General features: G+C 42.0%; 3 protein-coding genes, 1 long non-coding RNA gene and 1 pseudogene across 7 annotated transcripts; 4 read left to right on the forward strand and 1 right to left on the reverse strand.

The window, feature by feature from the left end:
* The first annotated feature begins 4,333 nt into the window (after nt 1-4,333).
* Nucleotides 4,334-23,770, forward strand: MATN3 (matrilin 3). 2 transcript variants are annotated; one of them, XM_043469308.1, is made up of 8 exons: nt 5,029-5,835; nt 10,258-10,824; nt 13,876-14,001; nt 14,777-14,902; nt 16,472-16,597; nt 19,954-20,079; nt 20,680-20,790; nt 23,273-23,770. In XM_043469308.1, the coding sequence occupies exons 1-8, from the start codon at nt 5,622-5,624 to the stop codon at nt 23,326-23,328; spliced, it is 1,452 nt and encodes a 483-aa protein (XP_043325243.1). In that variant the 5' UTR covers nt 5,029-5,621; the 3' UTR covers nt 23,329-23,770. The 2 variants fall into 2 exon arrangements, with proteins under 2 accessions (XP_043325244.1, XP_043325243.1); XM_043469309.1 differs by lacking the exon at nt 19,954-20,079 and having other exon boundaries at nt 4,334-5,835.
* A 3,210-nt stretch (nt 23,771-26,980) lies between these two features.
* Nucleotides 26,981-78,678, forward strand: WDR35 (WD repeat domain 35). 3 transcript variants are annotated; one of them, XM_043469307.1, is made up of 28 exons: nt 26,981-27,128; nt 27,805-27,922; nt 35,499-35,570; nt 37,588-37,680; nt 39,182-39,310; nt 40,118-40,251; nt 41,105-41,270; nt 41,397-41,542; nt 44,740-44,865; nt 45,850-46,035; nt 48,629-48,661; nt 49,022-49,082; nt 54,914-55,058; nt 58,031-58,100; nt 59,145-59,198; nt 61,099-61,208; nt 61,712-61,922; nt 64,949-65,029; nt 68,456-68,592; nt 69,035-69,238; nt 70,103-70,249; nt 70,852-70,984; nt 72,622-72,732; nt 73,623-73,787; nt 75,523-75,663; nt 76,525-76,681; nt 77,469-77,709; nt 78,224-78,678. In XM_043469307.1, exons 1-28 carry the CDS (start codon nt 27,105-27,107, stop codon nt 78,372-78,374), a joined length of 3,546 nt encoding a protein of 1,181 aa, XP_043325242.1. In that variant the 5' UTR covers nt 26,981-27,104; the 3' UTR covers nt 78,375-78,678. The 3 variants fall into 3 exon arrangements, with proteins under 3 accessions (XP_043325242.1, XP_043325240.1, XP_043325241.1); XM_043469305.1 differs by lacking the exon at nt 48,629-48,661; XM_043469306.1 differs by lacking the exons at nt 35,499-35,570; nt 48,629-48,661.
* Nucleotides 27,943-33,238, forward strand: LOC122441307 (annotated as a pseudogene).
* Nucleotides 78,679-79,554: 876 nt separating the features above from the next.
* Nucleotides 79,555-81,409, reverse strand: LOC122442038. Its single transcript, XR_006269530.1, has 2 exons — nt 81,264-81,409; nt 79,555-79,976 (listed from the first exon to the last, which is right to left on the reverse strand). It is a non-coding gene; the product is annotated as an uncharacterized LOC122442038 (long non-coding RNA).
* Nucleotides 81,410-84,567: 3,158 nt separating this feature from the next.
* On the forward strand, nt 84,568-91,134 carry TTC32 (tetratricopeptide repeat domain 32). The gene is made up of 3 exons (XM_043469311.1): nt 84,568-84,959; nt 89,357-89,523; nt 90,648-91,134. Exons 1-3 carry the CDS (start codon nt 84,808-84,810, stop codon nt 90,773-90,775), a joined length of 447 nt encoding a protein of 148 aa, XP_043325246.1. The 5' UTR covers nt 84,568-84,807; the 3' UTR covers nt 90,776-91,134.
* The last annotated feature ends 52,215 nt before the right edge of the window (nt 91,135-143,349 follow it).

The following is a 143,349-nucleotide window of genomic DNA, read 5'->3' on the forward strand; positions in this document are numbered from 1 at the left end:
AGCTCAGTAGTTGTGGCGCATGGGCTTAGCTGTTCCAAGGCATGTGGGATCTTCTCTGACCAGGGATTGAACCCCTGTTCCCTGCATTGCAAGGCAGATTCTTAACCACTGAACCACCAAGGAAGCCCCTACGCCTACATTTAAAGGGTCTTAAAAATGAGACCAAGAAATTTCCTATTGATAAACTGTACATTTTATTCCTTCTGTTTGATGGTGTACCAATCGCCCTGTTTTCCAATCTGTGACTAATTTGTTTGGTCATCATGGACTCGTTCCAATGTTCCTTGTAGGCAAATGCTAAGTGTGCCATTTTCAGGTCTCCTTTTGCTGAGAGGAGGAATATGTTATAAATAAGCCCAAGGGTTGACTGAAAGAAAAAGTTGTAATTTTGCTTTTCTGAGGTTGCTTTGTTTTTTTTTTTTTCTTAGTAAAGTCACGACTTTTAAGTGTGAGAAAATAATTTACAAGCAAGAGAATGTTGCCACCTAATGGAATAAGGACACGTGAGAGGCAGAATGGTGGAATGAGCACGGGATCTGGAGTCAGAAGGATGAAATTCAATTCCTCGTGTCACCAAGCTATAACTCTCTCATCTTGGGAAATTTAACTGCGATCTGAGCTTCAGTTTCTGCGTCTGTAAAATCAAGAAAATGCAAATTCCTGGCCTATGGGCTTCTTGGAGTTGTTCTTAGGATCAAATGAGGTAACAGACATGGAAAGGTTGGCAGTTATAAAGCACTGTGCAAATATTATCATGAGGGGCTGTGTTGAGCAAGGAATGGGTAAAAGGAAGGCCTGATGAGGAAGTATTTGACCTGGAAACCAGAAAAAGAGTAACTGTTTTCTGGTCTGTTAGAAAGAAGTTTTGTATCTGTCATCATTCAGTTAGGTAGCTCAAAATCTGAATAAGGCATCAGGAAAGCTGATTTATATTCCTGGCCCTCCCATCGGCTGAATGAAATTAGTAAATAACTCTGCAAACAAGTGACTGCCCAGATTCCTTCTTCCTCTGACCTTCTATGACTCTTTTTTTTTTTGGTTAAACAGTTAATTATCTTTTAAAGAGAAAAATAATTTTAAAACTTTGATATATACCCATTCAGTTCTCATTTCTAGTGCTCTTCATTCCATTCATAGGTACACATTTTCATCTGTTATCATTCTTCAGCCAGAGGACATGTATTAGTTTTTTCTGTGTTTTTTTTTTTTCCCCCCAGCATGGTTCTGCTGCTGCTGAATTCTTTTGGCTTTTGCATGTCTAAAAATGTCTTTGATTTACTTATGTTTTCAAAAGCTATTTTCCCAGGGTATGGAATTCTAGGTTGTCAGGTTTTTTTTCACTTGGGACTTTAAAGATGTGGCTGCATTATCTTTCTGGACACATAGTTTCCACTGAGAAAATTGCTGTCTTCCTTAACTTTGTTCTTCTGTATGGAAAGCCTCTCTCTCTCTCTTTTTTTTTTCTTCAGGTAATTAAAAGTTTTTCTCTATCACTGATTTTGAGCAATTTGTTTATGATGTTCCTCACTTGTACATTTTTTTTTACATTATGGACATTTTTTATGTTGTGTGTGTTTTTTTTTTTAACTTTTTATTTTGTATTGAGGTATAGGTAATCAGCAATGTTGTGGTAGTTTCAGGTGAACAGTGAAGGGACTCAGCCATACATATACATGGATATACATGTATCCATTCTCCCCCAAACTCCACTCCCATCCAAGCTGACACATAACATTGAGCAGAATTCCATGTGCTATACAATAGGTCTTTGTTGGTTATCCATTCTAAATACAGCAGTGTATACATGACCTTTCCAAATCCCTAACTATCCCTTGTGTGTGTTTCTTGTGGTTAGGGTTCATTGACCTTGGATCTGTAGGTTTATAGGTTTATCAAGTTTGGAAACTTTTTCAGCCATTATTTCTTCACATATTTCTTCTTGTCTTCCCCTCCCTCTCCTTTGAGGATCATATCTGGTTGGAAAGATAAGAATAGACTTCCTATAGTGATGTGATTTGAGATAAGCCTTGAGAATTGGACAGATATGAACAGGTGAAGATGTGGGGTAGATGACTTGATAACTTATTTAATACCAAAAGCTCAAGAGGGGGAAGTGGACACCAAACCTTCATGTCTGTGTGGCTGGAAGGATTGCAGTATCACTGGCAGAAATGAGGAGAATAAAGGAGAGGAAGTTCATTGAAGAGGAGAGGATAAGTTCACTCTTGGAAATGCTTGACCTTGGGGTACTTTTGTGATCTGTGAATAGAGTGCCACAGGAAGGGTAATTGATGGAGTTCTACTTCCCAGGAGCAGGATTAGGACAAGAGACCCAGATTTTGGAACTTCCCTGGTGGCTCAGATGGTAAAGAATCTGCCTGCAATTTGGGAGACCTGGGTTCGATCTCTGGGTTGGGAAGATCTCCTGGAGGAGGGCATGGCTACTCATTCCAGTATTCTTGCCTGGAGAATCCCAATGGACAGAAGAGCCTGGCGGGCTACAGTCCATGGAGTCGCAAGGAGTTGGACACGACTGAACGACTAAGCACAGCACCAGAGGAGTGGTAGCTGAAACCACATCAGACGAAATTTCTGACATAGATGGTACACAACCAAAGAAGCCCTGTTCATTCAGACTTTCCACCCCAGAAGTTTATTCTAGGGAAAGAGCAATAAATCATCACAGATCTGTCATCTGGCTCTTCCATCTCTCCTTTTTCCCCTTTTTCTCAAGACCAGCATATTCCAGATTGAGGCTGCCCCTTAAGTCTGAGTGCCGGAATGCAGATGTAGATCTATGAAAGACACATAACAGAGCAAGAAGTATTTTTGTTGCTAGAAGACCCTGAAATTTTGGAGTCATTCGTTACCAGAGCATAACCGAGCTAGAGTGGAGTGATAAAGAAACAGTTTCTTAAAACTGTAAAAATAAGAGAGCAGTAGTAAAGTGAGTTTTTAAAGGAAGCTACCCATAATTTACTCCCTAACCTAACCAAATAGATTTACTCTCTACATATGCCTACCTGCAAATGTGCTGAAACAGACCATTACAGTTCATGTTGCTTCTCCCCCTGCATTTCTTGAGAGAAGGAGCCTGTGGTGGAGGAACACCAACTCCCCCGCTAGAGGAGGCCAGAGGAAGGGCCTGTCTGCAGAGCCCTTGCCCAGCACAGAGCGGCTCTTGTCAGGCAGTGGAGTGAAACGGAGCGAAGCCATTTCCTCAGCATCCTTCGACTCTTGGAAAAAGTAATGCCAGGTTATTTCTTCTCTGACAAATAATCTATCATGCCTATTTACTATCCTGCCAAGGTAGGGCTAAATATCAGCTCTGTTCGTGAACTTTTATTAATATTTCCTGAAATCCTGGTCCCACTGTAGACTGTAAACCTGCACACGGTGAGGGAGAGTTTACAGCAATTCAGCAGTGAACAATGCAGGCATCAGCTCTATGCTCCTGGAGCCTACAGTTGAGTGGGGTAAAGAAATAAATACAATATATATATACATATATTGGAGAAGGAAATGGCAACCCACTCCAGTCCTCTTGCCTGGAAAATCCCATGGACAGAGGAGCCTGGAAGGCTACAGTCCATGGGGTCGCTAAGAGTCGGACATGACTGAGTGACTTCACTTTCACTTTTCACTCTCATGCATTGGAGAAGGACATGGCAACCCACTCCAGTATTCTTGCCTGGAGAATCCCAGGGACAGAGGAGCCTGGCGGGCTGCTGTCTATGGGGTCACACAGGGTCGGACACGACTGAAGTGACTTAGCAGCAACAGCAGCAGCATGTACATATATATATAGTACACTTTATATATATGTGAAACACAGATATTGATACTTATATATGTATATATACATGAAACACAGGTATTGATACCATAATAAATTGGAAAGGAAGAAAGAGTAGGAAAGAATCTAATTAAAACAGTTTTTCAAACTGCTTACTGGGAAATAGTGAATCATGAACTCTGTTTAGATGTTTTATGACCAGATCTTTTTTTAAAAAAATGAAACAGAACTGAATGAACATGAATAAAGCAGATTAATTAGAGTGTGTCACATGTGGTAAGGGTAAATACTGTTTCAGGAAACTGCTATTTCTGTTGTACACAACCCTACTAGATATTTATGTCGCTCTCAGTTTATGATATAAAATGTAGCTGTTACAGTGGATAGCTGGGCTTCCCTGGTGGCTCAGTTGGTAAAGAATCCTCCTGCAATGCAGGAGACTGGGGTTCGATCCTTGGGTCAGGAAGATCCCCTGGAGAAGGAAATGGCAACCCACAGTCCATGGGGTCGCAAGAGTGAGACACAATGTGGTGACTAAACCACCACCAACACAGTGGATAGTGGTAAAAATAAGTTTGAAAAAACTAAGATATAGGGATGTCCCAGTGCCAAGGCCACAAGGTGGGAACAAGCTTGGCGTCCTCCAGGACAAGGGGAAAGCCTAGTGTGGTTGATGCATGGAGAGAAGAGTACAGTTTCAGATGTGGTCAGTGTGGTAGAGGAGGTGGCCTCGCAAAGGAGTTTGGAGTTTACTGGAAGTGAAGTTGCAAGGTTTAAGAAGTGATCTTAAGGTTACTATGTGGAGTGTAGATATTTAAAAGGCAATAGTCTGAAAGTAGGAAGACCACACAGGCTCAGCTGGGACTCACGTTCATTGCCGTGTTTCACTATCCAGCTCAGCGGTGACCTGCTTTTGGAAGCCTTCCTGGTTTCCTTAGGCCAGTCTCTCCTTGACCTCAGTATATTTCCTTAGACAGGTACACCATTGATGCTTCTCTCTCTACCCATGGGCTACGAGTTCCTGGAGGGTCCCCTGGGTGGGCTCCAGCCCTGCGCTGCTGCCACCACCATCACCCCTGGGGGAGGAAGTGGGATGGAGGGAGAGCTTTTGAAGCCTGTGGTACAGGCTGTCCTTCCAGCTCACAGAGGGCTCTCTGGGGAAACCTATGTTTGACTTTCTATTCCTGGTAATATAAGTTCAAATGTTTAGGATGTTTGAAGTTAGGACGAAAGTATTTCTATTCACGCTGCTAGAATCTGTGAGGTGTTTTTTTTTTTTTTTTTTTTTTTTTTAGGAGAGCCCACAGCAAAACTTGGGTTCCCTGGCTGGGGAAAAAAATGTAGTTGTGAGGAGCGAGGGGAAACTGAGGTGGGCAAACCTGGATGGAGCTGGACCGTAAAGCCTGGGCCTCCTGAACTGGGAGCCTGGGGGTCAGGAGGGCGAGTTGGGGTCGACCAGGCCCCAGGTGTACGGCCAGGCAGAAATTTCGAGAGGGGTAGAACCCGGCCAGGAGGCAGAGGGCCGAGCCCACCCAGACGAGACCGGAGCGGCGGCGGGCCGGGGTCGGGCACCGCGCCGCTGGCCGACGGGCCCCACACATTCCAGGTCCGCCGCGGGAATGCACTGGACCGCGCGGCCCGCTGCCCTGGACGGGTTCGCGGGCGGGGCCTAAAGCCGAGGGGCGGGACCCCAGGCTGCAGGGGCGGGGCCCGCGGCCGCGGGACCTTTAAATTGGCTGCCCGGGAACCCGGCACCCGCCCGCCACTGATCCAGCCACTGAGCGACGACCATCCGACGGACACGGGCAGCAGCGCGGAGCCCACCATGCCGCGCCACCTCCCGGGACTGCTTCTCCTGCTCTGGCCGCTGCTGCTGTTGCCACCGCCCCCCGCCGCCCCCAGCCCCATGGCTCGCCCGGGCTTACGCAGGTTGGGGACCCGCGGCCCAGGGGGTAGCCCCGGACGCCGCCCCGCTCCGGCTGCCCCCGCCAGCGTGCCCTACTCCGGGGCCGGCCAGCCCGGCGGGGCCCGCGGCGCAGGTACACGGCCTGGGCGGGAACGGGAGAGGGATCCCAGACCGAGAGGGACAGGAGAGGGTCCCAGGGAAGTACACCCGCGTGGAGCGAGGGAGATCCTGGACCAGGGCCTGGCGGGCTGGATGGGTGGGCAGGCGAATCTGGAGTCAAAAAAGGAAACTCCTTGGTCACCCACCAAGTATTCCCTTCACCCCAGCTCAAGCCAGATGTGGTGCAGGAGAAAGACCCCTCCCCTGCGGGACAAATCCTATGGGGAAACTGAGGTCCAGAGAAGGGAAGGGAGATGCCCAAGGTCCCTCCTAGCCAGGGCTAGACTTCCCTTCTCCTGAAGCTCAGACTCCATCAACTGCCTCCTGAGACTTGGGCAGAGAGGATGGGGCAGCTGTGGGAACAGCTAGGGGCTCCTCACAGCTCTCTGTTCCAGGCCCCACCTCTTGTTCAGCTCAGTAAACCTTCCCTGAAATTCTGCTTTCAGTTCTCTGGCTGACTGTGCCCCATCCCCAACCTGGGCTCTCTGACATGCTCAAACACCCAGGACACTTTTGGTCTTTGGTGAACAATAGCAATTCACTTTTGGTTCAGTAGTTGGTTCTTGGGGCAGAGGAAACCTCCTAGAGAGCAGAGTTGGAAGGTGATCCAACACAGCCCCTGACAGCACATACAGGGGAGCTGAACCTTGTCAAGGTGAGAGAATCCAGCAAATCAGGGTCAGAGCCAGGAATAAAGCTCGGGGCTCGGATATCCCAAGCGTGGGTCTTTCCACTGCTTCAAGCTACCAAGCTCTTAGTATGGTTTACATAACATTTTTATCTTCATTACCAAAAAGTCCAGCATCAGAAGTTGTTAAAGTCTGGCTTTAAAGAGAGGTGGCACCAAACCATTTTCTGGATGTCTAGTCTCATACGGCCAGTGATGCTTCACGCGCCAGGTTGATTTGTGTTGTCCACCTCTAATGCACCTTTTGAGTAAAGGTGAGGAAAAACAAAGGATTCTTTCCTGCATCAGCTCCACTGGACTGGATTTGCTATGGCAAGAGCACGGTCATTGAGACAGGGAGTGCCAGGGTTCATAGTGGTTATATACAGCCCGACCAGTGGGTTGCTTCAGGTCAAGAATGAGGATAGGGAAGAAGTCTTTCTCCCAGAGGTTATTTTACCTCTGGTCCTGATCCACATTCCTTGGAGAAGGGACTAGAAAGAGAAGGAAGGATGTCTCATGGGGTAGTCAATGTTCCCTGAGCAGCACTGGTCCTTTATTACTTGAAATCAAAACCAACATTAAATGATAATTCTTTAATAAGCACTGCATTCCACTCTTTTTCAAATTCTCTCCTTTTTGCATCCAGAAATTGCTAGGCTTTGCTATGGACTTTTATTTCTAGCGGAGGTCTCAGAAGTTGACAATTTATGTGTAAATCTATGGCTGATTCATATCAATGTATGACAAAACCCACTGAAAAAAAAATAATCTGAAGTAAATTATAATAGTCATGAAAAAAAAAAGAAATTAACAATTATTGTGAGTAAGGAAACATTTTCGGAAATTCAGATTCTCATTTTCTTGATTTCTAAGAATCAAAGTGTTGTTATCTAGAAAAGGGAAGTGAGATTCAAAAACAATGAATGTAAAGGGGGTCTGAATCAGGAAGTAAGCAGATGCTCACAGAACATCCTGCTAAGCCCCCTGTATTTTCTATTCCTGCTGTAATAAATTACCATGAATTTAGTGGCTTAAAACAGCACACATTTACTGTCTAAGAGTTCTGTAGATCAGAAGTCTGACACTAGTCTCCCTGAACTAAAATTAAGGTATCAGCAGGGTTGCTTTCCTTTTGGAAAGATCTTAGAGGAGAATCCATTTCTCTGCCTTTTTCACCATATAGAGGTGACCCTCATTCCTTGGCTCATGACATTTTCCCTCCATTTTCAAAGCCACCAAAGGCAGGATGATTCCTCACATGTCATCTCCCAGATCTCCTCTTCTGCCTCCCTATTCAACTTTTAGGAGTCTTTGTAATTATATTGGATCCACCAGGATAACCGCCCCATCTCAAATCTTCAACTTAATCACACTTGCAGAGTCTCATTTACCTTGTAAATAAACATACTTACAGGTTCTGGGAATTAGGTCATGGGCATATGTGAGGGAAGGGCATTATCTTATCCTGCCCACTACACCCCTGTAACCTCCCATAGATGATTCCCTGTGAAAAATCAAGTGAAGAAGGAAAGGAATCTTGCACGTTTAATTGCAAGAACATAACCTCAACATGAGAAAGGACACCATTCGGGTGTTAGAGACAACACTGTCAGATACGGGGTTCATATCATATGTAGTTTTCCTCTTACTTAAATTATGCAAACACAGCCAGATCCATCTCCTGGAAAGATTTTCTTCTTTGCTCTCAGTGCATGGTAATCAGGGATGAAACGAAATTCTGGAGTTATTTATTTTTTTTTTAAAGAATTAATTCCTTTTGACTTAGCTAAATACATGACGTATAGCATATTCAGATTGATGGCTCAAAGTCACCAAGCAAGATGTTTACTAAGTACTTGAGATAATGTTAATTTTGGTGGCAGAAAATGTTGCCTCATAGAGGCAATTATGCAATGAAAAGTCCTTTTGGGCTGGGAGTCTGGAAACCTGGAGTCCTATCTATATTCTACCACTTTCTAGCTCTACACCTCCCTGAGTCTCAGGTACCTCACCTGTATAAGGGTATAAGAGCAACTCTAACTTGCATCTCTAATTGCATCTCTAACTTCACAAGGTTGTTGGGTTGAAATCCTGTGATATCTAAAGTGATATTGAAGGTAGGATTTATTTATTGTCTTAATTAATACCTCTAGGAATCAGGCTAAAAGCAAGAGGATACTTACCAGTTTTTTTGTTTATTTGTTTGTTTTTTAACTATACAGAGGCATAATTCCTATTGCAGACAGGGCTTTTTCTGTCATCAACTGCTTAGCTAGGAATTTAATTTTGAATAAATAAAATACGTACACCTTTTCTCCTTACACACTGAGTAAATTGCTCTCTTAGAGTTTTATCAATTTCCTATTGATAAATAGGATTTGATTTATCCAATTTCCTTTCCTATTGATAAAATTGATTTATCCAATTTCCTTTCCTATTAGGAAAGGAAAGAACCCTGAGTGACATTTCATGCCAAAGGATATCATTTTGATTCAGGGCTTGGGTGTGTGTGTGTGTGTGTGTGTGTGTGTGTGTTTTGGGAAAGAAGGAGGAATGGCTTCTCTCTTGGATTTGATTTGGGTGGCTAGGAGAGGGAGGAGTATAGAACAAGATTAGAGGGGGAAAGGATAAGAAGGATGTGCTGAAAACAAAACTGTATTGTGTCTCTACAATGTGCCAAGTCCTTTTGTTTGGGAATGATACATGTTCCTTGAGGGCAGGTAATCTGGCTTATTATTATTATTATTTTTGTAGCCCCTTGGCTTAATACACGGTGAAAGTGAAGTTGCTCAGTTGTGTCTGACTCTTTGTGACCTCATGGACTGTAGCCTACCAGGCTTCTCAGTCCACGGAATTTTCCAGGCAAGAGTACTGGAGTGGGCTGCCATTTCCTTCTCCAGGGGATCTTCCCAACCCAGGGTCTGAACCCGGGTCTCCCGCATTGCAGGTAGATGCTTTACCATAAAAAAAAAAATTTGGAGAATGAAAAAATGAAAGAGAGGTGACTAAGAATTTGGTGGGGGCAGTAGGATAGATACCAGGTCAAACTCCCTGCTTCTTGAAACAAGACATGCTGACAAAGACGGACCTCAACGTGGACTAGATGAAGTGGTCACCCTTCTTTCCACTTTTTGAGGTTTAAACTCGGGGCTATTTGGACCTCAGAGTTCACTAAACATGAGTGAATGACCAGATGGAGGGAGAATTTAGGGCTGCTCTGGAGCAGTTTTCACCACCTTGAAAGTGGAGAAAAAGAAGGAAGTCACCAGGAGAGCGCCTGCGTGCCTCGCCTCACACTCTACCGTTGTCTGAGGGGCTGTGAGGCTTGAGCAGGCCGTGGAGGGGGCATTGAGGCTGCCCTGAGTTCAGTTCAGACAGGGTTCAGGGATGGCCAAGGTGCCCAAGAGAGGCCTGAAGTCCATTCCTGCGCGTCAGAGAGGAACCTTTGAACAAAACTTTAAGCAGAAGGATGAAACTTTCCAGGTGAAAAGTTCAGGACATTCAAAGAGGGGAGCTCTTTGAGGAAATGTCACACCACTATGTGAATTCTCACTAGGGAATCCTGAAAGGCCTCAGTGCTTTCAACGTCCAAAGGGAGGGTGGTCTTGAGGAAGACAGCAGAGAGTCGGGTATCTGGGGCCAGGGATGCTGGTCACAACATTCCCCTTCTGACTGTGGTCCGCTCACCGATTAGCCATGTACTGTTGCCCATGCCCTTCTTTGCAGGTGTTTGCAAGAGCAGGCCCTTGGACCTGGTGTTCATCATCGATAGTTCTCGTAGTGTACGGCCCCTGGAGTTCACCAAAGTGAAAACGTTTGTCTCGAAAATAATCGACACTCTGGACATCGGGCCGGCGGACACGCGGGTGGCAGTGGTGAACTACGCCAGCACCGTGAAGATCGAGTTCCATCTCCAGACCCACTCGGATAAGCAGTCCCTGAAACGAGCCGTGGCGCGGATCACGCCCTTGTCTACGGGCACCATGTCAGGTCTGGCCATCCAGACGGCGATGGATGAAGCCTTCACAGTGGAGGCAGGAGCTCGAGGGCCCTCTTCCAACATCCCCAAGGTGGCGATCATCGTGACCGACGGGCGGCCCCAGGACCAGGTGAACGAGGTGGCGGCGCGGGCCCGGGCGTCCGGTATTGAGCTGTACGCTGTGGGCGTGGACCGGGCCGACATGGAGTCCCTCAAGATGATGGCCAGCGAACCCCTGGACGAGCACGTTTTCTACGTGGAGACCTATGGGGTCATTGAGAAACTTTCCTCTAGATTCCAGGAGACCTTTTGTGGTAAGTCTTTGCTTCTAGTTAGAAAAGATGTTATAGTCAGACATCGTGTGTCGGAGGAAAAAGAGATTTATTCTTTTTTTTTTTGGTGGAAATTTTATGGAAAACTTAAATATAAGCAACGTTTTTTCTGGTATGTGATTTTTTTTTTTCTTCTAAACTTAAGCATACTTTGTTGGCTTAGGAATATAGAGCTGCCTTATATATAAGTTGGTTTGCTCATAAAATCTTCCTGTTTGCATTAGAAATGTGAAGTTCTGGAAATATCCAGGGTAAATGATCCTGCTGTTCCCTGATGGGGTCAGAAAAAAATACAAATAAAAAACCAGACACCTCTCTTCTCCTCTCTGCCCACCGCATTTTTTCCAGATATTTTCTTTAGTTTTACCATCTCTAGATTTAACAGAACTCTGCTTGTTTTTTTCTCAGAAGACAGGGACTGCATCTGTCCCTAGAAAGATTGGCTGGCTTCTTGTCCAGCATAACTGTCCCTCAGAGTGTATACTTAGCAAATACTCTAGTTTTCAGATTCAGCTCATTCTCTGATTATTCCTTGTGGAGGGACAAGATTAAGAACCAGGGAGACTAGGATTTCAGCTCACTTTTGAGATAGCAAGATGTAGGCAATTTTTTGGTTCTTTATTTTAATGTTTTAAGTTTTTAATTATTCTGCTACTGTCCTCCCTCTCCTTTCTTCCTTTAGGATGGAGTTTAAATCTGAACATGCTGATTTAATTAGAATTTTTAGCATGAATCAGCCAAACCCATGAATATGAATCCATTCAAGGCTCAGGTTTATCTTTAGTCACTGATCAAAATTATGAATTTGTGGGACTCGAACTTTTTAATTTTTACTTTTAAATTTATTTTTTGTTTTTCTTTAAAAAATTTCTATCTTCCTTTGTCTCTTTCTATCTATATTCATTTTTTTTAATCATCTGGAGATAATCTTTCAAAACTCTGTAGAATTATCCAAGCAGGTGTGGACAAATTTCTAGTTCAGGTGAATTTTAAAGTGTAGATAACTGTTGCCGTATAATTTATTCTGCATTTGTTTTCTCAATATGTGTTTATTGATCACTGATGATACAAAGATAAAGGTAATTCCTGCCTACCATCAAGCAAAAGTCTAGGGCTGGACCTGAGACAAGCAAGTGAACCAATAATTATAGTTGTCAATTTCAAGGAGACTTTATACATAAATGAAAGTGAAACTCAGTAATCAACAGTTTGTCAGGAAATGGGAGATGAAGTCTCGGTCTGGAGCAAATTCTGACCTCATCTCAGCCAGACCTGGCAGGGTCCCTCTTGTGTTTCCTGCCTTAGGACACTGGGTCTTCTCAAGCTGTCCTTGGCTTTAGTGGCATTAACTCTGCAGTCATTGGTTTCCCAAAAGAAAATAGCTTTCTTTCTCCCAGGAAACCCCCCCTGTATTTGTGGGTGAGAACTTTTCCATGAAGATGCTGTTCTGTGGCAAGATTGGGCCTCAAAGCTAGCACCTGGGGTTGGGCTTGAAGGACATAAAGTAACAAGTGGTGAGTGGCCACCTTTTCATCCTGGTACAAGAGACCTTCTTGTTCTGGGGGAAAAACGTCCTGTCTTTGGAAAAAAGACTGAGGGGCAGCTGTTGTAGTCAACCGACTGGAAAGATTATTCCATGAAAAGGCCCTTCTTGGAAAAATATTAGCCTTGTCCTGTTGCCAGAACTGTGGGGGCTGGGTGAACTGCCACAGGGGTGCCAGTCTACTCCTACAGGCCTCCTTGGTTTCTCAGAAATGGCCAAATACATGATTCTTTTATCAAAACATGTCACTTGGGAAAAAAGTCTGACATAAAAATGGCTCCAGGAGCAAAAAGATGAGGATGCCATTTAGCTAATGTGTTGTGTTCTTTTTCTTTTACTGATTCGTATATAGCAGATGGGGCTTCCCTGGTGGCACAGATGGTAAAGAATCTGCCTGTGGTGCAGGAAACCTGGGTTTGATCCCTGGTTTGGGAAGATCCCCTGGAGAAGAGAATGGACACCCACTCCAGTATTCTTGCCTGGAGAATCCCATGGACAGAGGAGCCTGGCGGGCTATAGTCCATGGGGTCGCAAAGAGTCAGACATGACTGAGTGACTAACACTGTCACTTTCTTTTTCACTTTTCATACAACATGTGAGTTTAGACTCCTTGCAGATATGAGAGTCACGTGCAGATACATTTGAGCTCAGGAACCCGTACCATATATTTAAAAGGCAGTTACCTGCATTGCCCTCCACCATTTGCATGTTCAAACATGTATTGCTGCCCAAAGAGTGAGTGGGTTCCAGGCCTAGTGCAATGCCTGGGGATGAATTCTGTTTAGACTCACACTATAAAACCCTTGGAAACTGGCTTCTGGTTGCAGTGGGACAACTAGCTTGTAGAACTTCAGGAAGTACAATATTATTCTCTTCTTGCTGTTGGAGAGCAAAAGTCTTTTTCTCTGTCCAGGTAGATACATTGGATAAAATACTGAATTGCCTGATTCATGTAACTGTTTTGTTTCAGCTCCAAATTCAAAAATCCCTTTCTCCTTTGAGAAACTCAACCACAAGATCTATGATTTTAAATTAGTAACATTCCTAATTACTAATTTAAACATTACTAAGGGGCAGAAATAAGCCAGGGGCAGAAAACAAATAGTCAATTTTTAGAGTGAACTAAAGATGGAATACTTTGGCCACCTCATGCGAAGAGTTGACTCATTGAAAAGACCCTGATCTGGGAGGGATTAGGGGCAGGAGGAGAAGGGGACGACAGAGGATGAGATGGCTGGATGGCATCACCGACTCGATGGACATGAGTTTGAGTAAACTCCGAGAGTTGGTGATGGACAGGGAGGCCTGGCCTGCTGCGATTCATGGGGTCACAAAGAGTCGGACATGACTGAGCGACTGAACTGAACTGAACTGAAAGATGGAATTGGAGAGGAATGTGCAGAGTGATTTTTTTTTTTTTGACAAGAGAGGAAGTATCTGAAATGCTTCTTATGTGTTGACACTGACTGTTGTAAATTTTCTTTGCACAGCTCTGGATCTGTGTGCATTGGGTACACATCAGTGCCAGCATGTGTGTATCAGTGATGGAGATGGCAGGCACCACTGTGAATGCAGCCAAGGATATTCCTTGAACGCTGATAAGAAGACGTGTTCAGGTGAGGCCTGCTTAAGGGACTGGCTGACAGGGACATATCTGGAGACTCACTCCCCAAGACTTTGGACTGGCCTTATGCTTTTCTCCTAACTGCCTTGTGGCAGATTTACTGTTATCAACAACTTTCCTTGAAAAGGAACATGAGGAGGAAAGTGAGATAATACCTAAAACAGCCTATTACAGTAGTTATGGCTTGTTTTAGAGAGAAGGGTTAGTAGAGGAAAAGGACAAAACTCTTGGTCTTTTGAGATTTTGGAATTTTTCCTGGATATTATTTAATTTTAATACAAGCTACTTTTACCTCTCTGTAACCCTAGGTGCTCATGGAATCTAGAAGTGGAAGAAAACTTAGGGAGGTTCTCACTCGTCTGCTGTATGAATACTCACATACTGTCAATGAAGGGTACAGATTAGATCCATTTTGTTAGATCCTAGAAAATAGTTGTTGAGAGGAAGAAAACTTAAGAGATCATTTAACTCAACCTGATCATTTTATAGAAAATGAAATTGAGATCTGTCTCCACTGCCCCAAGAAGGGAGAAGACTTACCCATGTCATGGGGCCTGTTAGTGAAAGAACCAAGATGAGGAAGCGAGTTCCAACCCTCCCGTCCAGTAGGCATCCTCTTGTGTCAGACTGACCCATTTTATTAGCGTTGTGTATATGTGTGTATGTATATGTGTGTATGTGTGCGTGGATGTGTCTGGTATGGCCCATAGTTATTTGCTTACCATGTTTTCCATGTGTTGACATTTGTCCTGGTCATCTTTTGATAGCTATTGATAAGTGTGCTCTTAACACTCATGGCTGTGAACACATCTGTGTGAATGACAGAACTGGCTCTTATCATTGTGAGTGCTACGAAGGTTACACCTTAAATGAAGACAGGAAAACGTGTTCAGGTAAGTGGGAGCAGGGGCTTTACTATTGCCTCTCTGTCTACCTACCTCCCCAAGCCAGTGTTGGGGAGTCATCTCAACAGGGAACTTGATATCTTTTTGTCTGTTGCCACCTTGGGCTTTTCCCATTTCTTATGAGAAAAGTTAAAAATGGCAGTATGTTGTCTCATGACTTACCTGTGTGAGTGTGTTGTTCATTTCCTTCTCTGTCCCCAGCCTTAATTGTCCTCTCCAGATGCTGAAGACAATTTAGTTAAAATCAAATAACAATCCATCAGACACTTGTTCCTTAAAAAAAGAAAAGCAGTAACTCTGCAGCGGAGAGACCTGGCAGACGCCACTTCCACTAAGTCATCGGAGTTGATGTCACTGGCAGTGACACAGTGACATCATGCTTCTCCTGTCATCACGTGACACACAGTGATGTCATACTTCTTCTGTCGTCATGTTCTCAGGGCACAACAGCACTTCTGTGGTTTTCTTGCTAAAAGTTTAGGATCATGAGGAAACCTCAGACAAACCCAAACTGAGAGACATTCCAAAATGAGAGACATCCCATGAACTAATTTTTCAGTAATTTTCAAAACTGTAACAGTCATGAAAGACAAAGAAAGACTGAGGAAATGTCCCAGATTGGAGGAAACTCAGGAGATGTGACAGCTTAAAGCAATGTGTGAGCCTGGATTGGATCCTGGGCCACAAAAAGCGCATTCGTGGTAGAAACACTGGCAGACTTTGAATAATGTCTTTGGTTAGTTAAGGGCATTGTATCATGGTTAGTTTCCTGGTTTTGGTGATTACACTGTGCTTGTATAGGATGTTTATATTTGGGGAAATGGGATGAAGTGTAGGACTTTTCAAAATGAAAAGTTCACAAAGATAAACAACAGTTAAAAAATATGTCAGTAGAGAGAGAAGTGTACAAAAGTGCAGTTTGGGTCTTGAGTTCTGATGCTGTTCTGAGTCAGTTGATCTCCTTTGGACTTGGTTTCCTCATTTATTACAGGAGAGGACTGAGTTACAGTTTCTTCAAATGCGGATTCTGTGTCTTTCTGAATCTAGTATAATTAGTTCCACAACTGTTGGAATCCCTCTGATTCAGCATAAATACAGCAAATCTAAAAGGAATGCTTTAGAAAGTATTTGTGAGATACTTAGATGATAAAAGCTCAGTATAGGGGACTTCCCTGGCAGTCCAGTGGTTAAGACCCCATGCTTCCAATGCAGTGGCTGTGGGTTCAATCCCTGGTCAGAAAGCTAAGACCCCATATGCCACATGGTGAGGCCAGACAAAGAAACAAACCAAAAAAAAAAAGAAAAGACCAACAATATAAACTCAGCATAGATTATGAAAAGGAGTAGGGGAAGATAGAAGACTAAGCATTGTGTGTGTACGGGTTTGTTTTACTCAGCTGATTTCTAGTAAGAGTAAATATTACTGATGGCTTTGAGTGGTTTCTAGTAAATTCTCCTTTTTTGCATTGCTAGCTGCAAATAAGAAGATTTCTACATATGGGTAATAAAAGACCTCTCCACATTTAATTGCTTTTCTTCTGGACTTCCTCTTGGCAGCTCAAGATCAGTGTGCTTTGGGCAAGCATGGCTGTCAGCACATTTGTGTGAATGACAGAGCTGGGTCCCACCACTGTGAGTGCTACGAGGGTTACACTCTGAATGAAGATAAAAAAACGTGTTCAGGTAAGGTCCGCTCAGTGAATTCTTTCATACGGGACCCTATCTACTGCAGTGAAACCAAGTTTCAATTCACCATGAGAGAGATTCTTAAAGGTAGGGTAAGCAATTGGACTTCAGACGTTCTACTATGCTTACAGACCAAGGCACACACTGCTAGGGGGCAATTTGCTCACTAGGTTTTGCAAACATAGCTCACTTCAGAAAATTACTGGTAATGGGCAGGGAGTGGGGGAATATAAGAAAAGCTAATTGGATGTACAGTCCAGGAAAATTTTATATCTCTGAAAAGCAAATAGGAAACTTTGGAGGAAGTCCGTGGGACAGTAACTATTTGGTGTGATAGGCTGAACTGATCTTTTTCCAATTAAAACTAGGCCTGGAACTTTTCTGTAGTGCTCAACTTAAAGCTGGATCATTTTTAGTAAAGGAGACTTTGTAAATGACTGAATTAGACCCACACAGATCTTCCAGTAAGTTTGAAGCAAGTCCTTCACTGACAGTTTCTAGATGATCAATCTTGGGTGAATCTGAGGCTTATGACTTGGTGAGGGAGCCCGTGCCAGAACTGCTAATCCTCATTAATTTGATTTAAACTCACTGGGAGAACAGAGTGGCATTTATAATGTAAAAGCAGTCCTCTGAGAAATTCCTAGCTCTCAAGGTGGTGTTTAATTTTGGCATATTCAGTATTTTTTTTTTTTTTAGATTTTATGTATACTCTCCTCTTCCTTGAGGAGGTGTAATATGTGACCTTTTCAAGAGAGATTAAAGGAAGTGGCACATCACGAATTTGCCCTTTAAAAAACAAAATGAGATCAATAAAACAGTACTGAGCCCCTATTTTGTTCCCAGGACTGTGCTTAGCCGTGTGGGCATGTAAGGAAGCATCAGCTTCTGCCTCTGAGTTATGACAGGTGGGGTGCAAACTGAAAAAGCGTCATTTTTTTTTTTTTTAAAACATTGGAGGATAATGGCTTTACAATGTTGTGTTCCTTTCTGTTGTACGACAACGTGAATTGGCCATAAGGATACATATATCACCTCCCTCTTGAGCCTCCCTCCCACTCACCTCCATCCCCCCCCTTTAAGTCATCACAGAGCACTGATCTGGGCTCCCTGTATTATATAGCAGTTCCCCACTAGCTATGTTTTACACATGGTGTGTATACATGCCAATGCTACGGTTTTTATTACTCCCGAACCAGTACCTTAAGAAAGCAGCCACTGGTAGCTAGAGTCCATAACTAAGGAGAGGCTGGGGGTGGCCGGAGGGCTGGGACTGGAGGAGTGGAGGAGGCACGGGCAAGGGGAGGGGCTTATGTCAATTTGTTGAGGTGGGTGGGACTAGGTCACAAGGTGGGACTAAGTCCCCTGGGGGGAGAGGATTCAAGGCTACTCTTCTCAAACCGTTCATATCCCTGTTGATACTCTAAGTGGGTCCTTTAAACTGAAGACCTGCGAAAAGGAAACAAAGTGCATTTACATGTAAACTAACAGATATTATGGAATAAAATGAACCACTTTATTAAAAAGAAGAAATCAAAGGAGATTTTCAGTTAAGACAGACTTCAGTTAAGGCAGCACTTCCAGGTAACGGTTCACCCACGTTCTTCAGTGTCTGCTGGGTGCCATGCGCTGTTCCAGGCATTTTAGCGACAGCCACACATTTACTGCTCACAGCAAATTTACTCACAGCAACTGAGTAACTTGCCGGTGGTCACTTGCTAGTGAGTAGCAGAGCCAGGATTTGAACCCAGGCACTTGATCTGGTGGTTCGTACGTTCTCAAACACTGAGCTACACTGGCTCATGGTGCAAAGCACATGACAACAAAAGGAGATAGAAAAAGAAAGATGCGATGGTGGGAAATAAGTATTTATATATTTTACAGCAATAATGGATGCCAGGCTAAAACTGGGGTACACAATGTGGGGCAGATCCCCTCTATTGGCCTGCCTTCCCCTCACTGGGCAGTGGGAAAGCTAGTAAATTAACCGTGGGGCCCCAGATCAGGGGCTGGGGGCTGGAGGCATGTCCGCTTGTTATCTCTGGAGTTGCTGCTAAGCTGGGCTGAGGGGAAAAAGAAATGCTCTGCTAGTAGGCATTTTACTGGAAACATCTGAATTGTAGTAGTGAAGGGAAGATCAGTGTGAAAGTTGGAAAGACGTTGTGGTTAGATTATCTAGGGCCTTGTGTGCCATGAAAAGCTCTTTTCTAGGCAGTAGTGAGCTACAGATGAAGGTGAAAGAGGAGAGTGAAAAAGCTGGCTTAAAACTCGACATTCAAAAAGCTTAGATCATGGCATCTGGACCCATCACTTTATGGAAAATAGATAAGAAAACAATGGAAAGTGATAAAATACGCAGACTTTAAGAAAATCAACCCCAAATATACATTGGAAGGATTGATGCCGAGGCTGAAGCTCCAATACTTTGGCCACCTGATGCAAAGAACTGACTCACTGGAAAAGACCCTGATGCCGGGAAAGACTCAAGTCTGGAGGAAAAGGGGACGACAGAGGATGAGATGGTTGGATGGCATCACTGATTCAATGGACATGAGTTTGAGCAAGCTTTGGGAGATGGTGAAGAAGAGGAAAGCCTGGTATGCTGCAGTCCATGGGGTTGCAAAGAGTCAGACACAGCTGAGTGACTGAACAACAAGAGTGAGCCATGGAGAGTTTGGAAGCATGGAATGACACTTAAGAGGAGATTTAGAGGGGAACAAACAGTTTGACTCCTATAATGGCCGAGAAGGACCTATGTCCCCCAGGAAGCCTTTGCTCCTTGTAATGTATTTGTGACAGATAAAAAATACATTCTTGTCCAACCATACACATCATCTGCACCATCATCACTGTTATTATTTCTCTCTCTCTGTGTGTGCACGAGCTCGCAGGTCATTATTTTCTGTACCACTTTAAGCATCAAAGACAGGCCCTTGGTCAATACAATCTTTTTTGTGCAGCATCAAATTTAACTCCGTGTGTGAGTAGGTCCCTAATAATTTATTTTTGGTAATGGTGAAGATGATCTATATATAGCTGGAGAGCTTGGAGGTGTAGGGAAAGGCCAGAGGTAAGTTCTGGAATAGAATTAAGATGCAGTGCAGCCCTCCAGGACTGTGGACAGTGAAAAAAAGAGAGGCAGAACCCAAAATATTTGCAATAAATCGCAGGGAAAGGGCTGTGGGGGAGGAATCAGGAAGAGGCTCCCTCCTTCTGAAACATGGGAGACTGATGACTGAAGGATTCATATGTGCCCAAGTTGGGACCGAACCAAAGCTTCTTTCTCCCAGAAATCGGTGTCGCTTCCGATTGTAATTTGTGAATATTCTCTCTCCTGCCCCAATCCTGGCCAGTTCTTAACCAGTGTGCCCTGGGCTCTCATGGTTGCCAACACATCTGTGTGTATGACGGCAATGCCTCTTATCACTGCGACTGTGACACTGGCTACACTTTGAATGAAGACAAGAAGACATGTTCAGGTAACGATGGTCCCTTTAAGCCTCATCCATGCACTTGGACAGGAGTGAGCTTTCCTGTCTTCAAGTCTGAAGTACAGTTTTGAGTCTTGCTTCTTACCATCGGAATCCTCCAGTGGTTTCCAGATGTCTTCAGGATGGAATGTTTCTACTTTTCCACCAGGCGTCCTTCCCGCCATTGGTTTTTAAAGGAACCTCCACCCTGTTCTCCGTAGTGAACATTTTCATTTCTTAACGAAGACACAGTATCACAAGGAGATGGTCTTTATCTCTGCATTCTTGGCTTCTCCCTACATCCTGTTAAAACATTTTAACTTTGTATCATGAAGAATTTCTGATCATCACAAAAGCATTGAGAACAGTAGAACTCTCATGTAACCATCACCTAGCTTTGACAATTGTAAACTTTTCCTCAACATCTTTGTTTCTTCTTTGACACATCCCACAGTATTTTCTCCTCTTTCTGTGGCTCTTACTTCCTTTTATCTCCTAGAAAATGCATGTAGCTTAAGTCTTAAAAGTAGAAGTATTGAATCGTCGATTTCCCAATTTCCTATCATTTCTGATTAGCTGTAACGTTCTGTGTACTGTCATTGCCTCCAGCCATTGAAGAAGCACGAAGACTCATCTCCACAGAAGATGCTTGTGCGTGTGAAGCCACACTGGCATTCCAGGATAAGGTCAACTCATATCTGCAGAGACTGAACTCGAAACATATCCTTTTTGGAAGGATTTCTGCTTCTGCTTGAAGCCAACCTAGGTCTTACAATGGACATTTGAGGACATTTCACAGGATAAGGGCCTTATTCATTAAGTTTTAAGATGAACAGTAGAAATACACAGCCTTAATTTTTTAAGAGTTCTTTTTAAAATTTTAGGAGACTGTTACACCCATTTTTATTTGCATGTGAAAATGGTGTAATTATTTTTCTAGTGCTTTTCCACAGCAGTGTAAGCTCTTAATTGAGCTCTATTTAACCAGGGCTATCATCCTGATTCCTTAATAGGACTTTCTTACTCAGACAAGTCAGCTGATGAATGGAGTATGATAACTTTGTTTAGCCAGGTGGTCAAAGAGCAGGTTTCAAAATGTAACATGGTACCACCTCAGAAACTTTCAAAAGCAGTTCTTTAGCCAAAGGAGTTATTCAGGAAGAGTACTTTTTCTTAGCCCAGCTGAAGTTAACAACACTGTTCCCAGGGATCTTCGAGGAGTATACAAACTTCGATAGTTACCGAAAGAGTGTGCTTGCTGCTCAAAAGTCAGTAAACAGGCCAGGTTGGTGGAAAGGAAAGTTTGCTTTATTTCAGATGCCGGCATCTGGGGGTGGTCAGGGGTTTATAGACGGGGGGTGGAGGACTACATGCAGAAACAGAACAGTCATCTTCAGATTGGTCCTCAGTGGTTTGACCAGCATCATCATCTTGGTTGTTTTAGGTGTACTTAATCTTCTCTTCCGAGGTTCATTTGTTCTTTTCTTTGCGGCCAGTTCTCTGAATTGTGGCAGCTTCTGTCTTGCCTACAGTCTGGTCATTAGGTAGCTAACTTCTTCCACCTAGTATTTTAGTATTGATGAGACAGTTCACAGGATATGGCTCAGAATATTATCTATAGCTCTTGAGAAAAAACTGAAGGTCCCTGACTATGCGTAATGACTATATTATTTAGTCTTTGATTGTTTGTTTCCAAATTTCTCACTTCTCTGATTAAGCTTATTCTTTGAGTAAAGTTTTCCACAGACAAAAGGCAGGCAGAGGACATGGTAAGGGGGCAAGGACCTTAGGGTTCAGCTCTTGTTTCAGTAGGAGCTTACCTCGGAGCTTGCAGAGACATTCAAGGGATATGAGGGGACACAGACGTTTTAAAGGAATGCTTCCAAATCCTTCACTTCCTTAAATTGATCTGCTTACAATGCAACTTGGGGTCAGTTGGCAGTCTTTTCCCATCTCTCATTTCAGTGCCACCAATCTCCTAACTTTACATAAGAAAGGGATATCTCTTGCTTACCCTGAATTTTAATAAGGTGAATTTCTTGGAAAGGCAAAATCTCCAGAGAGCCAAATAAAAGGACAATTCTTTTTTTATTTATTTTTGGCCATGCTGGGTCTTTGTTGCTGCGCACAGGCTCTCTAGTTGCATTGAGAGGGGGCTGTTCTTCTTTGTGGTGCACGGGCATCTCGTTGCGGTGTCATCTCTTGTTGGGGAGCCTGGGCTTTAGGGTGCACAGGCTTCAGTAGTTGTGGCTGGGGTGATCTAGAGTTCGGGCTCAGTAGTTGTGGTGGGCAGGCTTAGTTGCTCTGTGGCATGTGGAATCTTCCCAGACTGGGGATCAAAATCCATGTCCCCTGCATTGGCGGTGGATTCTCAACCACTATACCAGCAGGGAGGTCCCTCAACAGTTTTTTTAAATTAAGGTTTCATAAACACATCTCTCCCAATTCATTCATTAAGAGATACCTTTCTAATTAAAATTTACCTTTTATTTTTTTAATGATTTTATCTCAAAATTTGTGATTGACTTCTTGTTTGGATCAAGTGTGTGCCCATCATAGTTGTAATGATAACTCACCCAAGGTGATTAAAATAAATTAGAGCCTTTGGTCAAAGAAAATTAATTCAAAGGTAACCTAGACATAAACGTGTATGTGCTTGTTGTCTGTATGAAGTTTATGTCAGAAAGTGTAATAGAGTGATCAAGAACAGATTTTCAAGATTCAAGTAGAATAAAATTCTGTGGAAGCAGCAGAAAGGAAATACACATTTAAGGAGATATTTTATTTTAGAAGAACAATAGTAATAATTCAGTATGTTATTAATGTTACATAGGATACATTTAAAAGACTGGTTTAAATTTTATTTTAAAGCATCAATATAATACAGCAAAATTGCATACTTTGTTACATAAAAGTTATGAAAATTTTCATATAATTTAAATATGCACAAGGTATTACTTGTCAAAATTATTTTAGGGGACATATGAACAAAAATGCTTGAAGACTGCCACTTTATATCCTGCTCTCTAAAGGACAGAATATCTGAGTTTTAGACAGATTAGATTTTTGGTGAGAAAATTTCACTCTTTCTGTTCCAATGAGAACTTACATTTTTCTTTTACCTTGTACTGAAGTGTCTGAAAGTGTGTTTACATTTTCTAATGTTTAAAAATATGTGGTTTTGGCCTTAACAACTAGTCACTTGATGACATTTTGGAGAAGTTGCAAGCAAATGAATATGGACAAGTACATCGTTAAACTACTCAAATGTTTTACCTGGAAATAACGAGCATTTGGTGTAGTAAATACTTCAGCATACTCGAATGTTCCTGCTAGTAATCTGCCATTACAAATGCTTGAATGCTACTGGATGTTCTGGTGAACCAGTATCATTTTTCTAAGGAAATAAATGTCCCTGATTAAGTGCAAATTTTAGTGTATTTAAGCTATGACTGTGAAATAGTTGGTAGAAAATAGAAGGAAAGGTTTCATAATTTTTTTACTTCTTTACTAATTGAGCCATTTAATTTTTAAATGTATTAGTAAGATAATCATACTTAAAATGGAAACTTTTGATCTATTTTTTTTCTTGATATAGTATAAACCAGTCTTGTTACTTTAGAGTGTAACTTGTAGAGGGTATTTACACATAAAAGTTCATATAATTAAATTGAGATGAATATAATTTAGAACTATATCGCTAACTTTTTTTGTTTTTTCTCATTTTGCTGTATTGTTGAAGCTGTGATCAGGGGATTGTAATACATATATCTAAATATAGTTAACACAGATTAAGTGAGTTGTTACATGCCATTTTTAATTCATTCTGATGTTAGAAAGAGACACACAACTACAGACTTTAGTTGTGAGTTAAATGTTAAACTATTTACCAAGAACAAAAAATTCTAAATTTACTTGTTTTACTTTAGAATTCAATCAATAAAATTATATATTTATAAATATTGATATAACAACATAACCTAATGTTTTTGAAAATGTTCATGATAAGCCTGTTTTTTCCACTTACATATTTGATAAAAAATTTTTTTTCAGCTTTAACACTTATAACTTTTAGAAGAAAGTAGTTCTTTAAATTATAGATGATTCATTCTTTTTTGGTTTATGTTGTCTTTACTATAATAAAAACATCAATATCTATATATTATTGTCATGATTTTTTTGACTTATATCAACTTTGTTCATGTATTTTCTTAAATTAAGCTGAATTACAATTATTTTGAAAATGAAACATTTTCTTGTCAATGAGACAATGTCAGTCAAAACAGCGTTATGACTCATCCTGTAATTTAATCTTATGCTCTCAAAGTTAAAATTTTAAGTTCAGGTTAAATAGAAAGGCTTTGATCAAGAATATTGTGGGAGAGGGAATCAAACAGAATTACATAAATTCAGATTAAATAATGATGAGGGTACATTAAAATAAACACCTGAAAAGAAACCCAGAAACAATTAAAAACAACTAAACTGTCAAGGGAAGAAATGAAAAACGAACACATCAAAGGCAATAAATATTATATGAAACATATAATTTCTCAACATTTTTGAAAGGACCTGACATATAGCAAGTGCTATCTTCCAAACTTCTTTGAGCACACAATCAGTTATATTAATATATCACAAAGAAATGGTATTACGGGGGAATAAATGAGAGCTCATGTACAAGAACTGTGGAAAGGTATTTAGAGACAAATTTTTAAGGATGTGACCATCAGTAGCTTCAACTAAACATGCCTTAAACTTAACCAGTTGATTAGAATTCCCCTGGCTTAGAAAACTGATTTTTGTTTCCTGAGTCCAGTATAGGGAGCCTGTGATCAGGTGCCAGAAAACATATAGGGATGTTATCTGGTGCTGAAAAAGATAACACATATATTTGACAACAAGTATGTATTATCCAAATATATTAAGTTTAGTAAGGATTTCTCAGGGAGATCTGTTTTGTGCATTTGGCTGGGCACAATTGGCCAAAAGGAACATCACAGGATATATAAAAATGGCCTTGGAAGCAGACAGGAATGTTGGAATGGAAAAAGCATATTGGCTTGCTTAAAGTGTGGGCACCAAAGGAAAACAATTTAAGACTGAAAGAAGATCTGATTTTAGCTCCAGTTTAGATCTGACAGGAAAGGTACTAGGATTTATTGTCAATTTCCCAGTATGCTGAGTGAGACAACAGACTCAGGTCAAAGGATCTGAACATTATTTGCTGGGGATGGGGAAAGAATCCAGGTGGGGAAATTAGATAAATTGGAAGGACTGATGCTGAAGCTGAAGCTCCCATACTTTGGCCACCTGGTGTGAAGAACTGACTCACTGGAAAAGATCCTGATGCTGGGAAAGATTGGAGGCAGGACAAGGGGATGATAGAGGATGAGATGGCTGGATGGCATCCTGACTTGATGGACATGAGTTTGAGCAAGCTCTGGGAGTCGGTGATGGACAGGGAAGCCTGGTGTGCTGCAGTCCATGGGGTCGCAGAGACTCGGACATGACTGAGTGACTGAACTGAACTGAAAGTACACAGTGTGTGTGTGTGCTCAGTTGGGGCCCACTTTGCAACCTCATGGACTGTAGCCCACCAGGTTCCTCTGCCCATGGAGTTTTGTTCCAGGCAAGAATACTGAAGCAGGTTGCCATTTGCTACTCCAGAGTATCTTCCCAGTGGAGTGACTGAACTGAGTCTCTTGCATCTTTTTCACTGGCAGGTGGATTCTTTAGCACTGGGCTACCTGGAAGCCCCAAAGTATAAAGTACACACTATATTATACAAATCAACAGTGGTTTCTGCATATATGGTAAAAGGTAAAACCAGAGAAAAAAATAGATAAGACTAAGTAATTCCATGGCAGTTTCTGCCCTATGTCTAAAATTGTGGTGGTTTTGTAACTCTTCAAACGTTCAGAAAGGACAAGAATTGAAGAAAGAAATAGGGTAGAAAAAGAATACAGAACAGTTGACCCTTAGCAAGAAAATAACAACACCTCAATTACTTAAAAATGGGAGGCTATGACTCAATGGTGATTATATGCTGTAACAGCCAAAGCTCACACAAATTCTTTTTTTTTTTAAATTGAAGTATAGCAATTCACAGTGTTGTATTAGTTTCAAGTGTACACATATTATTTTTATCAGTACCTTTAGGCTGCAATTACAGCTTAAATGGGCTTCACTGGTGGCTCTTAGTAAAGAATTCGTCTGCAATGCGGGAGACCTGGGTTTGATCCCCTGGGTTTGATCCCTGGAGAAGGGAAAAGTTACCCACTCCAGTATTCTTACCTGGAGAATTCCATGGAAAGAGGAGCCTGGCAGGCTACAGTCCATGGGGTCGCAAACCGCTTAAATGAGTTGTTTTAAAGTTCTAAAACAAACAGAATTAACAAAATCTCTCTTACCCTGAAATTGCTCCAGGGGTCTCCAAACCCCAAAGGCACAAAGGAACGTTTGCAAGGTCTCAAAAATTTGTCGGTACCTTCGTTTGACCAACGGGCGCCAGACTACCAAATCCTGTAAAGTACTTTTCCTTTTCACAATGTTGGGACTTTGGGGCTTACACAACACCCCATCCTTACGACCTCATTTGAATGGGCGCCCTTACTGAGCTGGTACTGAAACCTCGGTCGAGTTCCACCGCGACCTTCCGAGGTCGTGGCCGGTCCTCGGAGCCCGTCCGGACCGAGGACACCTGAGGCTAAGAGGCAGGGAACTGACAGTCGCGGCGCCGGCTGAGTGCCTGGGCAGGAAAGCCCAGAAGCAAATCCACCAGGTCCAACCCGGGTTTGGGCCCGCGACAACAGCTCTACCAGCAACCCTGACGTCCGCGCAGGCGTACGACGCCCGGCGATGCGAGGGCGCCGCCGGAAGTGTCCTTTCGGCGCCCCGGATGCGACCGGGAGGCGGCGGTTGCCAGGGCGACGAGAGCTTCCAAGAGCCGCTGGTACTCGCGATCGTCAGCTTAGAAGAAGTTTCCCGTGACGGGCTTTGACTGCTGGGGTCGTCCTCTCGGGGTTTTCAGGATGTTCTTTTACTTGAGCAAGAAAGTGAGTTTCCCAGGGTTCGCCCTGGCTTCTCCTCCGGTTTCTCAATCTGCAGGCGATTCCGGCATTCTGCCCGAGAGGCGATGCGTAGTGATCCAGGCTTCTCCATCCCTTCTTCCACCTTCCGGCGCGGTCCAGCCTCGGACTTCCTCTTGCGGGTCCCTGAGCCCACACAGTCCTTGGCGGAGGCAGCCCCTCTCTCGCAAGATTTCCCCATTCCTGCCCCTGGTTAGGTCCTTTGGCGGAAGCCCGCAGGGCAGATCACTGTGTGCGTTCCTATCTTTCCCTACTTCACCTGTTGCTTATCAGATGATTTAAACTCTTTGGATCATCACGGGCCGCTGGGCAGGAGAAAAGTAACAAAAAGGTAGGCAAAGTGTGTGTGGAAAGGGAATAAGGATTGGAGGTAGAGATTTATACCTCCGTTACCTCCCCTGCTTTTTAAAAATCCATCAGGTCACCCTCATTGGTGTTTTTTTTTTTTTTTTCAGTCACTGCCCTTCTGTGGGCAGTTCTTTTGTCTCTTTACCAAATCTGCCCTGGGCAGTTCAAGGGACTATAATCATTTTCGTAACGGTTCACATTTCTGCAAGACCGTTTCTTCTGCTGCCTTCATCTCCCGTAGACTCACTACCAACCCCTTCGTGAAAAATTGTGAGTGGCTGTGGTTGCTTTCCAGGTTGCCGTGCCCAATAACGTGAAGCTGAAATGTGTATCTTGGAACAAGGACCAAGGATTCATAGCATGTGGTGGTGACGATGGATTACTGAAAGTTTTGAAATTGGAGACACAGACAGGTAAATGAATGCAAGCCCAGATGTTTGAGCATAAGCGAAAATCATTTGTTCAGAGAGATTTGCTTATGGTGTTTGTCAGTATGCAATTCTAATTCTTTCAAAAGGAAAAAAAAACCCAACATTTTGGGGTGTTCTAGAATATTTTTGTAAGGAAGTTCAGAAAATATCGAATGTAAACCTCAGGTGGCTTTTGCTGAAATTATCGATGGCAAATGAAAATGAATGAAGAATGAAAACTAAGTCATCATATTGTCTTGTGCTATATGTGTTGATTGTTCTGTATTATTAAGAGTCTAATAAAAATGACGTGAATCACCTTTTCAGTAAGGTCAAAAATATCACATTTTGGCAGCTTATTTACAGGCCTGTGTTGTCCTTTCTGCTTTTCAGATATGTTAATAATTATGCACCTAGTTCTCAAGAACAGAACATGGGATTTTAAAAAGTTGTTTTATTAAGAAGTCTCTTGTGTTTTACAGCTTGATTTCTCTTTTTCTAGTTCTGTGGAATCATAACACACAGTTTCACATATATTTGTTATCTAGTGTTGCTCTAGGTTGGAGAGCTAGATAATCCCTGATCCAAATAGGATATCTAGATAAGGAGATTGGAATCGGAACCTTGGCTCTGCTGTAAGACTTCTGAATATATTTCAGCAAGTTTCTGAACATCTTTGATTTTAGTCCAGTCTTTTGTAAAATGAGGGGTTGAACTAAGTAACATTTTGGATTTCTTACCAGCATTGCTTCTCAAGCTTTATCAGGTATAGGAATTACCTGCAGAGGTTGTTAAAATGGATTTCTGGACTTAGCCCTAGAGTAGAACTGGAATGGGGTCTGAGAATTTGCATTTGTAGTGATACTGGTGTTGCTGGTTCTCAGACCACACTTTGAGTAACACTGTTTTACAGCTTTGAAGTGATAGTTGTAAATATTATTGAGCACTTTCTGTATCTGGGGTGTTTAAACTTCACTGTCTAATTTGACCTCACAGTAATCTTGCAAGGTAGATATTTCAGATGAGACAACTGAGGTGCTGATCAATGAATAACCTGCCCAAGGTCACATGGGAAACAAGCGACACAGCTGAGATTTTAATAAAAGGAATAGAAAAGAATTTTACTTCAGCCAAATGGAGAACTGTAGCTGGGGAGGCAGTCTCTTAGATGATTCTGAGAAACTATTCCAAAGAAGATGGTTTTTAGCAGGGTTTTATCTCTTGTCGGAACAAAGAATCTCAAACATAACAGGGAGGCTGCCTTCTTTTGAGGAATTTATTTGCTTCCTACGCAGTGAGTCAGTGTGACTTTGGCTCCTGGGAAGGGAGCCTCATCGTTGAAGGAGTACTAGCATTGATGTCCCAGGAAGGGCGACATGGATCTCTGTCTTTAGAGTGGACATTCTTTACTTCTGGACAATGCATACTTTTCTTTGATGGTTAAAGCAGATATACAAGATAAGTTTGATAGCCTAAAAAACAGACTGTTCTAGTTAGCATGAAGTTTAAGTTAAATAATATATAAACCATTTTGACTTTCCCATACTGCAGTATGTGAAAATTTCTTCTGTCAAAACTTAGTTTGTCTCAATTTCAAGCCTCATTTTTAATGGCCTAAGCAAAGAGAGAGTAGTTGTTTTGATGTGCTAGATTAATTATATGAAATAAGCAGATTTGGAAGGTAGAGACTTATGTACCAATTTGAATTTGTCTTCTGTTGCTTAGTGATTTAATCTCTCAATGCTTTAGCTTTCTTAACTGTCTTAAAGGAAAATAACTTTTGTCTCTGTTACATTTCTCAAATACTTATAAGTATATGCACATATGTGCATGTACCTATACATATTTTTATTTTGCCTAAAATATGTAGGAAGTTTTAGTTACATTAATCAATGGATTTATTATGCTTAATATTGAAGGCTTGTCAAGAAAAATTATTTCTTTTCCTTTTTTACACTTGTGATGAAATGTGGTTAGAATTTTCTTTGAAATGTGTGAGAAAGATGAAAAATAGATTCTTGAATGATTGAAAAATGGAGTTAATTATTTGTTTTAAAATTTAATAATGAGTATAAATCATGTTGAAAGAGAGAAATATGAGAAATATGGCTGGATGAGTCTTAAAAGGTCAATCTATTGTATCACAACTATTATTGTTAAATACGATAGTAATAAAGTTACTATTACTCCAGTAATCATCACCAGATATTGATTGCTGAGTACATTTAAAGCACTGTGATATGCTAAAGATGTGGCTTTGTGAGTGCCATTTTGGTTTTTAGCTACAGGATAGCTAAATTATTATCATTCTTCCATATAGTATAACAGTCCTCTACATCAGTAGAATACCTACTATAGCATTATTTTAATGGCTGTTTAGTATTCCATTTTGTTGATATATATAATGGTTATGTATCCAATTCCAGTGTTGGATGTTTAGATGTATCCACATAGGTTGTTTCCAACAGTATCTTCATATCTAAAGATATTTGCTAAAGATGTTTCTTTGCATGAACCTTTAGTTACTTTCTAGTATACAGTTCTAGAGGTGGAATTTACTGGATCAAAGTTCATGTAGATTTATAAAGGTCATTCACATGTTTAGCCAGTTTACCTTCTAGAAAGCTTGCATTGCTTTGCATTCCCTGTAATGGTATTCCCAGTTTTCACTCTCTTACTTTAGAAGGAAAGGAACTATTAGAACTGATAGAACTGATACTCTCCTTTGAGTATCAGTCTGCTTTCCCCATCTTTTCTCTTCCTTGCCAGCCAGTTTCATGTTACAAATCTAATGGGCAGCTTTTTTTTTTTTGTCCTTATGCACATTTGACTGGTTCTTGAACTGTTATTTTTTCAAGACAAAAAGAGAATTGCAGTGTTTTAAATTATTGTTATATTTATACATATTGCTATCCCCTCCTTTATTTACTTATACATTCTCAGTCTCTTTTACCAGATTCTCCTCTAACTGTTGAAATTCCTGAGAACTTGCTTCTGGGCTCTTTTCATTTTACATTCTCTTTAGACTTATTCTTTCATTCCCATGGCTTTAAATGCCCTCTGTGGAATGACGATTCCTAAATATATCTCTCCAGCCCAGTTCTGATTTATCAGACTTGGACATCTCCTCAAGAATCTTTCCACAGGCATCTCATACTGAACTCTTGACCTTCTCCTGTATATCTTCTCTTGCTTGTCTCTGTTTCAGTAAATATCTTAAATTTCACCCATTTGCTCAAGCTAGAAGCCCACTTCTTCCCCCCTTCACATCACCTTCCTCAACAACCCTTTGCTTCTGTCTCCAGAGTATTGAATCCATCCTTCCCGTTTGTCCCCTTCCACCGCTCTAGTCCCAGCCACTAGCATCTCTCACCTCGACTGGCTGAGAATCAGCTTCATGGTTTCTTGCCTCTTTCTCGTGTGATCTAAAAAAAAAAAAAAAACCAAAAAGAACCAGGTCATGTCGTTTCCTTTCTAATGATCTTTAAAGGGACGCCAGCCTGGGCCAGAGTTGCTTATGGTGGAATTTGAGGAGAAGGGCCCTGACTGGAGATGGCATCTCTTGCTTTTCTTGCCACTGCTGCAGATGGCACAGTCTACTTATCTTCACGAGAGGAAATATTGCCGGAAAGCAGGCATTTGGGTCAGAGAAGAAGTGTTCCAAGACCATCCAAACCACCTGTGTAGCCGTCTGCACAGCCCTTCAGGAGCTGCAGGCAGTGGGAGTATCAGCTTTTTCATGTGCCCATGCAGTGAGATTGACACGCGAAGCTTCCTGCCTTTGTTCTAGGGGTGTTCATAATCCAGACCAACTCCATACCTAAAGAATGTGCTATGAACCCAGGTTCCAGAAACAGCAGGGCAGGGACCCATAGCTGCACCCATGGATGTGTGCACGGTCACTTGTAGCCAGTCGTGCAGAGAAGCCAGGCAGTTGAGTGATTCTGCCCGGGAGTCTGTAGAGCCTAGAGCAGCTCCTTCTCAGAATCCCACCATCTCTTCGGCCGTTGCAAAAACGTCTTCTTCACATTTCGATCCTGCTTGTGAAACTCACTGTGTAACACATAACGCGAATTTCTCTTGCAGTTGGGCTGCTGACCACTTTTATGAATGCAAAATGCAAAAACTGATGTTTATGAACGTCAGCCGGGTTTTCCCAAGATGAAAGTGCTCAGAGACTTACTGGGCTCGGTTCCTCGTGTTCTGAGCAGGGTCTTCTGTTTTCCTCTGTTCTCTCTCTCATTCTCAGTGACTTTATTACCATTAATCTTTGTAAATCCTTTGGATCTTTTGAGCTTGTGGGAGATACTTTGGATGGTTGGAATTGCTGATTTCATTCCGAAATTTCCCTTCATGGGTTTCAAATGCCTTCTTTTATTGATGTCTCCTTTCATCATGCTTTTCAAATCCAAGGGTTGTTGATGCTTTGAGAAGAATTCTGTCAGTATTACCAGATGCTTGTTCCCATGCCAGTTTGGTTTGTTTATTGGCTGTGGGGAGTTTAGTTATGTAACTCAGTGGAGTCTTGAAATCTTGGTGGCTTTACTTGACCTCACTGAAAACTTTTGAGTTTTTTTCTTTTGGATATCTGAGCTTTCAGATAGATTTTGCAAATATTTTCTGCATAATAAAGTTCTGGAGTTACTGCTAGCAAAAGACAGTATTCAGATGTGGAAGCTGTTTGTTCACTGTGTAAAGGAGAATTTAAAAAACTTGTTCTCGTGTGTCAGAATATGTTTTGTGAAGAGTCTACACTTCATGGTTTAACAAATAGAAAACATGCGTGCTATGCAGAATTTTGAATTCAGATCATGTAAGCCAATGGAAGGATGGAACTACTTCATCAAACTTTCAAATGTGTTGGGTCCTGCAAACCCTTAGACTCACATATCACTAATTTTACTTGATTGTAGTGACTGTGACTATACGCATTAGAATGGATTTTCAGTGCTTTAAGTTAAGAAATATGTTTTTATGAAATGTTTTTAGAACTAGAATAAGGCTTAAGTGGGTAGTACATCTTTAAAGAGATTCAACAAGTGAGAAAACCCACTGTTGAAAAAACAAGGTTCAACCTAATGTGTACGTCAACAACATTTATTCTATCCTAATTGTTTGAGAGATGATTGTGAGGTTATATATGTGTATTCTTCTTCATGTTACCAAGACAGTAACTGGATAGTTAGAACCAATGGTTTTAGAGGAACTCAGATATTTTTTCCCTCTGAGATTATTTTCAGAATAAAGAATATATTTCATAGTAATTTTAAGATACATGTTATCTGAAAGTAGAATTTTCTTCAGCATCAACTTATAAAAATTCCCGCTCCTACAAATTCTTTTTCATAAATTAGTATTTTCATACTAATCAATAGATTTTCATAAATTAGTATTTTTAAATGAATGTTTCAAATGGCGTATTTTACATGTGACTGTCAGATTTTCTGGGAGAAGGAAATGGCAACCCACTCCAGTACTCTTGCCTGGAAAATTCCATGGATGGAGGAGCCTGGCTGGCTACAGTCCATGGGGTTGCCAAGAGTCAGACATGACTGAGCAACTTCACTTTCTTTCTTTGTATAGTTCCTTTTGGAGGAGGAAATGGCAACCCACTCCAGTGTTCTTGCCTGGAGAATCCCATGGACGGAGGAGCCTGGTGGGCTACACTCTATGGGGCTGCAAAGAGTCGGACACGACTAAGCAACTAACACACACACACAAACACACACACACATCACATTTTCTAAGTGAAGATTCATTTTACTGAGAAGACATTTTATATTCTTCTCTGTACTATGATTAGTAATCCAAGAGAAAAAGTCACTTAAAATAATAAACAGCCTTTAAAGGCTTACATTGCACTTTGGATAACATAAAAACTTTTCATTGCTTCTTGCAAAGACTTCAAATTTTTTCCTGTGCCTATTACTTCTGCCTCATCTTATGCCATTCTCCCCTTATTCAACCATATAGGCCTTCTTTCAGTTTGCTAAAGGCTCTAAAATTCTACCTAGGGGCTATTGCATTTGCTGCATCCTAGCCTGAAATACTGTCCCCCTTTCCGTAACTGGCTTGGCTTTTTCCAGTTTATCCCTTGGTCTCAGTTTAGATACCATTTCTTCAGAGCTCCTTCCCTGGTTCTCCCTCCCTCCAATCTAAGTTAACTCCCCCTCTGTTTCCTATCTCTTATTATGCTTTTACTTTTCCCAGTTTATAATTTTATATATGATGGTGGTTTAGTTGCTAAATCATGTCTGACTCTTGTGAACCTATGGACTGTAACTTGCCAGCTCCTCTGTCCATGGGATTCTCAAGGCAAGAATACAGAAGTGGGTTGCCATTTCCTTCTCCAGGGGATCTTCCTGACCCAGGAATCGAACCTCAGTCTCCTGCATTGTAGGCAGATTCTTTACCAACTGAGCTACAAAGGAAGCACAATTTTATATATATGCATATATATTTATGTGGGTGTGTGAGTGTCTATTTAATATCTGTCCCCTCAGTAGACTATATGGAGAAGGCAATGGCACCCCACTCCAGTACTCTTGCCTGGAAAATCCCGTGGATGGAGAGGCCTGGTGGGCTGCAGTCCATGGGGTCGCTAAGAGTCGGACTCGACTAAGCGACTTCACTTTGACTTTTCACTTTCGCCGCATTGGAGAAGGAAATGGCAACCCGCTCCAGTGTTCTTGCCTGGAGAATCCCAGGGACGGCGGAGCCTGGTGGTCTGACGTCTATGGGGTCACACAGAGTCGAACATGACTGAAGTGACTTAGCAGCAGCAGCAGCAGCAGACTATAAGGTTTCTAGGGGTAGAGGCCTTTTTTCCATCATTTTGTATTCAGAACCTTCCACAGTGCATAGAGTGTAGACATTCAATAAATGTTTGTTGAGTGAATGAATGAAGGAATATAAGATTCTGCAAAATCGAATAAAAACTAGTTTCCCAAATCTTTGCTTTTTTCTTTGTTTGTTTTTTTTCACTTATTTTTATTAGCTGGAGGCTAATTACTTTACAATATTGAGTGGTTTTTGTCATACATTGACATGAATCAGCCATGGATTTACATGTATTCCCCATCCCAATCCCCCCTCCCACCTCCCTCTCTACCGGATCCCTCTGGGTCTTCCCAGTGCACCAGGCCCAAGCACTTGTCTCATGCATCCAACCTGGGCTGGTGATCTGTTTCACCACAGACAATATACATGTTTCGATGCTAAATCTTTGCTTTTTGATCTCTCTTATGCCTTTAGAGTTTTCAATCTAAAATCATAAATACTCCTTTTTTGTTGTCTTTTGGGAAGGAATAAGTAGCAATAATAATTACTAATTATATTTAATATGCTAAGTAAAGTGTTCTTTTATACATTTTGCTTTATTTCACCAGAATAATATCTTGCAAGGGGGTATGTGTTTGTCCATGTTTCCACCATGAGAAAAATAGGTCAGAATAAGGCATTCTTTAAAAAATTATTCTCATATTATTTAGGAATAGGAAAAAAAGCAAGAAATGTCAAAATCTTATAATCTGTCACTTTTGTATATTTGCCATAGTATGTTTTGTTTTTGTTTTTTCAGATGATACAAAATTGAGGGGTCTTGCAGCCCCTAGTAACCTTTCTATGAATCAGACTCTCGAAGGTCATAGTGGTGAGTCATGTAAATTTTTAAATCATATTTGAATAGTATTTTTAGGTATTTAGAACCACTTGTGTGTGTATGCTTAGTTGCTCAGCCGTGTCTGACTCTTTGTGGCCCCATGGATTGGAGCCTGTCAGGTTCCTCTGTCCATGCGATTTTTTAGGCAGGAATACTAGAGTGGTGCCATTTTCTTCACCAGGGAATCTTCCCAACCTCGGGATCCAACCAGAGTCTCCTGGAGCCGAGGGGTCCAATCCACATTGCAGGTGGTTTCTTTACCCACTGAGCCATTGGGGAAGCCTTAGAAATGACTTGTGCGTGCGTGCTAAGTCGCTTCAGTCATGTCCGACTCTTTGCAACCCCATGGACTGTAGCCCACCAGGCTCCTCTGTCCATGGGATTCTCCAGGCAAGAATACTGGAGTGGGTTGCCATTCCCTTCTCCAAGAAATGACTTACTTAATGCAAAAATGTCCTTGTTTAAATGATGGTCTTATTTAAAATAATCATTTCTGTTTAGCCATAATTATGCAAAAATGTCATCGTTTTAAACAGTGGTCTTATTTAAAGTAATCATTTCTGTTTAGTCATAATTTACATGGCCTAGAGTCATTCAACAACTTTCACATGATTAAATAGCATCTTCAATAGGTATGAAAAAAGTAGCTATTATTTTATATATTAAAAATACTATCTGTCTATGGATAGGATATCCTCCTTTTTAAGAGTCTGTTTTATGGTCTCAGATTAATATAGACTGAAGAGACATGACACCTGAATGTACTGGATGATGCTAGACTGGATCTTGAAATGAGAAAAACAGCTATCTATCAAGGACATTATTTGGACATTTGATAAAACTTAAATGTAGACTGTGGGTTGGAGATAATAGTGTATGTGTTAAAATTTCTAATTTGTAAAACGGTTTTGAAGGAGAATGCCCTTGTTCTTAGGAAATATACAATAAAGTATTCAGGGATTAAAAAACTAAAAAAAAACACATTTGTTCATATAACCCAGAGGTTTAAGATATGCTCAAGAGTGTGTTACTAATAGAATAGAAAACAAGGTGAGGCACAGGGGGAGAGATTCAGAGACATCTCTTTGACAAATACCACCCCCTCAAAAGAAAAAAAACAAGTACTTAGTATGATGTCCTTTGGGTATCATAGTCCTTGGGAGTCAGGCAAATTGGGTAAATCTTACTTACATTTGTTTCTGTCACCAGATCTATGGCAACTCTTATAGCTGATCCTAATTGGCCCCTTGGAAGGAAAGTTATGACCAACCTAGATAGCATGTAAAACGCAGAGACATTACTTTGCCAACAAAGGTCTGTCTGGTCAAGGCTATAGTTTTTCCAGTGGTCATGTATGGATGTGAGAGTTGGACTGTGAAGAAAGCTGAGCACTGAAAAATTGATGCTTTTGAACTGTGGTGTTGGAGAAGACTCTTGAGAGTCCCTTGGACTGCAAGGAGATTCAACCAGTCCATCCTGAAGGAGTTAAGTCCTGGGTGATGCTGAAGCTGAAACTCCAGTACTTTGGCCATCTCATGTGAAGAGTTGACTCACTGGAAAAGACCCTGATGCCGGGAGGGATTGGGGGCAGGAGGAGAAGGGGACGACAGAGGATGAGATGGCTGGATGGCATCACCGACTTGATGAACTTGAGTTTGAGTAAACTCCGGGAGTTGCTGATGGACAGAGAGGCCTGGCGTGCTGTGATTCATGGGGTTGCAGAGAGTCGGACACGACTGAGTGACTGAACTGAACTGAACTGAATTGGTCCCTTAGCTGGCATAAAATAGGAATAAACATGAAAATTAGTATTAGGCATTGTTGTAGAAACAGGTGATAATAGTAACTGTGTTCTGTGAACATTTTTGAGTAATATTAGACTGGTTAGTTGCCCAGAAACGGTACTGATTTTAACATACTCTCGGTATTATGAAAATATAAATTTGAAATTAATTGTAGCTTCTTTTTGTTTTTTTTTAGTTTCTAAACTGTTTTTATACATTTTTAGGTTCTGTTCAAGTCGTAATATGGAATGAACAATATCAGAAGTTGACTACCAGTGACGAAAATGGGCTTATTATTGTTTGGATGTTATATAAAGGTATATTAGGACAGCTTATTTAATCTTCCACAGATTGGAGTTTGGATTACAGTAGTTGAACAGAGAAATAACATCTTTGAAACAGACTCTTTTTACCTAGCAGTAGGAGTTCATGGGGGTGATATTTCCAGATTTATGGATTCCTACTTTTACCTTTAACCTTATTTCTTTTGAACTGTGACCATGCATTAAGAAAGTGAATTATGTGACTGTTGGTTATCTTCAAACTGAGCTTAGACTCTTGGCAGAATAGTTTCTGCTTGAGATAGCTCTCTTTTTCAAGTTTCCAATAAGAATTCGTTTATCTGTGGTCAGTGACTGGAGTTAGTTTAGTAGATAAAAACACATATATGAAGTCAAAAGCAATAATTCATTTCCCTTAATGAGTCAGTTAGCTTCCTTTTCCTTCATGGATATAGATTTTTATCTCAGCTGTGACTGCTGGCTCCCCATTTGTGCCTTTTGCCCAGAGTTGAAAGAGTCAGAGAAAGATTAATTTAGGTGTATCACTGTTACCAGAAAAATAACTCATAATACATGTTCTCTTGAGGCCTGTAGGCATCATCTTTGAATGAAAAGGGTACTTTAGCTCGTGTGTGGTTTTAAAAATGCTTAGGGTATATACCTTTAAAAATTCTTAATTAAAATATGCTGTAGTACACAAACTCATCCATTTATTTTTAAAGTTTATGTCTGTGTATATATGTGTAGGGAGTAGAGTGTGAAAGTACACGAGATTAGAGTAGGTCTTCTCTGAGCCTCAGTCTTGATGGGTAATACCCTGTTCTGACTAGTTTTTCCATGTTACTTAATTACTTGCTTGGCTTTAGGCCAGAATTGGGTGTATGGGAATGTAATAAAGCCTTTTAAAGAACAAAAAGAAAACAAAATAGCCTTGTGATATGCCTTACATTTGATTATACCTTGAGACAAGTCACATCTCACCTCAACCCTATGTAGATAAATACAAGAACGTTTTTGTCACTCAGGTTTAATGATGTTACATCACTAATGTGATGTGAACTTAAAATTTTTTTCAGTCTTCTAGTTTTTACACAATATGCTTACATTTAACATGCCTACAATTAATCATTGGAGAGTTTAGGCATACTTATGAAGTAACTGTGGTTATTCTGTTTTTTCTTGGTTATTATGTGAGGTGCACTCAAGAGTGGGAAAAATCAGTCTTTGAGAAAAATCACTCATTTTGGCCCTTCGGAAGCAAATGGAAGTTTTATTTTTTAATTGATAGAAAAAAGAGAGAAAGGCATTTATTGTGTTTTCTGTGATAATATTTGAAGCAATTATTAGTCAAGGCATGAGTTATTTTTTCATCTTGTTCTGTTGGATTTGAAAATTTTGTAGTTTAATGTCTTAGGTTGTGGAAAACTTTGCAGTTATTTGTCCCATAGTCTGTTTTATGGAAAGTTTCCAACTCTAAAGTACAATTTATCAGATGTGAGAGTTTTGACTTGCCATTTGTTTTCCTTTGTGAATACAGGCTCTTGGTATGAGGAGATGATCAACAACAGAAATAAGTCAGTGGTTCGAAGCATGAGCTGGAATGCTGATGGACAGAAGATCTGCATTGTATATGAGGATGGGGCTGTGATCGTTGGTTCAGTGGATGGTAATGCATTTTGTACCTGGAGCTAAGGTCAAGATTTAGCTGAAGTTTTGATATTTAGAGGTTTAAATGTTATCATATATTAGCATTCTGACAGAAAAATAAATACGAAAAGAGAAAATAATTGCTGTACAATATGATGACATTTAAGAATCACTTATTTTAAGTCTTATTGTTTAGTCAGTAAGTCGTGTCTGACTCTTTTGTGACTCCATGGACTGTAGCTCACCAGGCTCCTTTGTCCATGGGATTTCCCAGGCAAGAACACTGGAGTGGGTTGCCGTTTCCTTCTCCAGGGGATCTTCCTGACCCAGGGACTGAACCTGTGTCTCCTGCATTGGTCGTCAGAGGGACTAGATCAGAGAATAGGTAGAGGGGTTCACTTTAGATTGGTGTCTGGTTGGGGACATACCTCTTCCTTTGTATTAGGGGGCAAAGCAGAAAGAATAAGTGTGGATTCACTTATTTTCTGAATGTTTGAAAGTGGGGGTGGGGGATTTTTTTTTTTTGAAAGCTTTTATTTTCTTTCCAAAGTAAAAGGTGAATTCTTCTGCTAATTGGGAGTAAGGTCCTGAGTCAGAATTTAGAAGAGAAGGGAGAGAGTTGGAAACAGCTGCTATTTCAAATGCTTAGTAGAGTGTTTGGCACATAGTAGGTGCTCAGTGAGTATCTAATGACTGAATAAATTAAACAACTGAATGCTGTGAAGAATGTGAGAGCCCTTTAGGAAACAGAGATTTCTAGAGCAGTTGTTAGAGAATCGTGACCTTGACATTTTAATGAAATAATTATGTTTTATGTTTGTTTTAGGGAATCGCATTTGGGGAAAAGACCTGAAGGGTGTGCAGTTATGCCATGTAGCATGGTCCGCAGATAGTAAAGTCTTACTTTTTGGAATGGCTAATGGAGAGATACACATTTATGATAATCAAGGAAATTTTATTGTAAGTGTATATATATTTTTATTTTTACAACTTTGTATGCTTATTTTATATATCATTTTTATATGTTTACACACATTTATTTATTATGATAATTTGTGTAATCAAGATAGTCTTTAATTCAGGTTTTTTTTTCCTTAGTTTGTTTTATTAAGAAAACATTGTGTTGCTTCAAGGTAAATTAGTGCTTTTAGTTCTGATTTTCTGGTAGCTGGAAGGATAAAACTGCAGTGTGTTGAAACTGAGGAATGATGGGTAGGATGATGTGAAGTTAACCTTTGTGTCTTCTAATACCCAAAGCCGAAGTTTACATGAGATATTTTTTGTAGCAAGGTATTAAAGCTTGTGAAAAGGATGGCAGGCTTATACAGTAAGGGACAAAAATCAGGTCCTGGAAAGAAGGCAAAATAGAATAGGCTAGGATAGAATCTCAAGGAAAGCTCTGGCTTTGTGAGATCTAGCTATGGCAGATCTCTGACCTTACTTATGGAGCGACTTGTTTTTAGTCAGGGTCAAGACATCACATGAATCCAGTCAGTGGAAGTGATAATAACCAATATCTACATGACACTTTGCTATTTTCAAAGCACTTTTGTATACCTTTGATCATTTGAGTCTCACAAAACTCTGTGAACTTTTTTTTACTTTTTTTTTTTTTAAATCCTCATTTTACAAATTACGAAAACTGAAACTCAGGTGAAGTGATTCGTCCATGGTTGGTGCATCAGTAAGTGATGGAGCTTGCATTCAAAACCAGATTTTCACATTTCAGTGTTCCTTCCATAATAATACTCTGTTCACACTAATGATACTACTGTTTTCAAATATAAAATACTAGCGCACTGATTTTATTTAGATGAAAATGAAGCTGAACTGTTTAGTGAACGTCACTGGAGCCGTCAGCATTGCTGGGATTCATTGGTACCATGGTGCAGAGGGTTACGTGGAGCCAGATTGCCCCTGCCTTGCCATCTGTTTTGACAATGGGAGATGCCAAATAATGAGACATGAGAATGACCAAAGTATGTAATTTCTCTTTTTTTTTTAAATGTGCAGAATTAAAAAAATATTTTAAAAAATTGTGCTTAAGATTGTAAAAAGTTCTCTCGGCTAAATATTTTACCATTAATTCCTTTTTTTTGGACTAGATCCTGTTTTAATTGATACTGGCATGTATGTAGTAAGTATCCAGTGGAACCACACTGGCAGCGTCTTAGCAGTGGCAGGCTCCCAGAAGGTCATCACTCAGGATAAAGATATAAACATTGTGCAATTTTATACTCCATTTGGTGAGGTAAATGTCTCATTAAAGATTTTGTCTTTCTTTCTTTCCTTTTAAATATGCAGTGAATAAGATAGGGGAAAAAAAGAATGGAGGAAGGGGTATACACTTGTCACTTTTTTTTGAAGGGGACATTTTAAATAAAAATGATCAACTATCAGGTGTATTTCTTTGATTAATATCCTCATATCATAAGCCTTCATTTTATCGTGGAATTTATTTTATAGTCTTTACATTCAGAAAACCACATGTTTCATGTAAAATCACTGGGGAATAGTTATTGAGAATATTTTCTCTGTAATATGCATATGCATCTTTTTCACAGGTGGTTTTTGAGTTGTTTTTAGTGTAATTTAGTAGTTTCAGATTAATTTTAGGGGGTTTTAATATGATATATTAAATGTGAATAGGTATTAAATATACATATCAGTCTGTCCTTCTTCCAAACTTCTGTTTCAATTTGTTGTGAAATAATTGCTTATTTTAAGAAAATCTATCTTAAGAATGAATCTTAGGTGTTACTACATTAAAAATAAATATATTTTAAAAAATAAATACTATCCTTCTCAGTATTATTATTAATTTAATTTTCAAAGAGAGGTTTCTTAAAGCAGTAGTAAATATCAAATAGGAGAATTAATTTGTTATACACTTTAAATAATTTAGAAAGTGAGAACTTAGTAACTAATATTAATAAGTTTTTACGTATTTTATTTTCTAAACTTAGACTATATTCAGTTTCTTTTGGATATCCTGTTGGTTTTTATAAATTCACCACAAACTTCAATAATTTCTATTTTTGGCTATACCAAAGTCTGTACCAGTTGTTTTTACTATGTTAGTTTTTTTTTTTTTTTCCTGTATTTTAATAACTTCTGTCGGGGTAAACAGTGGTGTCAGATGATGCTGAAAGTTACCTAGTAGAATGTTCTCTGGAGAGTAGGTGGTCTCTGTTCATTATCAGCTAATAATATTTCTGGTAGATGCTAAAAGCTAAGGAAAAACAGAAGCACAATTCTCAAGGTTCCTAAATAATTAAAAATCTGAATTCTAGTTATCTCAGTGTTTATAGCTTTCTTTTAAATTCACGTTCTTTGTTGGTTATTTCTATCTGTCGCCATTGGCTTATTTATCACTGTATTTTATCAGCTTATTTTTGTTAGTTCAGTCTTCTCTAGGTATGATAACATGCATTCAAAGGCTCATATGCTTTATCTTGCAAATCACCATGTTATGTGTTAAACTGAAAACTGTAAGTGGCTTTTGGTATAGTTGTAATTAAAAATATCTAGCCTAGTCCTCGGGGTATTTGGTCACTTAATATTTTTTGAATAAGTGAATATATGAGGTATTTATTTTTGGATCTATGTTATTAGGAAGAACTTGGAAGGAACTTAACTAGAGATGTCAACTTAAGGAAAACCTCAGGGAAGAATTCACTTTTGATTCTGAGGGCTAGGCTCTTCTGGTCTTTTCAGTGTGGTCTTACTTAGCCATGGGAGGGGCTAACAGAGCATGGGGTTTTTAGTCTGGCCTGGCTTTGGCTTTGAACTCTGTTTCTACAGAGCTGTTCCCCTCAGAGAAGTCAGTTAACCTCTAAGACTCAGCTTTCTTATTCCTCAAGACTGCTGTGAACACTAAAGGAGGTAGCGGTGGGAAAACGCCTACCGCAGGGCTCAGTGAGTGCTCCCTAAAAGCCAGCTGTCCTTGCTGCTGCCACCGCCTGCCATGTTGGCAGAATGAGATGGCAGCCTTCTTCTCATAGCGTGGGTGTCAGGGCCAGGAGTCCTGTTGTGAGAGCCTGTTTGTTTCCTCTGGCTTCATACAGGCAGCAGGACAGATGGAGTGCACCCTCCTAGGTTAAAACTCCCCCCCTGCCCCCCATTGCATGCCATGGCAAAATGGAGTTTAATATATTAAATTTGATTTTAGAGCATATCTGCATAAGAATAAGGGATACCAGTATAATTTATTAAAATTCTGGGGAGTATACTGTTTTGTGAAATACACATAGATTAAAAATGTTTTCTTTCTATGGCCACATTAAAAAGATCTTTGTATTGATCTATTCCATTTTTTAATTTAACCTTTAAATATACTGTCAGTATACAAAGAAATTCATTTGATTACATTATACATTTATTTACTTGATAGATTTTTTTTTTTTTTACTTGTTTACCAAAGAATCTATTAAGGGATAGGGAAATAAAAGTGAATATGAGCAAGTTAGTGTTGTCAAGTAGCTCACTGTCTAAATTCTCTGGAACCACAGAGGGCGGCAAGAAGGCAGGAAGTAATATTTAAGATGTATCTTAAAGGGTGAATAGGAGCACTCCAGGAGGACAAGGAATAGTTGGATGGGGGAGACTTGGGGGAAAGGATTTCAGGCAGAAGAGAGATTATATGGGCCAAAGGAATGGAGGCAGAGTAGTTCCCTCGTGAGGAGAACACGGTAATGATGGTTAACTTGTAGGGTATTGAGCCACAGAGTTTTGGGCAAATGGGGGGAAGGCATTGTATACGATTCCAGACAATATGATGGTGGGTAGCTACTGATTTTGAAAAAGTATTAAACATTTTTAAAAGTAGACTAGGATATAATTGGATTGGTGTTCCAGAATGATAGTCATGGTAGCAGGGATTGAATTGGAAGGGTGGGAAAGAAATAAAAGGTAAAACTTGTAGTTAGGAGGCTACTAGCTAGTTCAGTCAAGAAAGAAGGCAGTTATGATGAAGGAAAGGAGCGAAAGCAAAAGGCTGGGCATCTGGTTGGCTGTTGAGGGTGGGTGGGGGCTGAATAAGAGGCAGGACCTAAGGACCGAGTTTACTACTCCAGTATTTCATTGAATCTAAGATGCACAATTCTTTCCAACCCTAAATTGGAATGCATGTTAAAATCAAAGTTGTCCTATTTTAACTTTCAGCAATGTGTTTTTCTTTCCTAAGTTGGACATAAAAATAAAGATGCATATTTAAATCTCTGGCATCTTAGATTTGATGAAATTTGATACTGAATTCTTTGGCTATAGTTTGTTAATTTCTCCTATCATACATTTGTTTTTCATTATAAAAATGGAAGGAAAATGATTTGAAGTATGTAACAACCTTTCATAAAATAATTTTTGTACTGCTTTTGATCTCTGTGAAGTGATAGGTGGTATTTTATTTAATTGTGATACTTTAGGTTAAATATAATTTTTTTTTTTCAGCATCTGGGTACTTTGAAGGTTCCTGGAAAGCACATGTCTGCACTATCTTGGGAAGGAGGTGGACTGAAAATTGCACTGACTGTTGATTCTTTTATATATTTTGCAAATATTCGACCTGATTATAAGGTGAGTATTAAGAGCAGTTGTAAAGAAAAAAAGATGTTTTTATTATATATTTTATTATAGTTGAAAGTATAGTCTCTGTATTTTGTATATATTCATAGCCACTTTGTTTTAGAAAGCAGCTGAAAGGAGGCTTTTCAGTGTGAACACCGTAGAATTAGTAAACTAGTAAACTTTTCTGGAATACTACATATAAAGAGTACCAAGCGTGGTAAGTGTGCCGTGTGCTCCCCGAAACAATAGTAAAGAAATGTTAATAATGTTGACACTGAATATCAGTTTATCCAAAATTATGTATAAATTTGTTGGGAGAGGGAAAGCTCTAAGTTCTGTAATCAATACACATAAATGATATGGAAAGCAAAACCAAGACAGTTTACAGCTAAAAGAGTTGTAAATGGCTACCCCGAGGAGGAAATTAGGCAGAGGGGGTCCTGCATTTTGTTTTTGTGTTAAATAAACCATGTAGAATTATTTGACTGTAAACTATGTGCATATGCTACTCTGATAAAAAACAAATATAAAAAGTGTGGATGAGAGAAAAAAGGCAAAGCAACTGTCTTTGAATTTTGGCTTCAGGATTTGGAATTGAACTTCAGAAGGGATCACTCTTGCTGTTGTCCCCCACACGGCTATTATTGACTATTGAAAAATCTGAAATTTTCACCACTGAAGCTTAAATCTTACAAATTAAAATGAGGAAAGTTAAGCCCAATTTGTTTTTGCAGTGCTTTTTTTTTTAAATTACTTTTAGACTTGTTATTTTATTGAGAAGAGATATGAAGCTGAATATTCAGTCCCTCTCTTTTCTATTTCTAAAGGATTACTTTTGTCAGCACTGATAAACCACATACCTGCAATATTTCTCGAGGAAAAAATATAATGATGTGACTTTCCCAATGTTAATTGCTATTTCTCTCATCCTTTCCCTTCCCTCCCAACTTCCCTCCTTCTGTTTCCTCCCTTTCTTCCTTCCTTTCTTCCTAGTGGGGTTATTGCTCAAACACCGTAGTTTATGCTTATACCAGACCTGATCGTCCAGAGTACTGTGTTACCTTTTGGGATACAAAAAACAATGACAAGTATGTTAAGTATGTGAAGAGTCTCATTTCTATTACTACCTGTGGCGACTTCTGCATTTTGGCAACAAAAGCTGATGAAAATCACCCTCAGGTAGGTGTTCCTTGATATCTTAAAACTTAGATGGGTTTAACTACTTGGCTGAATTGGGCTCTAGTTATCTATCTTCTCAAGCATAGCCTTTCTACTGGCAGGTACAGAAAGTATTGGGTCTATTGTCCAGGTCTGTCTAGGCCTCTGTTTGGAGAGTTCTATGACTCCATCGGTTCTCTGTCCCCTGATTTTTTTCTCTAATCAGTTAATCCATTGGCAGTTTATACTGACTGGTACTGAAGCTTTTTGTCTCTGAAATATATTTAAAATACCACAGTCCTTTTCCAATTTAAAATTCCATAAGTAAAAATGAAAAACCAGATGTCTAGTACAAAGGCTCAAGAAATTATGTAACAATGGCCATTTATAACAATTTGAGTAGTTTCAACATTTAGAAATGTACTTTTATGTGGAGTTATATTGCTTTAAAAGTTAATGTCTCATAACAAAAAATTAATAATATAAATAATGCCCTTAAAAAAAGTCTGCTAGTCATTTAAATATTTGCAGAAGTATGTAAATTTTTCAAAAAAGGGCTACCAGTGTCTTTGATAAATTATTGTATCCCACTAAAAAGCATAGAATTTTTAGTTGAAGGCAGCCATTTGAACAGTCACACTTGGCTCTGTTCTCTCCTGAAACTCACTGAAACAAAGGGAAAGGTATTTTTTAAAAAGCCACAAGCCTATAGGGTCCAGAAAGGGTGAGGAAACAGCAACATAATTTTGGAGTTTAGAGAGTAGGGGGATTAGTGGTAATTACCTTAGCAGACCCAGGAAAGTGGAATTCTGTCTTCATCAGTGGAGAAAGGAAAAAAGCAACCAGTTTGTATCACAGAATCCCAGAGACATGGGACTTGATGGTGGTACCTGGTAGGAGAAAGAGAGTATGCAGGAGAGTACTTTGGGGGAAAATAAAAAGGGTGTATAAAGAAGCAGATTTCTAGATTCCCTCCCTCTCTGAGCCCCTGAACAGCTGCGCTTCTCACTCCCAGGGAGACTAGTTTGCCCTCCAGCGAGGATACAAAGAGTCTCTGCATTGAGGGGCGCTAAGCATAGGGAAGGGTAGAGGGACTCTTGCTGAAAACAGGGCAGTTAAATGAATGCTACCCCAATCTTCTGTTCCCACTTGGTTCCAGAACAGATTTCATGGGATCAGGAATCATACTAGCATTTTACTTGTCAGCTTAAAATACTTTGGAGAATTGCTTTCAAAATTCTGAAGGAAAATGTTTTCCCACCTTGAATTCTATACCTTAGGTAAACAATTCATTAAATATGAGGGTGGAATAAAGACATTTTTAGATGTATGAGATCACCAAAAATTTACCTTCTGAGCTTCCTTAACTTTGGAAGGGACTTCAGGATACGGTTCCCCAAAATGAAAAACCAGGAAAGAGGAAGAAACAAGATCACCTGACGACCATGGGGAGGAGTGGTTCCAGGTGACAGTTCTGCATGTGCTGAGAGAGTGGATCACCAAAGGAGAGCAGGCCACGTGGCTCCAGAAGAAACTCAAAATGAAATTAATACAATATTTAATGTGGTTGAGCTCCTGAGGGGAGACATATGTAACTGGGAGATAATGGGGGACTTGGTTAGTATTAAATACAGAGAAAACTAAGTAAAGAGAAAAAAGATAAAGGCAATTATCCACAACAGGAAAAGCAAAATATGCTTGAGAGGAAAATAAATCATGTTGTACCTGACTCAGCTGTGAACAGCATTTATGGAGTCAAAATAATGTAGTCACTGAATTTTTTAAAAATTAAAGTTATTTAAAAATTGAACTGTAATACCAGTGTAAGCCTTAAGTTCTGATATAACAAAATTATAGTGGAAAAATGGAGGGGTGAGAATGTGAGATGGAGGCTGGGCAAGAAGGGTGAAAGAGGGTCGCGTGCTTGGCTTTCCCAGTGGGTAGTGGTGCATGATGTCACAAGTTGAAACAAAATGAAGCAAGAAGCAGCACTGTAAACAAGTCACTTACACTTGTGGAGGTAAATATCGAAAGAGTGAATTACAGGAGCTGAAAGTAATTACTCTTGGGAGCAAGAAATGGGAAGTTGGGGGGATTTTGTAAGAAGTCTTATTTGGTTATTTAAACTATGAGCTGAGCATGTGAATGATAAGCTTGTAAAACACTTGTATTTTGTGGCAGTAAATAAGTTTAAGCAGCGGAAGAGTAAATCATAATATTTTAGTATAATTTTTACCATTTAGTTTATGTTTATGAAATTAAACAAGTTTTGAGACACTGAGAAAAGAAAACATCTGTGCATAAATAGAACATTGAGAATGGGCTTGTTTGAAAATATTATTCTAATCTGAAAAACATCTGTATAAAATAGTATTCTTAGTACTAGATATGGAGAAGATGACTAACAGCAAAAAATGAAATTATCATTAGAATTATCTTATATAAATTATACATTATGCTTGATTATTTCTCCTAATAGGAATCATTGATAATTATTTGTGTATATGTTAATCATTAGCATTTTAGTTATTTTCAGTGGGTTGGATTATGTTTTTTTTCCTGAATTAACTGAATTTTTCTGAATTTCTCATGTCATTTACATATTGCTTCAAAGGAGGAGAACGAGATGGAAACATTTGGTGCAATGGTAACAAATTAAGTTAGCCTTTATATAGCTGGTTATAGGATAAAAATGAGTTTTGAATATAGCTAATCAGCAATTTAGAAATACAAATAATGATATGTAGTCAGTGTACTTGTGTTTCTTAAATGGTCTCTTAAAAATCAGTGTTCCACTATATGTAGAAATCAGCCTTTGTTTAATTTTAGTTTATATTTCTTTACTTTTGTGCTATAGTTTATCTTTGCTATTCTTTGTATTTAATTTTTATCAATTCTTTCTATGTTAGTGATACTTGAAAAAGAGATCAACATGGTTTGTTAAGCATTATTTCTTTTATTGTGTATAAGCAGGGGTTTTGATACTTTCTATTTTATTTGTTCACAGTTTGTGCTAGTTCTGTGTAATTCTATTGGCACACCTATGGATCCCAAATACATTGATCTTGGTAAGGAAATGTTAATATTTACTCCATCTTTATTCAAGTCTTATTTGTAAACGAATTTTAAAATGTAACAGTGGTATTATTAACTAGGATGTTATTCTCTAAAACAAGGATGAGCATACTTCCTGGCGTGCTGGGTTCAGGTTTGGGTTGGTACCAGTCTCTGCCTGTTGTAGTAAAATCATTAGTAATGTCCAGTTTCACTCTCAGAAGGATCCTGCTTTGTCAAATAATTATAAGTTTACTCTAGAATTCACAATAATCTCATGACTGCTATACTGCCATTATTTGCTTTTAATGGGAAATATAATTGTATGAGGATTGGTATCCAATATGATGATTAGTATGTAATAAGCTGAGGATTATAGAAAGAATTTTGCCCATGAAACCACTTTTATTACCAATAAACTGCTTGTAAATACCTGTCTTCCATAAAGAACACTTTAGCTGCTTGTGGAAGAGAGTTTTCCCTGTCCAGATTTTTCTGATGAAATCAGTATATTAATAGGAACAACATAAAAAATATTCCTGACTTTTTGTTTTCAGAAGACATGTGTTGCTTTAGATCTATCATTCCCTCTAATAGCTCTGAAAGTAACCATAAAAGTTTCCAAATCTTAGTATTTTGTCAAAAGTTGTTAACAAATATTTTGTTGCCGTTTCACTATAACTTCCAAAAAGATGTTTTTTAAAAGTATGCTAGTTTATTGGATGTGGTGTTAGAAAAAATAGTAGGTTTCAAAAATTGAAAACTCATTGAATTATTGAATTATTTTCTCAATCTGAGAACTAGTCTTTTTTTTTTTTAGATTTCACATTGAGCCTTAACAATCAATGTTAAACTCTGCCTTCTAAGTATTTTGCTAAGGACTTTGAGTGATACAAGCAAATGTAAAAAATAGTTGGTGGTTTTGTTGCTAAGTCATGTCCAACTCTTGTGACCCCATGGACTGTAGCCCACCGGCTTCTCTGTCCATGGAATTTTCCAGGCAAGAATACTGGAGTGGGTTGTCATTTCCTTCTCCAGAAGACCTTCCTGATCCAGGGATTGAACTGGGGTCTCCTGCATTGCAAGCGGATTCTTTACTTACTGAGCCACCAGTGAAAAATACTTAGCTGGTCTCAAAGATTTTATACTCTATGTTTAGGGTCTTGGTAGCTCATTTTTAAGCATTGAAACCTTTCAACTTCTTACGTTCACTGTTAGGTTTGTTTGTATGTTTCTCTATATTTATATATGTACATTAATGGTAATATTCTTTGTAAATATTAGTATTCTTTAGCTTAAAATTGTTGCAGACTCCTACCACATGAATATCTTCTATTTATTAAAAATATGAGTCTTAAATGTAAAAGATAAATTATGTCAATCTTCAGATTATATGTTTTTTTCTTTTTAATATTAAAAGTTTTAATATAGAATCATAAGGATGATAGGGTTAGCTTCAAAGTAATTTTAATCACAGGCAGTCTGTGTTTTAATAAAGCCAGATGTAAATCCTTTACCTTCAAAAAATGGCAAATGCTTGAGGGCATGATTATTCGTATTTTTGAGTCTTGACACTTTTTTATCTTGTGGTCTTGCTGGCTGAAATTTTAACAAGCAGTTCTTTCACTGGTCTGCAGTAAACCCAGCCAAAGACTCAACATTTTTGTTTCATACATATCCTGTAAAATTCCTTTTTAAAGTTTTTATGCCAAATTTTCCTGAGGACTGGAGGCTGAAGCAAAAAAAAGTTTTTAACTGATATTGTCCTAGGAAGTATAATTTTTGTCATCTATTCTTCCTGAAAGCCTCTGTAGAAACTTTGAAGAAGAACGTTGTATATTATTATATATTATATAAAGTTTAGTTCTGTTGTACTGTACATATAAGAGCCAGATACCATTTGGGGGACCTCTTCTTTTGAGCCCTCAATTCCTTCTGTGTGCTTCTGTCTAAAGTACTTAGTCTGCACTGTGATTATTGATTTTCTTGTCTCTTTTCCCTACAAGATTTTGAGCTTCCTAAAGATCTGTCTACATTGTTTCATTTCTGTATCCTGCCTACCAACTGTGCTTGCCCAGTAACAAATGTTTATTGAATGTATAAAAGTATTTAAAAGAGAATCTATTTATTTAGCAAACGGCCAATGAGCATATACTGTCTCAGGTACTGTACTGGGTACGAGGAGTGATGAGAAGTTAATTCTCACATTTCCTGTGGGATGTCTAAACAGAGAGTTAAAATATAGTTCATCTATTGAGCAGTGGCTCTTTCTCCCCTGCTGCGTCCTTGATACTGTGCAAGGTGCTGGCTGAGTGGATATCTGTGCATAAGGACATTAGGGACACCTTCTCTACTGAGAGAAGCTTTCATTTGAGCTGAGTTCTGAAGGATGGATATTTCTTCGAGTGACATGTAAAGAAGAAGAAACAGCATTTTCAGAGGAATGAAGGCATGAAAAGTGCCTGAAAAGTACCAGTTGCCTGTGCTGCAGCCGTAGTGGGGAGAGCACATAAGAGCTTTCTAATCTTGGCCTGCAGCTCATGCACTAGTCTCCTGTATGTGCCAGCGAGAGGTAACGATGAGTCGTTCAGTGCAGGTTCACTTTGCCAGCTCTTTAAAAGGCTGAGCAATGAATAGGTAGGAAAGTGGGGGAACATAACGATGCAGACATTTATTTCAGGTCTCGGCATTAAAATATAATGTTACAAGCAGGTTTTACTTATATGTGAATTCCTAGATTGTTTTATTTTACATCGTTGCTTGGCTAGTAACTACTACCTATTAGGGTTACAAATTTCAATTAATGGAAGCGGAATTACTTTCTTTAACATTTTTTTCTAGTAATCTTTACAGAGATTTCAAATTTTTTTTTTTCCAGATACTGAATAGTTGAGAAGGACATGGACTGCTTTTATCCTGGCTGTGTTTTTTTCCTAAAATATTCTATCTATGGTCTTCTAACTTTTTCCTAGAGGCTTAGTTGCAGGAAACTTAAGAACTAAACCACCTGGATGAGATAGATAATAAATAAAGATCTAGCATAATTTATGTAGATAGGATTATCTATGCATATGAATTTGCCAAAATTACTGCCATAATGATTCAAAAGAACACATTTCATATATATTTTTGTTTTTTTGTTGTATTGACTAGTGAATTTATATAGTTTTATTATAAAAAGCAAAAATAATAGCAACAACATCGAACAGTTATTAACCCTTAAGGAGAAGCAGTCTGCTGCCATAGTGGTTAAGAACACAGACTCTGGAAGCATATTGGCTGTGTTCGTGTCCTAGCTTCTACTGTTTTTCTAGTCGTGTGACTTCAGCGAGTTATTTAACCATTCCATCCTTCAGTTTCTTCATCTGCTAAGTGGGGATAATGATAGTGCCCACCTTACAGGGTAAGTATGAATTATATATGTGATACATTAATTATATACTAATGTAATTACATAACATACCTGACATAATTTTTAAAAATTCAGTAAATACTGGCATTTAAAATTACTATTATTAATTATGTATTCTATGCCAGACACTATACTATGCTTATATTTATCTCTTAATCCTTCAAGTAGCTCTATAAGGTTGGTAATATTCTTACCTTCAATTTACAGTAAACAGACCGAGGTTCAGCTGGAATAAGTAATTTATCTAAGGCCTCCATGGGGCCGCAGAGTCAGACATGACTGAGCGACTGACCATGTACACAAACTTATAGCAAGTGCCTGTGATTTGAATCCAAATTTTGACTTGTGTGAACCACTAACATTTAAATTTTGAATTCAGCTAATAATAAACTTGCGATTATTTAGGCTGTATCAAAAAAAGGAAACATGACTATAGTTTTTAATTGTAGCTAAGCACTGGTTAAAAATGCTTTTATATGCTTAGGAAACACTGTATTTTATTAGAAAGCAGTTAAGGTTTGTGAACTTCATATCACACTAAAGACATAATAGTTATTTGTGTCAGAGTATCCATGGTAGAATTTACTGAATATTTAGCAGATATCTTATGATTTAGTGCAGACGGGATCAGCGAAAGCTGAGCAAAACCTGGGCCTGGTCTGCTCCTTCGTCTCACTCAGGGCTCCCCCTGAATTGGGGCTCTGCCACCATCCTCAGGACCGCCTTCCAACCAGCTGTTCTTTATAGGAAGGCTTCTTGCTCCCTCTAGAGTTTGGTAGCAGTTGGTACACATTTTGAATAGAGAAATGACAATTGTAATGAAAAAAAATTTTTTTTAATATAATTCAACTTACTGAGGTATTTAGCATATAAAAATTATTGCATTTGAATCTCAACTTGTTTATTCAATTAACACCATACCATCAGTCTAGTTTCTAATTTTTTGTTCAGTTCCTATTCTCTTACTGCCTTAAATGTCCTTTATTTGGACTGTGGCAAGAACTCCCTGGTGGCGCAGACAGTGAAGAATCTGCCTGCAATGTGGGAGACATGGGTTTGATCCCTTAGAGAAGGGCATGGAAACTCTCTCCAGTATTCTTGCCTGGAGAATCCCTGATGTACAGAGGAGCCTGGCGGGCTGCAGTCCATGGGGTCACAAAGAGTTGGACACAACTGAGTGACCAAACATAATACACAGCATAAGAACTCCATAAATGGTAGCTGTTATTAACACTTTCCCATTATCCTGACTTTATTAATGATTACTTTGTACAGCGTTTGTGAATTGAAAAATGTATTTTGTACCATTTTAACTGTGAATTTAGAAATTAGGTACTAAAATGATCTTTTATGAGTTTTTTGTTTTTCTGTGTTTTGTGTGAATGTATGTATTTAGTTTTATATTGTTTATTTTTGCCTGAATAACCTTGGGCAAGTTATTTTATATCTTTAATTCTCTGTTTCTGTATCTGTTTACGATGGATTTGATGACACTGTCTATTTCATCAAAGGGTACACAGTGGAAATTTAATTATTCACTAGGAAATGGAACAGATGAAAAGATTTTTAAGATAATATATTCTTAGTGAGAAGGAACTTTGAAGAATATCTTTTTCTAAATTAATGATGGGTATATACCTAGGAGTGGAATTGCTAGGGCATATGATAATTCTATATTTACCATTCTGAAGAACTACCGAGCAGTTTCTCAAAGTGGATGCACCATTTTACATTCCTACCTTTTCTTCACATTTTTGCAAATACTCATTATTGTCTGACATCTTGATTCTAGCCATGCTAGTAGATGTGAAGTATTATTGTGATTTTGATTTGCATTTGCCTCATGGCTAATGATGTTGAGCCTCTTTTCATTTGCTCAGTGGCCATTTGTATATCTTCATTGGAGAAATGTCTATTCAGATGTTTTGCTCAATTTTTAATTGGATAATAATAAATTATCCAATTTATTGGGATATTATTATTGTTATAAGTGTTATTTGGACATTCTATCTAATTCCCTATCATATATTTGATTTTCCAATATTTTCTTTTGTGGATTGTCTTTCACTTTTTAGATGGTGTCCTTTGGAGCACAAATGTTTTAATTTTGATGAACTCTGGTTTATCTCCTTTTTTTCTTTTATTGCTTGCATTTTTGGTATCATATTTAAGAAATCATTGCCTAATCCAATGTCACAAAAATTTACACATAAGTTTTCTTCTAAGAGTTTTGTAGTTAGGTCTTTGATCCCTTTTGAGTTGATGTTTTTGTATGGTCCTACAGGCTTTTGATTCTTCTGATTTCTTAGACTGTGTTTGGAATATTCCATCTGTAAAATAAGGGGTTAGACTCATGATCACTGAAGTCTTTTGTGGCACAAACCTTTTGTGATTCTAATTGTGACCAAATTGTCTTTCTGTTCTTTTTAATAGTGCCATTATTTGTTACAATGACCAAAACCCATGTGATAGCAGCTTCGAAAGAAGCATTTTATATCTGGCAATATCGTGTGGCAAAGAAGCTTACAGCATTGGAAATTAATCAGATCACCCGGCCTCGAAAAGAAGGGAGAGAAAGGTATATCTTTTAATGCACATTTTTTAGTGGCTCAACCATATCACATTTAAATCAGACATAGCTATTTATAAATTGTCATGCTTGAGAACCGTAAATACTTTTGATTATTAGAAATAATATTTTTCCATTAATTTGAATATCTTTCGGATTTGTGTGTTTAAATTTTTAAAATTAGTTTTACATTTGGCTGTACTGGGTCTTTGTTGCTATACTTGGGCTTTCTCTATTTGCGGCAAACAGGGGCTACTCTCTAATTGCAGTGCGTGGGTTTCTCATTGCAGTGGCTTCTCTCGTTGTGGAGCACAGGCTCTAGGATGTGCGGACTCAGGAGTTGTGGCTCACGGGCTTAGTTGCCCCGTGGTATGTGGGATCTTTCTGGAACAGGGATCAAACCAGTGTCCCCTGCACTGGCAGGTGTATTCTTAACCACAGACCACCAGGGAAGCCCTGTGTGTTTAAAGAGAAGTAGCATGTGGTATAATAAAAAAAGCCTTTAGAGATAAAGACCGGAAGCCTCTGTTTTTATAAGGAATGGCCATTCTCACTCATCTGCTCTCACCATGTTACAGTTGTAATGCTACACTGAAATGTGATTATTCAATTGAAATCGAAATGTCTAACCAAAACTTCATTCCTGTGGGTTAGTGGTAGAGGTTTTTCTACGAAAGTGGGGTGATTCTGTTGTCATAATCATCACAGGAGAGGCAGGTCCTTAGACATAGATATGGAGAAAGTCTGTAGGTGGGCAGAACTGGTCCCTCACCTTCTTTCTCTTGCCTTGGATTCCAGGGGCTTGGGGGTTGGAACTATTTCTTATAAGTGGGGGTAAAGATGACTCTACTACATGGAGAAATTAGGAGCCCTGATGGAGGGATTCTTTGTAGTAAGTATTGCAGTGCACTTACTGTGTTTTGTAAGTTATGTTGTCTCTGTTAGTGATATTCCATGTTTCTTGCTCTTTTGTTGTTATCCTGAGCCTTTAAGCAAAGCATTTGGTTGAGTCATTTTAACCTGATTATTCTTAATGAGGGCACAGGCCTGTGTTGGTGGTTGTGGGCAGCAAGCAGGCTTTTCAGAAATCTCAGGTTGCCTTTTTCAAATCGTTTCCCTTCAAGCATATTTGAGGTCTTAATGCAGTCTTCCCTTCCTTTTATGCCTCACTTGTGTACTAAGGTAGGCGATATAACCCCAGTAAAAGTATTTTGGATATATGAATTCATGTGGAAGCAGAAAAAAAGAACAAAACAGTTAGAAGAGAGTCTATGTTGTCTTCTTGTTACTCCTGAAAGATTCAGTGCAAATAACTTCTGGCCTCTTTGAGGAGAGCATGTGGCAGTCATAGCAGTAATAACAAGAGACCTGGAGTTTGTGGGGAGAAGGTAGATCTTAGGACAAGGTTGGGGAAGAAAAGTCTAGCCTCTCCACGGAGTGAGTGTCCCCTGTGAACGAGCTAAAGTGATTCCGGTTTTTGTTTAAATAAAGAAGGCATCATTTCCTTATATTTCTGTCTGGAATATAATTGCTGGTTTTAATGACTTTGGGCCAGTTGTCTCTGAACTTCAGTTTCGTCATCTGTAAAATACAGCCGGCGATGGTGATAAGAGCCAGCACTGACTGAGTACTTCTTGTTACTTCTTGCGTGCCAGATACTGGTGCATCTTGTCAGTGCTCACATTACTCCTGTTTCACAGGAAACAGACACAGAGGTGCCCAGCTGATAAGCAGAGGTGGGACATACTGCCAGCTTTATCTAGCTCTGAGCCCCTTGACTCAAGATTGGCCTTTCTCGTAGCACCCTACTTGTTTTAATAAAGGGATTTGGGTCAGGTGATCTCTTGAGAGACCTCCTATTCTAATATTTGACTTCTACTTTGTGAAAACTAAGTAGAATTATTAACTGTATGTACTTAATGGAAATGTATTAAGTAGAAATATGGTTATCTCTAAATTGGTATACCTTTCTATGTTTCATACAGTTCTGTCACCTGTATTTATTTAACATTCGATCTCCTTATATTGATGAAAATACAAATGTGACTTCAATTTAACAATGATAAAATTTAATGATATTTTAAAAGTAGAAAATGGCTTAATTTCCTATGATTATATTACAGCTACAATGTCTCAAAAGCTCTGTACATGTGTGCTTTACAAACATTATTTAATTTACGCTTCTCAAAAGTCCTGCAAAGGGCGAATTGTTAGCCTTCTTTTACAGATAAACAAATTGAGGCTCAGAAAAATAACTTGCACAGGGCCTCAGAGCTACTCAGTGATGAGTCTTCTCTGTTCCTCCATTCATTTTAATGTTTTTTTCAGCAGACATTATAGAGTGCCTGACAGTGTGTGGCAGGCACTAGAGATGTAGTCTTTGCCTCTAGGAAAATCACCGCCTAGTGGGAAAAGCAAGTCAACTCGCAGCGATATTGTGGTGTGAATAAGTGTTACAGTAAAGGTATCTGAGAGACAGTACACCTGAAGTAGTGCCTCTTTATATCACAGGAAGCTTAGCGGAAGGTTCTTTACTTCAGAACAAAAATCCCATTAACTAGAGCTTCCCAAATACACTTAAGTTTTACTTTTATTAAGCATATCAATAGAAAGGAAATTATGGAGAAACAACAGAGACACTTGGTGCTTTAGAAGTTGTTCCTCCCAATGTTCATTGGGAGAGTAAGGGGAAATATCTTTAGTGGCTTATTGAAATTCATTGGAAATCTGTGATTCAATGTCCAGATATAGTTTTGGCCCAGCTTTCAGGAACATGGCACTTGCATACCTAGTAAACATGTGGTAGGTAGTTTCTGCCTTTATAAGGCTGAGCTGTGTCAAGAACTCTTTAAAATAATCAGGACATTAATATTAAATAACAGTATTCATTGGTGTCATCCAGTCCTTTAATTGTTCTAGAGATCATGAAATAGTATAAACCTTACTTACACTGTCATTGAAATTTGAATTTTTTTTTCCAGAATTTATCATGTTGATGATACTCCTTCTGGATCATTGGATGGTGTGCTTGATTATAGTAAAGCCATTCAAGTAGGTGATTTTATTAGTGCCAGCATATGTTAATATCCATAGATTTGGAAATACTGTAATTTTATTTTGAGACATGAAAAAATTTGTTTCCAGTGAATAGCATATTATTCTAGTAATTCTTTTAAAAATTTCTATTCTGATTCAACTTGTTCTAGATCTGCTATGTTTTCTTCTTTTGATTTAAAATTTTTTTTTAATTTTGACACAATCTTAGGCTCATAGGAAGTTGCAAAAATAGCACGTAAAACCGCTTTACCCAGCTTCCCACATGGTGACATCTTATGTAATGGTAGTGTAATATCAAAATCAGGAAACTGACAATGATTCTGTGGTAATGATTCTGTGAACTAGACGACAACTCAATTCCTTATTCGGTTTTCACTAGTTTTTACATGTAGTTTTATGTAACTTTATCACCGTAAAGGAACTTGCCTCATGCAACTTCTTCATTTTTATACTCACTCTCCACCCCTATCCCTGTCCCCTGGCAATCACTAATCTGTTTCCATCTCTATAATTTTGTCACTCTGAGAATGTCTTACGAAGAGAATCATATAGCATGTCCCCTTTTGAGAATGGCTTTTTCTTTTTTTTTCTTTTTAAAGATCCACCCAGGTTGTAACAGTGCCATACCATTTACCCCTTCTTTATTTTGGCATATCTGGCCCTCTTGCTAAATGTTCATCTTTTACAACCAAGCTCACGGGTTTGCCCCTCTTCCCATTTCGGTGTAAGTTCAGGCTCCTCCCTCTGCATTCTTGTAACTCTTGTGTTTACCTCTACTTTGATCACACTGTACTGTTGTGAGGCGCTGGGTCCACTGTCTTCCCCACTAGACTTTTGAGTAATCCCTGAGGGCAAAGATTATATCCGAGAATCCCCAGCACTTCAATGTCTGTCACATAGTAGGTGCTCAGTAAGTAAATAGTGGTTAAGTTAATAAATATATAGCTGAAGTATACTGCTTAGTGAATTGCATACCACCTTATACCAGATCAGTCATTCAATAAATGTTCGATAAAGAGTAACATTGATTTATTTTAGGGCACAAGGGATCCGATTTGTGCCATAACTGCATCTGATAAGACCTTGATTGTGGTAAGTGGTTAAAAAAAAAACTTATTCTGTGAACAGTAATCTTTTACATGGTGAAAATAGGGCAAAGGAATATGTTTTGGATTTGAATCTCATCTTATGGGCATCTCAAGTTTTACTAGGTCCAACAAAAGAAATAAAGTTTTAAAGGTTGCCTCATAAATTGTTAATCATTTGCAAAAAATAACTGTGAAAGTAGTAGACTCATGGCCAGGTGGGGAGAGTCTGTCACTGGGTTGAATGAGCCCTGTAAAGATTGGCCAGTGTGGAATAGATTGGACAGTGGCAGTAGGTCTTGGAAAGTTTCCTCTCTATGCAGCCTGCTTTGTTTTATACTGGAGAAAGTGCTTTGGCTCAGCTGTTTTCGTAAGACTTAGACTGAAGAGGTAGTGTGTTTGCTAGCCAAGAAAATAAAGAAGTCCGTGGCAAATTTTTGCTGAATTTTTCAAATAAAATCAGTGTATCAATGTTATAGTGTCTCTTCTTGAGCTCTGATATTTGAAAATAGTGATTTTAGAAATAAATGCTGAATATAGTAAAGCTGGTAGAGTCATTAAATTTGAATTATGTAAATAGATCCTTGAGTGTGTATATTTCCAGTTCTAGTTACATTCTTCAGACATTAGCTAAGTTTATGGGGGGAAAATCTTAAGAACATAGTATTCATTTTTCTCACCAAATGAATTTGGTGTATGTTTTAAGCAGTTTGTCTTACAGTCAGCTCTGTGGAGAGTCTTTTCTTTTTATATTCTTTGTTACACAGCACGTTTTTCGGTTGTATTAGTTGTGTTCTGACATTTGCAGGAAAAAATAAAAAGAAAATGCAAGTTAGATCAATCATAAAAATGGACTTAATTCCTAAATGAGAGAATCTCCCTATAAGAAGTACTCAGACAGTTTTAATACTAGCAAAAATTTTAGTGGTAAAGATGCCTTCTGCATTGAAAACTTTCCACTGTTGAAATAGAAACAGCTTTTAAAACCATGATGTTTTCAAACTCAAAGTCATAGGACCTACTTTTTCAAAAACAAAATCTGATTGCATACTTCAGTATATTAAATCTTTTAAAGCCTGTACCTGTCTTTTGTACATTAAAAAAATATCCGCCCTCGTTACCAGTCCCTTGTCCTCCCCAGTCTTCCTGACAGGCCCTCTGCAGAAGCATGCTTAGAGGAGAGAGCTGCCCCTGGTAGAATGGGAGAGGGAATGGTGGGCTGAGGGTAGCCTCCTGTTTTTTCCCATTGCCATGGCCCCAGGCACAGCAGGATTTCGCTGTCTGTTGCTCTGTTGATTTGTCAGCCTTAAGGCTTGCAAAGAGTTGCATGGAAACTTACCTTCTGTTCTGTGTTTAAACACATTGAAAAAGTACTCACTGTACCACTGCTTTCTGATCTTCGCCCTTTGCCACAAACTGGTATCATGTAGATGGCTGCAGGATGACAACATAGACTTTCAGTGACAACTGTATGCCTATGGTGGTCTTATATTTATTTTTCATGTATATGAAATTTACTTCAGTAGGTGCTATATATGTTAGCTTTCATTGTACCGTGAATATTAACCTAGACAATTGTAAATAACCCTAGATATGTCTTCCATGTGATATAAGACTTTGTGTATTAAAAAGAATTAGGTTTCTAGTTTTCTAGAAAGGTTTCTGACTTTTTTTCCTTGGATGTTGCATGAAAAAAATTAGATCATCTCCAGCCACTTAAAAAAGGTTTTAATTAAGTTAGGAGGCAAATATGTACTCAGAACATTATGAGTATCAGAATTGAGAATTCACTGTGACACTACCACTTTGGATTTGGAGCAAATGTATGAACATATAGAGAGACCTGTAGTTGTAATTTAATGTTATTATGGTAAATAGGCTTTAGTAATCAAAAATATTTTCTGTAGAGTCGTGAATCTGGCACCTTTCAGAGATACAGTCTTCCTAACGTTGGTTTGATTCAAAAATACTCCCTTAATTGTCAAGCCTACCAATTATCCTTGAATTGCAACTCTAGGTAAGTCTGAAAACTTTCCACAGGTAGACTGTTATCCACTGGGATTGTTGTATTTATGTAACAAATGCAAAGATGTGTGTTTGTTTTCAACTTGTATAGTTCAGTGTAGTTTTACTATACTATATTTGTATTTAAATATTATATTTATTAGGAATATACACACACACACACACACATATATATATAGATGTTTTTCTCTAATTGGGCCAAGATGTTTTTCTTTAATTGGGCAAAATATAGAAATTCTACTGTAATATTTTAGGTTATTTGCATACCAGTTGCTTTAGTCCCTTGGATACTTTTTTCTCTCAAGGAAGCAAAATGGAAAGCACCCCATGTCTTCTATCAAATTTATAAATGTTTGCTTAAAGTTAATTATTTAAAGCCATTTCTACCTTCTTCCTGGGTCCTGATGAACTTATTTTGAAGAATGGTGATAGGTAATTATATTCATGAATGCTAGAGTACTGTTTCTTCCCCTCCTCCAATTTCATTACTTGTAGCCGCCTCGCTGTCATCGACATCTTAGGAGTTCTAACCTTCTTTGACTTGGATGCTCGAGTGACAGACAGCACAGGACAGCAAGTCATTGGCGAGTTGTTAAAATTGGAGCGAAGAGATGTCTGGGATATGAAATGGGCCAAAGATAATCCTGATTTGTTTGCAGTCATGGAGAAGACAAGAATGTATGTTTTCAGAAACTTGGATCCTGAGGTAAAACCAAGAAATGAACATTAATGGTACATAAATAATGAGCCAAAAACCAAAACCTGGCCATTTCTCCTTTGTTTCTTTAAGAAATTTGTTGGTGTTGGCTGCATGAATTCTGAAAATAAATAGGAACATTTCTGTGGAACTCAAAAATATTTGGTCTTAAGTGGGGTTAATATTTATCTTTTAAATATTCTCTACTTTCACTGAAAGGTACTTTCTAAGCATTCATCTGTTCTGTTTAAAAGATGGAACCATGGTCACTAACTGTAGAGTCTTTATTTCTTCCCTTGTCAAAGTTTTAAAAAAAGAGAATCTGTAGTCTTATTTACCAAAGTTGCTTAAGGCAACCTAACCAAAAAGTGGTTTTGAAATTCCCTTGGCCTTTCATTTTATTTTGCCTGTCTGTGCTTACCTTTGTCTCATTTATATTTACATGAACTTTATCAGCCAGTAATCCATGTTCTTTCTCATCCTGATAATCTTGTGGACTATGACTAATAATCTACTCTCTCTGGTGTGTCAGAATGCTCCTTTCTCACTTGATTTTTAAAGTTATATTTTCTATTTTCTACTTGTGACTCACATCAACTGATTTTTAGATGTTGAACTTTCCTGTCAGTCTGCTCTGTAACTCTTAGCTATTGTGTTTGGGAATTCAAAATTTGAGTGGTAGCCTAATCAAAACATAATTAAGAAGATAAATCTTTTAAACAATTTTTGAATTACCTGTGGATTTTCAATTTGGAATTTTCAATACTCCTATTGTACTCCACTAGAGGAAATAATAAGAGGTGACTTGATAACGTGCTTTATGGCAGTAACTAATGTTTGTTTGGACCTGTAGTTTCCTTCTTGGGAAAAAATTACATGCTGGGGCCCCTGAGCTACTAAAGTTCTTCTGTAATAATTTATTTAGTGGTAAACTATTTGCCCTTTTAATATCTCAAACTATTTTCAGTTTTAATATCCTAAATTATATACTAAGGACCTTTGGGTTGGCCAGTGACCTGATGTAAATTGCTCTCAAAGGCTTTGTTAAAGCTTTTAGGTGTCTGATGAAGTCACTCGGTCATGACCGACTTTTTGCAACCCCATGGACTGTAGCCTACCAGCCTCCTTTGTCCATGGGATTTTCCAGGCAAGAGTACTGGAGTGGGTTGCCGTTTCCTTCTCCAGGGGATCTTCGCAACCCAGGGATCGAACCTGAGTCTTCCACATTGCAGGCAGATGCTTTACCGTCTGAGCCACCAGGGAAGCCAGGTGTCTTGTGGATCTTTGTATTTTAAGACCCTGAGTCATCGCTCAAAGGGCTTCCCTGGTGGCTCAGACGGTAAAGAATTGCCTGCAGTGCAGGAGACCCAGGTTCAGTCCCTGAGTGCAGAAGATCCCTGGAGAAGGGAATGGCAACCCACTCCAGTATTCTTGCCTGGAGAATTCCAAGGACAGAAGAGCCAGGCAGGCTCATGAAGACTCGGACACAGCTGAGTAGCTCCCACCACCAGTGGCTCAAAGGAAGGGCATTCAGGATGTTGCCTTTAACTGTATAAGCACAGCTTTCTTTCAAAGGTTTAAAGAAAACTTGACCTTTCCAAAGAACCAAGTGTGAAAATTTGGCAGGTAATCATGGGATAAACTTGAGGATGGAAGTGAAATACTTTTTGAATGTTAGGGTCCATTATCCGTTGTTGGCTCTACTCACACTGATTTTGAAATCAGGTGCCTGGAGAAGTGAGAGGATTGTGCCTGGCTGTTTGTAATGTGTGTGCAGCACACATGGGGAGTCCAGGACCAGGGCAAATCTTTGCTTGGTAGAGAGTGTTTCTTAAGTAATTTCAAAAGAACAACCTTTTGTTTATTTTTGGAGTTTGTTGTCTGGCTTGGCAAGTACTTCAGTTTTCTGTTAGATTTAGAGGTAGGTGAATTTCTTAAAAACTTAACCACTGACTGAATTTCTTTATAAACCATGCCAAGCTGTTGTTTTCATTCAGATGAGAACACTGTCTGGCTGTGGTCCCTGTTTGGTCAGTTACCCTGCTTGCCATGCCTCTAGCACATGAGGACATAACTTTTCAAAACTGGACTTACTTGAACTCCTTTAGGACATCGTATTCTGTCCTAAAGGGACAGAGGGTCTTCCTATGCCATCTTGATCCTGTCTGATCACTCACCTTACCTTTCTATTTCTCATTTCCTCTTTGTTTTTGGTATTATTTTTTATCCACAGGTCATCTTTTATGACTTTATCTTTTGTCTGTCTTGCTTTGTTGAATTATCTAGCTAGAAATAAAAAATTTTCTAGTGATGAACCTTTTTATACAGGTATAGTTGGTTTACATGCAGTACCAAAAGAAAGCCTCGAAGAGGCTCCTATAATTTATAGGAAATATTTTACCACGTGTACTTTTTTGTGAGTTAAATTTTGTTCTGATTCTTTCTGTTCATAAAAGCATACTATTTGCCTTTATGTAATATGATTTTTTGAGGTAGTGTAGGGATTTTATAAAGTTTTCTCATATAATTTTAATCAATACATATATACAACATACATATATATAAATATATATATATATATATATACACACACACTTAGATACAGATTTCATTAAGAATTAAATCTACTGTTACATAGAATGAATGAGAATTATCAAACTGTATAAACCATCTTTGGATTAATTCAGAAGCTGATGCTGGATCCCATTAGGGAATTAATACTGATTATGTGAAGTGTGATCATCATCATGTGGCTATGTAAGAGAACATCCTTATGTTTTAGAGATACGTACTGAAATAGGAGTGAAATGTCATGATGTCTTTAGATTTACTTTACTTTAAAATGCTTTAGCCAAAAAATTGACTAAAGTGTATCTCCAAACTGTTAATATTTAGATGATAGGTATGTGAATGTTAATGACATTCTCTCTACTTTTTTTGTTTTGAGAATTTTGATAATAAAATTTAAAATTATGATAAGTCAAAGAAGGAAAATTTTGTACTTTTAAACATAACATTTGTTTTTGTCTTTAAAGGAACCCATTCAGACTTCTGGATATATATGTAACTTTGAGGATTTAGAAATTAAATCTGTTCTCTTGGATGAGATATTAAAGGTAATTCTTATTAAGAAACAATTACCTTTCTGTTGTTGGCTTGACTGGAATTTGTTTTTGTCCTGGGCAGTATGGGGTACTGGTTAGGAGTGTGGGTTACAGAGTTCCAGCTCTCCTCTGTCCGTCACACAACCTTTAGACAGCATCCTTCCTCTTTTAAAGTTTCATTTTCCTTTCCTGTTTATGAGCTTGTTTTTATCTCTATAAAATGTGGGTAGTAATAGTACCTTTCTTACAGGATTGTTACTTTGTAAGATAATGAGTAGAAAGCAAGTTAGTGGAGTGCTAGGACCAAGAGCTCAAAAAGGGTAGTTAGTTGTCATTATTTTATGTTAATAACAGAGAATGCTGAAGAAATATTTGATAATTTTCTTTAGTCTTTTTCTTGTTCTAGAATATTTGAGTAACTTTTTGTTTGGAGGTCCACCTTCCTTCCATTTTTATTTTCAGGTTTATAAAGTAATCTTGTTTCTAAATTCCAGATAATTTTTGAACTTCTACTTTGACCTTCATTGAACATTCTTTGAGAATTTTTTACTCTGAGAATATATTGCAAGTTTACTTTCATTTTCCCAAAGTGTTTATTTTCCTATGTATTATGTATGTTTTTTGGAATTGGGAGAGTAGATTTTAAATTTCCAGAAATGTTCCATTTTATAACATGTTTTCATATTAAAATAAATATCAAGCTAAAGTTTGATCATGTAAATTGCAATTCTTTTATTGTGATCCAGTCTTTTCTGTATTTGATGATCACACAAAAGCAGCAGAAATGGCCCCCACCCCAAATTTTGTGTGCATGTCAAGAGTATTAACACCACAGACATACCAAAAGGGTGTAAAAAGATCTTACCTACATAGTGAGGTTTTTTTGGGAGAAAGGACAGCTTTCCTAAGCTGGTTCAAAATTGATTTGAGAGCAAGGAAAGGAGACAGGCTAGGGTTTTTTGGGTAATTAGAGGGTGGGGCTAGAGTGAGGGTTCCCATAAGTAGGTAGAGTTATGTGTGGTTTGAAACTCCTGTGGCACCAAAGGATGGAACACTTAACGCTTTCTTAGCACCTTGTCCAGATGTGAGGCAGAAGGGGAAGGGGTGGGGGTGAGGCTTAAAAGCTCTCAGCAATCAAACATCAAAAAAGAAGGTCTGAAGTTCTGTTGCAATCTAGATATTTTAACGATTGCATGTTAAATTGCTTCAGCTGTGTCCGCCTCTTTGCGACCCTTTGGACTGTAACCTACCAGGCTCCTCTGTTCATGGGTTTCTCTAGGCAAGAATACTGGAGTGGGTTGCCATGCTCTCCTCCAGGGGATCTTCCTGATTCAGGGATTGAACCTGTTTCTCTTAGGTCTCCTGCACTGTCAAACTGTAACCAATATATGGAAAGATAGATTTGATATGATGGATTAGATAAACAGGAATAATTTTATAAAAGTGGCATCATTGTATAATCTACTTTTTTAGTGTTCAATTTAATTTTAACAATGCAGCAGTAAATCTGAAGGAATTGTAGAACTTCAGATAATTTTTTTTTCCCACCACAAATGTTGCTGTTTTTCTGGGTTAAGAAGGAAAACTATGAAAAACTAAAGAAACTAGTGAAATTAAAAAAACTACTGCTTTTAAACTACATCTTAAATGTTTGATATTATTGATTGTGCACTCTAAAAGATGATGTTCTTACATTTTCTCCCTCTTTCTCTCCTTTTTTCATTAAGTATATTGTTATTTTTACTTTGTCAAGATTTAGAATGTTTACATTTTGTTTTCTAACCCTATTTTTCCAGTTATTTAGTCTTATATTTATTTAAATGAAAGCTGCCATCAGCCTTTTTCTATATTTTCTCTGTGCATGAGTTCTTAATTTTGATTAATCTTGTAGTTGGCTGGATCTCATCATTACAGCTTTTTTCAAGACAGGCTCATAGTTGCTGATGGCCTTGAATTCTGGAATGCTTAAAATGATGATATTGACATGATTATATTGATACTTATGAAGAATTTTTAAAACATATTTAAACTGGTTAGATGTACTGTAAAACTCTTGACACACTGGGCACAGTCTGTGTGTATCTGGTACTGGGCTAAAGAATCACTGCAGTACTATTGCCTGGTTTACTGGTAGGGGCTGTTAGACTGAGGGAAACCAGGTTCTCTGCCTGACTTACTACATGCAAAGCCATAAAGAAAAGAATATTGTCATATCTTAGTTCCCTCTGAGGCCTCGTTGACCCAGGAAATATTTATCTGAACTGTGGATTCCTTCAAGCATACAATTTTAAGGAATAACATGAGTGTTGTACACCGAAAAATAATAGAATGTTATAGGCCAATTGTATGTCAATAAGATAGGAAAAAGAAATAACATGAGAAATTTCTTGGAGGAAGGAGTGCAGAAGAAAAAGGTAAGGAATTAACATGCATTAACACCTTTGTTGGAGAAGGCAATGGCACCCCACTCCGGTACTCTTGCCTGGAAAATCCCATGGACAGAGGAGCCTGGTAGGCTGCAGTCCATGGGGTTGCTAAGAGTCGGACACGACTGAGCGACTTCACTTTCACTTTTCACTTTCATGCATTGGAGAAGGAAATGGCAACCCACTCCAGTGTTCTTGCCTGGAGCATCCCAGGGACGGGGGAGCCTGGTGGGCTGCCATCTATGGGGTCGCACAGAGTCGGACACAACTGAAGTGACTTAGCAGCAGCAGCAACACCTTTGTATGAGGTGTTTATTTGTTGTTACAACCGTACTTGATAGATATTTAGATCAGGAAGGTTCTTGGTGGATAAAATTATTTACCTAAAGTTCATCTGTTCATGGATTCAGCAAATATTGTTTGGGAACAAGTAAAGACAGTTCCTGGCCTCCAGTAGAGAAGTTGGGCAAGTAGAATTTCTCCAGTAGAGAAATTCAGCAAGTAGAAGAGGGTTAAGGGTGCTGTGGTTCAGTCAACAGGTGTATTTCTTCAAAGGTCTGAAACAAGTGAGTGTCAGGTTGGTTCTGAGACTGAATAAGGTGAATAACACAGCCGGGCATTGTGCTCAGTGTTCGATATGGTATTATCTCATTTAATCCTCACAGTGCTAGAAGGTAAATTTGATTACCATCCCATTTTTTTTAGATGAAGAATTTGAGGCCTGGAGAGATCAGCTGGCTTGCCAGTGATACCCAGTTAGCAGTAGGCACAAGCATGATTTGACTCCAGGCTCTCTAGCTTCAGAGTTGGTGTGTGTAACTGTAGTGCTGGATTATGGGTATTTTCCAGAAAATTCAAAAGACCCACACATGGGAATTTCTTTTCTTCCAAGTTTTGCTCATAATATGATGCAGTTGTTCGTTTGCTTTTTTTTTTTTTTTAGACTGTAAGAAAGAAATACATACTCTAAAGGCAACTATTTGGATTTCTCTCTTTTCATCTTTACTTTTAGAATCCAGAATATCCAAACAAGGATTATATCATTAACTTTGAGATCAGGTCCCTGCGAGATAGTCGAGCAGTGATCGAGAAGGTTGGAATAGAGAATGCTTCTCAGTTCATCGAGGATAATCCACACCCCCGACTTTGGTATTTAAAAATAAATAAATGAAACCTCATGAAGTATCAAGGGTAAAATCTCAGCCATTGTCCACTACTCTGATACTAGACCTCTGGTGGGAATAACTTTCATTCTTGCTCTTCTTTTTAAAATACAGAAATTTAGAGGTGGAACTATTCAACATAAGCATAATATTAGGACTTCCCTGGTGGTCCAGTGGTTAAGACTCCACACTTCCACTGCAAGGGCCATGGGTTTGATTCTTGGTCAGGGAAGTTCTGCGTGCAGCCCAGTGCAGCAAAAAAAAAAGGAAAACGTTTATAAATTTGTTAAAGTAATCACTTCCCACTGTTTCACTAGAAGCAATAGGTATTGAATTCTGATTCAAGATTGATTCTAATTGAATTCTGATTCAAGACTGGTTTATCTATAGTTCACCATAGGCTTTTACTGTTTCTCTTTTTAATATAGGCGCCTGCTAGCTGAAGCAGCTCTTCAGAAACTGGATTTGCACACTGCAGAGCAAGCTTTTGTGCGTTGCAAAGATTACCAGGGCATTAAGTTTGTGAAGCGCCTGGGCAACCTGCAGAGCGAGCCCATGAAACAGGCAGAGGTGGCTGCCTACTTCGGCCGGTTCGAGGAGGCGGAAAGGATGTATCTGGATATGGACAGAAGGTAAGTGCTGAAGGTGCAGGCGTCTGGACTGCTCCCAGAATCTGCATTTTTTTTTTTTTTAAACAAATGATTGTAAAATAGACTAAATACATCCCACCATTTCTTTAAAAAAAAAAATAACTTCAGTTTGGATTCCAACCCAGACATTCAACATGACCTTAATTTATGCTTTGTAATTCAGGGGCAACTTTCTTCTCTGTCTTGACGTAATGTTAATGACTGGCCATGGGAGATTTTTTCATTTGGTAGGGAAAAAACCCATGTAACTACAGAGACTAGGGGCTTTATCATTTATTGTACCACTCATTATTTAGGTTCTCTGTTTTGGTTTAGGTCATTATTTAATTTTCTGTTGTCAAGGAGCATGAAATGAAATTCCAAGGTATTTAGGGGTTGAGTTTTATTCTTTATATTTCAATTTTCTTTATATAAATGACTGTATGAACTTCATTTCAGCTGTGAACATTATATCTAGTTTTTATTATTTGTACTATCAGGAGATTGCTATTACAACTCAAGCTTTGAAAAGAAGTATAAAACCAAACATGTAAACATGAAATAAGCCTGATCATGTCTAAGAAACTGATGAAAAGAAATGATTATTATTTAAGGGATTATTTTGCCAAGTAAATTGAAAGCCTAGGAGAATAAGAGGCAGAAAAGTGTTTCTTTTTTCCTGTTGCAGGTTCTTCCCATTGCCTCTTCCTTGGTCAGGCTAAATTTCTAAAATGTTTAGAGAGTTACCTTATCTGTCTCTTCACAGCTGTGTATTCTCAGTATCTGAGAATTGAACCTAGCACATAGCAGGCACTTGCTAAATGCTTGTTGAATGAATGAATATCTTTTTTTTTTTTTTTTTTGTAGAGATCTGGCTATTGGCCTCCGGCTGAAGTTGGGAGATTGGTTTAGAGTACTCCAGCTTCTGAAAACTGGATCAGGTGACGCAGATGACAGTCTCCTTGAGCAAGCCCACAATGCCATCGGAGACTACTTTGCTGATCGGCAAAAGAGGTAGGTCACCTATCTGGACCACCCCCCCCCATCCATTCATTCCACACTTGAAATTGTAGCTGCCTGTGTAGAGTACTTCCTTATGAAATAATGCCAGGGAAATGAAGACTATCCTTCCAGATCCCAGAATTCACATAGCCCTAGTTACCATGGAGGAGCAAGGGATCCTTCCAGTTGTCAGGTTAGCATTGTAAGACTTTGGAGTTTCAAAATTCTGAAGACGTATTCTTTAGCACCAGGTGGCTTTCTGCTGTTTGTTTGCTTGTTTTATTATAATAGCTTATTTTCAGAAATCATTGGTGTTTATTCTGAAGCTATCATTTTAATCAGTATGCTTACTTATTTATGTCAGTGTTTGGAAACTGTGTATCAGAGTAAAGCAGTATTTCTTAAGAATATTCAAAGGATATTGTAACTAAAATATGCTATGCAGTCTTTTTTTGGTTTTTCAATTTATGTGCTTCAAAGATATTTTATAACTAAAGATGATGATTAGAGTAATATACTAGTGCCGCCATTCTAATGAAAGAACTTTTTTGGTGAAAGTGCTTATTTATCAGGAGATTCACATTAGTTTAAAAGTTTTTCTTTTCTTTCTGTAGGTTGAATGCTATACAATATTATGTACAAGGCCGGAACCAGGAACGCTTAGCTGAATGTTATTATATGTTAGAAGATTATGTGGGATTGGAGAATCTTGCAAATTCACTTCCAGAAAACCACATGTTGCTTCCAGTAGGATATTATACATTTCAGTTTTGGGAGTTGTTAGGTTACTTTATAAAGCTTTTCTATTATAGTGAGGAAATGTACTTTGCAATATGGAAAACTAATAATTATAACTTCACAGTTTCTAAGACGTGGAATGATGCTTTAGACATTAAAACAATTTTCAGTATTACAGAATGCTTCAAAATGGAGAAGGAAAAAAATCAATCATATTCCTACTATTTTAACATGATTACAGTCTTGTGTGGGGCTTGCCAGTTTTATAACATTGCTTTAAAAATTAGCTGAACACATGAAATGCTTACAGATGAATTAACAGGTTGTCAGAGATTCTCTTCAGAGTGATTTGAGGTGGGTGTGGGGAGTAGTGCGTGTGTGTGTATGTTTGAAATTTACTATAAGAAAAGTTTAAAAAGATAGCTCGACTTTAGTAGGCTATATTAACAACAAAGGATTTAACGTTTAAAAAAAGAGTGAAACTAAAGGCAGAGTTCTCTGTAACTTTGTTCTAAATTTTCTTCTTTGGGCTCTTTAAATTAATTGTTGCATAATTAATGCTGCTGCTGCTGCTGCTGCTAAGTTGCGTCAGTCGTGTCCGATTCTGTGCGACCCCATAGACGGCAGCCCACCAGGCTCCGTCGTCCCTGGGATTCTCTAGGCAAGAACATTGGAGTGGGATGCCATTTCCTTCTCCAATGCATGAAAGTGAAAAGTGAAAGTGAAGTTGCTCAGTCGTGTCTGACTCTTCGTGACCCCATGGACTGCAGCCCACCAGGCTCCTCCATCCATGGGATTTTCCAGGCAAGAGTACTGGAGTGGGTTGCCATTGCCTTCTTAATGGGGAGAGAAAAGCTCTGACCATTTAGATATTAAGAAAGGAAAAAAAAAAAAACAAAACAAACGGTCTGAAAATTGGCTAGTACAGCCCAATGGGATTTTTTATTGTGGTTCCCCTCTCCCATTTTTGGCCTAGTTTCCTGAACTGATGAATAGCCAACTTGTCTGGGACATTGCTTAATAGAGGTATTTGAGAGCCCTGTGAGTGTGAGATTTCCCTTAAGCCTCTAGTTAATGATTAACACTGAGTGTCACATCAATCCTTTAAAGGTAGTTTTTACCCACTAGCTTGGGGTTTGTTTTGGGGCCTAGCATTTCTGTAAAGTCACTACTGAAGTGAAAGAAGACAAGAGTTCAGTATCTTCAGAACCTGGTTGAAAATCAGATCTGGGTGGTGAGCCAGTGAAGCACAGATTTTATAAAAGGTGATGCCTTAGCATCCTTTCTAGTTTGTAGCCTCTGCCTCTATGTCCGGTTAAAACGAATATTCTTTGCTGTTTGCTGTACAGTCACTAAGTTGTGTTCTACTCTTTGTGACCCCATGGACTGCAGCCCTCCAGGCTCCTCTGTCCATGGGATTTCCCAGGCAAGAATACTGGAATGCGTTGTCATTTCCTTCTCTAGGGGATCTTTCTGAGCAGATGCCTTAGTTATCCTTTTTGGTTTGTAGCCTCTGCCCCTATGTCCATTTAAAAGAAAAGTTACTGTTGCTACCAGTAATTGTAATATTCCTATGGAGTTTTATAAGTTAAAATGTAAGTGATTTCCTTGTTCTGTGAAACCCGATGGTAATGTTTTGCCCACAGGAAATAGCACAGATGTTTGTGAGAGTTGGAATGTGTGAACAAGCAGTGACTGCATTTCTGAAATGTAATCAGCCGAAGGCAGCAGTGGATACCTGTGTACATCTCAACCAAGTAAGGAGCTGAGAGTCACCAGAGTGATGCTGTAAAGACTGTTGCCAGGACAAGGGTTGGAAAGCTTGAGACAGATCTTGTGAAAGGAGCCAGATATTTGTTTACTTGGTTGAGGACTGAGAAAATGTCAGAATTTGCACTTACCTCTTGAAGTGCTACCATTAAGGGTGACCCCTTCATAACTAACTCACTATGAGAACCTGAAAAAACCCTGTGCTTTTAGTCTGGCAAGTTTTTGTCTGGAAGTCATTTCATAATTTTTTGCATTTTATTAGGGTTGTGTTTTGTTTCCAAAGAAGGACCAGTTAATGGTCATTGCAAGAGGAAGGAATTGAGTTACTTTATCAATATTTATTTTGGCAAATCTATTTTCTTTTCCTTATAGAAAACATATATTTGATATTTTCAAGAGCTGGAATTAACTAAAATGAAAATGCAGAATTGTTGAAATTGTTCACTATCAATGTATTCTTTTAAGAATTTTTTGAAGTATTTTATAAAGTTCCATTTGCTTTATAAAAATAAATGTTAAATCTGATAGGATTTTTCTTAACTGAAATTCCATTATTTTTTACTATAAACAAATGTATCTTTTTCTCCCTCATAGTTCATGCAAAATTAGAATTATAAGATTAATATGACTATAAACTTTGATGCTTTCTTTTTCAGATGTTCTCCTTAAACAAATCATTCTTAGATCATTTGATTATTTTGACATGTTTGACTTCTAAATTTATAATTCCTCTGATTTAAAAAAATTTATATACCAGTTTTTAATTTTGATATAGTGTTATTTATTATTATAAACTTAAAGCTTTATTGTATGTATTTTTAGACGTATCTGACTGTAAATGCTTGGGTAATTGTATGTTGTATATATTTTTCCCAAGTGGAACAAAGCTGTTGAATTGGCTAAAAGTCATAATATGAAAGAAATTGGTTCCCTGTTAGCAAAGTATGCATCTCATTTATTGGAAAAGAATAAAATTCTTGATGCCATAGAACTCTATCGGAAAGCCAATTACTTTTATGATGCTGCCAAGCTGATGTTTAAGGTAATGTAATAATCTTGGTGAGTATTTGATTTGTTTTAGTTACCAATGTTTTCTTATATACTAAAGAATACATTTTCCATTCTTTGGAAACAAATATTTGTTATAGCAAAATCCCTCTCATTTTGTTACTATCATAGTATAACTATGTGTTATCTTAGTAGTATTACCGTTTAGTATTACTAAAAAGGCTGTTTATTAATTTTAGCACCTTCAGTCAGTTCAGTTCAGTCGCTCAGTCGTGTCCGACTCTTTGTGGCCCCATGAATCACAGCACGCCACGCCTCCCTGTCCATCACCAACTCCCGGGGTTTACTCAAACTCATCTCCATCGAGTCGGTGATACCATCCAGCCATCTCATCCTCTGTTGTCCCCTTCTCCTCCTGCCCCCAATCCCTCCCAGCATCAGGGTCTTTTCCAGTGAGTCAGCTCTTCTCATCAGGTGGCCAAAGTATTGGAGTTTCAGCTTCAGCATCAGTCCTTCCAATGAACACCCAGGACTGATCTCCTTCAGGATGGACTGGTTGGATCTCCTTGCAGTTCAAGGGACTCTCAAGAGTCTTCTCCAACACCACAGTTCAAAAGCATCATCAATTTTTCAGCACTCAGCTTTCTTCACAGTCCAACTCTCACATCCATACATGGCCACTGGAAAAACCATAGCCTTGACTAGACGGACCTTTGTTGGCAAAGTAATGTCTCTGCTTTTTAATATGCTATCTAGGTTGGTCATAACTTTCCTTCCAAGGAGTAAGTGTCTTTTAATTTCATGGCTGTAATCACCATCTGCAGTGATTTTGGAGCCCCCCAAAATAAAGTCTGACACTGTTTTCCCATCTATTTGCCATGAAGTGATGGGACCAGATGCCATGATCTTAGTTTTCTGAATGCTAAGCTTTAAGCCAACTTTTTCACTTTCCTCTTTCACTTTCATCAAGAGGTTTTTTAGTTCCTCTTTACTTTCTGCCATAAGGGTGGTGTCATATGCATATCTGAGGTTATTGATATTTCTCCCGGCAATCTTGATTCCCACTTGTGCTTCTTCCAGCCCAGCGTTTCTCATGATGTACTCTTACTGATTCCTAAAAAACTGTATATTTACTTAATACTGAAGTTAACAATTAGAGAATTTTCAACTACTATAAAGTACAAGTTCCTGTAACTGGAAATTAAATCCTGTTAATAAATTTTCAAGTCCTTTTAAGTGTGCAAGTTTTAAAGATGTTACACGTTTCATAGTAGGCATTGGAGGGAACATGACTAGTACGGAATTAACGTAAGCAAATTTTACATTCTGTTCTATTCTTTTACCATTTGATTTAATGACAAAGAAAAAATTTCCTTTGAATCATTTAAACAGATTTAAATTTCTGGAGATGTACCATGGTAAAGCCATCTTATCTCTAGGTACTTGAAAATTATTTTAAAAATCTGTTACATAAAATACTAGCCTTTCAATGAAAGCTTTCTTCACTGAATTATTTATCAGCATCTGTTATTTTCTAAAATTGTTTTGCATTCTAATTCCAATGGTTAAATACTAAGGAAATAACTAATTACTTATCAGTACTAAGGAAAAGAAAATGTGTTTTAAAATATTTGTCATAAACGGATGGTACTTATATTCCACCCTACTGACTTTCCTCCTCATTTTAGAGAATCAGATTTCAGAAATGAGAACATTTGTACAAACATAGATTAAGAAATATCTTCCCCTAACTCTTTAAATATTTAAAGATTGCAGATGAAGAGGCAAAGAAAAGAACTAAACCTTTACGTGTGAAGAAGCTCTATGTGCTGTCAGCTTTACTTATAGAGCAGTACCACGAACAAATGAAAAATGCCCAACGAGGCAAAGCTAAAGGAAAGAGCTCAGAGGTAAGGTGGAACATTAAGTAATGTTAAGTCATGTGAAGCATTTAAGGGAAAAAAAACCCAAAATGATCAAACTTCTCTTTATGGATAGACCATTTAATGTACTTATTTGTTTGCATTTGTTTTCTTAAATGATATTAGGAAAAAGAATAAATGATTTGGAATTAGTACTCACATTTAGACAGCTCAATTTGGAAATACTGAAAATGATTTTTTTTTTTACATATCTGTAATCTTTGCTTAATTCCTTTCTTGGTAAATCCTTTTTAATCAGTGAGTTTTAAAAGCTTCCATAGAAATATGTGTATTTTTTAAATTGTAAGTGAGCGTTGTATTAACATAAAGTTTAATCGATTCTATTTAAAATTTTGATTATTCCTTGGGGAAGAGAATCCTTTCACAATATATTCGTATATAAAATCACCACAATCTACACTTTAAATTTCTTACAATTTGATTTGTTGATTATACTTCAGTAAAACTGAAGAAAAAGTTTGATCATGTCAGTTTAATAAAGCATGAATTATAATAGAGAAGTCTGTGGTGACAGTTCTGTAATGATGAAATATGCTAATTTATTATTATTATTTACTTTGGCTATGCTGGGTCCTCATTGTGGTGCAGTGCACAGGCTCAGTAGTTAGGATTTGTGGACTTAGTTGTGGTATGTGAGATCTTAGTTCCTCTACCAGGGATCAAACCTGGGCCCCCTGCATTGGGAGCACGGGCTGTTTTCCCCTGGACCACCAGGGAAGTCTCCTTCCCTAGATATTTTAATGTATAACAGTTTCAGAAATCATCTCTATTGGAAGGACTGTTTTTAGGTTTGTGCTGAGGGCAGATGTGGGTCTGCTTTATTTGTAGGCCACTTCTGCTTTGGCTGGTTTGCTGGAAGAAGAAGTTCTGTCGACAAGTAGTCGTTTCACTGATAATGCTTGGAGAGGGGCTGAGGCTTATCACTTCTTTATACTGGCGCAAAGACAGCTCTATGCGGGCTATGTTGACACCGCACTGAAGACAGGTGGGTGTAGTAACTCATATATGCAACATGTCTAAAAAGTCATAAATTGAATACGAAGGGCAAACTCCTTCAAGTTACTCTTATATTAACTTCAGTAACACTTTTTTCTTTTGGCCATGCCCTGCAGCCTGTGAAGATAAGATGTGGTAATCAAAATAAATTATCTGAGCTGATAACTTAGAGACTCAGTTTCACTTCCTTTTTTCTCAAAGTTCTATTTTTTCAATAAGACAGACTGAAAAGCAGTAATCTGTTCAAAGAAACACAAAGAGAAAACATATGATTTCATACTTTGCTTTTGTTTTTTTAAACAAAAAGAAACATGATACTGTTTTGAGAATCCACAGAAATTTCTAACATATTTATATGGAACATATAAAGTTTTGTTTTTTTTTTTTATTATTTTTTTTTTCCAGTGGGTTTTGTTATAAATATAAAACATATAAAAATTATAATTATACAATAATAATAATAATATGTTTATATATATTTATATCTGCAGTGTATTTTGACACCAATAATTTTTGGTATATTTCTAAGTGGTGCAGCCATGTGCAATCATTTGGTGGTGGTAATTTTTATAGGCCCTGAGCTGTTGGCTGGTGTTACAGAATTTGGTGGTCATGTAGTCTACTTCCCCTACTAGTTTTCTGACCACCTACCATTGTTTTCATTAACTTTGCTGACATTCATGTAGGTTAAACTGAGCCAGCCTAACATTCTTCCCCATGCATGTTCATGATGGCGTGATTGCTTTACACAATCCAAACTGTCTTCTCTTTCCTAGCTCTTCACCTGAGAGACTATGAAGACATCATCCCTGCAGTTGAGATCTACTCTCTGTTAGCACTCTGTGCTTGTGCCAGTAGAGCTTTTGGTACTTGTTCAAAAGCTTTTATTAAACTCGAATCTTTAGAGACCCTCAGTTCGGAACAGAAGCAGCAATATGAAGATCTTGCTCTAGAAATCTTCACCAAACATACTCCGAAAGATAACAGAAAATCCGAATTGGACGGCCTTCTTGAAGGGTAGGGCCAGTTGTAATTAGTAGATGTCATTTTTATATAGATTTTTATATCTAAATAGTATAGTATAATGATGAAATCACTAAATTTTAAACTCTCCTACCTTAACTCCCTGGTGGCTCAGCAGTAAAGAATCCACCTGCAGTGCAGGAAATGGGGGTTCACTTCCTGGGCTGGGAAGATACCCGGGAGAAAAGAAATGGCAACCCATTCTAGTATTCTTGCTTGGAAAATCCCACAGACAAGAGGAACGTGGTGGACTACAGATCATGGGGTCACAAAGATTCTGACACCACTGAGCGACTAGACAACAAGCCACCTTAACATTATACTCAAAGCCTATTTCCTTTAGTCTTAATAGTATATTAATGATTTCTCATTGCAAGAAAAGTTTTTATTTGAAATTTACCTTGAAATGTTTTCCATTCATCAGGTTTTTTTTTTTTTAGTGTAATAAATAAGGTTTTAAGTGATTAGACATTTTAAAGTGTAATTCTTTCTCCTCTTATTTTTACAGAGGGGAAGGGAAACTGCCAACGTGTGTTGCCACAGGAAGCCCAATTACTGAATATCAATTCTGGATGTGCAGTGTGTGTAAGCATTGTGCCCTGGCTCAGGAAATAAATAACTACAACTTCTGTCCCTTATGCCATAGTGCAGTGGGATGAAGAACTGACCAACTGCATATACCGGGAGAGTTTATATAATAAGGTTGATTCCATACAGTTTATGTAAAAAGCAGCATCATTTCAGAGTTGTATTTTTATACAAATATGTATATATATATATATGACAGAAACTGCTTATGCCTCGCTGTCTTCTGAACTTTGGGTCCGCTGTTGAGAAATCCACAATTGAGACAGAATGAGTAAAGAGAAGGTCACCTGCATGTGGTGGGGCAACTCTGCTAGGCTGTTCTTTTGGATTTTCATAAAGGGTAAAATAAATATGAAGCTGTGAGATGTGAAAAAACCAGACTGGCTTTCTTCATATATCAGGAAATATAGCATCTTACTATCTCCACCATTAGGAAGGGACTACCACTCTCAATTCAAGTTTGAAATGAAGGGGGAAAAAATTGCTAAATGGCCAGGCTGGGATCAGTGCCCATTCCTAGAACAATCCCAGGGTCCACGAGGAAGGGCAGGGTGTACCACAGATGTCTACTCTAGTATCCCTAATGGTATGGGAAGTGAGACAGGGGTCTGGAAGAGCAGTAGTCTTATAAGGCGATGCTCTGGAAGCTGGAAGGACTGCAGCTGACCTCTGTACAAGACAGAGATCAGGAAGGGAAGAGAAACAAAACCCAGTAACATCTACACACAGACATGTTATGTACATATATATATAATTTTGTGTAAAAACAAAACTATGAAGTAACAATGCTGATTTTCATATAAAAGATATAGAAATTGACTATATTATGGTTCGTGGTTTTTATGATACTATGGAAATATTCCAAATAAGAAAAAAAATTTCTCACAGTGTCAAGGTTACTAATTCATTAAACATTTTTGATGGAGAGGGATGGGGAAGCGTGAGAGTGGAGCAAAGTTGAGTTTAGGGAATTGACATAACCTGTCTTAGGAGGTTGTGGGTGTGCATGCTCAGTCACTCAGCTGTGCCTGGCTGTTTGTGACCCCATGGACTGTATAGCCTGCCAGGCTCCTCTGTCCATGGGATTCTCCAGGCACAAATACTGGAGTGGGTTGCCATGCCCTCTTCCAAGGGATCTTCCCGACCCAGGGATTGAACCCATGTCTCCTGCACTGGCAGGCGGATTCTTTATCACCAGCAGCACCTGGAAAGCCCAGAGGGAGATTAAACAATTGTAATACTGAAATGAGCTCTATTTCTAGTTGTGTTTAATTAAATAAGCATTGAAAGTGTTCTCTATTTTACTTTCAGAAGTGATAAAATAACATTTAAAGCCTCTTTTTTTTTTTTTTTTACAATTTAAATAGTTTCTGATAGCTCGTTAAAAATTTATTTTTTATTTTCATAGCTGCGCTGGGTCATCGTTGCTGCATCCAAGCTTTCTCTAGTTGCAGAAAGTGGGGGCTACTCTCTAGTTGTGGTGCGCAGGCTTCTCATTGCGGTGGCTTCTTTGGTTGCAGAGCGCAGGCGCTAGGGCTCGCAGGCTTCAGTGGTTGCTGCATGTGGGCCCAGTAGTTGTGGCTCACGGCCTCCAGAATGCAGGCTCGGTACACAGGTTTAGTTGCTCCGCAGCATGTGGGATCTTCCTGGACCAGGGATCAAATTGGTGTCCCCTGAATTGCAGGACAGATTCTTAACCACTGGACCATCAGGGAAACCCTAATAGCTTATTTTTGCTATCTGTTCCTTTTTACCCACTTTCTTAGTTTCATCTAAGAGATGACAGTTGGCATGTACTCTTCATAATATTGTGCAGAACACTTGACTCCATTAATGATGATGTAAATTTATAGAAAACATCCAGTTTGTAGTTATAGTTTTAGTTGAAACATTGTCACCAAGCTGGACCTTTTATCTAAACAACTCTTGGGTTTGGGGAGTGATTCTCAATAAGTACCTGTTTTGATTTAGTCATTAATTTTAAAAAGAAAAACTGTAATCAGTCATGCATAATTTCTTATCTATTTTATATAGCTAATAATGTTCTCTATTTCCCATGAACTTACATCTTTTTATTATGTGGCTGCAAACCAGACTTTAGCACTATTTTATCAAGATTATTTGCTGAAGTTTGACTGACATTTAGTAGAGGCAATAAAGAGAAATATACAACATTGTTGTTGCAGCTTCCGTACTTAGGTTAGTTAATCCAAATGTATTATGTTTTTGGTCCTTTAGAGACAAGTTAGGCCTGTAGCAGATAGAGAATAGTGAGCTATGAGGAGAGGTTTGGAGCTTAAATGAGTTCACGTAGATAGTGGGTTGCTGTGCCTAGTTAAAACAAGACCAGAAGTCTTCTAAGTCTCTGTGTTTATGTGCCTTGTGGAAAGTTACCTTGATAAAATGGTAACTCCAAAAAGCCTCCAAATACACTACCAGGCAAGTCATTCCAGAGGTCATGGAACACAAAGGATTACACACCAAAAAACGATGCTTAAGTCACATGGTTTACTGAATCAACTTAACGTGCACAGTGAGGAACAAGGAGAGAGTGATGGGAGAGATTAACACTGTTAGTGAAGGATGCTGGTCAGGCACACGGATTCCAGTTCCCGATTCCTGAGTTATGTACTGTTCTATGTCCTCACTCTGTCTCCTCCTCACCAGCTTCCCCCTAATGGTGTGGCCAGGAAGAGGACCACAGTTGAGACTGGGGGACTCAATCAAGTGGAATGTGCCTGAGGCCAGTGAGGCACACTTGCTCTAAGGAGCAGGCAAGTTTCCCTGGTCCCAGCTGTAGGTGCCTCTGAGACTGCGGAGCAGTCATGGATTCAGTTGTATTTCCTGGGTAGAGGACAAGTGTCATCAGTGGGTCACTGAATCAAGACCTCACACATACTGAGCATGTCCTAAGCCTCCTGCATACCCACTGTGCCATGAATACTTACTGCCTTGGTTACCTTTTGTATCTTCATCAATATTAGGTGTGCTGTGCTGTGCTTAGTCGCTTAGTCGTGTCTGACTCTTTGTGACCCCATGGACTGTAACCCGCCAGGCTCTTCTGTCCATGGGGATTCTCCAGGCAAGAATACTGGAGTGCGTTGCCATGTCTTCCTCCAGGGGATCTTCCCAACCCAGGGATCGAACCCATGTCTCCCGCATTGCAGGCAGATTCTTTGTCATCTGAGCCACCTGGGAAGCCCAATATTAGGTATAGTCACACAAATATGCTGTATTTACTTTGTATAACATGTCTCATAAGTTTCTAACTTATCTTATTTTAACATAGTGTGTTTCATCAATCTCATTTGTTTTCTTCTATGACAGAATATAGTATTCCCCTCAAATCAGAAAATAACATCCTAGAAGGACAAATATCATATGATATTGCTTATATGTAGAATCTAGAAAAATGATACAAATGAACTTACTTGTAAAACAAACTCATAGACTTAGAGAACAAACATGGTTATCCGGGGGAAGAGTGGGGGAGGTGAGAGATAGATTGGAAGTTTGAGATTGATAGGTACACACTGCTATATTTAAAACAGATAACCAACAAGGACCTATGTATAGCACAGGAAACTCTTGCTTAATATTCTATATCTAAATGGGGAAAAGTGAAAGTCACTCAGTTGGGTCCATCTCTTTGTGACCCCATGGTCTATACAGACCATGGAATTCTCCAGGCCAGAATACTGGAGTGGGTAGCTTTTCCCTTCTCCAGGGGACCTTCCTAACTCGGGGATTGAACCCAGGTCTCCTGCATTGCAGGCGGATTCTTTACAGCTGAGCCACAAGGGAAGCCCTAAATGGAGAAAAGAATTTAAAAAAAGAACAAATGTAATATGTATAACAGATCACTTTGCTGTACAACTGAAACTAACAGAACATTGCTAATCAACTATAACACAGAATAAAATTTTTTTTAAAAAGCAAATCGTCCCTAGGTTAAAAAAAAAAGAAAATATCATCCTGACAAAGACATTGGCCCTAGAGGATCTATCTCCTGTTGAAGGTAACTACATCTTCCCACAAGATTTTCTATTTTCAGGAATGAAGGTATACTTCATTAATGAGAGAAATTTTCAGAGATGTAGGTTTAAGGATTCCTTCAGGACTGCATGTTCAGAGTTGTGATTTTTGGTCCTTGGTCCAAATGCCTGAATATCTCTTTTTTCCCTTTCTCATCCCAGAAATCGGCTGAGAACTCTTAAGTTAGATTGTCGTTCTCCAGTCCTTCCTGTGACTTGTTGATTACATTCCCATTTGCTTCAATTCCAAATCAGCTGTTGATTCCTCAGACTTTTCCTAACATTTCTTTTGGGAAGTTTCTTTTGGAGCCTTCTCATTTACCACTAATTCCTTGCTATCTGAGCCCTCAAATTTTCCCTCCAACTAGTTATTTCAGACAGATTCTGAGTTATTGTCACTACTTCTTGGTCTGTTTAACACAGAAACCAAAACCTTTAAAAACAACCTCTCCTACCTTGTACACATAATTCATATATATATATATGTGTGTATGTGTTTATATATACTTATACACATACATATACCCACATGCCTCATATTCATATATATATATTGACAGATATACCTGTTTTAAGAGCTTAGGACTGTTTGGGATTTATATCTGTGAATGTTTTAGTGATCTGTCATAATGTCTTGGGGACAGACAGATCTTTGTCCTGCTTGAAAATGGTGCTAGAAGAAGACTCCCAGTATGAATTGACTCAATTGGTTTTAAATATTTAACATGAAGGAAATTTCCAGATAACTCTCCTCTGATGAAAGGGGCAAAGAGAAGCAAAATTGTCCTATATAACAAATATGTGGAGGGACTTTGTATAGACAGAATGAGGCATTATAATGAATGTCTTCTTTTTGTAATAAACACAAACTGACTCCCTTTAAGTAGTGCTTCTTTTTATCACAAAATCTGGCCTGAACCTTAGGTTAAGTTTCGAGTAGCCGGGTAGGCCACGGTACTGAGACAATGGGCCTGACTGACGAAGCTATACAGGAAGTAACAGAGCACTATGTCCTGCTGTCATGCCCAAATGCTAATTATATATACACATGTTTCTGCTAATATATAATTTGCAATTACCTTTTTGTATTCTAAGAGCTGAGATCTTAGATTTTTATGTGGCATTCAGTGAAAAATATAAAAATAAATGCTGAGGTAAAATTGTATTTATCCTGTTTTACCTGTAATTTATGATAACATGATAATTTGTCTTCTTTTGACTTAAGTATTTTGGTGGGGGTTGGGATGATGGGCATTGGGCTCCAGAGAGGATAAAGGGAGAAAGAGACAGGAGGTACAAAGAAAGGTGTACAGTTATCACCTTTGCTACCAAGAGGAAAACAACTTAGGCAAATGTCTGATGACTGGTGGTTGCAGCCAATAACTCCTTAAGAGGTCATCTAGAGTCCACATTTAGAAATGGGGGAGAAATTGTTACCAGACCTTTAATGAAAAATCAAAAGTTCCTAATTTGATGTTATAGCTCCAAAGTATTACTACTGTGCTTCTAAACTGAAAATAGCAATTTTATGTTGCCCCCTACTGTTTATTCTTACCATTTTCTCAGTTCATCATAAAAAAAAAAGGACACTTAATGGTTTTTGAGTATAAAACTAGCATGTTCATGGTAGAAAACTTCAAAAGTACATAAAGAGTATAGATTAGAAAGTAAAAATAGTTTTAATAACTTTTTTTTAAAAAAAGGCATTATCTTTTAATTGAATTTAGAATGAGAAAAAACGGGGGTGAAACTAACAAACTGTGTTCTGTAAATTTTCTTCATAATCTCGTTCTTAAGATTTCTCTAAAAGACATTAAAACACTTAAGAGTTACTACTTTATCTACTCATTTATTTGGTTATTCTATTCACAATTTTAGTAAAATTTAGAGGAAAACGGAGGTATCTCTACACACACACTATAATAGCTAGGATCGAAACTGACAAATGTTGGTGAAGATACGGAGTAAGTGAAAGGCCAATGCATTGCTGGTGGAAATGCAAAGTAGTACACCCACTCTGGAAAAACTGAAGTTTAGAGATTCTCTGTATATTCTGGAAATATACATGTACAGTGTGTGTGTGTATGTACACCGCCCCCCCCCCCCCCATTCGCTGTAATGAAGGACAAGCTCATTCCACCATCTGACCACGGCCTTAGAAACCAGTTTGGGACTACCGAGCTACTGCTTTTCTGGAGATCAGGCAAGTGGGACCAGCACCTACAGCAGAAGCGCACTTGCCAAGGCTCCGTCTGCTCAAGCTTTCCTGAAGCACCTGAGCCTTCCGCCAAGAGCGTCACCGATCTCGCGAGACGACGGTTCCTCGGAGGACACAAAATTCCCCGGCTGCTAGGGCCGAGGATTTTTACGAAGCTAAATTCCAAGGTGCAGAAGTGGCTGTGGGTTGTCGCCTCTAATCGCTCAGAAATCAACCCCCGGTTCCACAGGGAAAGCTAGGACTCCGGCCGCCATGGACGGGCAGCAAGGGCAGGAAAGTCCCGCAGCCCTAGCACTAGCCCAGGCTCATTTCAAGAAAGGTGAATACGCGGAGGCCGAGGCGCTGTACTCCGCTTACATTCGCCAGTGCGCCTGTGCAGCCTCGGAGGGAGCAGCTCGCGGGAGGTAACTATCGCGAGAAGTGGGGACAGCGGGGTCTCCAGAAGGTGAGCGGCAAGGTCTCCGCTTTACTCGGCATCTGGCGCTCACCCGCCTAGCGGGCGGACATTTGTTCTTCACGGAAAGGTGGCCAAGGAGCGTGCTCGGAGCGCAGGCGTCCGCACGTTGCTCCGGGACTCCGAGAACGGTGTCCCGACTCCATGTTAACTCTGACCAGGAGTCTTAGAGCGGATAGGGCTTTTCCCACCTGTCGTTTTAACAAGACCTGGTGAGGGCGAGGTGCCCCGCGGGTGCCACGTGAGCTCACAGCGTCGCGACTCCAACCGTGCTCTGGGTTTTCACGTGTGAAAAGAAATGTAAATATGTGGAAAGAGTATAATGAACCTCCAGGTGACCATCCCTGGGCTTAAGCATTGTCACTTCACCTAGGGGATCAGGTTATTCGCCCAGGGATGTCTCAATACATTTCTAGGCGTTAAAGGATTTAAAAAGATGCAACCACAGTATCATTATTCCTAACATCATTATTCCAATGTCATTATTTGGAATTTTCCTGTTTGATCAATAGAAGTTGTTTTGTTTGTTTGGCTGGTTGGTGTTTTCGCGGTTGGTTCAAGTTAGGATGCACATCAAGTCTCTCAGCCTTTAAGGCTCCCCTTCATTTTCTCCCCTTGCAGTTTATTTGATGAGGAGGATATCCTCACCAAAGGATATCCAGTCCTGTGTCCTGAGAGTTTCCCATATTTTGGATCTTCTGGATTCACCCCCCGCCCCCATGTCATTTAACAGAGTCCTCTGTCTTGTGCATCGCTTGTGAGCTGGTAGTTAAGTCTTGAGGTTTGATCGAATTCAGATCCAAAATTACAGTGAGAATACTGTTATAGGTGTTGTGTACTTCTGTCAGAGAGCATGTAATGTCTTTCTTTTTGTGATATTAGCAACCCTGATACTGACCAGGGTTCCTGGCCGTCCCTAAACAAGAGAAATTGACGAGAGGCCAGACAAGGAATTCAGGCAAGCTTTATTGAGGTCTCTGCTGCAGCAGGGCAGAGTGAAAACAAGTAAGTTTCCCTTGCTTGTTCGGAGCAAGGGGTGAAGTTGGGGTTGTGTCCAGGGATCTCAAAGGCTGGTGGGGTGGCTCAGGTGGTTTGCCCACTTCTTTGGACTAAGGTTTTGAATGCAGGGGACATGTGAAGTACCCTGTTTCTGCTCCTGGCACCCTGCTTTTATTCCAGCACTTAAGAAGTGGCAGTTGGGATTTTGTTTGGTTTGTATCTACTTGTCCATAACTGGCTCCAACTGCAAATGCACTCAATTATTTTTAGTTCCTTAGAGTTTTTGTGTTTTGTTGCTGGAGAAGACATTTGTCTAGGTGCAAACACTGCAGCAAATAGTCCTAAGTCCCAGCTCTCAGCTTGTCTCAACCTCACCTGCTAATACCTACTCTCCTAAAGCATCTTATATTTACTCCTGAATGCAAAGCATTTGTTGTATTCCAAGATTGCCTTTGTTGTTCTTGTTAACAGTTCTTGTTGTTAGTGGTCCAGAAGGAGAAAAGAAAGAACAGAAAGGGGATAATGAGCAGTGTTTTTCTAGACAGTTTGAGTTGTCTGCCCTGTCACCCACCTCTCCCTTCAGGGATTTGATTTTTTTTGACCAGATGCCAGCTTGTATTTTGTGTATGAGGCTCAAGATTCTTCTCCTGTTTGTTAAACTCACATGGAACTAAATCAGAAAAATTAAGTGGCTTTTTCATTTCAATAATACACCAGAATAATAGTTAATAGTTTTGAACAAGTAATAAGATGATACCACACCTTCCCCCCAAAAGTAATAAACAGAAAATTTAGTTTTCTATTCTTGTTTCAAGCTGGAAGAATAGACTTATCTAGTAGGTTAAAACACTTTTTTATTTTTAAATTTTCATTGAAGTATAGTTGCTGCTATACAATATGTTAGCTGGACTGTGCTAAGTTGCTTTAGTCATGTTTGACTCTTTGTAACCCCGTGGACCGTAGGCTGCCAGGTCCTCTGTCGGTTGGATTCTCCAGGCAAGAATACTGGAGTGGGTTGCCAGTTCCTTCTCCAGTATAATATGTTACAGGTGTACAGTATAGTGATTTGCAGTTTTTAAAGATTATACTTCATTTATAGTTATTATAAAATACAGTCTATATTCCTGTGTTGTACAGTATACCTTTGTAGCTTATTTTATACCCAATGTTTTATACCTCTTAGTCCCCTCTCCTTGTTTTCCCTTCCCCCTTCTGTCTGTCCACCGGTAACCACTAGTTTGTTCTCTATGAGTCTGCTTCCTTTTTTTTGTTATATTTAAAAGTTTGCTATATTTTTTAAACTTATCTAGTAAGTTTCAAAAAGGATTTATCAGCAATAAGCATAGTCTTGTTACTGCTCTATTGTTATCGTTACTGGTGCATCTCAGCCTGAGAGCACAGATTTGTTGTGCGACAAATGTAATTTATGCCTCTTACCAGCATAAGAAAGAAAATCTGCAATGGTTTAGAAGAAGATTGCTCAGCATGCCTGCATGAACCTTCACATTTTCTTATAGTTTTGAAATTCTTCTAGGAGCTCCTGGTTAAACAGAATTCTATCATTTTCAACTTTCTTCTTAAAATATATTTTTTAGAGTTCGTTTATTTTTAAATAATGAGTCACTGAATCATTTTGAAACAGTATTCTCAATCTTTGCATGCCTGCCGCTCTGAATGGTTTATAACATTTTCTTTTAATATCCAAAAGTGCAACCTTAGCCATCAACTTTATTTCCAAATATTTTTTCTTTGCTAAAGTTAGCAAGTGCAAAAAAAAAAAAAAAATCTACGTTTGGATTAGGTAACTTGGTTATATTCCATTAAAATAAACACTATCATTACAAAAATCTCAATGTTAAAAAAATTTGGCTTTAACTGTTAGCCCATGTCTTTCAAATATGAAACAATTTCCATATGGAGAATAAGCTTTTAGAATTTGCTATAATGAGGTCTAATGCTAAATCAAATATCTGATGATCCTCTGATAATAAGACATCTATAACAAAGTTTTGAAGCTTAGAAATTTAATGACTAAAACCTTACTGAGTCCCGAGGCTGCATTTTACTTAAAACTCTTTACTGGGCAGCAGTTCAGCTAGTGTCATAACAGAGCTCGGTGACTGGAGTGCCCCCTTGTTCTCTAGGATTTCACAGTGGTGCTTGTGGCATCCTGAAGTGTCTGTGTACCCAGTCTGTCAGTCCTAGTTCACAGAAACGTGTTTTCTAAGCTGCAGTGATGCCTCTCCACTGGTAGGAAACTTCAACTTGAAGAAGACCCCCTAGGCTGTGAGTACCCCTCCTGGCAGCAGTAGTTACAGTGCCTGAGATCGCAAGGATTAAGATGTTGAGAGAAGTAACTTTTCGTAACACTGACTGCAGTCACAAATATTTTCTGAGACCTAGATTTTATGCTGTGGAGCTTAATGAAGACTGACATGAATTTAGCCTGCGCCTTCCCTGTTTGGTTCAAACTTGAGAGTCCCCTTTGCAAAAAAGAAAGGAAAACAGAATTTTTCTGCAGAGCCCATTGAAGTTCTCTGTGTAGATGGTTTGCCCTTCTACAAGTAGTGTGTGGGGCTGTGTGGGGATGTGTCCTGTTGAGCTGGCGGTTGGTCAGAGCTGCCTGGATGTCTAACCCCTCACAGGAAAGGCTGCTTGCTCACGGCTCCTCGGGCAGCCTCCGGAACCTCAGATGCAGAGCCAGTTCTACGCACAGGAGTCCCAGTGCGGACCTGAGCCGTGATGTCTTTCTATCAGGAAGCCGGTCTGGCCTCCGGAGGATGTCTGCTGAGGCTGGAGGGAGGGCAGGTCATCCTCAGACAGCACTCCTGGGGATCAGTATCTTGGATTTTCACTCAGGGCTGACTTCTCTTTCTTTACTGGTGGAAAATGATTTCAGATCTCACTGTTTGAAGATCGTTTGAAAATTTGAGGATATCATTTTACGACATGTCCATAGCGAACTTGGACTTTGGGCTGGCTTTCTCCCCTTGCTCGGTTTGATTCTGAGTTGTCTTCGTTGCCCCACTGGCATGTGCTTTAAACAATCATTTTAATATTACATTCAGCAAAACAAGGTGATGATGAACAGGAGCTTTGACCACACAGTAAAATGAAGGCGCTTTTTAGATTGACATTGTAGTGCTAAACAACCCCGCAGAAGTAGACAGCGGGTTTAAACAGAAACTGACTCCATGACTTATTTCCTTGCACTCTGTTTCTTCCGCTTGGTTTTGCAGTGCCGACACTGCGCGTTATAGGCCGTGAAAGTTTGCCAATACCCAAAAGAGAGTGAAAGTGGAAACGAGGGGTAACACTGTGTTTTTAATGTGGACTTTTTGTTTAAAGCAAATGCAGCCCTGAGGATTTGGCTACTGCGTTTAACAACAGGGGGCAAATCAAGTACTTCAGGGTTGATTTTTACGAAGCCATGGACGACTACACATCTGCTATAGAAGTCCAACCCAGTTTTGAAGTTCCGTATTACAACAGAGGCTTGATATTGTACAGGCTGGGTAAGAATTTCTTTCTTCCCTCTTTTGTCCTTGACAGGATTCTGTGAATTCAGAGCTCTCAAATGTTGTAAAATGGATGTAGTCATCATCCAGTGTGAAACTTAGGTGAAATTTAGTTTTAGAGCCAGGAGCAAAGGCAGTGTACCTGAATTTATTTTAGGCTTTCAGTGGGTATTAGAGACCTCAGCGGGGCACTGGGGTGGGAATTGCACCCGGGCACCAGAGTGAGAGTCATCGCCTTACTTGGCGCCTGTGTGTGCCCAGCTGTGAAATGAGGGTAATGCTCCCGAGCCACTCTGCAGCTCTTCTGAGTTAAAAGCTTTGGAGGCACTCATGCTGCGCCTGTGCTGAGTTGCCCAGTCGTGTCCCGACTCTTTGTGTCCAACTCTTTGGGACCCCCAGGGACTGCAGCCCGCCAGGCTCCTCTGTCCATCGGATTCTCCAGGCAAGAACACTGGAGTGGGTTGCCATGCCCTCCTCCAGGGGATCTTCCCAACCCAGGGATCGAACCCAGGTTTCTCCCTCATTGCAGGCAGATTCTTTACCAGCTGAGCCACCAGGGAAGCCCAAGAATACTGGAGTGGGTAGCCTATCCCGTCTCCAGGGGCTCTTCCCGACCCAGGAATCGAACTGGGGTCTCCTGCATCGCAGTGTGGATTCTTTACCAGCTGAGCTACCAGGGAAGCCCACTTGAGACAATATGTAGTAAAGGGATTTTAGATTTTGGGACTCTGGGGACTGTGAGGACTGTTTCTCATTTAAAGCATTAAAAAGAATATTCATTTCCTGTTTCTTAATATTACTGTAATTGCATTAAATAGGGAATATTTTATTGAAAGTTTGTGTTGATTTAAGGTGTTTACCTGTTAAATCCTCGTAGGTAGCCCATAACTAATTTTAAGTATATTGTTCTATAAGGGTGTGCAAAGTTACTATGGTACACACATCAGTGTATCGTTATCAAGAGGAAAAAAAATTCCTTTAGTAGGAGTGGTTGAAAGCTTGTAAATATAAAAGCAGGAGTATGTGTATCCAAACTTTACTATGAATAATATATAGAAATACTCAGCTTTTTTTTTCTCTTTTTCATTCCTCGCCTCTCATCCCTGTGGGTTCTTGTACAGGATACTTTGATGATGCTTTGGAGGATTTCAAGAAAGTATTAGACTTAAATCCTGGATTTCAAGATGCTGTTTTGAGCTTAAAACAGACTATTCTAGACAAAGAAGAAAAGCAAAGAAGAAATTATTGAAAATTTTAACTCATGATCCTAATGGCTGGCATCTCCTTGTCTCTTAACTGAAAGCTGATGTTAAACTATTTTGATTTATATTTAAGATAAAGAGATTCATGCGTCAGCACTGAAAGTTACATGCTGTACTTGACGTAATTGATTTTAGGTTGAGTAACTATGTTGAGTAGGTATGCTTTTATAAAGTGTAAATAATTAATAAGAATGTACAATTGTATCTTATTACCGTAAAATATCTGAAGAAATGTGTGGTATTTTCTTCAGGAAAACTGTTTTGCTATTTTTTTTTTTTTATTTAAAATTTTTTACCTCCGCAGAAAATTGGAAGTATGGTACAATAAACACTGTTAAACTTTTCACTGAGATTCACCAGTTGTTGGCATTGTGTCACATTTGTTTATTCTCTGTATTTAAATATATAACTTTTTGCTGAACTGTTTGAAAATAAGTTGCAGATATCACCATACTTTACCCTTAAATATTCCAGTGTGCATTGTCTAAGAATAGAGACAGCCTTCTTTATAGCCACAACACCGTTATAATACCTAATAAAACTAATAATTCTATAATACCATCCATGCCCAGCCCATATTTGAATTCCCCAATTGTTTCCAAAATGTCTTGTGTAGATTTTTATTTCTGGGATCTGGAGTCAATCAAGTTAACACTGCGTTCTGTTGTTAAGTCTCTGTGTTTTTAAATCTACAATAGTTGCCTCCTCATTTTCTCCCCATGGCATTTGCTTTGAGAGTAAAGCTCTTTTATTTTATAAAGCTAGGCTAGTGAGACATAATATTTGGGCCTAACAATAAACATCTTTCATGAGAGCCATTTGAAAGAATTCAACTTACATTTTTTTTTCTCTAGTAATCATCGATAAGGTAGTTAAGGTTTAAATATCAAGCATAGTTTTCTGTCTCTGGATAATGACAGTAATGTTCACCATCATCAACATTTACTGATACTCAATATAAGCCAAGCACTGTTCAAACTCTGAATAATAAATTCTGAGTGGAATGGGGGTGGTTAGAGAGGTGAAAAACTGACGAAAAGCACTTAGTAAATAGAAGACTTTTAAAAAAATCTGTTTTATTTGGGTGCTGCCAGGGAACGATTAGGCTGTGATGAAGCTTTCATGAACTGGGAAGAATTTGAAGGGAAAACAAGCCAGAGTCAGCCATGTCTCACCTACATTTGTGTGTATGTGTGTGTGTCTTATTGTTGAAGTTTTGGCTTTCAAAAATTCAGATCCTGCATCTGGGGATCTCCCAAACTAGTTTATTATTGCTATGGAAAAATGGTTCTGGGATGGAAATGGCCCTAATTGAGAGAAAAGAGTATGTGTGCCCAGTGTCCCCAGAGGAGGGTCAGAACTACTAAGTCATAACTACTATGACTTTCTCAGATGCCATCACCATCGTTAGCCTTCAAAGAGTTTTATTTTTTGTGGGTTTTTTTTGTTGTTGTTGAGTTTACGTGATCTCATAAAGCAGAAGACGTAATTGCCTCATTTGTAGTTCATAAATACTATCTGGCCAAATACTTGAAGAATCTGGGCTGCAGGTGAATGAATATTAAACGGAAATGAAATTAGAAAGTAAACAAAAAGTCCCTTTCTGGGATGATTCACATTTTCCAATATGACTTATCTTTCTATTTGTTGGAAATGTCTTTTAAAGAATTTATAAAATTGCATTAAAATATAGAAAAATTCCTCTTAAGAAAACTTGTTTTATAAATGTATTTTAAAACTTATTTTAAAAAAAAGCAAAGTCCATAGACCTTGGGAGAGTTTAAAGCCAGTCTACCCAGAAAATCAAATACTAGAAAAATGCTTCAGTAACTTTATTTTCTCTTGGCTTATATTCTCTTTTCTCTTGACTGGAGTTAGATATGAAAAAAAAAAATGGTTAAAAATTTGATTTGGTTTGTAGGGTTTTATTATTTGACATTTCTTCATCATTTATCAGAAAAAAAGTCACTGAAGTTCAGAATCAGCACTTGCTTATTTGGAACCCAACCACTTATTTTCCTCAGGTTACTGGAAATTACTGATTTCCAGTTATTTTCTTTAAATTTTTCTCATTTATTTCCTTGTTTATTTTCTTTAAAACTTTAGACCTCACACATTCAGATTCTAAATTTCTGATTGAGTGAATAATACCTTTGTTATGTGCCTTTTAAAAAAGATTCTATTTTCTGTTTGCTGTTATTTATATTTCCCACATTTCAGTATCTGTTGAGCTCTTTTTTTTTTCTTTTAACCAGAAAAGTACCCAAACTATGCTGTTTTCCAGTTTTTCTCTTTGAAAACAAGGCAGAAAATTGTAGATTGTTATAGTTTGTTCTTTACAAAGTAAGGTAAGAGAGAACTCAAGTGGATATATTTTGCTCTTGAGCTTAGGAAATTACTTTTAACTCTCAAAGCATGGAGCTGTGGGACTTCCCTGGTGGTCCAAAGGTTTAGACTCCGTTCTCCCAATGCAGGGGCACCAGGTTTGATCTCTAGGTCTAGGGACCTAGACCCCGTATGCTGCAACTAAGAAGATCCTGCATGTTGCAACTAAGACCCAATTAAACAGATAAATATTAAAAAAAATGACATGGAGCTATTTGTTTCTTTCCTGAAATCTGGAACTGAATGAAGCATGTGAATTTCCTTTATGATAGCAAACCATAGCCTACCTGCTGGATGAGCAAACAAAATTTCGAAGTCAGCTTTTAGCCATTTTCTGTTTGCCCATTTCCAGATTTTTCCTGTTTTTTTCTCTTTCACTGGCCTCTCCCTGCCCCACCCACCATACTATACATAGTCTTAGCCTTCTCCCATGTTGCAGACATTAGCCTGTTTCAGTGGACATACTGTATTTCAACCCTGTCATGCAGTGAAAACCAATCCAACATTTACACTGACACTCAGTATTTCAAGCTCTGCCAAATCTAATCCCTCTTAAACATTTAACTCTATGTTTCAAGTAATTAAACCCACATCTTGTTTAACAACTTTAATTTGTCCTTAAAAATACTTTTTTTAAATGAAAAGCCATGAAATGAAAAAAAAATTTATGTTAATTTTAGTTGGAAAAATTATGAATGCCATTTTAGCCCAGATACCTAAATGCTTTTTGCAGATAGAAAAATATATCCATTGAGTGGTAAAGACAAGTTTATATAAGTTTTAATTTGAAATTACACAATTACATTTACAACAGTTACAGAAACTATAATGTTTCCTTTACTCATTCCCTGCCCCCCCCCCACCTGCCCCCATGTCATTTAAAAAACTCACTTTATTGAGATACAAAGTGTACACTTCAATGGTTTTTAAGTATATTTGGAGTTTCTGCACTGTTCTTACATTTTTCAAGCTTTTTGGGTCTTATGGTATTCTGGCAGGCAAACTGCATTTCATGAAGTTATAACTCAGAAAAACACTTTTGGGCAAATTAAAGGCGAAGCATTGAGAGTGTTTCAAAACACCTAACAGGACACACACAAAACAGATGGAAGAGTCTTAAAAACTGCTGTCTCTTCTGATTCCATCCAAATAAGTAGCATGATTCCAATTTGGCTCATGTAATGTCCTCCGACTAGAAACTTGTGTGGAGTAACCAGGAGGTATGTCTCTGCCTGAAGCTGTGATGTCGAACTTTCACTTCTTATGGCATATTTATTTAATGTGTTTTGGTGAACAGGTTGTTATTTTAAAAAACAAATTACTGACAAACATATGGTGTTACTTTCCAAGAGCCAAGTGAAGAGGTAATGAAACAGTTGGTACATGAGCTAAGTGTGTAATTTTAAAAGCTTCCAGATAAATGCACATTGTCGTGTTTTCTGTATTTCTCAAAAATATGACATTAAATTATGGGAATGGGATTCTAGTTTAAAATGGAGTTTGAGGAGAGACAGAGGAGACCTAGAGAGATTGAGACTTATTGAATTTCACATTAAGGGGACTTTAAAAAAAAACCACTACATCATTTCATCCTTTATGAAAATAAAGAAGGATGAGAAATACAACCTTACCTTTTTTTTTTTTTTGAAAAACAAAGCAATTGGTAGCATAAAAAAAAACCCTAATTGTTATTAAAGTAACAAGAAGATGGAAGGACACGTCCACATTGCAAAAGACATGATGAAAAAGAAGAAGCCTACAACGAAGCCACAAAAGCAGAAGTTATGACCTGTGAATATGCATTTAACAGGGTGAAAAGAGCACTACAGTATAATGCCAGCTCTGTGTCTGTCAGCACAAACACACACACGTCGGCGAAGTGACGAAGGTCTCATTTTTCGCAGGAGGAAATTGAGGCTAAGAAATTCAGTAACTTGCCCAAAGTTGTGTCCCAAACACGTATGAAATTCAAAACTGCTGTTAGTATCAATTAGTTTTTTGTTGCTGGTTTCAGCGCAAAACAGATAATGTGGATTTGGTCTTCTTCTTTTTTATTTTGGTCCCGATGCAAAATTGAAATTGCTCATAAAATGTTTTAATATCCATCAAGGTGGGTATCAAGACAGTATTAAAATATAGTTAGGTTTTATATAGCATTATTATGTTTCTAGAATTGCTTGTTGGTAATTTTCCTGCCTGATTGAAAACAGACACACAAGATGGTGAAAAGCAGATTAATATTAAAAGCAAACTCCATTTGGAAAATTGAAAGCCACAGCTGCCAATATGTAAATTTGTATCTTATGTTAAGAAAAAGTATCCAACATTTGTAAAGAAAGCAAAAGGAGGTTTGCATAGCTTTTCACTATCATACTGAGCACAGTCTAACAAACCCACCCACAGAGTATCTAAATTCTCCAGGGCTGTGTCTGTCTTTTCTTTCCTATTTACTCTTTTCAAAAAAATTTTTTGTTTATTTACTTTTGGCTGCACTGGGTCTTCGTTGCTGTGCATAGACTTTCTCTAGTGGGGACTACTCTTTGTTGCCATGAGCGGGCTTCTCATTGCAGGGTCTCTTCTCGTAGAGCACCGTCCATAGAGTACACAGACTCAGGAGTTGCAGCTCGCGGGCTTACTTGCCCCACGGCATGTGGAATCTTTCTGGACCAGGGATTGAATCCATGTCCCCTGCATTGGCAGATAGATTCTCAGCCTCTGAGCCACCAGGGAAGTCCCCCTGTTTACTCTTGATTAAGACCCAGACCCTGTCAAGTTACATGTAACTTGAAGATTTTTTTTTTCCCCTAGAGAAGATGCAAATGATTTCAGTCTGGTAACCCTCAAAGTTATGGTTTTCTGGCTTGGAGGACATTACCTAGGTTTGATTTTAACCCAGTAACTGTATTCCCGAGTAAAGCTGGGACCTTCCTCGTGGACCACTACTCAGTGCCTCAAAGGCTTTCATCCTGGTGGTTCTCTGGTTCTTGAATTAAATAAACACTTGTCATGTGAGGGTTTGAAAGCACGCACTGGCTCATCACTCACAGAAGAAGCGGAGTTCTCACAAAAGCTCCTTTGAGGAAACTTGTATTTGCTATTTCCTCTGCACCCTCACCCCAAGGCCAGGCCCTCACGACCTTCAGATCTTTGCTTCCTTATCACCTCCTCTGACCACCACATTTAAAATGCAAACCCCAGGACTTCTCTGGCAGTCCAGTAGTTATGCGGGTCCCACCCCTGGTCAGGAAGCAAAGATTCCACATGCACTGGGGCTGAAAAGCCAAATCATAAAACAGAAACAATATTGTAACAAATTCAATAAAGACTTTAAAAATGGTCCGCATCAAGAAAGAAAAAAAAAAATCTTGAAGAAAAAGCAAATCCCGATTCTTACCTCACTTTAGGTGTGGAGTGAGCAAGTGTTTGATGTCTTATTTCAACACTGATCTTGAGAAAGGGCCTGATTTACAGTTGTTTTCATTTTATTTAAAACAGCTCATGGTTCTAGTTTAATTTAGAGAAAGAAAGATCTCTAAAAGACAAGGTTAAATTCTGCAAGGACTTTCTGTTTTAATAGGGCTTTATAACAGGGACCTGTTATGGGCTGACTTGTGTCTCCCCAGAAGACATGCTGAAGTCTTACGCATGGTGCTTGAGAATATGGCCCTATTTGGGGTTGTTGTGATGTAATTAGTTACTAATATGAGGTCATATTGGAGAGGGGTAGGCCCTTAATCCAGTATGTTGTTGATCAATCGCTAAGTCTTATCCAACTCTTTGCGACCCCATGGACTGTAGCACACCAGACTTTCCTGTCCTTCACTATCTCCCAGTGTTTGCTCAGACTCATGTCCATTGAGTTGGTGATGCCATGCAACCCTCATCCTCTGTTACCCCCTTCTCTTTCTGCCCTCAATCTTTCCCAGCATGGGGGGCTTTTCCAATGAATCAGCCCTTCGAATCAGGTGGCCAAACTATTGGAGCTTCAGCATCAGTCCTTCCAGTGGATATTCTGGGTTGATTTCCTTTAAGATCCAGTATGTTTGGTGTCCTTGTAAGAAGGAGATTTGGATGCAGACAGACGCAGAGGAAAAAGCCACGTGAAGACAAGGCAGATACTGGAGTGATGCTGCCACAAGCCAAGGGTCATCAGGGACCACCAGAACTGAACGAGTCAAGCAAGGACCTCCCCAGGAGGCTCTGGAGGGAGTGAAGCCCCACTGACATCTAGATTTCAGATTTTTAGTGTCCAGAACTGTAAGAGAAAAGGTTCCTTATAAGCCACCCAGTTTGTGGCACTTTGTTATGCATGGCAGCCCTGGGAAACTAGAAGAGCATGCAGTATATATCCAGTTCCATTTCTAAACCTTTTACACATATGCCTTCGTGTTCTTGCACCCTCAAAACCCAGCTCTGTGTGAAGAGGGGTGAGCATTTCATTAGAACAGGGAAGGGGAGGGAAGAGAGGGCTCTTGTTCTCCTGTATGGTCATGACCCTAAAGGGCCCAGGACTAAGCTCCCTACAGAACAGGCTGGTTTGCCCTGGCTGCCTGCAGAGAAGTTCACAACTACCCATGTGCCTTCGAGAGACTCAGCTCTTGGAGAACAGAGGCTCCACTGGCTGGAGAATGGAAAAGAAAAGTGGGAGTTCCTTCAGGCTGCCAAACAACAAGCCATTACAACAAGCCAGGTGAGACGCCATCCAAGTTGGCGGAGCCGGCAGGATTGGGAGCCGTCTGTGGGGCCCCTCAGAATAATAATCGTTTCCATTATGAAGACCAGCTGCCGGGAGACTTCTTGGAATAGCCACAGCCTCTTGGATGCAGAGCGTGGGCTGGATGAATGGAGCAAGGCGTCTGCGCATGGAGCTGCAAGCCACCATCTGTCACTGATGCCCACACGTGACAATGGCCAGGGGCCACGTCTCTACCCCACCTCCCTGCCTCTGCTCTGGTGTTCTCTCCTGGAAAGCCCTCTTTCCCACATTCGTTTAAATCCTGTTTATTCTTCAAGTCCCAACAACTACTGTCAAACCCTCCCCTGCCAAATCAGCCCAAACTCATCCCGTTATTCTCCATGTTTTCATTGTGGCCTTGAAAGAGCACCTTCGCCATTGAATGTAGTCCACAGGCCAGCAGGGTGGGCATCACCTGGGAGGTTGTTAGAAGTGCAGACTCCAGGCCCTAAGCTAGACTTACTGACCCAGAATTTATATCTTCATGAGCTCCCGAGATGCTTCATCTACACACCAGGGTGTGGGAAGCGCTGGCCTGTATCACTGGTTCTCAGAGTGTGGTTTCTAGACCTGCAGTAGCAGAATCACCCAGGAACTTGTCAGAAGGTAACATTTGGACCCACCCTAGACCCTCTGAATCTGACTCCCTGGGAGTGAGTCGGTGTGGGGTCTACCCTTCTCCAGGGTACTCAATGCACACTCAAATTTGCAAACCACTTGTCTGTATCATTCAGTCCAGCATCTAAAGATGCTATCTATCATCTCCAGTGTGTTTGTCTAACCCTTTCAAGCTGGGGACCCTGAGAACAGGATCAGTGTCTATGTACATCTCTCTGGCCCTCAGGCCAGGTCTAGGTATGGGATGCCTGGTGTCCAGAGTAATTGACCAGTGTCTCTATTCAAGCACGTGGTGGCTGAAGAGAAGAGGAGACGATGAAAGGGGAGATGCAGGGAGATTTCTTTTTTTTAAATATAAATTTATTTATTTTAATTGGAGGTTAATTGCTTAACAGTATTGTAGTGGTTTTGCCATATATTGACATGAATCCGCCACGGGTGTACATGTGTTCCCCATCCTGAACCCCCCTCCCCCCTCCCTCCCCATCCCATCCCTCAGGGTCATCCCAGTGCACCAGCCCTGAGCACCCTGTATCATGCATCGAGTCTGGACTGCCGATTCGTTTCGCATATGATAATGTACATGTTTCAATGCCATTCTCCCAAATCATCCCACCCTCGCCCTCTCGCCATTAAAAAGAATACATTTGAATCAGTTCTAATGAGGTGGATGAAACTGGAGCCTATTATACAGAGTGAAGTAAGCCAGAAAGAAAAAAACTAATAGAGTATACTAACGCATATATATGGAATTTAGAAAGATGGTAACGATAACCCTATATGCGAGACAGCAAAAGAGACACAGATGTATAGAACAGTCTTTTGGACTCTGCAGGGAGATTTCTCATTGTTCTGAGTTTCCTGAGGACTCGAGTTGGGGGTGGGGAGACTTTATGCTTCTCCTCTCAATTTGGAGACCAAGTGGGTGTCATGGAATTTGGCATAATGACTCAATAGCTCATCAGGGCCTGATTTGATTCAGAATCCTGTTTCCAACAGTTTTATGTGGGTTTTCCGCCCTGGAAAAAGTCACTGCCATTGAGCAAGGAAAACAATGCTGGCTGAGTGTGCCTTTCCCTGGATGAATAAGCCCCTCATCTGGGCAAGTGGAAGTGGCTAGCTCTTCTGGCGCGTGGTGTCAGCGAGAAGGATTTTCAGACACCACTGTGTCCTGTCACCACCAATCACCCCCACAGCCAGCAGTCCCGTTGGGAGCAGACTGTTCCAGAACGTGGCCTCAAGTGCTCTTCCTCCTCAGCTCGGCTGCTAGCTTTCAGATTTCTAGACATAATTCCTTTTGAATTGCTTAATGGGCATATAATTTTCACTGGAGTCATATGACACTTGAGCTGGAAAAAATCATCTCCTTTGTTTATTATTTATTTAAAAGTTTTTTTTTTTTGGCCATGCCATTCAGCTTTCAGGATCTTAGTTCCCTGACCAGGGATGGAACCTGGGCCCACAGCAGTGAAAGTCCGAGTCCTAACCACTGGAACACCAGGGAGTTCCCTGAAAGATGTTATTTTTTTTTAAAGAGAAGTTTTAGGTTTACAACAAAACAGAAAGTAACAGAGATTGCCTATATATCATCTACCCTCACACATGCATAGCCTCCCCAGCTAGTACTGTCACTCACTAGAAGGGTACATTTTTACCAAGGATAAACCTACATTGATGCACCTCAATCAGCCAAAGTCCATAGTTGATCCTAGGGCTCATTCTTGGTAGAACATCCTATGAGTTTAGACAAATGTATGCTAGTATATGGGTTTCCCTGGCGGCTCAGGTGGTAAAGAATCTGCCTGCAATGCAGGGGAGCACAGAGGAATTTTTAGGGCAGTGAAAATAAAGATATGGGACTACTAGACCACCTTACCTGCTTCCTGAGAAACCTGTATACAGGACAAAAAGCAACGGTTAGAACTGGACATGGAACAATGGACTGGTTTAAAATTTGGAAAGGAGTACATCAAGGCTGTATATTGTCACTCTGCTTATTTAACTTGTTTGCAGAGTACATCATGTGGGAATGCTAGGCTGGATGAATCACAAGCTGGAGTCAAGATTGTAGGAGAAATATCAACAGCCTCAGATACTCAGCTGATACCACCCTAATGGGGGCTTCCCTGGGGGCTCAGACAGTAAAAAAAACCTATCTGCACTGTGGGAGACCTGGGTTCAATCCTGGGTTGGGAAGATCCTCTGGAGGAGGGCATGGCTACTCAATATTCTTGCCTGGAGTTTTCCAAGGACAGAGGAGCCTGGCGGGCTATAGCCTGCTTCTACCTCAGTCCAGATTGAGAGGATGACAAACAGAAAGACAAGTGCCTCAGCCACCGGGAACCCAATCCCTGCCAATTCTGCAGGGAAATTTGTTCTTGGGACAAATTTAGGTGTAAGGATCAAAAACTTATTCAGATTCAACTCGAGTCAAAATGGACTTTATTTTAAGGATACAAGTTTCATGGGATCCAAGATTGAGCTTGGGGTGGTGGTGGTGGGGAGGGGAAAGCCACTGCTCCCTGCCAGCTGCCCCCAGTCCAAGCCCACAGGTGTCCTGAGGAGCCCAGGACAGAGCACTGGGGTTTGAACCGACTGGTAATGCAGCCAGGCGTGTCTAGGGGGAGGCCAGTCCTCTTCGGGAGCACTGGGTTGGAGGAGAAACTTATAGAGAGTGACTTAGAATGAGGACAGTTTGTCTGCCCACTGCTGCTCTGCCACGTCATGGGGGCATGGTGGCGCTGCTGCCCAGGAGGAACCCAGAGGAGCACAGACTCTGAAACCTGGGCTGCTCCCAGAGAGGAAGGAGAGGAAGTGGTCCAGCTACGCAGTGTAAGTTCTTCATTCCACGTATCAGGGGAGTCCCTCTAACCCAGGCTGGGGAGGGATGGGTACAGGGGGCAGAGATGTCTTTGCTATTAGAGCTCCACCCACATGGAAGGAGGCTTGGATGGGCTGGGGGGAATAGTCTTTCTTCTCCTCTCAATAGTCTAGCTGCAACTGCCTTGACTCAGGCCACCATCCACCCTACCAGCATGTTACAGCCTCTGCTCTTTATGTTCAGAGCCCCTTCCCCTTTCAAGAAGGCTCTGAGTTGCTACACCCCTCCTGAAGTCTTTCTCACTCTCCTCAGAGCTATTGTCCCTTCTCCGAATACGTGTTCTCATCAGCTTATACTCACTACGTAGGGCCTTATGCTTTTCAAAACCATTCAAGTTTTGATCAGTGATTATAGCAAATCCTGTTTTCTTAGGAGCCCTTTAAGGGTCTCCTTTACGTGGGCCGACGCATGTGTATTTATGTGTGCTCAGTTGCTCTGTCGTGTCCGACTCTTTGTGACCCCATGGAGTGTAGCCTGCCAGGTTCCTCTGTCCATGGGATTTTCCAGGCAAGAATAATGGAGTTGGTTGCCATTTGCTCCTCCAGGGGATCTTCCCGACCCAGGGATCGAAACTGCATCTCCTATGTGGGCCAATACTTGCACTTAAACTTTGTGTTTCCTTTTCTTTGATGTTCTTGGTGTTTCTAAAATCCTGATCATGAATTAGGGGCTGGAGGTCCTCAATGGGGAGAAGCCAGCATTTTGAACCAGCCTCTGAGGCCCAACAGGGGTCCAGCCCCAACAGGGACTCTGTGGCCAGAACTCTTCATCACCAAGGCCAAGAACTACACCTCACTCAGCCCACCCCGGCCCTTATAGCTAACCAAACCATGATGTTCAGCTAGGTTAACAGGATGGACCACCCATTTTTATGGTGAGATACATTGCCCCCCTGAGACTGTTACATGGGCTAGGAAGGGAAGACTGGCCCGAGTGGAGGGTTTAGTCCATTACAGCATGTTCTGGAAAGGAGACAAGCTCCATAATTGGGCCTGGGGGGAACATTCTTACTGCCTTCCTCAGAGACCACTGCAGGACTGGCCAGGAAGGGCCCCACAACTGTAGGCCTACATCTGAGGCCATTAGATCACACGTGGAGGAAGAAAGGGCCATGCCAAGATGGCCTCTAAAGCCAGACTGTGTTCTGTCAGCTCCCACAGAGGAGTTAATATTGATCCCTATGGGAGTGAAGATGGTTACCTGGTCATCACTGGAAAACACTGTCACCTGGAGAAGTGGGCCTTGTACATGTTGTTATGGAGACCATGACTGTTCCTGACAGGTTAGGACATGTGGAAAAAGTAGGGACAGTTTGACTGGAGCTGTTGAAAGTCCTTGTGGAGAACTTAGTTCCTGAGCAGCGTTTTCCTCCATGGAAGGACTCCAGATGCGATGAATATCCTTGTTGCCAATGTTTCTTCTTTGCCGACTGGAGACTAGACAACAGGGCTGAGGTCATTCGCCTCGTGTCATAAGCTCTAAGCAACAGGCTTGGAGGACCTTTGCCGTGGAACCGTGAGAATGCTCCCTGTTTAATGAAGGGGTCAAAATCCCTGAGTCGGAACACCACTGACAGGGCAGTAGGACTGACATGTCCTGGGGTTAAAGGTGTTTGAAATGTGAAATCTGTTGATATTTATGGATGCCCTACAGGTGGTCCTGGAGAGAGCTAACAGAGTGGCCACCACTGTGACAAGAAAGCAGAAAGCAGGTCAGGACAGTGGCCAGGACCTTTAGGTGCTGTCCTCTGAGGAGGAAGAAGGCAGGGTCTCAGGGTGGGCAGGGCCCTCAGGTGACAAATGTGTTCTAAAGTTCCCTCTCAGATCTCGACTTTCTGGCTAACAGGCACATAACCCCCATCGTCACTGAACTCAGGCCATATGGTTAAGTATACTTTCCTGGCCCAAGTTCAAGGTGCATGTAGAAGGGGAGTCGCTGAGGCAGGAAGACTAAGATTTCTTGGCTCACGTGGACTTTCTTCCAGGGCTTCCTTCCTCTAGAAGGATAACCACACTTGTTAAATGTCTCATAAAATGCCTGAAAATTAGCATAGCCAGACACTAGACAAGCTTGATGGGTGAGGGCCAGGTGGTTTGGGCCAAAGTCTTTAGAACTCACCCAGATCTGCAGGCAAGGCCTCTTCCTTGGGCTGAGTGAGCAAAATGGGCTCAGCTGAGATGGTGCTGTGATTCACAGGGAGCTGTTCAGAGAACTCAACAGAAAGGTGACTTTGTAGGCTGGTCAGGACTTGAGGCAGCTCTCAGAAGGTTGAGCTCATCTTGGGTAACAGAAGGGAAAGATGAAGCTCTTCATGGCAGAACTTGTTAGGGTCATTGCTCTACAACTTGGTAGGGGTTGGCGCCCACCTTCTCTGTTCTCCTCTGCAGGACACTGGTCTGGGCAATGCCTATTATGGTCCAAGTGTAGACAGACTCAGGTCAGGTAGTGTAGACATATGTGAGAAGAGAAGTGAGGAACAGTGGAGACTCCCTAACAGGACGTCTATGAATTAGAGGCTTTACCATCACTTTGAAAGTCTTCAGTGACTTCATAGTTCAAGCCCTTATTTTACAGGAGGACGTAGTGAGGTAAAAAAAGGACAAATGACTGGTTCAAGGTCACATGATATCAACCGGCTAATCAGAGGATGCAACTTAAGCCAGGCTTCATCCTGCTAGGATTCATCTGAGTTACTAGCTACCATTTGTCAGATTTGGCCTGGACATTGATGCCAAGTCACCAAGCAGTATGTGTCAGCCTGGATCTTTTCTCAAGAACCTAGGAAGTACTCGGACCTGGGGTTCCCAGGGTCTTTGCTCAGTGTCCCCAAGCTGTCCCTGTAACTGGGAGTTGTGTTTGGCCCTTTCTGGTTCTTGGCAAGGTCACCTCTTGCGGTATGGATACCACATGCTTCCCTGTCAGCCTCTTGACCAATGAGGGAGGACATTTATGACTCCCTCACTCTGGGATACAGGGTAAAAGTCTTCCTCCAATAGGTTGTTCTCTTTTCTGCAGCTGCCAGGAAGAATCTGGAGACAAACAAGGCCTGAGGCACTCTGGAGAAAGCTTGCATCCATCAGTAAATGCCTGCAGCCCGTTCTGGACCGTTCTTATACGTGAGGAAGCTGGTGTGGGGCTGGAGGAAACTTCTTGGAAGTTGAGGGGAGATCCTGACTGAGAAACTGCACAGAGGGGCTGGAAAATTCTGCAGGTGGGCTCAGGTGACATGAAGATCCACTGGGAGACTGGGTGCCCCACGTTAGGGGCCTCCCTCTGGCTTGTGAGGTGGCCTTACAGGATATATCGTCCTCATGGACACCTGTCATAGGCTTCTTATGTGGCAGGTACACACAGGGGGTGCAAGGTTCAGAGAAGCTCCCCAGCTTCTCATGGACCCCCCAGGCCCACAGTCATGTGCCACTTCCTCTGCGGGGGCTCCATGGGCCACACACATTCCCAGGACCTGGTCCAGCCAACACCCACACCCAGTTACGTCTGCAGAGCAGGGAATCTGCCCAAAGTTATAGGTCCCTCCGGTGTACGTGTGTGTTAGTTGCCCAGTCGTGTCCAACTCTTTGCAACCCCATGGACTGTAGACTACCAGGCTCCTCTGTCCATGGAATTCTCCAAACAAGAATACTGGAGTGGGTAGTCATTCCTTTCTCCAGGGGATCTTCTCAACCCAAGGATTGAATTCGGGTCTCCTGCATTGCAGGTGGATTCTTTACCATCTGAACCACCAGGGAAGCTCATAGATCCCTCCTAGGGACCTGAACCATTCAACTTCAGCTTCTTCAGTGTTACTGATTGGGGCATAGGCTGGTCAAGGCTATGGTTTTTCCAGTGGTCATGTATGGATGTGAGAGTTGGACTGTAAAGAAAGCTGAGCGCCGAAAAATTGATGCTTTTGAACTATGGTGTTAGAGAAGACTCTTGAGAGTCCCTTGGACTGCAAGGAGATCCAACCAGTCCATCCTGAAGGAGATCAGTCCTGGGTGTTCATTGGAAGGACTGATGCTGAAGCTGAAACTCCAATACTTTGGCCACCTCATGCAAACAGTTGACTCATTGGGAAAAGCCCTGATGCTGGGAGGGATTGGGGGCAGGAGGAGAAGGGGATGACAGAGGATGAGATGGTTGGATGGCATCACCAACTCGATAGACATTAGTTTGAGTAAACTCCGGGAGTTGGTGATGGACAGGGAGGCCTGGTGTGCTGTGATTCATGGGGTCGCAAAGAGTCGGACACGACTGAATGACTGAACTGAACTGAAGTGAACTGAGGGACCTGAATTCTCCTGAGACATCCTCAGGGCTGAGGGCTTAGTGGGGGCACCAGCTTTGACCCCACCTCTGTGTTCCAGGTGATAGCAGGGCACCACCTGACCGTAGTGACGGCATTACAGCCAACCAACCTGCAACCTTGTGTTTCTACATCATAAATACCTGATTTTCTGCCTCTAACCTCATCAGAGCTTGCTTCCAGGAAGGGATCTAGTCCATGGCAGATAAGACTTAGGTACTAAGGGACTGTGTTCCATGTAAGTACTGGGCTTGGCTCACATTCACAGAGTGAAGAAATGAATGAAGTAGTTTCTGGCCTGGAGATATGCATTCTGACTGGTGTTCCTCCCAATTCCCTGTCCCCATTCACACGTGCTCACCTCCATGTGGGGTGTGGGAAGGCCCACAGATGAAAGGATGGGTGATGCTCAGGGGGAAGGCAACTCTGCTGGGAGCACTGGGAGGACCCTCTATTCACTACTTCCCCACCCCCAGCCAGGCCAGTCTTACCCTGTGGTCAGGGAGGCTGGGGTGGGGGCCAGGAGGTTGCTCTGGGGACATGGGGCCATAAGAACCCATTAGAGTGCTTCCTTTGTCACCAACAAATTCAGGGGGAGGCTCTGATTTTCAGAAAGTCCAGGCCAGCATCCTCCAGAAGATCCTGGGGACAGAGTGGCTCTCCTGAAGCTTGGGAAGCTCCAGTGGTGGGGGTGGGGGTGGGGTCCCTGGGAAAAGGTGCCCCACCTCTGCGACCCCTATGGGAGCTCCCCAAGGGAATTTCCATCAGATCTGGTGGTTTGGGTGCCCTCGGTCGGGGCCGTGGTGGGGAGGGCTGCAAGGAGAAAGGGGCAGGGGAGCTGGGACCACCTACCTGGGAGCACGGTGACCTGGCAGGGGGAGGATCACCTACCAGGGAGTATGATGACCTGGGTGGGGGAGGACCACGTACCTGTGAGAACGGTGACCTGGGTGGGGGAGGACCACCTATCCAGAAGCACGGTGACCTGGGAGGAGGAGGATCACTTACCCAGGAGTATGATGACCTGGGCGGGGGAGGACTACCTACCCGGGAGCATGGTGACCTGGGAGGGGAAGGATCACCTACCTGGAAGTATGATGATCTGGGTCGGGGAGGACCACCTACCTGTGAGAACGGTGACCTGGGTCGGGGAGGACCACCTACCCAGGAGTATGATGACCTGGGTGGGGGAAGACCACCTACCCATGAGAACAGTGACCTGAGCAAGGGAGGACCACCTACCTGGGAGCACAGTGACCTAGGAGGAGGAGGACCACTTACCCAGGAGTATGATGACCTGGGTGGGGGAGGACCACCTATCCAGAAGCACGGTGACCTGGGAGGAGGAGGACCACTTACCCAGGAGTATGATGACCTGGGCAGGGGAGGACCACTTATCTGGGAGTATGATGACCTGGGTGGGGGAGGACCACCTACCCGTGAGAACAGTGACCTGGGCAGGGGAGGATCACCTACCCGGGAGCATGGTGACCTGGGAGGGGGAGGACCACCTACCTGGGAGCACGGTGACCTGGGCGAGGGAGGTGGGGCAGGAGGGCCGGGCAGGCAGGGTGAACTGGGTGGACTGACTAGGGGGTGGGGGCGGTGGCAGGGTGCTGGGTGCGGGGTATAGAAGGGTGGTGGTAGGCGATCGATGGGGGCGGCCCTGAGGGGCAGGTGAGCACCATGTGCCACCCACCCCACACCTCTGCTCCACCTGGCTGGAGGTGATGTGATGGGGGAGGCGGGACCTGGGACCCCAAGGAGCGACTCCCAGCTCCCAGTGTCTGGCCTCCCATGGGAGGGTGGAGGACACTTCCGGCAAGGCGAAGACGTGTCCTGGTAGCTGGCGACAGAGACTTGCCGGCCATGACATTTTTATCTCTTGAGACCTATAATCTAGGGACTTTCTTCTATTCATCATCAATCAAGACCGTGTGTGTCAATGGCCATGGGCTTCATGGAAATCCAAAGAAATAGCTGCAGGTTCACCATCAGTTTCAAGGAGCCCTTCAAAGCTCTGTCCCAGATAGAGTTCAGCTTCTGGGGCAGTTTGTCTCCTAATGGTTCTTGGATCTACCTCTTAAAAGGAAAAAAACAACCTACATATCTCACTATCCATCCACCCTAAAATGTGATTTAAGTATAAAAAGTGCTTAAAATAGATGCACAGTTTAAGGCATAGTTATAGCAGACACCTCATGATTTTGATCTCCCACAGTTAAACAGGGCTTGCATCCTGGAAGCCTACTCCATCCTCCTCAGTGATCCTGATTTATTCACTCAGCCTTACCTGTTTTCCTGCTTTCCAAGTTGCTTTTGTGGCTATAGTGTCCTTAAAACTGCTCCCATTCTCTTGAATATGTATGTTGTTTGCAGCATTCAGATCTTATAAATAATGTGAGAAACATAAGCATGATTTCCTTAGGATGAATTCTCAGCCATGCAGTTTTCAGACAATGGACACCTTTATTTTTAAGGTTCTTGTAATATGTTGCCATGTTTTTTCCCCACAAGGAGTTTTGCTGATTTACACACCCACCTGCAATCCAATCCAATCCAGTCCAGTCCAGTCCAGTCCAGTCCAATTCAGTTTAATCTAATTCACCCCTACCTTTCTCTCCTTGGGAAGAAATGGCAGTTCCACATGTAAGTCCGAGTTTCATCACATCCTTGCCAGCACTAGGTTTGAGTTTTCTTAGACTAAACACATCTAAGACTAGTCTTAGTTTGCATCTCTCTGACATTGGGAAAGCTGACTATCCATGTTTGCTTACTAATTGGAATATCTACCAAATTGTATGTAAAAATTGTTCACTTACCTCTTCAGATGTTGATGTTTTTCTTGCCTATCTGGATGCATTATTTATGTGCTAGAGTAGTTGCTTTTTTGACATTTTTGTGTCAGACTTTTAGAAATGAGTGAAACCTGGAGTTTGTTTGGTCCGGATACCCCCTCCCCTTACCTCCATTATGCCTATGACCTAACTCTCAGCACATGTGAATGTGACCGTATTTGGAAAAAGACTTTTGGCAGGTGGAATTAAGTTAAGGATCTTGAGATGAAGAGAGCATCCTAGATTATGAACAGCAGAGAGTGGCAGCTGGGTGACATCCCCTTTCTGGTCCCTCAGGTCTGTAAGACGTGAAGATCGATCCCACCCATCTGATTCTCTACAAGTGTGGATTCTTTGGGGCACTGGCTTCTTGCTCTGAAGTTGCTCCGTATTTTCCTTCCTGTTCTATGGATACTACTGTAGATGCTCTGTTACTGATACCCATGGATCATCAGGAGGAGCTTGGGATACACAGCTAGCCCACTAATGTATGGAGATCAGATTCACTGAATTCCTGGGCAGAGCTGGAAGAAAAGATACGGCTTTTTAGGGGTTATGTCTCTGAGTGTGACCTCATTTAAGAATTACTCAAAGAACCTAGGGGCTTCCCTTGTGGCTCAGCTGGTAAAAAATCTGCCTTAATGTAGGATATACAGGTTCAATCACTGGGTTGGGAAGATCCCCTGGAGGAGGGATGGCAACCCACTCCAGTATTCGAATCCCATGGACAGAGGAGATTGGAGGGTTACAGCAGATCTGGAGCTATGTTGTCCAACTTGGTAGAATAACACGAGCGGCAACTGAACACCTGAAATGTCAAGGCTGCTGATGAAGAATTGAATTTTTAAAAAAGTTAAAAAAGATCATTTTTGACTTCGCTGGATCTTCACTGCTGCTCACAGGCTTTCTCTAGTTGTGGCAAGTGGGGATTACTCTCTGGGTGCGTTGTATGAGCTTCTCATTTTGGTGGCTTCTCTTGTTGCAGATCACAGGCTCTAGGTGTGTGGGCTTCAGTAGTTGTGGCACACTGGCTTAGTTGCCCCATGGCATGTGGAATCCCAGACCAGGGATCGAACCCGTGTCCTCTGCACTGGCATGGGATTTCTTAACCATTGGATGACCAGGGACTGTATTTTTAATTTTCTTTGAATTGAAATGTTTAAAATGCTCATTTCAGTTCTTGAAAAAACTTAAAAGATGTTTGCAACAACAGATTCACATTTGTAGTATGTGAATCTACTTCTCCAACTGCCAAGTTTCTGAAATCTAAATATAGCCCAAGTACTATCAATGACAATTTACTGTCCAAATTGAGATGTTCTGTGTTAAATATATACCAGATTTTAAAAGCTTAGTGCCAATAAAATAATGTAAAATATCTCGCAAATTATTTTTCATGTTGACTGTGGGTCGAAAAGATAACATAGTTAGATACACTGATAGTGTTAGTCACTCAGTCGTGTCCGACGCTTTGCAACCCCATGGATCATAGCTCTCTAGGCTCCTCCAACCATGGAATTTTCCAGGCAAGAACACTGGCGTGAGCAGCCATTTCCTCCTCGAGGGGATCTTCCTGAGCCAGGGATTGAACTGGGGTCTCCTGCATTGCAGGCAGATTCTTTATCATCTGAGCCAACAGGAAGGTTCTTAGATATATTAGTTCAAGTAAAATACAATTAAACTTAACCGTACCTGCTTCTGCCACTTATTGGGCTTCCCCGGTGGCTCAGCTGGTAAAGAACTCGTCTGCCAACACAGGAGACGCAAGAGATGCAGGTTCAATCCTTGGGTCGGGAAGATTTCCTGGAGAAGGAAATGGCCACCCACTCTAGTATTCCTGCCTGGAAAATTCCATGACGGAGGAGCCTGGTTGGCTACAGTCCATGGAGTCACAAAGAGCTGGACACAATGAGCACACACTGCCACTTACTGGTTCTGTGGCTCTAGGTGACCGTTTTCTTCTGACTTCCTTTATCTAAGATTACTGAGTTGATACCCCCTAGACTCATCCCAGGCTGCAACCAACTTTGAGGCTGTAGGGTTGATGCTGACATTGGTGGGAGGGTGGTCTCTAGTCACATGGGGAGGCTAGGCTTTGGGCAGGGTTGGAGCCCCCAGTCCAACAGGAATACCTCTTTTCCCCATTCCCCGCAGAAGGAGATTCCCGGATGGAATGCTGGGCCATACAACGTGGACTTGACCCGTGGGCAGCTCGTGTGGAGAGTGATCAGGGCTGGGTGGGGTCCCAGATTGAGAGTCTCTATGGAAGGACAGAGGAAGTATGATTACTTTATTCCATACTGAGCTGTCTTCCACACGTGCAATAGAGCTGAAGCTAAAAGAGGAACCCTTGTTTTATTTTTGAAAAGAACACTTTTTTCTTTTTTAAAATTTATTTATTTTTCATTTATTTTTATTAGTTGGAGGCTAATTACTTTACAATATTGTGTTGGTTTTTGCCATACATTGACATGAACCCGCCATGGATGTACATGTGTTCCCCATCCCGATCCCCCCTCCCTAAAATTTATTTTTAATTGGAGGATAATTACTTTACAGTGTTGTGTTGGGTTCTGCTGTAGAACAACATGAATCAGCCATAACTATGCATATGCCTCCTCCCTCTTGAAGCTCCCTCCAGTTGGGGTGTCCCCCATTCCACCCCTTTGGGTCCTCACAGAGCACTGAGCTGAGCTGCCTGTGTTAGACAGCAACTTCCCACTAGGATCTGTCTTACACGTGGGAATGTATACGTTTCAATGCTACTGTCTCAGTTTGTCCCATCCTCTCCTTCCCCTGCTGTGCCCACAAGTCTGTAGAAAACCCTTATTTTAAATAATAACTGAAGAATCTGTTATGGGAAAGGCACTTTCCCATACACTGTATCATTGCATCTTCTTGGTAAGCCTGTGAGATAAGTTCTTTTCAAGCCTATTTTTGCTGTTCAGTTGCTCAGTCATGTCCAGCTCTTTGAGGCCCCATGGACAGCAGCACGCCAGCCTCTTTTAGACAAGAGGAAATGGGCTTATAGGAATTAAGTGAATTGCTCAAGACCACAGAGCTGGTTAAGGGCAGGGGCAGGATTTGAACCCAGCTCTGCCTGAGGCCAAGGCTCAGGGTCTTGGAAGGAAGTTGCTCACAATGACCCAGAGGGCATCTGGGCTGCAAAATGCCCTCAGAAGTGCTTTGTTATAATCCCACTGCCCCCCACTTCAGGGATGGGGCCCATGAGTCCTGGTGGGGTTGTCGGCTTGTCTGGGTCCTGGTGGAGAGCCTGGAGCTCGATCACTGCTGGGTTCCCTCTGCTCCCCGATGCCAGACCTGCTGGGAGGCACCTGGGAGCCTGCTGCGTGTGTCCCTGGGGAACAGAACCCTGTTAGAGGGTCAACCTGACTGTCCACAGCCAGCATTGTCTGAATGAGGCTCAGCTGCCCCACTCTCGTGCCTGGTATTGTTTATTTAAATATTTATGTGAGTGGTCAGATGGCCCTGCAAAGGTGAAGGAAGCCTTGATGTCCTTCAATGAGCCTGGCATCTTGGAGTCCAGAGGATTTGGGATGAAAATCTGATACAGCCACTTAGGTAAACATGATGAGAGGAGACTTCCTGCTCTGTCCAGCCTCTGGGCCTAAGAGTGTAATATTCTAAGTGACCGCTGGGTGTCGCCCTCGCTCCACAAGTGGGTCTTCTGTGCTCTAAGACGTGTTGGCCTTTAGGTCAAGGAGGTGTGTTCCATTATCCGCCCTTGCTCTGAAGGCAGTGGGCCTGCTTTGGCCAGAGATAGCACCGGGGAGCGCAAACTGTTTGTAGGGAATATCAGGAATTTACTGGGAATGCTCATAGAACATTTTCTGTGGAAGTCTCTACTGTGTGGGCCCCGAGGCTTATCCAATTAAGAAATCTCCTGGCTCTTGGTGTCAAGGCCGTGTTTTTGCACCTGCGATATCCCAGCTTCCTTATCCCAGGGGCTTGGAAACATTGGACACGAGGCCCCTGACCTTACTTGAAGGATGGAAGGGCCTGAAAGATCCAGGCAGATGGGGTGCTGCTGAGACCTTGACACTGCCCTGGTCCCCACAGAATGTAGGCCTGTCCTCATGGACTCTCAACATGCTGGGGGCCGGTGGGAGGGACCCACCACCTCCATGCCAAGACTGAGGGTCAGATGGGGGAGTGTCTTGTTCAAGGTCACTCAGCTGGTTGGCGCTGAGTTCCCTCCTGCCATAATTCCATCCAGAAAAAGGTGCCCCTTATGGGTTGAACCATGTGCCCCCAAACTCACGTGCTGAAGTCCTGGCACCCAGAACCTCAGAATATGACCTTATTTAAAAATACACAGTTGCAGATCAGGCCATACTGGACTGGAGTGAGCCCCAATCCAGTATGGTGGTGTCTTTTATAAAAGGGGGAAATTTGGACACTTCTCTTCCCTGGTGGCTCAGATGATAAAGAATCTGTCTGCAATGCAGGAGACCTGGGTTCAATTCCTGAGTTGAGAAGAGCCCCTGGAGAAGGGAATGGCAACTCACTCCAATATTCTTTTACCTGGAGAATTCCATGGTCAGAGGAGCTTGGCAGGCTATAGTCCACGGGGTCAAAAAGAATCGGACTGAGTGACTAACACACTTGGACGCAGATGGCACTCAGGGAGAAGGCTGTGTGAAGCTGAAGGTGGAGGTCAGGGTGATGCTGCCACACGCCAATGATACCAAAGATGCCCAGCAAACCACCAGAGGCTCCCAGAATCTCCCCCACAGCTCCTACAGGTCCTGGCCTCTGGAGCTGGGAGATGATAAACTTCGGTGGCTTAAGCCTCACAGTGTGTGGTCTTTGGTCACAGCTGCCGCAGTGCACTGATGCAGTGCCCAGGTCTGAGAAGCTGTTTCAGATCCTCAATTCTTCCCTCTGGGCCTCTGACTGGTCACTGGCTTTTATCTCCTTACTGGATCCTCTGACTGAACAACTCCTCTTTCTCTGCTCTGCTTCTCCCCAGTCTCATATTGTGGACTTTGCTCCAAAATGACCAGCCTGTATCAGTCTTCCCCTGAATCCATTCTTTTAAGAAGTTGAATTCTATCGGAGGCAGCAGATTCATACTAAAGTGTGAGTGACTAACACCTCAGTGGTATGATTTGGGGCGAGGCCTCCCTTAGCTCTTCCAGAGGAACATCTGTGTTGAAGAAAGTTTAATTCTCTAAGAGGGCCCTTTATTGAATGCAGAATAATTTTGTCATGTGAATGTTTGACCTGTCAGTAATCCATGAAATATGTTGTCTTCCTTAGGATGAGGGTGGAGTCCTGGAGTCTGTGTTAGTGCTGTGGACCCAGGACGGGTTCTGGCTTCTTTGCAGCTGAGGCCTCAGGAGCGGACCCATCCCTCACCCAGCCAGGAGAGGCCCGGGCTGCCTCCCACCTCCCTCCTCAGTGGGGAGGACCGAGATCGGACCTCCTCCAGCCCTTCTGCTTATTCTCCCCCCTCTACCAGCTCATAAAAGCAGGATTGCTCACAGGGGTGAGAGTGTTTTCAGCTGTTCCGAGCAGACATGTTGTCCCTGGGATGGGTGGTGCTGGCCAGTAGGCCTGCTTGGCCTCCTGGGAGTCGGGCTGGCAGGATGCAATGGGGCCCAGGAAGTGCTGGTACCAGACAGGCCACACAGCTTGGCTTTAATGAGTGGTGACCTACGGTCATCGGCTGTGGCGGGCTGGTGGGGTGGGGGCATCAGGGGGTACTAGGGGAAGCGTGGAAGGCAGGGTGGCCCCCTGAACTGGGTGCAGTGGTCTCTTTCTGCAGGAGCCTTGACATCTGGTTTCTGGGTGGAGGACTGGGAAGGCGAGCAGAGTCCCTGGTGGATGGGGAAGTGGGGAGGGGCTGCACTGGCTGGATCGCCCCCTCACAAGCCAGTCTCCCTCAGGACCGGCAGGGACCTCTCTGCAGTCCAGTGTGCCTGGCTTAGGTTAAGTCATACTGTGGGGGCAGCTCATGGTGTAGGAAGTGGATGTTTTTCCAGAAGATCACTGTCCACTGTGGCAATACTGCAAACTCTGAAACACTTACTCTGTCTGGTCACGGCCCTGAGCTGATGGCTGGGTTGGGCAGAACAGACTGTGTCCAGTAGAAATAGGAGCAGGAGAGGAAGAAGGACATTATTGCCTGTTGAGGAATTCAGGGAAAGCTTCCTGGAGAAGGTGGAATTTGAGCAGGGCCTTCAGGGATGGGTGGGTTTATCCTAGAGGAGGGGGTGCAGAGGCCATCCTGGCTGAAGAGACCCTGTAGATGGAGCATCCAGGAAGGAGCAGGTGTGGGACACGTAGGCATCAGGCAGCCGCTCCAGGCTGTTCCAGGGCCTCTTAGCAGGGGAGCATCACCATCGAGTCCTCCCCCTCTCTCTTTTTTTTCCAGCATATTTTATTATTACGTCTTTTATTTATTTCTCTTAACTCATTTCTTAATTCACATGACTCATTGGATAAGACCCTGATGATGGGAAAGATTGAAGGTGGGAGGAAAAGGGGACGACAGAGGATGAGATGGTTGGACAGCATCACCGACTCGATGAACATGAGTTTGGGTGGACTCCGGGAGTTGGTGATGGACAGGGAGGCCTGGCGTGCTGCGGTCCATGGCATCACAAAGAGTCAGACACGACTGAGTGAACTGAACTGAACTCAAATGCATCAGCGAGGAACTTCAGTACAATGTTGATAAATTAATAATAATATAATAAAATTAAGTATCATTTATGATTATTACAAAAAAATCCCTTAGCATATAAGAAATATAACAAAACTTCCTTAATCTTATAACGGACATCTATTGGCTATTACCAGGGGTTTTGTTATCCTAACTGCTGTGTTCTCGATTCCCTTCTCTTCTCAAAGTGCTCACCGTGGTGACCTTCTCTCTCTTCCCTCCGCACTCCCGGCCCTGCCCCTCCACTTTGCCCTGAATGCCCTTGTTGCTGGTATCCTACGATCATGTCCAGACCCAATCCCACCTTGTGTGTTGAGCTTCCCCGGCTTCTCTCAGCCTCCCAACCATGCCAGGCACCACTCACTCTTTGCCTCCCTGAAATCATTTTCAAATCTCCCTGTGTTATCATTCTGTGAACACTGGTCAGGCCTCCATCTTGCCGGGCATCATCAGAAAGTTGTGTCCCCAGCCTGCAGAAAGTCACAGCCAGGGGGCAGGCTGACACATCAACCAGTCCCCGTGCCATGCGGCCAGGCCTGGTTCACAGCAGGGTGCAGACCTGGTGTCTGAGGAACGTCCTAGCTGAAGCTCTAGCTGCCTTGCCTCTCCAGGCTTCTCTGAAGTGTGTGTGGTCCCCTTCCTATCGTACCCGGGCAGTGGCCAGGGCACCTGGGTCCCCAGCGCAGTGAACAGGCCCTCTTGCTTGGGTGTGACATTGCTTGCCTTGCCTGCTTGTCTTTTCCTGGTATTAGTTCACTCAGGGTTTAGCAGGGCCCTTATTTGGAGAACCCAGCTTCCTGGGATGAAGTGGAAAGCTGAGCATACTCAGACCTGCTGGCCTCGTGGCAGCGCCGTCAGAAACTAGATCGTGTTTCTGTTTCCCCACCAGCGCTGGGAATTGAACTATGTGCGGAAATACAATTCATAAATCGATGGACTTTATTTCCACTGTTCCCAGGCTTTAATTTCCAGAAACAAAATGTCAGTGTTATGGCTGAAATTCTCTTAGTTTTAGGAAACCCATCATAACCCAGAATTGTTTATGCATAGTTCATATATTATATGACAAGAAGGGTTTGGAGAGTAATGGAGGGTCACGGGATTGTGGTTGCACGGAAACAAGATGATCTGAATGTGGTGGTCCGTTATTTATATTATCCAGATCCCCGTCCTGCCCTCACAGCCCCTCCCCAGGAATAAACCCAGGGGGTCGTGGTGCTTCTGGAAGACGAGGCTGCGGGTAACCTGCTGCCTCCAGACATGCCAGGGTCTATCACTCAGAGAGCTTGCACATAATGTGTGTGCTGGTGTGTGTGTGAGTGTGAGCAGGTGTGAGAGAGGGTGTGAGTGAGTGTGTGTGTGTGGATGTGAGTGCTGTGGGCTGTGTGTATGTATGTGAATGAGCGTGTGAAAGTGTGGGTGCGAGTGCTAAGGGCTGTGTGTATGTGTGTGTGTGTATGTTTGGATGAGTGTGTGTGAGTGTGGGTGTGATTGCTGAGGGCTGTGTGTGTGTGCATGTGTGTGAGTGAGTGTGTGAGAGTGTGGTGTGAGTGCTGAGGGCTGTGTGTGTGTGTATGTGTGTGAATGACTGTGTGTGAGGGTGTGGGTGTGAGTGCTGAGGGCTGTGTGTGTGTGCATGTGTGTGAGTGAGTGTGTAAGAGTGTGGTGTGATTGCTTAGGGCTGTGTGTGTGTCCATGTGTGTGAGTGTGTGAGAGTGTGGTGTGAGTGCTGAGGGCTGTGTGTGTGTTTATGTGTGTGAATGAGTGTGTGTGAGGGCGTGGGTGTGCCCTGCATGTGTGTGAGGTTAGTGTGAGGTGAGTGTGGCTGAGCGGGAGAGTTGGCTCCAGTGCTGCTCCACCAGTTCGTGCCAGCGTGACCTCTCACCTCAGTGTCCGCCCCTCTAACCTGGGGGTGGTAGCGCTGACCTCAAAGGCCACCGAGGGGTTCATGAAATCTGTGTATGAAGAGTGGAAGAGAAGGACTCCCCTACCTGCTGGGGTTTCTGGAAGCTTCCTGGGAGGTGCGGTGTGTCAGGGCTGAGCAGGGCCCGGCTCTTTCCAAAGGCCTGTGGATTCCGGGGTTACTGTGCCCACCTCTGTTCCCTCCCCTGGATTTTGGGGGAGCTGCGGTGTGTGCACAGTGGTCAGGCTGGGAACGGGACCCTCCTGTCATCTCTGCTTCTGGCGTGAGATGGACTACTGGGGAAAAGGCCCCCCCAGGTCAATTTTTATCCCCTCGGTTTTGAGCAGAACATCAGTTTTATCCCGTCTTTTTACACGATGCTCCACGATGTACAATCTGCATTTGCTCAGCTCGTCACTCAGCCTTGCTGGATGGCCTCCGTGAGGAGGGAGACCAGCAACCACTCCTAGAAGCAGCTCCGGGAGCCCAGGCGTCTGCAGCCTGTGGTACCCGCCAGGCCCTGGGCAGGGCCGTGTGCTCTGCTGTCGGACAGCGCAGGGCAGGTGGCGGTGAGGCTGGGGGCGCCTGGCCGGGGCCCCTCCCCAGGTGCAGAGTCTGCAGATCACCTGTCGCTGCTGGGGTCCTCTTTTCAGACCCCAAACAAGGTTTTCAAGTAGCAGAAACTGACTGAAGCGCTGAAGATCATAATTTGGATCATTTGACTTATTAATAATTTTTGCTCTCACTTAACAGAACGTGAGTCTGCCTTCCTCAGTGGAGATGCATGCAGGCCCCCTTTAGGGGAGGCCAGAACCTGTTGTTCCAGACGACAGCTTCTGTCCACACTGCGGCTGTACCCACGCTGTGCCCCTGCCTCGGGTAGAGGCTCTTTCTGCTCCAGATGCAGCCCAGGGGATCCGATACTTCAGAAACCGGACAGGAGAGCTTCTCAGGGCAAGAATTCTCCTTGGCCTCTGGCGACGGTACTGGGGACACCCATGATTGATACCCTGTGGGTCCTTCTCACCCGGATGCAGGCCCTCTTTTGCAGCCAGAGGCCTGGCAGGTGCAGTCAGAGGGGGTAGATGAGGAGGGGGTCAGAGACCCCCTCCCTGCTCATCACAAGCTGTCTAGGAGCACGGCTGGAAAGTCAAACAAGTAATAAAGGAGTTGGACCCCGAGTCTCTTCCTCCACAGCAGACTGGCAAGAGAAGGAGAGAAACCGCCAAGTCACCGGCTGCGTGTCGCCAGCCTGGAGGGCTTCACACTTGGCCACGGGGGTGAGTCGTTGCACTGGCAGCAGACGGGCACACACGGCGGGCGTGGAAAGTTTCCCTAAGACGCACCAGCGGCTCAGTGCTCACCCGATGCACAGCTTTCTCCGAGAAGAAAAAAAGGCTGAACTGACCGTGACGCTTGCTTCATTTTTCTCCTGAGTAACTGTGTGCAGGACTCGGAAAACCACTTCATTCCAAAGCGAGGCCTGCTGTGCTGGGCGCTGCAGAGGCTGGCGAGGCAGACTCTTCCTGGAAGGGGTGAAATACACGGTGCAGTTCAGCAGCAGGAGAAACAGTGTCGTTTCTGAAGACATGAGTCCATGCTTGGGCTATTTTGATTTACTGTTCATCTGGGGAGCCTGGCTCCTCCTGGAAAAACATGAAATTGCGTTTTTAAATAATTGCAATCAAAATCTTGCTCTGATAAGGACTTTCTGATTTCCTGGACTTTGGACAGCAGCCATTTGGGGTAGGGAGATGTGTGCGTTAGAGGTTTCAGTCGTGTCTGACTCTTTGCAACCCCATGGACTGCAGCCCGCCTGGTTCCTCTGTCCATGGGATTTCCCAGGCAAGAATACTGGAGTGGGTTGCCACATCTTTCTCCAGGGGATCTTCCCAACCCAGGGATCGAACGGGTATCTCTTGCATCTCTTCCATTGGCAGGAGGATTCTTTTACCACTAGCACCACCTGGGTCAGGAGATAGTCACCCTGTAAAACATGTTCTTGAATGTTTTTTCCAGCTGATATCCCCAGGCTCTTGTCAAGAGCAGAGTGGTGCTGCCTCCCACCCCCAGATTTCTTCATCCTGTTTAAAGACTTCCTGGGGTCCGGTGGAGGGAGATAGGGGCTGGGACAGGGAGCTTGCATGGACCACAGGGCAGGTCTCAGAGCCTGCCTTACTGGTGGCGGCTCTGCTCTGACTTCCTGGAGTTGGAGGGAACAAGCAGAGAGACAGGAGGTGGGGCCACATCTGTGTTCTATGGAAATTGACCTAGGACTCCTTACAAAGCCGGCCTGCCTTCCGTTCCTTCTTGAGGTCAGAATTGATAAAACAGGTTATTGAGTCATCCTCGTGATGGGGCCCAGGGTGTCGGAACCTGTCCAGGAGCCCAGAGGTGAACTGAGGCAGGATGCATGGTTGGCTCTGAGCAATGGATGCTGTGACCTGGGCTCTGCAGATGGAAGGGATGTCAATTAGCAGGGGCTGTGGGTTTTCAGGCTGAGTTGTTTGGGGGAGTAAAGGGAGACGGAAGAACCCATATTTTAAAATGTGAATGCAAGGAGAGGAAACAGATGAAGAAAAGAATTTTGGTGTTTTTTTTTTCATTTTGCCTTACAAGTTAATTTGGGGGGAAAAAAAGCCTTTGAAAAGCTGCCGGCACTGACACAGTGAGAGTTCAGAAGTTACAGAGTCCGACTCTGGTTTCAAATCAGGTACTTAACGGTCCTTTCTCATCATTCAGCACGGAGACATAGCCCCCAAATGTCTCCAGAATTTGATTTCGTTCTCCATTTCAAGGGGAAAAAGCGTTGTGAACAGCCTGAACCTAGTTTCCCCAGCCTCGACAAATTCTCATGAAACCAGCGCACGGGAACTGAATTTCTTAAAGCTGTTTTCGGAGGGGCTGTGTGTCTCCATGGTGGTGTTGGGGAGCTGCCCCTGATGTGGGCTTCTGGGAGGGGTCATGGGGGGAGCTGCAAATTGGATTCAACTATAATTGATATTTAAGTCTCTCTCTGGAAACTTAAACGTTGATAGTTTACATCTCCGCTTAATAGCATATTAAATCATTTTATAACTCTTAACAACTGTTTAATCTTTTCATTGTTGAAAAATGAGGCAGTTGATCTAAGCCATGTCAGAATATGCCAGGAAAAACTTATTTAAATGTACCCCCCCCTCCACCATGACACCCAGAGGATTCGAGGAACCCAGCTGGGTGTGAGGGGGGCCTGCCTCTATGACACTGGGGTCTCACCCTGGATGGGGTCAGACAGGAGCACTCCTCAGTGGGTGGGGGCTGGGGGGAGCCAGCGAGGGGAGGTGGGAAAGGCTGGAGCCTGGGATTTGGCCCTTAGGCTATGGCGTGGCTGCCATCTAGGATTTTGGCTGCTAATGGGGCATTGTTGAAAAGACGCTTTTCTGGCCGACAGCATGCTCTGTGATCTCTCCCTGTGTTCAGCAAGGTTGTTTGTGCACCACTGTAATTAGAGTGCTCGTGGCTGGGAGAGAGAGGGGTGGGGGGGTGGGGGTGGAGAGAAAGAGAACAAGAAGAAGAGAGAGAGAGAAAGTGTTCTTCCAAAAACAAGTATGCCTTCTCCTTGGGAATGACACCAAAGAATACCTTCTAAATGAAGTATGTTTTCCTTCAGAGATTACAGCATCAGTTGATCAAAGTCCCTTGGAAATAGCTTTTGGCAACTCCGAGGTTCTTTGCAACTCTTCTTTGACTTGAGCAGGGCGGCCCCAGGCTGGGAGCAGCAGCCATCTTGCCTTTGGAGGCTGAAGAGCCCCAGGGTGAGGACGGACAGGTGTCCCGTGTGTCTGCTGGCCGCCTTGCAGACCCTCGCGGCCTCATGTTGGTTTGGGGTTGGTTTGGTTGGAAATGGTTCTGTGTCTCCGGAAAATTGATTGTGGTGCTCGGGCTGGCTCCCTCTGTCCACGTAACGCAATACAGGCATCTTCTAAACTTAAACAAGGCTCTGGCAATCCTGGTGAAATGTATTGTCGTCGGCTCCGTGTCCTGACGTCCTCTGTAGGGTTGAGGAATGTTTGGACCTCGGCCCCCGAGCCCTTTCTGGTTTAAGTTTAATGAAAGTGTGGGCAATCCAAACGTCTACCTGGCAGCAGGGGAGAGACCCTTCACGTTAATTATTGCTAAGCTCAGCTGTCTCCTTCCAAGTCCTATATACAGCCCTGTACATTTGTATACATTTTATATGGTCTATTTCCATTATAAATTGCCCATAAATTAAATACAGATTTTCCTGGGAACATCTTAAAAAAAAGGAAAGGATCCGAGTGATCCATGTTTCTGGTATTGGAGGTGACGTGGATGTGAGGGGGGGCGGGCGGGCCCGAGCGCGGACTCCCCAACATGAAGGTCACGCGTCTGGGTTAAGGCAACCTGAGTGGTGTGTGAACCGAGTGCAGCGTGCCTTGTCTCCATCGTTCGTGGTGTGAGCTGCGCGCCGTGGTTTAAAGAAGGATGGAGACTGACTGATTGACCTAGACAGACTGGAGGGGGTTCCGCAGGGGGACAGGACAGTGAGGGATGTGGGCTCCGTCTCTTCTCCAAGGAGGGGGCTGGTTTGGTTGTGCTGTTCGCTAGGAGAGTGTTCTCGGTGCGGTGTGGTGGTGCCCTGGGAATCGTCTTCATTGTGAGGTGTGTCGCCAGCATAATCTGTTGCTAATAATAAAGTGCTAATGTACTTTATTTGAGGTTCATCTCTGAGAACGTCTCAAATCCCTGCATTCCAGTTCCTTTTTTCTTTTTTTTCTTTAAGGTAGCAAGTAGGTCTCTCTTTTTCTTAATGTGTGTGTGTCTGTGTGTTTTTAAATTTTATTTACTTATTTGGCTGCACTGGGTCTTAGTTATCGAATGTGGGATCTAGTTCCCTGACTAGGGAGCGAACCTGGGCCCCTTGCTTTGAAAGCGCAGTCTTAGCCACTGGACTTCCAGGGAAGTCTCTCCTCGTTCCTTATCTTACTTTTCTTAAGGTAGTAACTAGGTGTCTTTTTAAAGAAATGTATTAAAAAATATATTTTTATTTATTTGGCTGCACAGGCCTTAGTTGCAAGACCTCCCATCTTTGTTGGGGCATGGAAGATCTTTCCTTGCAGCATATGGAATCTGGTTCCCTGACCAGGGATCGAACCCTGGCCCCCTACACTGGGAACTTGGAGTCTGGACCACCAGGGTAGTCTGTCCCAGCTCCCTGTTGAGTGGCTAGCCAACAGTGGTGTTTTCCCCAGGCTGCACAGAATGCTGAAGCCCATCTGTGCCCCAGTCTTTGCAGCCTCAGCCTTTTACCAAGTGACTTGCCTGTTCCCTCCCTGCTTTTAGGTCCTTACTCAATGTGACCTTGGTCTTCTTGACCACTCTAGCTAAAACTGAGTACCCTGAGTACTAACCTCCCTTCCCTGATTTATCTTTTGTCTTATCCCTATTGGGCGTACTGTGTATTTTATGTATCGTTATTACAAGCAATAATACATCTAGGGTCTATGGGGCAGGAGGTCTTGTCTCTTTCATGTTCTCTTCTGCTCCAGTGCCTAGCACCTCGTAGATGCTCAATAAAATCAGTTGCATGACTGCCTGAGCGAATACCCAGGGAGTTGCATTTGGAGATCATTAGTTACAAGTTAAGGAGGAAAAAAATGTGGCAAAAATCTGCTTTGAGAGATTAGGTGTGAGCCAGTTAGCAGAAATTGTGAAAAGAAATTATGAAAATAATAAAAAAATAGCTTTCAAAAAATATGAATTTCAACCAAGAAATGAGCAGACTTCTAGCGGCATGCCTGCCCTTGGCAGAGTACTGAAGGTGAGTGAGGGATGGTTATTGGTCAGGCAGGCTGCGGAGAGGACTCTGCTGGGGCTGGGAGAAGTTTGCCATCGCACGGATGCTTTTCTCCTTTTCTCTGCGATTCTACTTAAGAACATAAAATGTACTATCCTGAGCTCTCCTAACATCCTTTATCCTAGCCTTCTGGGTGCGTTGGGGGGTTCAAATGACTCTGGGACTTGTCCCAGATCACACGACTCTGGCTGGGCCAGGTCCACTTGGCACAGGTTTCTTGCTCAGAATGAGAGCCCCCCGGCCACTGTCATCCTGCCATAGCTGGGGTCCCCCTCCCCGCAAGTCCAGCGGGTGGTCTGGCCCTGGTAGTCTCTGGCTGCCTTCCTCATGGCCTGCAGGGCCGTTTCCCCAGGCCCCAAAGGTGCCACAAGTTCATTTGTCCCTAAATGAGGGGCTCGTATATTTTTCATTCAAGCCTCCAGTTTGTGTCTTACCCTCCCCTGGAGTCTGTTCTGACTGTCAGCACCCCCAGCCCCCAAGTGTCAGACTGGACACCTTCCTCCCTCCTCTCCCCGTGTACCTCCAGCCCTAGCTCAGACCCTCTCTTGTAAGCCCTGCATGGGGGCAAGAGGACCTGGGCTGCTGAGCTGAGAGCAGAGGGGCCTGTTGGAGGGTAAGGTACTGAATTCCAGAACCCACACAGGCACAGGAAGGACCCTGTTTCCCGTCTCCCTTCCCATCTTTCTTTTTTTAAAAAATTAATTCATTTATCTATTTGGCTATTCTGGGTCTTGTGTGCGTGGGGTACATGCTCAGCTGTGTCTGACTCTTTGTGACCCCATGGACTGTAGTCCACCAGGATCCCCTGTCCAGGGGGTTCTCCAGGCAAGAATACTGGAGTGGGTTGCCATTTCCTCCTAAAGGGGATCTTCCCGACCCACGGATCAAACCGGCATCTCTTGTGTCTCCTGCGTTGGCAGGTGGATTCTTTGCCACTGTGCCGCCTGGGAAGTGGGCTTGCTAGTTAACGAGAACCTATTGTATAGCACAGGGAAATCTATTCAGTGCTCTGTGGTGACCTAAATAGGAAGGAAATTCAAAAAAGAGTGAAAAAAATTACATATATGCGTATGTGTTGTGCTGTACTCAGTCACTTCAGTCACATCCAACTCTTTGCAACCCTCATGGACTGTCGCCTGTCATCTGCCCACAGGATTCTCCAGGCAAGAATACTGGAGGGGGTTGCCCTGCCCTTCTATAGGAGATCTTCCTGACCAAGGGATCGAACTCGAGTGTCTTGGGTCTCCTGCACTGGCAGGCAGATTTTTTACCACTGTGCCACCTGGGAAGCCCATGTATGCATATGACTGTTTCACTTTGCCATATGGAGGAAACTAATACAGCATTGTAAAGCAACTGTACTCCAATAAAAATAAAAAATAAATTAAAACTAAAAAAGTTTTTATTTATCTATTTCTTTGGCTACACTGGGGCTTAGTTGCTACATATGGGATCTTTTTAGTTGCAGTATGCGAACTCTTAGTTGGGGCATGTGGGATCTAGCTCCCTGACCAGGGATCGCACCTGGTCCCCTGCATTGGGAGCTCAGAGTCTTGGCCCCTGGACCACCAGGGAAGTGCCCCTCTTACTTTCTTTAGGATGATCTGTGCCTCAGGGTTTGTGTGGGACTCAGGAATAGACAGGAGGTACTTTGAGTCTCCCAGTTCCCGAATGTGCAGCGAGTGCCCTCTCGAGGGACTGGTGACCTCAGGTGGTCAGAAGGCCTGGGCTTCATTACAGACGAGTCGAGTGACCACAGACAGGCTTCTTGATCTCTCTCCCTACAGTTTCTGCATCTGTTCAGTTCAGTTCAGTTCAGTTGCTCAGTTGTGTCCGACTCTTTGCGACCCCATGGACTGCAGCACACCAGGCCTCCCTGTCCATCACCAACTCCCAGAGTTTCCCCAAACTCATGTCCATTGAGTTGGTGATGCCATCCAACCATCTCATCCCCTGTCGTCCCCTTTTCCTCCAGCTTTCAATCTTTCCCAACATCAGGGTCTTTTCCAGTGAGTCAGCTCTTCGCATCAGGTGGCCAAAGTATTAAGAGTTTCAGTTTCAACATCAGTCCTTCCAGTGAACACCCAGGACTGATCTCCTTGAGGATGGACTGGTTGGATCTGTAGAGGAGACTTAGATTCTCATGAGATGGTTATTTCAGTATTTATGGGGGTTTTTCTGTTGGTTGTGTAAATTTCTGGGCTATTTGACTTTGGCGTTGGTGATGGACAGGGAGGCCTGGTGTTCTGTAGTCCATGGGGTCGTAAAGAGTCGGACATGACTGAGCGACTGAACTGAACTGACTTTGTAACTCTATATAGGCCTTGCTTTCATTTTAATAATAAAATAGGTACTGGAAAAAGTTTATGAAATGCCACATAACGGTGCCAGTCTCTGCTCTAGTGATGGTGTTAAATAGCTCTGGGAACCCTGTGCTTCTGCCCAAGTCCTTGTTCTGAGACGTGACACCCAGTCCTTCACAAGACTGAAGCAGCCCCCCTGGGTTGGGGCCTTAAGTACACGCACCAGGGAAGGTTCTCTGTTCCAACCTAGGACCCAGGGGGCAGTTGGGGAAGGACCAGAAGACCCTGTGCTTTATGGCCTGAGGCGAGGGATGAAGTCTTCCCCACTTGGGCTTCATAAATTATTCTGTGGGGTCCATTAGAGCTGGGTGGGGAGCAAGAGAGGGATTTTATGGGTGATTTACACATGGCCTTTGTCCGAGATCCCGCACATTGCCAGCTGGACAGCGGCTTCTGGCAGATTCCACGGTGAAACCCCAGCCTGGGGTGGCCCCCACAGTGTGAAATCGTACCACATGACCTGTGGCTGAGCAGAGGGGCCCCAGGGACCCCACAAGGAGGCTGACCCCTCAGAAAAGCCGGGAAGGGGGTAAAGTCACACAGCCCCCGTCTCCTGCTCTGTTCTCAGGAGGACTTGGAACTCAGTCCCCAGGGCTGACGTGACTTGTCCCACTCAGGAAAGAGTCCTCTCAGGATCAGTCATGGTTCTGGAGACAGCAGTGCCTCTGAGATCATATAACCCAGTTTTGGATTTTACTGTGGAAGAAATAGTCTTGGAGAGAGAAGGGGGCGGTGGCCAGGGGCACGCAGTAGGTCAGAGAGGGGGCTGAGACCAGACTTCTTTCTCTCACCTCAGGTTGCATCTTTGGACCAAAGAGAAGGGTGGCCAGGTGTGGGTGATGTCCCTTGAGTTGTGGGGACAAGGTCCTCCTGTGTGTGTAAGGCTGCCAAGCTGCTGATGGCCTTCCCAGCCTGGGATTTCCCTTCCTCCTCCTCAGCACTGAGCCCCGAGCTGCTGAGGTATCTCAGTGCCTCCTTGGAGAATGCCTGGCACTGCCCAGGGGTTGCCAGAGAGCTCAGCCCTGGTGGCCTTTTTCCCCGTGTGGGTCTGAGACAATAACTCATCCTCCTCACTGTGGATGGCAGCGGCCTCTGGGAGGCAGGGGGTCTAGACCTCATGCCTGCATTTCCGGGGCCACTGCAGGGCTGAGCTCACAGCTCCAGCTCTCCCAGCATCCCATCTGACTCCGAGTGCAGGGGGAGGTCTGGCTTTGGAGGATGCACATGCCCTGCTCACTGACTGCAAGGCCCATTGGGCTTCTCCAGGAGCTGCTGGTTTCCTGGGGGTGTTTTAGGAACGGGGTGCCCTCTGCTGAGTGGTGGGGGTAGTTGTTGGGGGGATGGAACAGGGTGGGATTGACCTTCAGACCATGACCTTGTTAGAGGTCCTCTTGGTAGCCCGCCAGGCCCTGCTTTCTGTGGCTTTTCCCCTTATGTTCTCCATTCTCTCTACATTCTTCTAATTTCTGACTCTCCCTCCAAAATTCTTATTTTGAGTTTTGAGGATAGGTTTTTTGAGGTTGGCTGCTGTAGCAGTCAGGCGAGGCAAGGTTAGGTTCCAAAGCAACCTAGAAATCCCAGTGGTTTCATCTTGTTATTGTTCAGTTGTTAAGTCATGTCCAATTCTCTGTGAACCCATAGACTGCAGCACACCAGGCTCCCCTGTCCTTCACTGTCTCCTAGGATTTTCTCAGATTCATGTCCATTGAGTCAGTGATGCTATCTAACCATCTCATCCTATGCCGCCCCCCCTTCTCCTTTGGCCTTCAATCTTTCCCGGCATCAGAGTCTTTTCCAATGAGTTGGCTCTTTGCATCAGGTAGCTGAGGTTTCAGCTTCAGCATCAGTCCTTCTAATGAATATTCAGGGTTGATTTCCTTTAGGACTGACTAGTTTGATCTCCCTGCAGTTCAAGGGACTCTCAAGAGAATTCTCCAGCACCATAGTTCGAAAGCATTAATTCCTTGGTGCTCAGTGTTTTATTTCTTGTTCATGCTTCTTGTCTGTCACAGATTTGGGACAGAGACTGCTCCTCACAGAGTGACTCAAGGTTCTAAGCTGCTGGAAGCTCTTTCACTTGGATCTAGATTGTCTGGAGCACAGTCTCTCTTGATGCGATGTTAGGAGAAGGGGATGAAGGCAGTTCCCCTAACTGCTCCTTATGCATTAGCTTGGAGGTGACACTCATCACCTCTGTTCACAGCCCATTGACTAGAATTAGTTGTGATGCCCCATCTAACTGCGAGAGGGTCTTCTGCTTCCAGAACGAAGAAAAGAAACAGATCTTGGTGAGCAGCGGATATGCCTAGTGAAGTGGCCCCTGAAACTTTGGTTGAATAGGTGAGTATGTGGAAGGAAGGAAAAGCCCCCCACCCCCCGCCCCCATGCCACTGTTCATCTAGGGAGAGTTCTGTTTACTCTTAACCTGGGGGCATTTCAGGTGTTTACCGATGACTTTCTAAATGCAATACAGCTTCCCTGGTAGCTCAGCTGGTAAAGAATCCACCTGCAATGCAGGCGACCCCGGTTTGATTCCTGGGTTGAGAAGATCCACTGGAGAAGGGATAGGCTACCTGCTTTAATATTCTTGGGCTTCCCTGGTGGCTCAGCTGGTAAAGAATCCGCCTGCATGTGGGAGACCTGGGGTCCATCCTTGGGTTTGGAAGGATCCCCTGGAGGAAGAAATGGCTACCCACTCCAGTATTCTGGCTTAGAGAATTCCATGGACTGTATAGTCCATGGGGTCACAACTGAGCAACTTTCACACACACACAACACAGACCTAGCAGCTTTGATAACTCTCTTGCTATGTGATATGGCATGATAGTCCAGGCTTATCTTTTATATTTCCTGTCCCAGACCCAAAATTAGCCATTTTTCCTAGAAGTCATGATGTCTTTTAATGGAAATGATCTTTTGAGATCACAATCTTGGTATAAGGATGCTTATGGATATTTAGACTGATGTCTTAAGAACATTATCTTCACTCTCACTTTTCTAAACACAAAGCCCTCAGCCAGGCCCCAAATTTCCCTTGTGGTGGAAAGACTTTGCCCATTACATGTTGCAGGATCTGGGTGTGCAGGGGAACTTCTGGGGCTGAGCAGAGTCACCACAGAAGAGCTGATTTAAAAAAAAAGGATACTTAGTATCTGTAGATGAGGACAGCTGGCAGATTTTAAGTTTGATACACTTAAAACAAGTATGCATGTGTGCTAAGTTGCTTCAGTTGTGTCTGACTCTGTGACCCTATGGTCAGTAGCCCGCCAGGCTCCTCTGGTCATGAGATTCTCCAGGCAAGAATACTGGAGTGGGTTGCCATTTCCTCTTCCAGGGGATCTTCCCGACCCAGGGATCGAACCTGAGTCTCCAGTGTCTCCTGAATTACAGGCAGATTCTTTACTGCTGAGCCACAGGAGAAGCCCCCAAAACAAGTATAACCAGGGCGAATCTGATCCCCATCATTTGGGTGTAAGAAATGTCACATTTATTTTTCTAAATCAAGTTTGGCTTGGTCCCCAGCCTCCTGGCAACTGGGATGTCCAATCTCTCTCATTATTTGTGTCCTTTACCCCCACCCCCCGACCCCCACATCTGACCCCCTCTTCCTCTTTGCTCTTCCTTCACTTCTGCAGGGGTGAATGAGGACAGGCTACAGAAGAGCAGGCTGTGGTTTCCATTTGACCATTTCCCCTTGTCAGAGGCTGTGTGCTCCATTCAGGGCAGTGAAGTCCCCCTGTACTACATGCAGAATGGGGGTCCCACTGCCGCCCAGGAGAGGATGACGCTTAGTGCTCAGTGTCCTGAAGTAGACACCACAGCCTACAGCCAAACTCATCCTGTCCTGCAGCCCTGAGCCTCTCCATTACTGACCAGTGGTCTGAACCCCTTATCTGAGGAACATGCTGGCCCCTGGCCATATGGCCACTCGAATCAGGCGCTTGCCTGCCTGCCTGCCTATCTCCACCGACACTCAGCGGCACTAGCCATCAGCCACAATATATCCAGAAGATTTAAGTGTGAGTTACCTCATTTTGTTCGCATTTCCATGGCCAAAGCCCATCGCAGACAAAACACCAATAAAAGCCCAGGCCTGGAGAACACAGGGCCATAGCGCAGATGAACAGGGTTGATCTCATGGCCCAAAACTTGTGTCTTTTTTTCCCCTTTTTTTGGCAAAAGAGAAAATGAAATAAGTTTGAAAACAATGTACAGTCTACATTTGATGGCTGTAGAACGCGTATGGCCTTCAGCTGCTTCCAGCAAATTATTCATGATCTATTTGCGCATTAGCTAGACGCTGACACCATGTCTCCTCCTGACACTGACTCAGCCCCGCTGGGGCCCTGCCTGGGGCCTTCTGGTCTGGGGCCTTGAAAAATTCCATACCTGAGCCAGGTAACTCCCCTAGGATCGCCTCTAAGCTCAAGTTCACGGACAGACTCAGGAACGTGAGGCATTTACAGGGTCTTGTGGTGGCCCTGAGACTGGGCTCGGTAATGTGGGGGCCATTAGTGTGACCTGGGGACACGCTAGCACAGCCACCTGTGCAGGTCCCGGGTGCTCTGGTCAAGCCTGGATTGTGTGTGGTTTCTCTCTGTGAAAAACAAACCATCAAACAAAATACATCTGTCTGCGTTTCTAATGATTCACAAGAATCACCTCTCAATTTCAATATTCCTGGGTACCTTTTCCTCTAAAGTCGTGCTAAAGTTTGGGTGAATTGCTTGAAAAGAACTCTGACTAGACAGACTAGACAGACCATTATATCCCATTCAGTGGCTTTTGCCAATTCCCTTCACTCTTTGGGCCCTGGTTTTATTTTCTCTTCTAAAAAGCATGAAGCATCCAAAAAAAAATTTTTTTTTCCAAAAAGATCTATGAGAACCTTTCTTCCAAAAAAAGCCCCACGTATAGGATAGATAAACTGGGATTTGCATTTTGCCTGGGAAGGCGGGGTGGGGGGGCGTCAGTGGCAGGGCCCTACTTTGCCCCAGCACTCCTTAAAGGACTCTTTGCATCCACAGGGTTCCATAAAGCATAGTTTGAAAACCACAAGAGTGGGTCATATATAAGGACATGGGGATATATGATGTTCTGATTCTTAGCCCACCCTTACCTTGACAAACCAAACCAAACCAAACCAAATGAAAATGGCTACAAAGCTTCCATAAGCCTCAAGAATTAAGGCAGAGATGATGAGGGGGCCTGTGTTTTCATGCAAGCTTCCTCTTCCTCCTCTGTGATTTGAAGCCCTTTTTGTGAACTCCCAGGCTCCACCACTTCCTGGGCTTGGACTATAGTTGACCCCAGGGTTCCATCTCTCTCACCATCCCTGGCACGTCTTAGTGGCAGGTCTTAGAATCCAGAGAGAGAGACGGCCCACTTTGGCAATGATAAGTTTCCGGGCAGAGTGACTCTCTTCGTCCCAGGAAAGCTGCCTTCCTCCACCCCCATTTAGCCTGGTGAGGGCCAGTCAAGGGAAATTTCTGCTTGTTAATGGTGTGGAGACTGAGCCGACAGAGATGTGTGTGTCCTGGGAGGCTCAGCCCGGAATGCTTCACAGCAGGTGCCAATCATAGGTAGCGCCCCCATCGGGCGGCCTAGTTCCCTCACTGGGTGAGTAACCATAGATCTTGCTCTGCTAGGCTCATGTTGCAAGTGAGTTTCCAATTTCTGGGTTGGGGAGGGAGGCCTGGCATTTTAGCTTGGGCTTTCCTGGCTGGGGATGGGCGGCTAAGTTGGTTGTTGGACACACCTGGCCTAGGAGGTATCCTTTTGGGCCCTGTAAAGGCAACCAGCTTCTCACTGTGTGATGTTTGTGGTTATCCATCAGGGCCCTGAAATTCCGATGGAGCTAGACTCTAATCCTCTGATGCCTTGAAGACACGTTGGTCTGGAAAGGACCTCAAAGCCACCTCTCTCCTCTCTGAGTCACTGGAGAAATTCCTAGTGAATTTCTAATAGAAATTCCTAGAAATTCCAAATTCTTTGGCAGGTGGTCATCTTCTGCTATGATCTATCTTGGAGGTGGCCCTTTCAAGAGGGCCCATTACACTCTGAGATGAGAAAATAGACAGGAAGCTTCCGGTAATGATTTCTCTATGGAAAAGCAGTATAGATGCAGCAGGTGTGACAGTTCCCTGACTTCCCAGTAGGCTGTCCCTGTGGCCTGGTTCTGCCTTCTGGGGCCATGAAGCTTGTGGGCTCCTCCAGCCCAGGGAAGCCCTACAGGATCCTCCAATGACAAGAATCCTCAGCTACACATGGGGTTTTGAGACCCTGTGAATCTGGTTTCTCTCCTTCTCAGGGAGGGCCACCAAGGCCACCAAACGAGGAGGGGTCTCCCTTCTTGGTACTGCTGATGTGATGGATTGGAACCCAGGGGAAGGGTGGTGCAGGATTTGAACTCTAGCTGGAGGGAAAGGGTCTTCCTACTTCCGCAGGACTCTTGGGCTTCAGGTGGCCCTGACCCAGTAACGGGTTGCACCAAATGTTCTCCCATCCACCGGGGCAGCCTTCTCAGCTTGGGCCAGGTCTCCTGACCTTGGGCCAGGTCAGATGGTCAGGAAGCTGCCAAGACAGTGCTCAGAGTAGTGGAAGAAGGGAGAAGCAGGAAGGGGCAGAGCTCGGCATTTATGAAGCACCTACTGCATGCTGGATTTTTCCATTTAGTGTCCCACTGAGCACTCACCTAACTCTGTGGGCTGGTGGGGTTCTTACTTCACCAGCAAGGATGCTGGTCTTGGAGATGCTGGTGCTGACCATTGGCCCACTGTGGGGTCTGGGTTGAACTCAGGACCTCCTGTCTCTGAAGCCTGTATTCTCAGTTGCTCCAACAGCCTGGTTTCACAGCCTGGCTCTGCACTGCTTTGGACAGGACTGCCTTCTCCTCTGGCCTCAGTTTCCCATTTGGAAAATGAAGTATTCGCCTCTATCCCCTGCCATAATCTGTGAAGGCCATCAACCCTGGGATATTCCCACAACTGAGCATAGCTAAGAATTTCTTTAGGGAAACACCAAGCCCATCTGGCTGGAAAACAGCATGTTCTACAACTTTCTGGTCTTGGAAACAGAACAGCCAGTTTCTGAGTTTGACTCTTTCCTCTGTCACCATTGATGTGCTTCCCAATCATTAAATGTGTCCCTTCCCTAAGCTGGGGGATAGGGCACCTCGTCCCTGGGGAACACCCTGCCTGGTTCATCCTTTGCATCCACAGTGGGTCTCCTGGTTGGTTTTACACTGAGCCCCAGGGAGCTTGGGTGTTCTCCCTCCACCAAGCGGGGCCCCAGGACAGATCTGATGAGCTGCTTTGCAGCTTGTGAGTGTGAAGGCTGGACATCTAGGGGGCAGGCATCCCTGGCTAGACAAGAAGACACACTTAGGCCAGGCTCTACTCAAAAGTCTGGGAACATGCCTCCAATCAACTGTCAGGAAGGGGCGTTCCACGGAGGATCCTTCGGTGGGAAAATGCATCTAGTGCTCGACCGTGGCTGGGTTTATGCCTTTGCTGGCTTTAGGATCATGCTTAGAAAAAGCCACCAAGTGAGAGAGGAGCCCTCATGAACTGTTTGGTGTCCCCTCTTTGACTTCCCAGAGTTCATCCCTGATCTCCAACAGCCAACTCCAGAAGGAACTTGCTGGAGCTCTTAGGAGACCTTTCTACATTTCTGCGAGTCTGAGGGCCTTGGTGTTTAATGGGCACATGTTCATTGGCACAGACACACACCTGGGACACAGGAGCTGGCTGTACGGTTCCATCACAGTGCAGAATCTCAGTGAACAGACCCCATCCTGCAGGCAGTTGTGGGGAGCAGACACACTTATTCTAGCTCTTCATCTGGACTGGAGAGTGAACTCTTGGCATAGCTAAAGTGGCTTTCCCTGATAATGGTCTTCTTGGGAGTGTGTGTGTGTGTGTAGCAAGAGTCCATGCATGGGATCAACAGGGACTTTGGGAGGGACAAACAGGATTGGCAGGGACTTTGAGAGTCAGGAAGGCCTCAGCTGCAGGGACAGAGCTCACTGGGCATGTCTCTCCAGCAGGCAGGGACTGTGACCCTTGTGAGTGTGAACCAGTGTGAGGGGAGGTGGCACTCACGGGGGCTGGCTGTGCGTGGTGCCGTCCATGGCGTCATCCATGCCTATGGTCACATGTGTCCATCAGACCTGTGCCCCGTCTCAAGGCTTCCATTCAGAGTTTGACTTCTTGAGCCTTCTGTCCTGACTCTCTGGCTTGTGTGATCTTCTGCAGAGCTTCCTCCTGGCTCAGCTGGAAGGGATTTTATGCAGCAGGAGCAGCTTCCTGGGAGGCTGCACGAGGCTCCTGCTCTGGGGCCTCCCTCCTGGCCATGGGCCAGTCCCTGGGATGGAAGGGAAGGGGCTGTGAAAAGGCTTGCTTGTTGGCTGTCCAGTATGCCTGAGAGGATACCAGCCTGATGAGTGAAACTGTACTAAATCAAGACCACGTGGCCGGCTCCCCCTTGAGATTCTCCCAGTTAAAGAAATTGGAGAGTGGGAAAAAGTGTTGGCAATCAGCCCTGAAGCTTCTCTCATATCCCTGTTCCTTTTACTCTTCAGCCCCCAAATCTGAAAGAGTCATGTGGTTTATTTTGAAAACAGAAACTTCCCTGGACCCCCAAGTCTCCAGGGCCAAGACCATCTCTTCCCACCATTCATGTCTAGCTTGGGAGCAGAATGTAGCCCCGGTGGGTGTGAGTGTTGGAGACTGGCATCAGGAGGAAAGAAGGGGGTCTTTCGTGTTTATAGTGGTCAGATGGTGGAGGAAAGTCTGGTGTGTGTGTCCTTGGCATTGGGAAGGGCAAACTTAAGCCTGAGAAGAGGAGGGACTGGCTCAGTGTCATTGGGGAAACAGTCCCAGGATGCTCCACCTTTGAGGTTTCTGCTCACAGTTCCAGCTTCTTTCTGTTGAGCAGTCTGAGATTTGGAGGTCGGGTTGGGGCTTGGTTTAAAGAAGAGAAGTCTTACAGAAGGAAGTGAGAGGGAAGCTCTAAGGTTATAGAAATGGAAAAGGAAATTCTGGAATGATGGAGAGAAAGCAAAAGTCTAAATGAGCAGGGAGGGTCATTTGCTTATTGCAGGATCTTGGCATCACAGGGTTGGCCGATGTGGGTGTGAGTCAGGAAGTACTTGGATTGAGCCTGGGGCAAAAGGGCTAAGTTTCAACTCCATAAAATGGCCATTTTCTGAGTTGAGGAAGGCTGAGTGTTCTGGGTGTCTGTTCTGTGGCAGTTTCCACCTAGGGGAGCCTGGGAGCCTGGGGTTCTTGTTAAGGGGATGCTGGGCTGTTAAACAGACCATGCCTTTACCTTTGTTCCAGGGTATGCTCAAATTTGACAGTGGATTGGAAAGAACTGGCCTGTGAATTCGTGAGCATTCCTGGCTCTTTCTAAACTGTGCCCAGCCTTCCTACAAAGGAAGTGGGTGAGCAGGGGAAGCACCCTGGATTTTGAGCTCTGTAACTTCCTCCTCTGGGGACCATGGACACATCTCCTCCTTCCCTAGGCCACTGTTTTGTTACCAGTTGATGATGTCCTCCCTCCCTGCTCTTGGTGTGCCCCATCATCTTGTCTGCCCAGCTCCCCTTCCCCTGTTTTGCTGATAACAGTTCTCTCTTCTCTATAGGATGGCCTCTCCTCCACGTTAATCGAGTGGTCTTAGTGGAGGCTGCCAACCATATTCACTCTCCTCCCACCTCTGCCCAGGATTATAACAAGATCAGTCAGTTTAGTTCACCTTTCTGGCCACAGTGAGTTATAAAAGAACATGACCAAAACTGTTTCTGAACACATGTGAGGCACCTCTTGGGGAAATCGCCACCACGAAATAATAGAGTGAATCTTGGGAGGCAGTGCTGAGCCTCTGTACAGTAGGTGACAGCTGAGAGCCTCCATCCTGTTGTTAATGTGTCCAGATGTCTGCGATGGACCGGTAAGACCTGAGATGGGTTAAGTGACAGTAGGACTATATCCATTTGGCTCTTTTGTTTTCCAGGGGTAGAGGTCTCAACTCAAACTACCTAAGCAGAAGGAGAACTTATCTGCTCAGTTCTCTGAAAAGAGCAGAGGTCTTATTAAAAAAAAAACTCTTGAGAAAAATCTTGGACTTTATTCCAAGACCGATGTGGAGACATTTAAACAGTAGAATGACACAATCCAGTTTGTGTTTTGGAAAGACTGGGAATGGACTGGAGGGGCCTCTTGGGAGGCAAGAGATCAGGTAGGAGGCTGTTGCTTAGATGCAGCTGGAGGGTGGTGGCATGAGCTGGGGGAAGGGTAATATTGACAGAGAGAAGTGGAAATACTCTGGACAGCTAGGTGGGAGCTTGGACTGAGTCAGTTTCAGGTTTCGGTTGGGTTAGAGATGAGGGAAGAGAGTGAGTCAAAGGTGGATGCTTGGATCCCGAAGCAGGCAAGATGCAGACACTGATCACTTAGACAGGAATCAAGGTAGCAGGACCATGTTGAGGAATGGGGACGTGACACATATCTGGGCAGGACATCCAAGACAGGAATCAAGGTAGCAGGACCATGTGGAGGAATGAGGATGCGATGTGTATCTGGGTAGGACATACAAGTGAAGATCTGGCTAGCTTAGTCTTACATTCTGGAGAGAGATCTTGATAGGAGATTTGGGAATTATCAACATATAAACTAATTTCAGCCATGAAGTAGGTGATACAGGCAAGAGAGAGAGGTCCAGTGAAAAGAGGAAAGTTTTAGACATCCTCAACCCTTTCAGGACAGCATTTAAGGGCTGGCCGGGGGACACCATGGGGAATGAGAAGAAGCACTTGAAAATGTAGGAGGAAAAAGAGGTGATACCATGTGTATCAATGCTACTGAGTATTTCAAGAAGAAAGGAGAGGTCAATTCTATCCATTAGGAACAAAGATTCAGATGTACCAGTTTCACGTAGCAATTGGTGAGAATATTGGTGGTGGCAGAAATTAAGTTGGATGTGCCAAGGAGTGAGTGGGGACAGAGGAGTGAAGATAATGTTCTTAAGCCATCGGTCTAAATATCCATGAGCACCCTTATCACCAAGACTGTGATCTTGAAAAATCATTTCCATTAAAAGAAATCAAGACTTCTAGGAAAAATGGCTAATTCTGGGTCTGGGACAGAAAATATAAAAGATAAGCCTGGGCTATCTTGCCATATCACATAGCAAGGGAGTTATAAAAGCTGCTAGGTCTGTGTTAAAGGGACCCAGGAGCCAATTTAAAGAGGCTTCCACTGGCAATAGATGGGAATTCATGAGTTCATAGTAATACTCAAAAACAAAACAAAACAAAAAAACCACTTGCCACCTTGAGAGGAGATTAGGGAATAAATTTATTATCTTAACAACTGGGTAAAGATAAGGACAGAATCAAACATTTATCCAGTCTTTTCCATAGCAGGGATACCAACATGTAACCAAGTTGTAAAAGAGGAAATGTATCTTTTACAGAAGAATTTCAGCTGCAAAAGGAAATGATAAAATTAGGGTCTAGACATTGTACATCAATAATTGCCAACATTTAAAAAGAAAGACAACTGGACTTTAAACACTTTCTGATGAAAGAAACACCACCTATAGTCTTGTCAAATGAATCAAATGGAGCCTGACTAAGCTCCCAGATCCAGGGGCCAATGTACTGGAAAACAGAGGACAGAGGAAGACAGAGGAACATGTTGAACTTCACCAAGAATGTGCAGTCAGCAAGATCCAGACTGGGAGATACTCTGCAGGTCAAATGACCAAGGTTCTTTAAATGAAACATTGTGAGGAAAAGGAAAAGAAAGAGATCAAGGGGGAACGTGTAGATAATATATATTCAAAAGATGTATCAAAGCACCCATGGGCAAAACTAAACTACAGTGTCAAGGGACACAACTATGGTGATGCAGCTATGGTGGTGGTTTAGTTGCTAAGTCATGTCCGACACTTGTGACCCCACGGATTGTAGCCTGCCAGCTCCTCTGTCCATGGGATTCTTCAGGAATGAGTACTGGAGTGGGTTGCCATTTTCTTCTCCAGATGCAATTATGAAAACACACAATAAAGTGATTACTATGAAAGTCACAATGGTGATTGCTTTTTGGGAAAGATGAATTTATCATTGAGGTGGAGCACCTGAATGACTTTTGGGGTAGCTAGAAAAGTGCCATTTCTTTTTTTTAAGGCAAAATATTAATTTTTATTATGTGGAATGTTACAATGAAAGCTTGAATCTCCAACAGAAAAGTGCTAGCATACATAAACTTGTAATTTGCCACAAAAGAAAAACAAATGTCAAAAATTAGTAAATGTAAAGAAAAATATTTCAGGATTGTTTTTGGCTTCTCAAATGAATGGAGACTCAGATACAGTTAAAGGTCTAGAATTTCTTGAACATCTTGACAAAGTTATTTACTTTCTAATAAACCTAAAGGAGATCAGTCCTGGGTGTTCATTGGAAGGACTGATGTTGAAGCTGAAACTCCAATACTTTGGCCACCTGATGTGAAGAGTTGACTCATTTGAAAAGACCCTGATGCTGGGAAAGATTGAGGGCAGCAGGAGAAGGGGATGACAGAGGATGAGATGGTTGGATAGCATCACCGACTCAATGGACATGAGTTTGGGTAAACTCTGGGAGTTGGTGATGGACAGGAATGCCTGGCATGCTGCAGTTCATGGGTTTACAAAGAGTCAGACATGACTGAGTGACTGAACTGAACTGACTGAATTCATTAATTATTCACTAACATTGGGTTTCTGTATCTGTGTTATATTTTACAGAAAGAAGTTTTAACATTTCTGACTATAATTGGGGAAATGAGTCTGGGAAGGGTTGGGGTGGTACCTCAGGTTGAAGAAGGTTGTTTTATCTTTGCTTCAACTTGGGCAGATTTAAGCATATTTAAGTACTGATGGCAAGGAATTAACATCAAGACAGAGGAGTCAGAGACAAGAGGGTAGATAATCAATAGATTGAGACTTCTAAGAATGAAGCAGATCAGAGGAAGAACTAGTGGAAGGCTTATCTTTGAGCAAAAGAACATATTTCATTTAAGTGAGAGGGAAGAGGAAAGGAGGCAGATGGGATAGTTGGTAGGTTTGATGGCTAGCATCTGGCAAAAACCCCATCCACTGGCAGCTCTCTCTTCTGTGAAGGAGCGGGAAGCTTGTCTCCCTGGAGTGAGAGGTGAAAGAGTGCAGAAGCAGAGTCAGAGGTTGGAGAGTAAAGATTTGAACCAGCCCTATGGAGATATGAGAGCAGTGTCGTGTTAGTTGGTAGCGAGATATACATAAATGACTCCAAACCTATGGTTGAGCTAATTTCATCCATAGGGGTTAGCTGCCTAGATTTAGGCACAGGGAATACATTGGTCCAAATGATCCAGGGCTGCAGTTTTGTTGGGTGGGTAAAACATCAAAGGGACAAGGGTTTGATCTGAGGGTATTGATGAGAGAGGGATTTTGGTGTTAAACCGTGACATTTCAGGTCGATTGAGGAGGTGACACATAGAGGGAGGGAAGGGAGAGAGGGAGAAAGACAAAGAAATGAGGGCAGAAGATACCTATGTGATTTGGAGGAACATATTTATATTGCAATAGTGCATGAAAATGAGTGAGCTGAAAGAATTCAAGATTATAGTTGGAAACCAGGGTGACTGGATTCAAGTTTCAGAGGATGAAGACAAGGTCTAGTGGGTAATGATAAGAGTGATGGTGAAGGTGGAGTTGAGATAAAGGTCACTGTTGATTGGAAGGTCAAGGGAGTTAAAGCTGGGTGCTGGGTGTGGATGTTGAGGTCATCTGGGGACTTGGGTTGGTGGAGATAATTGTTCATCTGACACTGGAGTCTTTGACAAATGATCAGTGAGAAGGAGTTGGTAGTGGGGAGATTGCCTGCAGGTATGAGCCTGCAAAGAGCTGGGGTTTGCACAGAGTGCAGAAAAACTGCTTTGGAGGAGCCTGAGGTCAAGGAAGATGTCAGCGTCACCTCTTGATCTTGCAGTTAAGCAGCTTCCTCTGGATGATGCAGCAGGGGGAGTAGTATTCTTAGGGAAGGAGAGCCATGTGCCCCATGACTGTTCCCAGATGACCACAGCCTTGGGACCAGACACTCTTAGTGAACCACAAGTCTAGCCAAGTGTGGTCAGCCCTCTGAACATCTGCCACGGATATGCTGTTCCCTGCACCTGCCTGACATCCCCTCTATGCTCTTGCCAGTGGCCAGGCCCCCCAGAAGTCCCTGCACAATGTTCCTACATGTTTGATGTCCCTGAAAGAAGAGGGAACACATAATCACGATTTAAAAATAAACAGCAGAAGACAAAGTATTTCGGTTCTTGGCTCTACTCTGAGCTGGTGAAGTCATCTCTCTGAGTGGACTCTTGCCACAGTGCACTTGGAGGCCATTGAGGTTTGGCAATGATTGGGCTTTGTCGGCTAAAGGCTGGGCCTGTTCACAGATGACAACCTTCATTTCAACCCCAGTCCTGAAGAGGAGGCGGGGGCAAGACCTTGAGCTTTGGAGTCCTGCCATGGGTTTCCCCCTTGCTGATCTGACTCTCTGTCGTCTTATCTTTTCTCCCTTTTAGGAAGGGGACAGAGCAACTCCACTGGTGACCAGAGAGGCACTTCAAGGTGATTGCCATCCAACACAGGCCAAACATAACGCAAAGTGCTTGTTGGTTCCTTAGGATTATTCAAACAAATGAACAAAGACAGAGGTTAGGTTCCAACGCTTGGACTAAACTTTGGAAGGTACATCACCTTTCAAAAGGGGGAGCCTTGCAAAGGAATGACCATGCAGATGGCTTCCCCTGTGCCTCCATGAGAGTTTTGGGAGTTAAGGAGATGAGACTGGGAAGCGATAAGTACACAAGCAAGAAACACAGTGTCATCAGAAGATATTTAATCAATGTCGTACTGTTCCCAGAGCTTAGATCATTGCTCCTGGAGGAAGGTTGCATTCTCTGTGGGTTATTTAGGAATATATGGATCAGGTTTCATCTAAATATTTAATCTTGTAATCAAAACACCCCATAGGTTCCTACTATGTAAGTTTTATTTAACATCTAACATTTAACAAAAACATCTGCCTTGTGAAAATCAGATTAAGATTTAAAGCCAGATGACAAACTGAGAAAGATATTTGCAACATTTCCAGTAGGGTGAATAAGCTCAGTATATATAAGACTCTTAAAAAGCAAAAAAGAAAAGAAAGAAAGGAAAACAACCAACCTAAACAAATGGACAGATAGATTGAATAGGAAATTTACAAAAAGAAGAAATGAAGTGGCCAGAATATATAAGATGTTCAACCCTCCTAATGAATTAATTATTGAGATAGCATGTCTTACCTAGTATGAATAAACAGATTGCGTGAAAAAATGTAACAGTGTTAGTCAAGGCTTTGGGAAATATTTAGTTCAGAAGAGTACAAATTAGTACAATCTGTCTGTAAGGCAGTTTGACAAATATCAGAACCTAAAATGCCCATATCCTTTGATCCAGCCAACCTGCTTTTAAAAAGGATACTGTTCCAGTGCAGAAAGTTGTATTAGACTGCACTGGAATATTCATTAATTAATGATTAATGGAGAACTGGAAAAACCTCTTAATGTCCATTATTAAGGGGCCAATTAATTGAAGTATGGCTCATGCTCATACTACAAAGGATGCAGTCATTTACAAAATAAGAAAGTATCTTCAGTTGGAAAAACAGATACTCCTGATATATTTCTTGAGTAAAAAAATAAAATCAAACCAAACCATCTCAATTATGTACCTACTCTTCTAGGTGGATCTCACACCAATGTGGGCCCCTCCATTGGCTTCCCAAGATATCCTGGAATGCTGTGGTCCAGGAGAACAACCAGTTAATGGCATTTTCAGGGGGAGCGGTGTCTCTGTACTACTTTCTCAAAGACCCAGGGAGAGAGGGAATGGTGGCAACGCCTGACTTTGGTGTACCTGTAGAGGATGACGTGCTGAGGAAGGTGAGTGGGGTGAGAAACTGGGCCCTTCACCTAGTTCATCCGCGGTGGGAGCAAGTACCCTGTGTGTCTCCTGTGTTTTAGCCCTGTGATTTTGGACATGCGACTCCTTTAGAGGTCCTCATGATATGTTTGCGTAGTTCTTCCTTTTCTTTTCTTTTCATTTCAACTATTTACAAAGAAACTGTTTCAAGTGTATCTCCTATAGATAACATATAATTGAGACTTACTTAAAAAAAAAAATCCACTCTGGAGGGGGGAGGGGCAGGAGGCTCAAGAGGGAGGTTGATATATGTGTAAGTATGGCTGATTTGCATTGTTGTATGGCAGAAATCAACACACCATTGTAAAGCAATGTTCCCTCAGTTAAAAATAAATTTTAAAAGAATCCACTCGATCTTTTAATTGTAATGTTTAAGACATTGGTATTCATTCTAACTACTGATATAGTCAGATTTAGGTATGTCATTTTGCCATTTGTTTTGTATTTGTCACATCTGTTTTAAGTTCCACTTTTCTTCCTTTCTTTCCTTCTTTTGGGTTAATTGAATATATTTTAGTATACGTATAGAATATATTTTAATATACTCATTTTGATTTCCTGCTGAATTTTTAGCTGTATACTTTGCGGTATTATTTTAGTGGTTGCATCTTTAGTTTATTGCATTAGTGTTACAGGTGTTAATAACATGTGATTTCATGTAAAAAGTAGGTCCCTTGCTATTGTAAACTTCTATTTATCCAGCTCCCTTTCCAGACAGAACGGAAGTAACACCTGCCTTTTAAGGCAGCATGCAGAATACGCTTGCATCCTGATACAACTAAACACGACTGGAGTCCTGGTCTGGGGCACTGATGGGGGAAGTTCAGCTGGCATACCAGCCAGTTATGATGTGTCAAGTACACTGAGACTGATATGTCACAAGTGAGCGGGATCACTGAAAATTGGGGAAAATTATACATTGGGTGTATGTGAAACATGTAGAAAATTGAGGCCAAGTTCTGCTGTAGAGTGAATAAGAAATCTGAACAATCTTTCTAGAATGATTTTGTCATTTATTTTCAGTGTCAATGATTAACTATTTACTCTATTATGTGGTAGGTCTTCCTTCATAGCTCAGTCTGTAAAGAATATGCCTGCAATGCAGGAGACCTAGGTTCAATTCCCAGGTCGGGCAGATCCTCTGGAGAAGGAAATGGCTACCCACTCCAGTATTCTTGCCTGGAGAATCCCATGGACAGAGGAGCCTGGCAAGTCCATGGGTTTGCCAGAGTTGGACACGACTTAGTGACTAAACCACCACTTATTGTTTGGTGCTTAAAAATTTGGCAGGAGGGTAAGATACTTTCTCTAACAATGAGTTCAAAACCCCCAAATATATCCTTAAAATAAAATTAAGTATGATTTTTTTTTTCTTTTAAGAAAGTGAGTGCTTAATGTATGACTTGCAAAAAGTGCTTGTTGATACCATGGGTTATTGGGTCTGTGCTCAAAGATAATTAGGATTAATAACTACAAAAGGTGTGTTTACATATCATTTCATGACTCATTTAGACCAAATTGCTGTTCTACTGAGTTAATTTTACTCAGTTTCACCCCCAAGTTTTCCCGTGCATGGATGGAAAGTGAAGTGATAGTAGTGGACGTGTTGGCAGTACTAGCAGAAGAATAACTCCTCCAAGAGTTGTATGAAGCCAGCATTGTATCAGTAACATCAGATGCTTCAAATAGACTCTCCACCAAGTTAATTTTATCACTGGTTCAACTTTTCACCCAATTTGTGGAATCAAAGTTAAGCTTTTGGAAGTTAATTCTGTCAAAGAGGAACTAGCTGAAACGAATATAATTGAATTTGTCAAGAAGTTGAACATTGAAGGTTTTTGTTTTGTTTTTTTTTGCAGGGATAATAAAGATACAAATTTTGGCGAAACACAGTGTTGTAGAACAAATGCTATTCTTACTAAATTAAGACATTTATAGACTAG

The sequence above is a fragment of the Cervus canadensis genome, chromosome 5 (genome assembly GCF_019320065.1).
Source record: "Cervus canadensis isolate Bull #8, Minnesota chromosome 5, ASM1932006v1, whole genome shotgun sequence".
Classification (NCBI taxonomy): Eukaryota; Metazoa; Chordata; class Mammalia; order Artiodactyla; family Cervidae; genus Cervus; species Cervus canadensis.

What these genes read in the sequence shown, in the direction of transcription:
- MATN3 (XM_043469308.1), top strand. Translation starts at nt 5,622, where the DNA reads ATGCCGCGCCACCTCCCGGGACTGCTTCTCCTGCTCTGGCCGCTGCTG. An exon ending in TGATAAGAAGACGTGTTCAG is followed by an intron (nt 14,002 to 14,776) that starts GTGAGGCCTGCT and finishes ATCTTTTGATAG; the next exon opens with CTATTGATAAGTGTGCTCTT. An exon ending in AGATAAAAAAACGTGTTCAG is followed by an intron (nt 16,598 to 19,953) that starts GTAAGGTCCGCT and finishes AATCCTGGCCAG; the next exon opens with TTCTTAACCAGTGTGCCCTG.
- WDR35 (XM_043469307.1), top strand. Translation starts at nt 27,105, where the DNA reads ATGTTCTTTTACTTGAGCAAGAAA. An exon ending in TTTATACTCCATTTGGTGAG is followed by an intron (nt 41,543 to 44,739) that starts GTAAATGTCTCA and finishes TTTTTTTTTCAG; the next exon opens with CATCTGGGTACTTTGAAGGT. An exon ending in CGAAAAGAAGGGAGAGAAAG is followed by an intron (nt 55,059 to 58,030) that starts GTATATCTTTTA and finishes TTTTTTTTCCAG; the next exon opens with AATTTATCATGTTGATGATA.
- TTC32 (XM_043469311.1), top strand. Translation starts at nt 84,808, where the DNA reads ATGGACGGGCAGCAAGGGCAGGAAAGTCCCGCAGCCCTAGCACTAGCC. An exon ending in GAGGGAGCAGCTCGCGGGAG is followed by an intron (nt 84,960 to 89,356) that starts GTAACTATCGCG and finishes TTTTGTTTAAAG; the next exon opens with CAAATGCAGCCCTGAGGATT. An exon ending in CTTGATATTGTACAGGCTGG is followed by an intron (nt 89,524 to 90,647) that starts GTAAGAATTTCT and finishes GTTCTTGTACAG; the next exon opens with GATACTTTGATGATGCTTTG.